The 144,179-nt window shown below is 33.8% G+C and overlaps 7 protein-coding genes across 12 annotated transcripts; 2 read left to right on the plus strand and 5 right to left on the minus strand.

Moving 5' to 3' along the window:
• Positions 1–10,811: 10,811 nt before the first annotated feature.
• Positions 10,812–25,607, minus strand: LOC133186910 (serine/threonine-protein kinase greatwall-like). Its single transcript, XM_061322293.1, has 14 exons — positions 25,483–25,607; positions 24,110–24,165; positions 23,679–23,779; positions 21,979–22,070; positions 21,407–21,546; positions 20,176–20,264; positions 19,224–19,330; positions 16,739–18,118; positions 16,374–16,487; positions 15,587–15,887; positions 15,217–15,330; positions 13,396–13,500; positions 12,067–12,177; positions 10,812–11,279 (listed from the first exon to the last, which is right to left on the minus strand). The coding sequence occupies exons 1-14, from the start codon at positions 25,525–25,527 to the stop codon at positions 11,233–11,235; spliced, it is 2,802 nt and encodes a 933-aa protein (XP_061178277.1). The 5' UTR covers positions 25,528–25,607; the 3' UTR covers positions 10,812–11,232.
• A 5,249-nt stretch (positions 25,608–30,856) lies between these two features.
• On the plus strand, positions 30,857–66,426 carry LOC133186911 (catenin delta-2-like). 6 transcript variants are annotated; one of them, XM_061322300.1, is made up of 26 exons: positions 30,857–30,919; positions 33,809–33,980; positions 37,338–37,397; positions 42,702–42,850; positions 46,224–46,253; positions 47,432–47,633; positions 47,723–47,976; positions 49,208–50,013; positions 50,570–50,698; positions 51,027–51,155; positions 51,542–51,721; positions 54,618–54,753; positions 56,387–56,513; positions 56,709–56,825; positions 57,284–57,426; positions 59,032–59,291; positions 60,436–60,517; positions 60,704–60,863; positions 61,572–61,722; positions 62,274–62,406; positions 62,504–62,597; positions 62,731–62,828; positions 63,645–63,829; positions 63,956–63,984; positions 64,687–64,794; positions 64,947–66,426. In XM_061322300.1, exons 2-26 carry the CDS (start codon positions 33,864–33,866, stop codon positions 65,100–65,102), a joined length of 4,035 nt encoding a protein of 1,344 aa, XP_061178284.1. In that variant the 5' UTR covers positions 30,857–30,919; positions 33,809–33,863; the 3' UTR covers positions 65,103–66,426. The 6 variants fall into 6 exon arrangements, with proteins under 6 accessions (XP_061178284.1, XP_061178281.1, XP_061178280.1 ...); XM_061322297.1 differs by lacking the exon at positions 42,702–42,850 and having other exon boundaries at positions 30,860–30,919; XM_061322296.1 differs by lacking the exon at positions 42,702–42,850 and having other exon boundaries at positions 30,860–30,919; positions 46,227–46,253.
• Positions 66,427–85,780: 19,354 nt separating this feature from the next.
• Positions 85,781–90,304, plus strand: LOC133186915 (uncharacterized). The gene is made up of 2 exons (XM_061322303.1): positions 85,781–85,893; positions 86,301–90,304. Exon 2 carries the CDS (start codon positions 86,357–86,359, stop codon positions 89,942–89,944), a length of 3,588 nt encoding a protein of 1,195 aa, XP_061178287.1. The 5' UTR covers positions 85,781–85,893; positions 86,301–86,356; the 3' UTR covers positions 89,945–90,304.
• A 5,689-nt stretch (positions 90,305–95,993) lies between these two features.
• On the minus strand, positions 95,994–106,228 carry LOC133187338 (uncharacterized). Its single transcript, XM_061322695.1, has 6 exons — positions 106,114–106,228; positions 102,731–102,900; positions 102,121–102,262; positions 100,340–100,519; positions 96,887–97,054; positions 95,994–96,629 (listed from the first exon to the last, which is right to left on the minus strand). Exons 1-6 carry the CDS (start codon positions 106,118–106,120, stop codon positions 96,112–96,114), a joined length of 1,185 nt encoding a protein of 394 aa, XP_061178679.1. The 5' UTR covers positions 106,121–106,228; the 3' UTR covers positions 95,994–96,111.
• Positions 106,229–110,790: 4,562 nt separating this feature from the next.
• Positions 110,791–122,200, minus strand: LOC133187339 (uncharacterized). The gene is made up of 5 exons (XM_061322696.1): positions 122,144–122,200; positions 119,928–120,115; positions 117,095–117,227; positions 112,794–113,144; positions 110,791–111,742 (listed from the first exon to the last, which is right to left on the minus strand). The coding sequence occupies exons 2-5, from the start codon at positions 120,075–120,077 to the stop codon at positions 110,802–110,804; spliced, it is 1,575 nt and encodes a 524-aa protein (XP_061178680.1). The 5' UTR covers positions 120,078–120,115; positions 122,144–122,200; the 3' UTR covers positions 110,791–110,801.
• A 1,522-nt stretch (positions 122,201–123,722) lies between these two features.
• LOC133187340 (uncharacterized) lies at positions 123,723–127,613 on the minus strand. Its single transcript, XM_061322697.1, has 4 exons — positions 127,458–127,613; positions 126,409–126,541; positions 125,700–126,050; positions 123,723–124,798 (listed from the first exon to the last, which is right to left on the minus strand). Exons 1-4 carry the CDS (start codon positions 127,611–127,613, stop codon positions 123,876–123,878), a joined length of 1,563 nt encoding a protein of 520 aa, XP_061178681.1. The 3' UTR covers positions 123,723–123,875.
• Positions 127,614–137,118: 9,505 nt separating this feature from the next.
• On the minus strand, positions 137,119–140,898 carry LOC133187341 (uncharacterized). Its single transcript, XM_061322698.1, has 4 exons — positions 140,709–140,898; positions 139,521–139,653; positions 138,941–139,291; positions 137,119–138,088 (listed from the first exon to the last, which is right to left on the minus strand). Exons 1-4 carry the CDS (start codon positions 140,886–140,888, stop codon positions 137,214–137,216), a joined length of 1,539 nt encoding a protein of 512 aa, XP_061178682.1. The 5' UTR covers positions 140,889–140,898; the 3' UTR covers positions 137,119–137,213.
• Positions 140,899–144,179: the final 3,281 nt, after the last annotated feature.

Raw genomic sequence — 144,179 nt, forward strand, 5'->3', positions numbered from 1 at the left:
TTAGTTGTAGTTTGGTCTGAGGTTGTACATTCTTTTTCTAAGGCTCTCTTTAAAGTTCTATACAATTTATCATTGAGTCAAATGCTGACTGACGTTTTTCATACTAATTGTTAGGCCATTATTTACACACTGAATTGTCGACGGATTTTTCCGTTATTTCCCGATCATGACAAGGAGCACACGGTGGGTGTGACCGGTCGGCAGGGGATGCTCACTCCTCCATGGCACCTGATCCCACCTCTGATGTTTGGAGGTCCGTGTTTGCTCTGCTCCTATTTTGTATTGTTTGATGGACTTTTGAGCTTGAATACTGTTCGTTATCCCTATATATTTCATCCTAATAATTTGTATGAAAAACATCACTCTACATTCGACTATAGATTGTATTTGCTGAAAAGGCCTTTGTATCGCCCATTGAATTTGCGAAATGTTGACTTAGAAAAGATTGTTGGTATCCCTGTATCATCAGCTTATTTGTCAATAGCTTGTCTCCTTTTAGGAATTGTTCGAATGAAGAGCTCTAGCGTATCGAATTAACAAGGACACATGCAGGTGATAAGGGTATATTGCTGTATAAATAAGGGAAGTTGACAATAGAAAAGTTGGAATTATGACGTTTATCTAAAGTTTTGTTGTAAGGTAATTATTATCGTCTTTTCTAGTAAAATACCCAAATATGAAACAGGTGTATCTGACTCTGTGATGTCTTTTATGTCGAGTCAAAGGGATATATCAAATCAATGTAGGAATGAAAATCAATGTTAATTGATAAAACGTGGGCGATTTATCTAAATGTTAAATTGAAGGCTACAGCAAGAGCCTTCTTTTCAGGTCAGTGTTTGCTCTGCTCCAGTTTGTATTGTTTCAATGGATTTTTAATCTTGATTACTTTTGTTATCTACATATTTCTTGTAAAAGTTTTTGAATAAATTCTGCTTCATATGAATACAAATACTGATTTGCTAATAATGGTCGCAATTAGTAACCATAGAATTCCAACAGATTCTAGGAAGACTTGTCCTCCTAGAACTTCATAGATAGTGTCAATCAGAAACTCAAGCATCTTTATAATATCAACTTCAACTTGGGTGTACAATCAGGATGTTATTAAACCAAAAATTTGAAAAATGACATTTGAGCTTGAATACTGTTCGTTATCTCCACATATTTCAATGAAATGAAGTTCGATTAAATAAGAAGGTGTTTTTGGTTGTTACAACCTTCCCATCTAAATGTGTAATTATTACGTTTCATGAAATTCGTCTGAAAGAAAAGGAAACAACACCCTACAGGAAAGGGACTGATCGAGCAATCATATTCGACAAAGGTTTAATAGAAAAAGTGCTTGATATTGTAGAAAATGGATTTCCCATGAGAATCATAAATCGGGGGTAGAATATAAAGGTCTATACCACGTTTATTTATAGAGCAACAACTCATATATTATATGTTTCACGTCAGAAATTAGAAATACTTGGAAAGAAATCTCCAAAAACTTTAACCTGGGTTGCCGATATCTACGGTATTATATAAGCTCCCCAAACTTCTTTGAGTTGGGCTAAAGAAAAATTCATTTAAAAAAACCAAACAAATAAAAAAAAATGAACAAATAAAAACAAAAAGAATTAAAAGCTATTCTCTGTAACCGTTTAAATTTTTTTAGCACGCATAGTCACCAATTTTGATGAAACTTTGCCAATTATTATTAATGACACCGGAAAAATATCTCAAATAAAATTTGGTTGCTATTGTTTGGTTGCCATGGTAACAGCCGGAAATCCAGATCAGTACTTTGTTAAAATACAAATTAATAATTCGTCGAATTTGCAAGAAAGCTCCATTTTATATAGCTTATCATAATGATAAAATTTTGGATTGATTTATGTTAAAATCGCGCATTAAAAGATTGAGGGGCAATATGAAAACCATCTATCTTTCTGTATTCAATAACCCAGAAGTGAAAAAAGAATTAGATAGATTACATGATCAGTACGTACTGGTCCCTGCTGACAAAGCAGGTAACGACATTGTCTTTGTTTGTAAGGCTCATATATTAAATGTATTTTAGAGGAACTTGGATTTAATTCTACAAGTGGTAATCCAACTTATACTCATGGTTCCCTTTCTAAGGAAGAAATTCTTCAAAATCATATGTCAGTTTTGAATACTTTTAATATTCCAAAATAAATTTGAATTACCATATTTATATTGGATTCCGAAACTTCATAAAAATCCTTACAAACAAAGATTCATAGCGGGTTCCAGTAAATGTTCAACCAAGCCTCTTTCTTTACTCCTCACTAAGATATTAACAGTAGTGAAGGAGAAACTTCAAGAGTACTGTGCAGCAATATATTCGAGAAGTGGTGTAAATCAGATGTGGATGCTTAAGAATTCCAAGGAACTTTTGGAAAATTTGAAATCACAAGATTTTACCAAAATCAACAGCTTTAAAACTTACGACTTTTCAACTTTATACACAACCATTCCCCACGATAAATTAAAGTCCAGGCTTTTTGATATCATTGACAGCTGCTTTTGCAATAAAAATGGAACTCGTAAATATACTTACCTTGTCATTGGTTATTTGCAAAATTATTTTGTTGAAAAACATTCTGATTGTACACATAAGTATTCTGAAGTTGACATTAAAAAGATGCTTGAGTTTCTGATTGATAATATCTATGTGGTTTTTGGAGACCAGGTCTTCCAACAATCTATTGGAATTCCCATGGGTACCAATTGCGCCCCGTTATTAGCAGACCTTTTTTTGTATTCATGTGAAGCAGAATTTGTCCAAAACCTTGTACGTGAAAAGAGGAAAACACTTCCTGTGGCCTTCAACTCGACATTTAGATATATCGACGACGTATTGTCAATAAACAATGGCTATTTCCATTCTTATGTCGATACGATATATCCTGGTGAGCTTGAGATAAAAGATACCACAGAGTCTGACACATCTTTTTATATTTGGATATTGTACTTGAAAAAGACGTTAATGGTAATCTAACAACCAAGCTTTATGATAAACGTGATGACTTTAACTTTTAAATCGTCAACTTCCCTTACTTATGCAGCAATATACCTTCATCACCTGTATATGGGGTATATATCTCTCAGTTGATTCGATACGCAAGAGCATGCTCTACGTATATACAATTTCTAAAACGAGGTAAATTATTGACAAACAAGTTAATGAAACAAGAATATCAGCAGTCTCGTTTAAAGTCATCAATTCGTAAGTTCTATGGTCGATACAATGACCTTGTCAGCAAATACAATTTATCATTGAGTCAAATGCTGACTGACGTTTTTCATACTAATTGTTAGGCCATTATTTACACACTGAATTGTCGACGGATTTTTCCGTTATTTCCCGATCATGACAAGGAGCACGCGGCGGGTGTGACCGGTCGGCAGGGGATGCTCACTCCTCCATGGCACCTGATCCCACCTGTTTGGTCTGTTTGGAGGTACGTGTTTGCTCTGCTCCTATTTTTGTATTGTTTAATGGACTTTTGAGCTTGAATACTGTTCGTTATCTCCATATATTTCATTCCAGCTGCGCAAGAACGGCATATATAACTTTAAGAAATAAGGTATTGGAAATTTTATTATTCTTAAAATAACTTTCATGTTAGCCATGGTAGAACAGTGTAGCCACACAAAATGTTTTCCTTAATTTGGTTATGCCGCTATTTTATCAAGGAAAAACATGGAAACTCAATACTGGGAAGTATACACCGTTGAAGACTTTGGAACACGCTGAGCCTTCAATTCAACATTTAGGTATATCGACCACGTTTCATCAATTAAGAATAATTTTATTTTCATGCCTACGTTGATTCGATATATCCAAGTGAACTCGAATAAAAAGATACCACAGAATCTGACACATCTGCTTCATATTTGGATATTTTACAAGAAAAAGACGTTAATGGTAACCTAACATCCAAACTTCATGATTACGTGTTGACTCCAACTTTTCTATTGTCATATTCCCTTATTTATGTAGCAATATACCATTTTAAACCTCCATATGGAGTTTATGTTTCCCAGTTGATTCCATAAGCAAGAGCATACTCTGCATACGAATAATTTCTAAATGAGGTGAGCAATTGTCAAAAAAATTGATGAAACATGAATATCAACAGTCTCGTTTTAAGTCAGCATTTCGAAATTCAATGAATTCGATACAATGACCTTATAAGCAAATACAATCTATCATTTAGTCGAATGTTTACTGACATTTTTTCCACAGATTGTTAGGCCATTATTTTCTTACCGAGTTGTATATAGATTTTTTTCCATTTGCCCGATTATGACAAGGGGCACACGGCGGGTGTGACCTCTCGATAGAGAATGCTTACTCCTCCATGGCATCTGATCCACCTCTTTTGCTTTTAGAGGTCCATGTTTGCTCTGCTCCCAATTTTGTTGTTTCAATGGACTTCTGAGCTTGATTCATGTCGTTATCTTCATATTTCATAGCATAAGAAAAATTAGGATAAATTGCTACCTTGGAAATCATGGTATAACCATGGAAACAACGTGCCAGTAGTTTAAAGTCATTAAAGAAATGATTTTCTTTTTGGTACTTTAAGAATTTAGTTACCTTTTAATCAAGTAGCATATTATTTGACTCCCCTTAAATTGTACTTATCTGATAGAATTATAGTTCAATAGTTGAATGTCATATGTTGATAACGTTTGATGAAGGAAATTGCAATGTCACCAAATGCTGTGGTTATTAAGAAGGGTAAAAAATTACTTGGTTTTTTTTTTTCGATTTTGTCATTTTTTTTTTTTAGCAATTTAAGTCATATGTGGTAGATTATTGTGTTCTGTTACATTTTGTGGCGGTCAAAGTCAGGTTAGTGGTGGTAAATATCAATCATAAAAGTCTTGGGAATCTGCTTACAAGGATACATCCAAGAAAACAAAATATCTTTATAATTTCTATTAAAAATATAACTTTGAAGACCACACCATTACATTTAAAATCTGATCACCAGTTATAGAGAAATGTGCTCTCTAGGATCAGATTAAAACATACAGAGAGAAAATTTGAAATCCTAGACTTGCTCAAGTCTCTATGTTTTATTTTTTATTTATTTATTTATTTATTTTTTTTTTTTTTTTTTTTTTTTGTTCATTTTTAGGTCACCTGAGTAAACTCAGGTGACCTATTGCTATTTTTTGTCCGTCGTCGTACGTCGTACGTCGTTCGTCGGTCGTAAACTTTTGAACATTTTTAGCTTCTTCTCTGGAACCACTGAACCAATTACATCCAAATTTGGTATACAGCATCTATGGGTGAAGGGGAACAAAAATTGTGAATTTTATTGTCCCTGCCCCCCCCCCCCGGGGCCTGAGGGGTGGGGCTAAAACCACCAAAAATAATGCAATCTTTAAAAATCTTCTTCTTTACTCCTGGACACCAAGCAGTCAAACTGTTGGCATCATTGTAATAAGCATTGAGCCCTCTACCAAAATTGTGAAATTCATGGCCCCAGGGTCAGGGGTTCTGGCCCCAGGGTGGGGCTATATAGATCATATAGTGAAAGTGCATTATTTCTTTGAAAATCTTCTTCTCTGCTCCTGGGTATTAAATAAAGTTACTAAGTACATAGATATGATGAGCAATAGTGCCTCTTCCAAAATTGTGAAATTCATGGCCCCAGGGTCAGGGGTTCTGGTGTTAGGGCGGGGCTCTATTGATTATATAGTGAAAATGCATTAATTCTTTGAAAATCTTCTTCTCTGCTTCTGGATATTTAATAAAGTAACTAAGTACATAGATATGATGAGCAAGAGTGCCTTTTCAAAAATTGTGAATTGCATGGCCCCAGGGTCAGGGGTTCTGGTATTAGGGCGGGGCTCTATTGATTATATAGTGAAAATGCATTAATTCTTTGAAAATCTTCTCCTCTGCTTCTGGATATTTAATAAAGTAACTAAGTACATAGTTATGATGAACAAGAGTGCCTTTTCAAAAATTGTGAATTTCATGGCCCCAGGGGTCAGGGGTTCTGGTATTAGGGCGGGGCTCTATTGATTATATAGTGAAAATGCATTAATTCTTTGAAAATCTTCTTCTCTGCTTCTGGATATTTAATAAAGTAACTAAGTACATAGTTATGATGAGCAAGAGTGCCTCTTCCAAAATTGTGAATTTCATGGCCCCAGGGTCAGGGGTTCTGGTGTTAGGGCGGGGATCTATCGACTATATAGTGAAAATGCATTAATTCTTTGAAAATCTTCTCCTCTGCTCCTGGGCATTAAGGTGATAAACTAAGTACATAGTTATGATGAGGAGGTGGGCCTCTTCCAGAATTGTGAAAGCCATGGCCCCTGGGTCAGGGGTTCTGGTGTTAGGGCGGGGCTCTATTGATTATATAGTGAAAATGCTTTAATTCTTTGAAAATCTTCTTCTCTGCTCCTGGGTATTATTTAAACAAATTAAGTGCATGGTTATGATGCATAAGGATGCCTTTTCAAAAATTGTGAATTTCATGGCCCCAGGGTCAGGGGTTCTGGTGTTAGGGCGGGGCTCTATTGATTATATAGTGAAAATGCAATGATTCTTTGAAAATCTTCTTCTCTGCTACTGGAGATTATTTAAACAAACTAAGTGCATGATTATGATAGATAAGGATGCCTCTTCCAAAATTTTTAAATATATGGCCTCAGTTTTTGGGGTTCTTGAGGGGGGGGGGGGGGGCTCTATTGATTATATAGTGAAAAAGCATTAATTCTATTAATTAATCATTAATTAATCCTGTCGGCTCCTTAGTGTTGAGCTGATAAATAAATTGCTTAGCTATGATGAAAATGGGAGCTTCGAACAGAATTTTTAAATCTTGTGGTCCTAGGGTCAGGGGTTCTGGCATAACGAGGGGACGGGGGGGGGGGCTTTTGATAATATAGTGGAAAAGTGTTAATTCTTTGAAGTCCATAGTAATGATGATGAGGGTAACTCTTCCAAATTTGTAAATTTCTTGACTCTTGGTCTTGGGTTCTGGTGTTAGGGCAAGGCTTTGTTGAATCTGTAGTGAAAATGCATTGTACCTGTGAAATTCTTCTCTGCTTCTGGGCATATCGGAAGCAAACTGAGTAAAAGTTTAAATGATATGAGTAAGCGTATTTCTACCAGATTTTTAAACATCTGGACCATTCGTCTAAGCATTCTGGTCCTGGGCAGGGCTCTATTAATTTGTATTCTATTGAGAGAAGTTATTCCCCTTTTCCATTCACCTTTGATAATTAATCACTGTAAATAATGTATTTGAAAGGTTAATAGAATAAAATAATTATGCAAGAATGTTTATCGTATAATTAAAAAAGTACTTTCTTAGTTTTAATAATCAGGTAGACCTGTAAGTAATAGATAAATAAAAATGAGACAAAAATAACTTATCTTATTAAAAGTTCTTTAAAGATCATAAGAGAGGTCAATACTAGAGGTCTTAATATGGGTTAAAAATAGTACAGAAGAACTAATAGTTTGTTAATAGTCTGCATGGTGATAGTGTTAAGTGGGGGACAGATTAGAACTCAATTTCTGAGTTGATAGTGAATACTAGACTAATTATTTTGTTGATCCTGATCTTCCTACTTCTCTTGTTTTTGTTCCTCTGCTCTGCCTCTGGGTATTAAGTAATCAAAGTAAGCATGCTAACTGTATAGTTATGATTAGCAGTGGTGCCTCTTTCAAAATTGTGAATTATATGGCCTCTGGTTTAAAATACAAACCAAATTCAATTGTTGGAAAGTTGTTACACGTTACTCAGGTGACCTATAAGGCCCGTGGGCCTCTTGTTTTTTAATCTAAGCACTTGTGTTCCTGAGGAAATTCCTGGAAAACTAAAGCATCACAATAACTGAATATATGGTTTCAAATTACAAGGCAGTGTATATGTATAGTTTGTTTTATATATATATATATATATATACATATATATATATATATATATATATATATATATATATATATATATATATATATATATATATATATATATATATATATATATATATATATATATATGCAGTTAGAAAGCTCAAGGAAAAGTAACATCATGCATTTTTAGGCCACCTGAGTCACTCAGGTGACCTATTGCTATCTGTTTTCGTCCGTCGTCGTCCGTCGTGTGTTAACATTTGAACATTTTCAGCTTCTTCTCTGAAACCGCTCAACCAATTTCAACCAGTTTTGGCATATGGCATCAATGGGTGAAGGGGAAACAAAATTTGTGAATTTCATGGTCCCTGCCCCCTGGGGCCTGAGGGGTGGGGCCAAAACCACTTAAATTAGTGCAATCTTTAAAAATCTTCTTCTTTACTCCTGGACATCAAGCAGTCAAACTGTTGGCATGATTGTAATAAGCAATGAGCCCTCTACCAAAATTGTGAAATTCATGGCCCCAGGGTCAGGGGTTCTGGTGCTAGGGTGGGGCTCTAATGATTATATAGTAAAAATGCATTAATTTTTGAAAATCTTCTCCTCTGCTCCTGGGTATTAAGCTGATAAACTATGTACATAGTAATGATGAGGAAGGGTGCCTCTTCCAAATTTGTGAATTTCACAGCCCCAGGGTCAGGGGTTCTGGTGTTAAGGCGGGGCTCTATTGATTATATAGTGAAAATGCATTAATTCTTTAAAAATCTTCTCCTCTGCTCCTGGGTGTTAAACCAATGAACTATGCACATAGTTATGATTAGGAATAGTGCCTCTTCCAAAATTGTGAATTTCACGGCCCCTGGGTCAGGGGTTCTGGTGTTAGGGTGGGGCTTTAATGATTATATATAGTGAAAATGCATTAAATCTTGAAGATCTTCTCCTCTGCTCCTGGGTATAATGCCAATGATCTAATTACATAGTTATGATGAGCAATGGTGCTTCTTCAAGAATTAAGAATTTTAAGGCCCCTGGGTCAGGAATTCTGGTGTTAGGGCAGAGCTCTATTGATTATATAGTGAAAATGCATAAATTCTTTGAAAATCTTCTCCTCTGATCCTGGGAATTATGCTGATGATCTAAGTACATAGTTATAATGAGGAATGGTGCCTCTTCCAAAATGATGAATTTTATAGCCCCTTGGTCAGGGGTACCATGGGGGGGGGGGGGGAAGCTCAATGATCATATACTGGAAATGAATTAATGCTTTGAAATCTGCTGTTTTAATCAACCATTTATGATGAGCAAAGGTGCCTTTTTGAAAATTGTGAAATATGTGGCCCCAGGGTCAGTGGTTCCTGTGGGGTGGGGCACTACTGGTTATTTAGTGGAAATGCATTTTTCTTTGTTCCTCTGATCTGCCTCTGGGTATTAAGTAATCAAAGTAAGCATGCTAAATATATTGTTATGATTAGCAGTGGTGCCTCTTTCAGAATTGTGAATTTCATGGCCTCTGGTTTAAAACATGAAACCAAATTCAATTGTTGGAAAGTTGTTGCATAATACTCAGGTGACCTATAAGACCCGTGGGCCTCTTGTTGTATTGTTGTCCTCTGCTCTCATCCATAGTTAAATGATATCAAACATCTATGTTTGAAATTATCAAAAAGTATGAAAAAGAGCAGTAAAACATAGAGACTTGAGCAAGTCTATTGAAATCCCTCTGCAGTATAAAAATCATAGCAGCAATTGTCAATCAATGAGAAATGTCAACTTTCTTCCTTGAAATATATTATAATGACCTTTCTCTATCATTTGGTTGCATTAAAACCTACAATTGCTTTAACATTTGAGTGAACGACTTTATAAAAATGAATAAAATTATTACTTTTTAATACTTTGTTTTCATAGTAACGTATGTAAACTCGATTTCCAAACATGTTCATCATGCAATAAAGACATCAAGCTTTCAACTTTTGGAAACAGTCATTGTAACTTGTCATCATTACAACAAACATAAACCATGGGACTCTGAACAGTGACATGTTCAAAAATGCCTTTTTTCAAATTTGAGTGTATGTTGCCATGGAAACCATGACACATAGCAACCATTTTTTGTTTTATTTGATTTTTTTGTATTGATCAATAACTTTTATAAGAGAGTTTGAAGGAATATAATTCTGAGACTAAGCTTTCCACAGCTCCTCAATCCCCAATGAATATCCTGCTTCTAAATGTTATGTTTATGGAAAATTATATCCTGGCAAAAAAAGAACTTGAGTCATTACTGAAGGATATGTTGATCAAATTAAACATGTATCTATGAAATTGTAATGTTTACAACTTTTCTCTGAAAAATGTTTCTAATTGTTACACCTTTGATGTTAAAATAAGTTAAACAGAACAAGCTTATAAAAGAAGTCATACAAAAAAAGACACTGTAAATCATTTTTATTTGCAAGACAATCTGCTAGCTAAAAAATTTCATTCTCACAAATATGTGTTTATTTAAGGTTATATATACATATAACTTGTTTATAAAATATATACCACATAAATATCTTCTGGTATAAATATTGTGACCTGTAGTATCAAAGTGCTTATATGTAGATTATGACTTGAAATGACTAGAGTTTTCTGATTATGTAACTATCTAAATATTACAGGATAGTGATGCAGATGTCACAGATAGTAAAAAAAGAGAATTTGCTCTCCTTTATTTTTCCCCATCAGAAGATTGTAAATTGGGTTGTTTTAGCACCATTTCTGATTTATTTCTGAAATAATATATTTTGATAGTTTTATGGGTTTTTTTTCTTTTTTTAGGTAAATGAGATTCTGCTTTAAATATCAAAACATTAAAACTATTCACAAAATACAAAATACATGCATTATAAAAATTACGCAATATTTTCCTAAGAAAAAACCATTACAAATGTATTTTTAAACAGAACCTGTGTTGATTTTGCACTTGAAAAGCAGATTTCTAATAGATGTTTCATTTTTTACAGATAAATTTTATCAGCTTATCACACAAAACAAAAACTAATACCCAGTAATTCAGATCTTTTACATACATGTTCACATGAAACAGACATAACAGACAAACTAACAATGTGTTGTGTTCTAATAATATCAGCTTATACATTTGTACAATGTAGTATACTGATTAATAATATCACATATATCTACTGTTGTCTATTTCCAACATCCAGCACCATCCTCTAAGCATGTACATTACTGAATATTTTATATAAAAGTCTTTGTGAATTTTTCGTAGATCTACACCAGACACCATCCTGTATTTGTGTACATTACTGTTTATTTTTTCATAGATCTATACCAGAAACCATCAGCTGTTGTTGCGAGTTCCGTGCTGAAAAAAAAGGAGAATGAAAAATCTTCTTTTTTTTTCAAAGAAATCTCTGTTAATTTAATTTAAACAATATTTTATTATGCATAATCATAATAGGATTGGACAGCAGGCACTGCCTACATAAGTCCTCTCCATGAAATCTCTGTTATCTTTAGTATATGAAAGGAAATATTTCAACTTTTTGCATTTATTTTCAAACTACTCATAAAAATAAATGAAAAAATATTAATTAGAATTTTTTAGAAGTGTCCACTTTAAATATAATATGACTAAATTCCTACAATCCCAGTAACTTTGTTATATCATTTTATCATATGAATATTTGAGAATCAGTAACTTATATTGTACAAGTACATTGTCTGTAGAATTGTAATACCAGCATTACATTAAGACTAGAATCTCTGTTGCTCTGTAACATTAGTGTAATACAGTCAAACCTCGTTATCTCGAACTCAATGGGACCGACAAAAAACTTTGAGATATCCAAGGATTCAAGATATCCAGGGTAAAATCACTTTGACATATCCATGGTATTCGAGATATCCATGTTCTAGATACCGAAGTTCAACTGTATGATGAACAATTATATCACAATAACCTCCGTAACTTTTTTAATTCTGTACAACATATAATGACATTGTCACAATCTTGGTACAGTGCTAATCCAGTGTAATGTTAATACATTTCTTCAGTCACTGTACGGTGTTCCAATAACTTTACTGTATTTTTTTTTTCAGGCCACAGACCAGTTGTGAATTCTTTTTCTTAGATTACTAAGCTTACTGACCTTCAAAGTAAGTTGTGTCCTCGTCTCCCTCAGGCTGGGGGACAAAGGGGGGTTCTACCTCCAGGAGGTTCTCCCAATCCACAGAGTCAAAGAAGGCCAGCTTCCTCACCTCTATAATGGACGCAAAAATTACTGATCAATCCATAATGACACATTCAGCAAATCTAATGTACACTTTACCCATGGTACATATATAAGTATTCCAGTGCATCTTAAACAATAAAGTGTATTTCTTTGGTTGTTAGTGTGGGGAATAATATTGCAGCTTTTGCAGAAAAAATGCATAACCCTCAGCAGGTTATGATATGTAACATAACTCTCATAAGCAGGTGATGTTATGTAACATATCTTGTGAGTGGGTTATGTAAACTTTTCTGCAAAAGCTGCAACATTACCCCCCACACTTACAACAAAAGAAATACTTTTTATTGTTTATGTCTATATAAATAATCATATAAAGCAGGATTAAGTATGGTAAATATTGTATTATTATTATGTACGTCATCGTATGTTTCATAGATGTAAAAGTCACTGCTAAAGAAATCTATTGAGGTACTGTAAACCAACTATTATTCGCGTCATCTTTTATTCGCGAATCGTCAGTTTGAAATCAATCCCCGACAATTAATTTTCGTGACTGAGTTAACATTCTCTACAAATACAAAGCAAAATAATTGGTTCGCGGCGATAAATATTCGAGAGTTAAAGTAGGTCGTGAAACTCGCAAAAATTTCTCGCACACGAATAAAAGTTGGTTTACAGTAATCATTCACATTGGGGTAATTTTGCAGCAGTTAAAAAGTTTACACTTATGTTAGTTTGTTCTACAGTATAGTATCTTTTTTAAAACATGAGGTATTTTTCATCAATCTGCTGATCTTATACCCCTTTGGGTTTAGTGTTACCAACAGGTACTTACCCAGGATTTTGGGGGGGGGGGGGGGGGGGGGGGGTCTTAAAATCAAGGACCTGAACCTTTCAATTTGAGAAAAAAGCAACATTTGGTTGAAATTGGAAAATATCATATTTAACATTTTTCTAAATAAATTCAAGTAGGAGGTTGGTTGTTTTTTTTTTTCATTTGCAAGGTATTAATTGACATATTTTACATTCAGTTAATCAGTTTTTGGAGCATGCCTTTTAGATTTTTTTTAACACCATTTCTGATATACATGTTACTGAGTTCAGTCATTTTTTTAAACCATATTTGTTTGTTTTGATTATCTATTGGATTTTTTTTATGAAATTGGGAAAATCACATACTTTTTACCAATGGGAATTGGGCAGAATACAGGTCCCCAGTGATCTCTAAAAAAAACCCCCTGTTACCTCTATCTTTGGGTCTTTCTTTAGGTTCCATTGTCAGCAGTGCATCAATGGCTGACTTGGCATTCTCAGATAATGGTTCTTCATCCTCCCCAGGCCAAGGAATATCTAAAATTTATTACATCTCTTTTAGAGGTCAATATAAAGGAATATCTACATCTCTGTTAGAGGTCAATACAAAAGAATATCTACAATATATACATCTCTGTTAGACGTCACTACAAAGGAATATCTACAATACGTTGTATATACATCCCTGTTAGAGGTCAATACAAAGGAATGTCTAAAATATATACATCTCTGTTAGAAGTCAATACAAAGGAATATCTACAATATACATCTCTGTTAGAGGTCAATCTAAAGGAATATCTACAGTATATACATCCCTGTTAGAGGTCAATACAAAGGAATATCTACAATATATTCATCTCTGTTAGAGGTCAATACAAAGGAATATCTACAATACATTGTATATACATCCCTGTTAGAGGTCAATACAAAGGAATGTCTACAATATTTACATCCCTGTTAGAGGTCAATATAAAGGAATATCTACAATATATACATCTCTGTTAAAGGTCAATATAAAGGAATATCTGCAATATATACATCTCTGTTAGAGGTCAATACAAAGGAATATCTACAGTATATACATCTCTGTTAGAGGTCAATACAAAGGAATATCTACAATATATATATCTCTGTTAGAGGTCAATACAAAGGAATATCTACAAAATAAATATCTCTGTTAGAGGTCAATACAAAGGAATATCTACAATATATACATCTCTTTTAGAGGTCAATACAAAGGAATATCTACAATATATATATATATCTCTGTTATAGGTCAATCTAAAGGAATATCTACAATATATACATCACTGTTAGAGGTCAATCTAAAGGAATATCTACAGTATATACTGGTACATCTCTGTTAGAGGTCAATCCAAAGGAATATCTACAACATATACATCTCTTTTAGAGGTCAATACAAAGGAATATCTACAATATATCTCTGTTATAGGTCAATCTAAAGGAATATCTACAATATATACATCACTGTTAGAGATCAATACAAAGGAATATCTACAGTATATACTGGTACATCTCTGTTAGAGGTCAATCCAAAGGAATATCTACAGTATATACATCCCTGTTAGAGGTCAATCTAACGGAATAGTACAGTATATACATCCCTGTTAGAGGTCAATACAAAGGAATATCTATAATATATACATCCCTGTTATAGGTCAATCTAAAGGAATATCTACAATATATACATCACTGTTAGAGGTCAATACAAAGGAATATCTACAGTATATACATCTCTGTTAGAGGTCAATACAAAGGAATATCTACAGTATATACATCCCTGTTAGAGGTCAATACAAAGGAATATCTACAGTATATACATCCCTGTTAGAGGTCAATATAAAGGAATATCTACAATATATTCATCTCTGTTAGAGGTCAATACAAAGGAATATCTACAATATATACATCTCTGTTAGAGGTCAATACAATAGGCATGTACCGTGGATCACTAAATTTTCGTGACACCTTATTATTGCAAGATAGTCATTTATCCTTAACTATTGAGACAATATTTTCATGAATTGCTGTTGTTGCTGTATATAATCTTTAGGAATACTAATATACGTGAGAATGAAATTTTCGCGACCACACTGTCTCGCGTAATTATGCAAAAATAAATTTCTTGTGAATAAAAAGTGATTTACAGTATTAAGTGACATCATAATTATAAACTCCAAAGAAAGAAATTAACTTAATGATATGACATGCTTTGATCTTGTTAAGACAGACCTCTATTGAGGATGTTCTGGAACACCAGCTCTGGGGTCTGATCATTGAATGGAGGGACACCGGTCAGGAATTCAAACAGACAGACACCCAATGCCCACCAATCTACTGCCTCGTCTTTCAAAGAGAGAATGGAATTGGTTAATCAACATCAAATATGACATTCTGCTGTTCAAAGAATAGTAATAAAGAACACAATTCTACTCTCCTACTTTTTTAACTATGCTAGATTATTTGGTCTTTTGTTTTCTTATTTCTTTCATTGCTTCTTATAATATATGACATTCTAAAAAAATTATTCTTCAAGGCATCCAGAAAAACACAGAATGTTTGTTCTTCCAAGAATACATAGAGTCAACATGCTATACTTTACCATGCTTTTTACGGAGTAGTATTTCTGGGGCCAAATAATCTGGTGTCCCTAGAATGCGGTCTTCTTCATCTACTGGAGCTGGGCCTCGTCTAACACTTCGCGGCGTTTTAAAAGGTGTCTTTCTGGTGGCTGGAGTCCTTGGACCTGCAGGAGTCCCCATGATCTGGTGAGCAGGGGAGTTTGAGATAAAGGGTGTTTGTACCATCTGCCTAGCAGGGGTCTTAGGTATGAATGGTGTCCCTGGGTGGCGACTTATTTTCATGGCTGACATTGGAGTACATGGGGTCTGGAACTCTCCTCTCTGTGAAGGAAAATTTCTCACTTTATCTTAAAGATATTCTAACAGTTGATGAGAATAATAATAAATTATTCTTGAATGAGTGTTTCTGTTCTGATTGTGCATTCCTACTGATCTTTGCGATCAAAAAATCATTGGAAAAAAAAACATTTTTTTTTTTTAAAAAAATGAAAATTATGCACTGATATTACTGAGTACATATCAAATGAGGACAACTTGAATTTACTGAGAAAATGATTACTAACGGTTTTAACAAACATTTGGTTGAAAATAGCTGAAGCTTAATTATTTAATTTTAAAAAATGGAACATTTTCCGTAATTGGCCACTCATGTGGAATTATGTTTAAAAATTCACATAAATGACTTAAATGACATAAATGTATCAATACATCATATGTTTGAAATTCACTGTGTCATTTTTCACTAGCTTTTAAGTGAATAAACGAGAAGTCTATGAGTTACAACTCTAAACTTGACAGCTGACAAACCTTGCGTTGCCTTGGTTCTGGTGTGGCTGGTACAGGGGCCAGGGACGAGGGTAGACTGTCCACTGACGTCTGGGACAGAAATCGGAAGTGGACCTCCTTAGTTGTCACTCTCTCCTGTAACAAGTTCATACCACAAAGTTATCAATGGAATAAAGATTACTAATGAAAAAACATGAAACAGAAAAAATGAATGATAAGCCTCTCATTGCCTCTGAATTCAGGGTGAAAAGAAATTATTTTGCTTGTAATTTTTGAAAAACCAAATACAAATATAGGAAGCAGAGCATTTCTTTTATACACATACATCCTAACTGAGAAGAATTTCTTAGTTTTATAATAATGAATATTGATTTGACCTCCCTGACTTTTCCTTTGACCTCATTGGCCTCTGGAGAGCTGTCGCTGAGGTCACTGGAGTTGAACTGATGAATCCCAGACATGACTAGCGATGATTCCTCTGCTGTCTTAACCTGTTTAAGGGAGGAAACCAGTTTTTCAGAGGAAATGAATCCATTTTCAAGGGAGGTAACATATGTCTCCTCTCCACTTGTGAATTTTAAAACTTTTACAGTACTTCTGTTTGTGTGATCATTCTGTGTATTACCAGGGGTATGTAATTCAGGAGATAAGATTTTCTGATTATTTTCATCTCTGTGATTACAGTTGTGACTTAGACTCCCTGATTTTTTCCTACTGAAGTCACCAGCTCCCTCCATCTGCTGCCGTTTGAGTCGATGTTCATCCCCAAACAGATTTAGAACCTTGATGTCTTGTGTCAGTCCAGAATTATGGGGATAAATCTGTTTAAGTGCAGGACTCGTGTCCATCAGACAAAATTTCCTTTTCCGATCTGGATTTTTCTTCATGGAGTTTATCTCAATATCTGTCTCCTCGTCTGAGTGGTAGCTATAGGATCCACTCCCCGACATTTCAGCCCCCCTCCTCTCTACATTTAGTTCTCTTTTCTTTTTGGTAGAGTTCCTTGGTTGCATTTTAACATGCAGATCCTGTCCCTCTGTTGGATACTTAGTTGAGGAGTTACCCCTTGATCTTGTATCAGATTCTACACTGTCTTCCTCATCACTGTCCTCCGAGTACGATCCGTACCGCATGGAGCGTAGATTCCGTGCTGCGTACGAGTTCCAGACAGACTCGTCCGTCCGATGCATCTGAGGCGTATCATCCAGAATACTCTCCTGTCGTGATGGAACCTTCAAATGACTGTTACAACAGTTGCCATGACAACCAGCCTGTCCTTCTCCACAATGGTTTGTTAAGGAATCACCATGGCAACTGTGATGTCCTGACTGACAAGGGTCAAACACAGAGTCACCACTCTTTGCAGACACAGAGAGTTCCACACTTGAATTAAACACACTCTCTTCACAAGACATTATGGAGGAACCTTTATTTTCCTCAATAGCCGACAGTTTCAGCATGGGCAGGGAATGGCTTTGACTGTGGTAACTAGACAGTCGAGTAGACTCGATGTGGAGGTGGCTGGACTCACTCAGGTTAGAGTGACTCCAGTTGAGGGAGTCCTGGAGGGTGGGGGTCAGGCTTTTGATGGGTGGGGTAACCCTAGCCATGGTGCTTTGGCTGACCACTCTGTCCCGTAGTGACATTGGTTTGGCCGAAGACTGACATAATGGTGAATTGAGGGATTTAATGGAACCAAACGACTTTGGTGACCCACTCTCCTCCAACAAGGAGCTCAGTTTGTGTTTCTTTATGGAACGAAGATTCTGAAGTCAGAAAAAGAATATGTCTAATTCAAGTCACTACATAGTGCATCAATTCACTATAAGATAGTGTAGTTTGAAACTATTTCAGTGAGATCTACATCTACATCTACATAGTACAGCGTTCCATCAAACCTGATGATTATACGCTGGCCCTGCGCAAACGGACCTCTAAATTTTAATTTAAAAAGTATAAGTAAACTAAGTGCCATAGAAAGTATAAATAAACTAAGTGTTATGGAAAACAATTTACATTGTGCATGAGATGAAAAGAATCGTCAAATAATTTATTTGTCTGTGCAGAATCCAGCTTAAGATTGTTTTAAACATAAATAAACAAATCAAAATCAGAGATAATTCATAAGTATACAAGGACAAGTTTACTATTGATACAGTAATAACTGTATTTACAGTGTCCATTTAATAGAGGTCGGATTTCCAACTTTGACCTTTCCATTGAGATTTGACACTTACTAGTGATGGGAATTGGTAAGAATTTCATAATCGATGATCGGGTTACTGTAACCAACTAATCAACGATTATAATCGGACAGTTACAGTGTCTATCAATTTAGTTAATTAAATGGTAAGAATGGGTAAATGACTACTTTCTGCATATGTATTTGTTGTTTATTTTGCAGAAAAAGAATAAATGGATATCATCTGAATGTTTTATTGAGTGTGTATCTGTTGTAGAACCAAGTAAAAAATTAAAGTCATGCAAAAACTGTTAACTTTGCCTATCAACATGATCAAGAACTCCTTCATCAAATACACAGTTAGATAATCACCGATTTGATACCTATAAAAATGTTTCGTTTGCCTAAAAATCTACTTTCTTATTTCCCCTTAAATAAACAATCTTTTACATTTCTGTACCCTGAAAACACATCAAAAAACAGCCATGGGAAATGGTTTCTATAGGAATAAATTTAATGCCGACCCTATAGGCTTCTGACTTTTGTTCTCCCAAACAATTTCCTTCATCAATCCATAGACAATGATCAGATAGACCATAATCTGACCAAAAAAGAAATGTTTTAAAGTACAAGTAAATCTAAAGTCCATATGTTTGTACAACTACAACAGTTATATGTTTATTACTTACAAATCCTAGGTTACTTTTGAGTGACAATATCTGACCAGGTGTCCTCAAATTACCAGCCATTTTACTGTAGGGGAGGGGGGTTGTGTGTGTTTCTGGTGGGCCATTTCCTGTAAATAAAACATCCATATATATCTATACATATTTTATTGTAGGGGAGGGGGTGGTGTGTGTTACTGGTGAGCCATTTCCTATAAATAGAACATCCATATATATCTTATACACATTTTACTGTAGGGGAGGGGGGTTGTGTGTGTTTCTGGTAAGCCATTTCCTATAAATAGAACATCTATATTTATATACATGATCTTAGCTATAACTACCCAGTATATCTATATACATGTACTATTTAGTTTCTTCAAGTTCAGCAATGATCTCAAAATTCTGTGCCAATAAATTGCTACAAAATGGTTATTTGAAAATATAACTACAAATTCCAAAACTAACTTTTCACTGGTTAATAAATGCTGAGAGCATATTTCAGTTGAGGGATCCCAAAAAGTGTTTTTGCAATTCATCGTTTCAAAAAAATATAAAAAGATACAAAATCTCTAGCAAAGATATGTTAATGTAACATCAGAAAAGCCACAGAAAGACTGAATGAATGGTTGGGAATGTATACATGTATCCACTGAGCTGTTCAAAATGTAAATTCTATCAATGTTGGGCATTTGAATCGTATTGTATATATATAATATATTCTTTTGTCTTGGGAGATAATGAGAAATACCACTAGAATTTCTAGGGATACTTAGACAAGTTTCCAAAGTGTTAAAATAAACTAGAACCAGCCAACTGAATTTTAAAGTTAAATACACATTGTGATTTTTTAAAATAAAAACTATTTATCTTTGAAATCAATAAAAATTTGAAATGATCAGTGACGCTTCTGCTATAGAACACTAGTGTGAATAAGGAAATAAAATAACAGATGACCCCCTCTCTCCATACTTACCGTCATCCAAGTTAATCTTAGAGAGTCCAAAATCTGTCAGCTTCAGGTGCCCCTTACTGGTGATCAACATGTTGTCAGGCTTCAGATCCCTGTTAATTATACCAAAATACTAACTAAATAAAGACTAGCACAAATATACATAACCATATTGTTAAATATTAATACGCTTTGAAAGAATAATTTAATTTCTAATAGCAGCATTCTCTGAATTTTTATTGTGGGGATAACTCTGCAGATAACTTCAAAACAAATAATTCACACAGCTGAGATAAATGCAGCACCTGTGAATAACTCTCACACCTGTAAAGAACTCAAGTACCTACACCTTTGCATAACTCTTACACCTGTGGACAACTCAAATACCAGCTGGAAATGCAGACACCAGTCTTTATCTGCAGTCAATTCAAACACCTGTGTATAACTCACACCTCTGTAGATAACTCACATGCTTGTAAATTATACACCTTTGGATAACTCACTTACAGATAACTCAAACACTTATAGATCATTTACACACTTGTAAATCAGTTAGGCCTAGATAAATAAATTGTGTGTTTCCGGTTCCCCGTCTGACCCTAAAATATATGAGCCGACCCTAAAAAATTTATTCGCAGATATCTTTCCAGGAGTAAACTATTCCAGTTTCACTATTAAAAATCCTAATCTCCATCACTTTCGTGATTCAGAAAATGCATATTATATACACATTAATCAAAAATGTTTTGACAGCGATTTCCCTTGCCAATAAAATATTTAAATAAAATAAAATGTTTTCCCTACCTATCTACCCTATTTTTTCTCAGGTTGGAATAGGAAACACACTATTTATTTATCTTGGCCTTATATACATGTGTATGATTCCATGAGAATGTAGATATTGTAGTTATATACCTGTGTATGATTCCATGAGAATGTAGATATTGTAGTATAATTCACACAACTGAAGATAAATGCAGCACCTGTGAATAACTCTCACACCTGTAAAGAACTCAAATACCTACACCTTTGCATACCTCTCACACCTGTGGACAACTCAAATACCAGCTGGAAATGCAGACATGAGTCTTTAATTTATTTAACACATTTGCAGTAAATTCAAACACCTGTATATAATTCACACATCTGTAGATAACTCACATGCTTGTAAATTGATATACACCTTTGGATAACTAACTTACAGATAACTCAAACACTTTTAGGTCATTTACACACTTGCAAATCATTTACATACCTGTGTATGATTCCATGGGAATGTAGATATTGCAGAGCCAGGGTAACCTCTGCCGCATAAATCCGAGACATTTCTTCATCAAAATAACCATAGACTGCCAACAGACTCTTAACATCGCCACCAATTAAATACTCCATTATCTGTTAGTACATCATTAAATTAATAAAAAATAGATCAAATTTTTAACAAAGAAACTTTTATCCTGATACATATGTAACATCATTCACATTTTGAAACAGTTCAGTTTAGGAAATGTGAAACATATTTTCAAGAATCTATAAAACAAATAAAGACCTGATATGAATACATATAGAACATTTATTAGTTTCCTTATTATACAACTTACACTCCTACCCTCTAGTTCCTTCAGTATTAATATCAGTCCCTAGTATGTACATGTGTTACTCACTTTTAACACATTAAACATTCCAAAGTACATATGTGAATATCTTATACTTCATAAATAAATATCATGTTTGTGAGAAATTCCTAGACATGATAAGATGAAATAAGATAAAGAAAACTGTGACATGCATACTGTCACACATACATGTACATGTATTAATATTTACCAGGAAAATGTTGTTCTGAGACTGCAGGGAATAGTAAAGATGTACAATAAATGGACTGTTGGATAAGGCCAAGGCATCTCTCTCTGTTAACACTGAAATATAACACAATATAACAATGAATGGACTGTTGGATAAAGCTAAGGCATCTCTCTGCTAACACTGAAATACAAAACAATATAACAATGAATGGACTATTGGATAAAGCTAAGGCATCTCTCTCTGTTAACACTGAAATACAACACAATATAACAATAAATGGACTGTTGGATAAGGCCAAGGCATCTCTCTCTGTTAACACTGAAATACAACACAATATAACAATGAATGGACTGTTGGATAAAGCCAAGGCATCTCTCTCTGTTAACACTGAAATACAACACAATATAACAATGAATGGACTATTGGATAAAGCTAAGGCATCTCTCTGCTAACACTGAAATACAAAACAATATAACAATGAATGGACTATTGGATAAAGCTAAGGCATCTCTCTCTCTGTTAACACTGAAATATAACACAATATACTGTAAAAGTGAAATATATTGCGGTGTATTTAATTTCACTATGTTCGCAATAAAAGAATTTGCCGCAAAAATTAAGCCATTGTGAATATCGTTGACAAATCAATGTAGCATTCAACTATTCATACACTTTTAAATCCTGTCTTTATATTTTGTGATGGTAAAATAGAATATTCATTGAAATTATTAATAACAAGGCGGCAAAAGTTAGTTAGTGGGTATGTTTATATTAAATAATTTCCCGTGATTTATTTTAAATAATAATAAAATTGCAAATAAATAGTAAAGAGAAATTCAGTGACCGTGAAATTAAAACCATCGTGAAATGTATCAACATAGGAAATCGTGAAATATTAGATATGTGAAATTAAAGACGTTTACAGAATACAATTTGCACAAGTTAAAATAATGTATGCAAACTTATTTTAATTTACATCTATGGAGAATTCATTGAATATAGTGGCAACCTTGATCTCTGAAGATTTCAAAATCGGGTTTAAAAATATTTGCTATCATTGCTTGCACGTTTACGGCAATTCAATTTGAAAATCAGTTTCAATAAATATCAATTTAAAATCAGAAAGTCTAACTTGAATATTTATAAATGTATCATTGACAATGATAACTTTTATAATGACCTGATAAAAAATCAACATGCCTAAATTGTTAATTTTTTAATCTTGGTCCAGATTTGAATGTTAAAGACAATGTTGGGCTTTGTCATATACCCAATGGCTGTGAAAGTTGTGACTTGTGAAGCTTGTTTTAGTTTTTGATGTATCATCATGATCATAATTGCAAAGACACTGAACTCGAGGATATAAGATATGTAGCCAGGAACATTAGACTAGTGGGATTTATTTGTGTAATAAATATTGATGACCAGTGCCTGTACTCCATCGTCACAAACCATGGCCAAAATGTATGATCCTCTCCTATCCCATACTGATAGGAAAGAGCCTGACCATGGCTTGAGACGATGCTTGTACCTGTAGATAAATACTACCAAACAGAAAGATATTCCAAGTACATGATGCAACATGACTTATTAGTTTTACTGGGATCATTACAATGACAAAGCCTTCATTGAAGTGAGGTACTTATTATAAACTAATACATCAGTTACACAGCTATCCTTAAGTATGTTTTATTTTTCTCCGCAGTCTATAAATTCTTTACCTTGGCTCACCAGATTCTTGTTAACCATGTCGGACTTCTTCATCACTTTGATGGCATATTTCTTGTCGTCTTGATTTTTCTTGTGTCCAAGAAACACTTTCCTTGTAAAAGAAAAAAAATGTCTCTTTATTTAAAACAAAGGGAAACTTTAATGTTATCTATTTATCCATGTTATCTGTTAGCAAGTAAATTCTGTCCATTAAAAACAATAAATAATGTATGTTACATACATTGTTATCTCTTCCTGCTTATCACGCATAGTATTACAGACATATTCATGTACATGCAGATGTAGTTTACTTAATATTCAAAATTGATGAATGCATATTATAAACATGATAAACTTAGAAACAACATTGTGAAGTTGAGGTGAAATGAAATTATAAGGGAATACACCGAGTGAAATACTTTTTGAATCCCTTAATTCTTACCCAAAGGCACCTCTGCTGATAGGCTTCAGAAAAACGAAATCTTCAATTGATGTAGGCTAAAAATAAAAATACATTGTTTTAAACATATTTTTCACTTTCGCGAAACTCTTATTACCATGATTACAAAATTGTGGACTTTCAAAGACAGAAATGTAGATTCACTGTTTATTTAAGATTAGAAAAAGAACCTTTATTCACAAAAGGTCAGAATTTCAGATAAGAAATCCCTAAAAACTAGGTTTGAATTAGCTGCAGAACTGTAGCTCTCTGCTTGAGAAAATTCGGACAGATAAAGCAGAGAGCTACAGATCCAAGCGTTGTAAAAACCTTCGCTCGGTTCGGCTATTATTTCTTGTATTTTATGCTTTCCCCCGCTTTAAGAATGGTATCAGATAATTTGCAATATATTTTACTCCTATTCTTAATACTTTATTTACCTTTCAACGGTCCCAAACAGCCCTTTATGGTTTTGGAATGTCGATTTAAAAAATTCCCATTCCGTCGACGTCCACTGTCCATGTTGGTATCATCCTATTAAAGTATCACGCCCGAGCTTTATTTATCTAATTTTTTTAAATACATACATTGTCTTCTTTATAGTCAATATATATGATATCTGAAATTTTTATCTACATTTTCTCGGCAAGTGTATGTTCCTTGAAAGTCTTTTTTTTTTCTCACGACCCCCAACATAGACGTCGACTGATTGGGAATTTTTTAAATCCACATTCCAAAACCATAAAGGACTGTTTGGGACCATTGAAAGGTAAATAAAGTATTAAGAATAGGAGTAAAATATATTGCAAATTATCTGATACCATTCCTAAAGCGGGGGAAAGCACAAAATACAAGAAATAATAGCCGAACCGAGCAACAAAAAAGCGGCGGCGTAAATCGAAGATTTTTACAATGCTTGGATCTGTAGCTCTCTGCTTTATCTGTCCGAATTTTCTCAAGCAGAGAGCTACAGTTCTGCAGCTAGGTTTGAATTTAAATATCCACATCTTAAATTTAAAGAACAAGTTTTATCAACTTTTAGTGAGGTTAATTTTTCTATACTTAAATACCTCTGCAAATTCCAGGAGGGGAAGGGGGGTCCGGTCACCGTCCGAACACCCCCCCCCCTCTCTAGATCCGAGCATGAATCAACTATCATGACTATAATAAAACATCCAAGACTAGAGCATAGGCCTTCCCTAGCTTAATTGTTGAAGAAATATATATTTTCTATGCTATAAACATATGTAAATATAATTTTCTTTAACAATATTATTATTAAGCTGGGGAATGCCAATGGCCTAAAGCTGTGTCTTTAATACCCAAAACACTTCCATCGTGATTCGACTACTGTAAAAAGTCATTTCCCAACTAACCTTATCTGGAAAACTTCCACGTTCTTTTCTCTCTGTGTCATCCATGTTCACATCTATTTAGTAATTGTCTACATGATGTTTTATTTATGATTCTTCAAAGGTTGCTTCCGAGTTTTCGTATTTGGTGGCATAATTCATACAAAATTTACCTCCGTTAACAGGAGAGTCAGAACCAACGGTTTCAAGTTAAAATGACTCCTGTATGGTTAGAACCGGCGTATAAGCAACCCCAAACCTAATTTGATTACGGTATTAGAATTTTTCAAAAATATCGTATTTCTATGTTCCAAAAGTACATTTATTCAGCTAATACTTTTGCCGATGCAACTTCGAGATCACAAAATTTTCCAAATTGATGAATGCAAATTCATAGTAACTAATAATTTAATTAATTCCGCTTATACGTAGGGGCTCGATTTCAGAACGGTGTATATATTTTGTGCATTGTGTCGAGAAAAAAATCGCAGAAATTCGCAGATTTAAAAAAAATCGTATTTTTGTACATAAAAAGAGAATTTTTCTCAGATTTTTGTACATGTTAGATTTTAATTTATTTAAAAAATAAATACAAAAAACAAATAAAACCAAAAAACAAATAAAACCAAAAAACAAACAAACAAAAACATTCTAGGGCCGTACGAATCTAGAAAGATTCTTAATGCAATATGAATAAAATTCATGTGAAAGCATTGATATTTTTGAAATATAAAATTTGAAAGCAATCAGAGATTTTTACGGATTTTCAATTTGAATTTATATAGTTCTGTTTTTTTTAAAAATTGACTATCAATTTACGTTAATTACATGTTACATGTATAAGGACAGAGTTATCATTAATGTTAATGGAATTTAGAGATTAGTCTTATTCAGCATTATCAATTTAAGTTCCCTTACACGAGAGGTAAGAGAAGAAACTTCTATTAGTAAAAAAGAATATGCTCACATCCCTCTAAACTGCCTTTGCACTTTTCATAAGGGAAACGCTATTTGAATATAATTCACACGAAATTAAGACATAATTGTATACTTAATTATGATTTATATGGAAGGAATATAATAGATTCACCTAATAATTATTGTTCATGCAGACATATTGAAGATGTATATCATTTCTTTTTTGAATGTAAGAAATATGAACAGCCAAGAAATGGCCTATTAAGAAACATTCTACAATATAACCATTTGACAATAGTCAATGCTCATCTTTTATTATTCGCAAATGATTCCTTGTCTGCTGACGTAAAAAATAAAATATCTCACTTTGTTCAAAAGTTTATTCGAGATTCGGGTAGATTTTTATCTTCATTTTTGTTCTATGTTTATCATAGATTTACAACTTTGAACCTTTATAATGGGAGAAGTTTATTTACTTATTTAATATGATGATGATGTTTATTATTATTATTTTGGCAAGCATGGTTGTAATTTGTGTTATTATTTGTGCGCCTGTACAGCCAATATATCGACCACAGGGTTTTGCTACATTGTACTTTTTTTTTGCGTTCCGTGTTTAAGCCCTCCACCCCTCCCTTTTCATCAAATATAAACATAAGATATAAAATCGGACCCATTCATTTATAGTACCTGGCTTAATCATAATATATGATAATACATGATAAATAATCACCGAATGACACCAAATATTAAACGCATTACAATGTATTCAGAAATTCATATTCTTATTAGCACTTATTTGTGATAATCAGGATGCTAAGAATTTTGAGATTTCACGTGTGTGAATCATTGACCGGTACTAAAAAGAAAGAAAGTGAACGATTGATGAATTGAGAAATCCCTTTATAATGACTGTGTATGCTTGTCCTTTTGTTATTCAAAAGATAACATAAAAAAATTATAATATCACTAACACCCCCCCCCCTCCCCAGTTTTTGGCTACATCAAAATCTGATGTTGCAAAGGGTGTCTCAGTATATGTTGATACGTAAAATATAATGTAGCCTGATTTGTAAAAGTCAATATCTTTTCTTTTATAACTTTCATCGTAACTGGCCATGTTAGACATCAGAATCACGGATATCAGGACATCAGAATCACGGATGTTACGACATCAGAATCACGGATATCAGGACATCAGAATCACAGATATCAGGACATTAGAATCACGGATATCAGGACATCAGAATCACAGATATCAGGACATCAGAATCACAGATATCAGGACATTAGAATCACAGATATCAGGACATTAGAATCATGGATATCAGGACATTAGAATAACAGATATCAGGACATCAGAATCTCAGATATCAGGGCATTAGAATCATTGATATCAGGGCATTAGAATCACGGATATCAGGACAACAGAATCACGGATATCAGGACATCAGAATCACAGATATCAGGACATTAGTATCACAGATATCAGGACATCAGAATCACAGATGTTACGGCATCAGAATCACGGATATCAAGATATATGCACGAGCATTATTCATTAAGAGATACCGGTAGGTCTACGACTCGAGTACATGTATCTGCAAGTCTTTATTTAGTATCGTCTACAAAATATGGAGTACAAGATCAAAACAAGTTCTGGATGGCGCAGAATTCAAACATGCCCAAATATTATCTTTTCAACAATATGGACAAAAAAACAATATTGTATTGAATGATATCGAATATGATCTTTTTGTATTTGGATTTAAAGAATACACCTAGTGCAATGTCGATATCGATAATATCGCGTTGATATAGTAACGATATCGATCATACTCCATGCATTGTAAATGAAATTAATGGAAATCGTGTAAAAAGCAGAAGCTTTGTCGATACTGTCAATGTCTTGACAATTTCATAACGATATCGTATAGATCGAGGCAATAACGACCAACTGCTGAACAATAATGACTCAAAATCGATACGATATCTTCGACGTCGACAGCAAGGTAAGAAGACAAACAGATTGTATTCAAACAAAAACACAAATATAGGGAAAAGAAGTAGAAGTAGCAGGATTCCCTATCGAAACAATATCATCGATATATAGACGATATCGATATTAAAGAAAACTTCTTTTTAGGTACACTGTAACACATACATGATAAAAGAAACATAACAATGGCAATAAATAAACATCATCTGCTGAACGATCATGATTCGATATCGAGACGATATTGTCGATATTAGCAGTAAGGAAAAATTGTAATGGGAAAGTACTCTTGCCTTCGGTTGGGATTGAACCCGTGACAACTGGCATGCCAGTCCAGTGCTCTACTGACAGAACTAAAGGTTAACCCACAAGTCCAATGTAGTAGGAGTTCGTACATTACAAACTATATCACACACATAAATAAAAAAGTAGCAAAATATATATTTTAAAAATATGAATTTATTGTCGGTATCGTAACTATATCATGTCATCAACATATATTTTGCAAAATTATATATTTTCGGACAAGAGGCCCATGGAGCACAATGCGCACCTGAGTAACCTTGGCCTTGAAGCTATACAAAAATATTTCCCCATTTTATTCACATGGAAAATTCTGACCCCATTTTTCACTATTTCTTAATCATCTCCCCTATAAAGAGAGCGTGGCTCTTCAAATGAACGAACTTTAATCCTCTTCACCCAAGGATGCTTTATTGAAAGTTTGGTAGAATTTGGAGCAGTAGTTCAGGAGAGGAAAATAATTGAAAAATTAAAAAAAAATACAGGCAACACACAACAGACGGACCTGGACACTTCAATCAGGTAAGCTTTCTTGAGCCCTTGACTAAGGTGAGCTACTAGTAATCAATAAAGTGTTACGTGGCCAGTTATGAAACAAGTCATACCGGTAGTGTCAAACTTATAATCGTTCAAAACAATCATTTTGAATAACTTGTATAAAGTGAGTACTTTTTCTTGGATTTTCCCCCCGAATTTAATTCCGCCTCCAAATGCATGCTGGAAATTTTGTGAAAATATAAACGATAACTTCTCAACTTATACATAGGATGAAGTAAAGAGCTCGAGGCAGCGGACAATATAGAACGACTAATATAACTCATACAGAACAGCAGTATTAGATGACTTTCTATGAACACCCAGAATGTCTTTAAATATCTGGAGTTAATGAATCAGATAATCCTAATCTTTTAATCTTAATCTTATAATGTAAAGTGGGATATTTTTTGTATGGAACGATTATTTTGAGTTTTTCCCGATTTTTTCCGATTCCAGTATGGTAATATACGTGTAATAAATATATTTTTTGAAGAAATGTCCAATAAACTCCGGGGATGAATATTGGGGGGGGGGCACAATTAAGTATGTGATATTAACGCGTAGGCTCCCTAGCATCTTCGCTATAGCCAAGGGTGACGATCCGCTCCTCTCCTCTGAGCGGATCGTCACTCTTGGCTAGCGAAGATGTGGAGAGGAGCGGATCGTCACCCTTGGCAATCGAAGATGCAGTAAGGGCAGGCCCGTAGGAAGCAATTTCAGTTTGAGGGGGGGCACAGCCATACATTTTTCAGTTGACAGTTGAGGGGGCACTACCAAAAATTTTCTGACAAGCAAAAAAAAAAAAAAAAAAAAAAAAAAAAAAAGATCATCAAACTATAGTTATCTATATATCGGCAAAATTATTGCGGGGGGGGGGGGCGTCCCCCCCCCCCCGTGACCCCCCCGGTTCCTACGGCCATGAAGGGATAGTCGGTGAATGCCAGTGCTTTATAAATAGTATACTACTAACAGGTGGTTTTAAAACACATAAGTTCAAATGACGAATGTTTGAATCCACACTCTTTTAACCTGCCATCGGGGTCTGATAAGTACGATGTTTTTGAAACCATAAGCGCAAAATTTCTTTCATATCATATATAGGCCTAGTTAGTGGTTGTATTTCCTTGAACAAAGTATTCAAGATTCGATTAAAAAAAAGGGGGGGGGGGTTAGGGGACGATCATTTGATTCCGATTGCATCTCCCTCCCCGATTTGAATTTTTTTCCCTCCCCGATTTGATTTTTTTTTTTAATTATTTATTTTTTCTTGTTTTTTGTTTTTTTTTTTGAATTTTATACAGTCCCTGTTTTTTGTTTTTGTTTGTTTGTTATGTTTTTGTTTTTTGTTTTTGTTTTTGTTTTTTTGTTTTGTTTTGTTTTGTTTTGTTTTTGTTTGTTTTTTTTTTAGTCAACAATGCTTTAGAAAGTTGTCAGTTATCCCCTTTTCATAAAACGATGGCTGTTGGTGAGATGGAAAACGTGCCAGTTAAAAACAAAAAAAGGTATTCTAATATACTATAATGACCTAAAGAGTACGTATGGTACTTTGATTTTAGTAGTACAAGGGGCAGAGAACTCCTATTCCCTCTGATCATACAACTTAACAGAGGGCGTGATCTTTTCCATCGGAATAGCCAATCACAAACACTGTACGAAAAGGATAATATTGTTCGAAAGTGTCCAGATTGCACATTTAAAAGGATTTAAGTAAGTCTTTGTTTTTGTCAGATGATAAGTAATTTGGAGATTTATTCACAACTGATCTTTGTTCTGCTAATTAAACAGAAGCTGTCAATGACATGCTGAATACCTGTACGGTGCATTGTTTGAAAATGATGCAGACATTTTTGTAATCCTAAAAAGCATAATGCATTGCTTCACGATTTGCAAAAAACATTTTAAATATTACAATCATAGGGTCTACATTAATATTTTATATACCTAGATACTCAATCAGCCTTAATCTGAGTGGATTAATATTTAGTTTACACCTTTGGGACGCCATGTTTCATCATGGCGTCTCAAGATTTGAAGTATCAATATTTTTTAAAACTGTTATTCTGTGGTTTCGTTATGAGGGTTAACTGACAATTGATTAAAAGATATGAACTTTTATTAAATTCTACTTTTCTTGTTATGTACCCCTGTACAATATTACACCCTGCTCTCACCAGGAACCAGGTAAAAGTATTGGCATTCCTGTCAGAGGCCAGCAAGAGGGAAAATATTACTCAATTCCGAGTATGAATTTAATAGGGACCCACTTAGTTACTAGCCACAGTGGAGAATCTGACATAACATTTTTATTTATTTATTTTGATGGATAGCTTTTAAAACACTTGGAATTTTGTATTTGACATATGTCTGGTTTTTCTTTCCTTCTGCAGCAAGTGTTTTGTTTACCTATAGGGTGAGTTAACCATGCATCGGACACATACCTTGCTTCGGACAACTTTAAGCAATACACTTTCATTGAACCCGAGTTTCCCCGTGTTTTTACTTGTTTCGGTCTTAAAGGTGAAGATTTAAACTTTTTAATGATGCCGATTTTTATTTTCATGTTGTGATAAAAATACCACAAGAATGGCCTTGAAATTACGTCATATTTTGCATCATCAAAGGGGAGTAACCAGAATTTTACGATTTTGCAATTTTTAGAGTTGTCGTTCTTTTAAATAGACGTCAACGGAACGGGTCGGACCTTGGTAAAATTTATCAATGATTGATAATTTTACAGAAATTTTTCAAAAATTTTACTTCAGTGTTTGTATAATATTTTTTAGAGTTGTTTTTAACTAGTATGTTTATTTCACCGTACATCGGACACAAATTAACCATGCATCGGACACTTTCCGATGCATGGGTAATCACTTCCACTTTCATATAAAACCCAAATGACAGCTGTTTTTTACGGATTTGGAAAATAGAAACTCAAAATTTTCAGTGAAAATACAAATTATCGATATATGACGACTAGAAGTGGACTCTATTTCTTTCTTTAAACTAGATGACGATAACCCACGCGACAAAGACGCATTGTAAAGCCTTTCTAAGGCAGTGTGATGCAACTAAAATCTCTTCACATTTGTGGATCGAAATAGTCATTCAAATTTAATTAGAAGGTTAATTTTTAAATAAAAGATAAAAATGTTTCGATATTACTAATTTTAAAGCACCGAGATCAAGGTATGATATTTTTCTGGTTTAAATTTCGTATGTCCGATGCATGGTGAATATTGTCCGATCCATGGTGAATTCTGACTTATTTTGAAAAAATAGATTTTTAATGATATTTTCTCAATAAATAGGGCACGATTGTGTCAAAAAATTATATTTTAACCACATACTACATGTTAAGTTCCATTTTCATAATATTCGGTCGGTAGCGATATCGCTAGAACTTGTTGAAGTACGAGGGTGTCCGATGCATGGTGAATTCACCCTAGCTGTCACATTTACAGAAGCTTTGTGTGGGGGACATCTTCAAACTTTATACTGTTAGCATGGTTAGGCCAAATAAAAAAATATGTATGGTTCCGGTTACCCGACCTTCCCTATTTTATACCCCCGACCCTAAACTTTTTTTTGGCAATTTTCATATTTTTTCCAGAATTTCCCCCGATTTCCGTAAGTTTTATTGGTTTCAGCAATGACGGCCTCCTTGCAAAACATAGTGCAAGTGTTTAATAGTGTTAAATCCAAAGCAAGCTAGCATGTAGATGTCCCCTACCAATATTGACTAGTATATTATCACACCACATCTAAATGCCATTTGCAAAGCAGTGATAGGTATTATTTAGAAATAATTAAGAAAATCATTTTGTTAAAAAAAAAAAAAAAAAAAATCCCTACCTACCTACCCTAATTTTTTTGGAAGTGTAACCGGAACCACACATATTTTTTTGTTTGGCCTTAGGGTAAATTAGGATGTATATAGGCTTTTACAGAATGCTATCACAGTTGACCTTAGCCTAGATCTTTGTCCTTGACTTAATGACACCCTCACTCACACCCACCCCACCTCCCCAAATGCATGTACTTATTTGTATTTTTGTTGAAGATGTCTTTTTCTGATCAGTATCAACTAGCATCACATGGAGTTCCTGAGTAAAATAAATAAGGATATTTTCAAATACCACCATTGGAGTTTATCTTATCATATCAAACCTTACAGTTTACATATCAACATAAGATAAATCAAAAGATTAGTATGCAAAACTATGCAAATAGAATGCAAAATTAAATGTGGAAGTCTTTGAGCATGCTTTTTACGCTGATAGGGTTAGAATTTGTACCAATATAGAAATAAGCATACTGTTATGCCTCAGTGCTACTGTTTAGAGTTGGACTTACTAGAATTCCTTTTCTCATGATAGTGATTTTTGATGTCAGAGTATGTACCTTGAGTACCGTATCTATACTATGGAAAGCCACAAGAGACCCCCAAGTCTTCTGTATATACTAGTAATTCATAATAAAGCAATCTTGGTCAGTCAGGATTACAATCCTTTTCATGTCAAGATTTCAGACATTTCCTGGCCTTGATTTTCAATCCTGGCACATCCAACTTAGTATTTTTGTTTTTATGTGTTTAAGGTTGCTGCTAACATTGGTTCCCCTGAACCTCTGAGACATATGCTGTGACTTCGCAATGCCTGTGGGTCCATACGACCAAGACAGTTTTTATCAGAACACACCAATCCACACCCCAGATAGAACTATAGGCAATGAATCGTCTTCAAGTTTACTCAAGTCTGTGAAGGCTCAGGTAAGGATCCGATATATTATAAGGGATACCCAGGGGATGGGTGAATCTGTGAAGGCTCAGGTAAGAAGAGAGTACAGGGGATACCCAAGGGAGGGGTGAATCTGTAAAGGCTCAGGTAAGAAGACAATACAGGGGATACCCAAGGGAGGGATGAATCTGTAAAGGCTCAGGTAAGAAGACAATACAGGGGATACCCAAGGGAGGGATGAATCTGTGAATTCTCAGGTAAGAAGAGAGTATAAGGGATACCTAGATGAGGGGTGAATCTGTGAAGGCTCAGGTAAAAAGAGAGTATAGGGGATACCTAGAGGACAGGTGAATCTGTGGAGGCTCAGGTAAAAAGAGAGTATAGGGGATACCTAGGGGACAGGTGAATCTGTGGAGGCTCAGGTAAAAAGAGAGTATAGGGGATACCTAGGGGATGGGTGAATCTGTGGAGGCTCAGGTAAAAAGAGAGTATAGGGGATACCTTGGGGAGGGGTGAATCTGTGGAGGCTCAGGTAAAAAGAGAGTATAGGGGATACCTAGAGGAGGGGTGAATCTGTGGAGGCTCAGGTAAAAAGAGAGTACAGGAGATACCTAGAGGACAGGTGAATCTGTGAATTCTCAGGTAAGAAGAGAGTATAGGGGATACCTAGGGGAGGGATGAATCCGTGAAGACTGAAGGTAAGGATAAACTATGGGATACCCAAAGGAGGGGGTGAATCTGTGAATTCTCAGGTAAGAAGAGAGTATAGGGGATACCTAGAGGAGGGGTGAATCTGTGGAGGCTCAGGTAAAAAGAGAGTAAAGGGGATACCCAAGGGAGCAGTGTTCGAAATTCAGAATTATTTTCTATGGGTCCAAAGGACCCACAGATAAAGGGACTACACGAGTCCTTTCAGGGCAGTGCAGGCCAAAAAATAATACCATTAAATATTTTGGGAAAATAAACTTTTACGTATCGATGATCTTGGTAAGTTTATCGCTTCATATGAAATATGTCAATTTAATAAAGGGTATCTACAATTCGCAAGTATTAACAATTTGAAACGGTAAGATATTAATCATCACACTGTCTTACTTGGTCATATATAACATTTAATGAGTTTGACATGTGTTTATTTAAGGAATGACTTTAATAGCTACCCAAGTTATACTGGTATAACCTGGGTTGGGGCAGTTTACGCTTTATAAACCGCGAAGCGGTTTATAAAAAAGCGTAAACTGTTCCAACCCAGGTTATACCAGTATAACTTGGGTAGCTATTAAAGTTATTCCTTATAATTTAATTTCCCATCATTAAGTGTAAAAAATAAAACAATTTCTCCTTCAAAAATGCCCTTAAATTGTACGTATTTTAAATGTAACGTCAAGCGGTTTGATACGTTTTTAACTTAAGTCATTGTGACGTAGGCAACCCAGGTTATACGCTATTTTCTATTTTTTTATCCAATCAAATGACGCTTTACAACCAAAATTAAATTATATTACTATATACATACTCTTCCTCAGAAATATAATTTGTGTTTTAAAATCCGCGGGTAAAAAATTACGCAGGTTTCATAGATCGCCACAATATGTTGATAAAATGTAACCGCATACATATAACGTAACTTTATTCCATACAGAAAAGAAATCAAATCTTCAGTATTTATTTAAAATACACATGAAAGAAGAAATTATACGATCTTGATAAAAATAACAAGTTTTGCCCATCATAAGTGCAATTTGGTTTAAAGACGCTCATTGGTTAATTTGTTTAATATATCCAATTAAACATGTTAAAATGCAGGAAAGATATAAAAGTTAATGTAAATACATACACCAATATACCTAAACTTTAATCGCAACTTCTTACGCCTTTCCAACAAGCGGTAAAGAAAAACAACGGTCTGAGAAGATGTGATTGACGTTAACTTATTTCCCGGCAAATCATCGGCCCAAAATTATTTCAAGGACCCATTTAGTCATACTATTCGTGAGTCCTTCCGTTTGTATGTCGGCGCAGGACCGACGGGTTGACGCTAATTTCGAACACTGCAAGGGAGGGGTGAATCTGTGAAGGCTCAGGTTAAAAGAGAGTATAGGGGATACCTAGGGGAGGGGTGAATCTGTGAAGGCTCAGGTAAGAAGAGAGTATAGGGGATACTTAAGGAAAGGGTGAATTCTCCAGTCTGCTAATATATTTTTTTTGGGAGGGGGGGGGAGGGCAGGGGAGAGGGGATTAATGTTTGATTGCATATATATGTTTGTATATTGCCTGGAAATTTATAAGTGAGGTCATTAAGGCAAGTCCCATATTATACATCTGTTTGTTATACTAACAGAATGAGAAGTTATAGATAAAAATTTGCAATGAATGAAAGCTTATTTTTGCATGTATCAAATTGCACAGTGACAAAGCAGCTGAAATTTTAAATGAAACAATATCACATGATTGTTCAAATTAAATATGTCCTAATATAACTGTTCTTTAACTTTTGTAGCCCCTCATTAACCATGTTAGTAGGTGACTTGTCATAAATTTCAGTTTTTCATGTCACATTTAACATGTTTAATAGTCCTTCCTTCTGATTAATGGTATAGCAAATCCTTCATCACCTTGGTTTGTATAATGGATACATTAAATAGCCTATATTTAATATTTATGATTATGCAATGTGCCAGAATACTCAGGTATTATTTATAGAAGTACTTCCTGTACCTCAGAGCCAGATTTATAGGACCATGTTATGTAGAGAATCTATAAAGTGAGTCATTATATTCCGTGGTTTTCTTACGTGCACTACATCATAGGTAATGCTTGATGTGGATCAGTGATCAATGGTTATTTGTATTTAAACAGTGGAATAAAATTGTTTATAACATCAAGAACATGCCTTTTGTCAAATTCTATAATGTATTTAAAAGAATGTGAACTTGAAATATTTTTTTACACACTTTTTGTTATCAGTGTGAATGCCCCCTTGACGACCCCCTGGATTATGACAAGGTATCGGCCTACACAAGATATAATTACACCTACCGAAAACATACCTGGTCAATGAATGATTTATACAAATATCTTATCAGAAAAAAATCTTTGTGTCATGACTTGATACAAGTAGGGGTAATATGAATCTGTGTTTAACAATGGAGGTTACATGTGAATGATTGGAAAATAATGGTGATAGCTTTTTTACTGATGTCAGATAGCACACTGGGCCATTGTGTTATGTAGAAACAAACTTTCCAACAGTTCAAATTTTTATACAGTGAATCACGGCATGAAAGTTCCCTAATTTAATTAGTTTGACAGGAAACAAAGAATCCAGCATGTTCAGAATGGAGTGGATAATTTACAGTTTACAGTGATGTAATCTTCTGTTTCTACAGGAAGTCCAGTTTAAAAGAATAACTCAGGAATTACAAGCTGAGCAGAAGAATCTTTTACAGGTAAGAAATAGAGGGAAGGGGTGTGTACATTATACAGGTAAGAATAGAGGGGAGGGGTGTGCCCTTAGGTGGAGACAGAAGTTTTCTAATCTTTGTGAAAGGCTAATTATAAGATCTATTATCAGTGATTATGTAAAAACAGTAGCCTATAAGACTATCATCTGTTGAAGTATGCATTCAACATGTGTTAATCCTGATTAAATCTGGAATAACAAAAAAACTGACCTTAAAACAACAAAGATGGGGTCAGTGATGCTTCAGGCTGAATTGTAAAGAAAACATTTGTGTACACTGATCAACAACAGAGATAAAAAGACAAAAAAATGCTTCTGAACTAAGATGATAGAAAATCTGGAAAGTGACTCAAAATGACAAGTTTATGAAACATTTATCTTGTGTTTAAGTTAAGAGATAAACCAATAGTGGTTTGATGTACTGCCCCTGGCATGTTCAGGACGTGGTCGTACGTAGAGTACTAATTTTGCCCAAATTTGTATTGACATGCATTGTGTCAGTAAAAGCCTTTATTTCTTATTTTTGCCGGCCTTACCTGAACTAGATATATAAACATGCATACCTGGAAATTTAAAATCTGTTCGACAGACTTGGGGTAGACCTTTTGTGCAGTTTCTTTTTAAACTGGTTGATTTATTGAACAACCCCCAAAGAAATATATGACGCATTCATTTTAAGTGGTTTGGCTTCCCTAGGGAAATTTATGAAAGTGTCATTTAAAGTTTGGGTCTTACCTATTATTGAAAGTTTTGATAGAAGTTTTCTGTATGTAAATATATATATGGCAGATTTTGCTTCCGATATAAACGTTGTTCTGAGTTTGGAGGATCTCTTTGTATGTTTGTGTTGATATTTCTTTGATTGTGTTACATGTTACAGAATAATACAAAAATATTTAAATGGCAAACTAGGTAAAGCATTAAAGAAAAATTGTAGTTCAGTTATGTTAAAAAATGACAAATGCACAGAGATGTAGATAACCAGCAGAGAATGTGTCGTAAATAACAAGATAGCTGAACATTTTTATAATGCATTATAAAAATGACTTGCTATAATATGATTTTATCATCTGGTTCATTTCTTTGTTTGAAGAAAACCATTAAAATTAGTATTCACCACAAGATTATGTAAGAAGGGAGGTGTTAAATGTTTACATTATGGCTCTGCTTGCTTGATCATGATTGTGTAAAATATTCAGAGGAACAAATTCTTTTGTCAACATGGTCACACAAACAAGTACATTATATTCTGTATATATACATGTGACAATGTCTAACAATTCAAGAATCCCCCAAAACATTGAAAAGCTGCTACATTCTTTGCTGAACTAATATTTCTCAATCCCAAAGTGCATGGCCAGATAGATAGTGAGGAATTAAAGTATATAACCAGTGGACATATAATGGACAGTTAGAACATCCATATAATGAGGTTGTCCATTTACCAGTACATCACTATCACTGAGAGACAACATTGACAGGTTGAAGCCAGACTTGTGTTACATAAATAACATAAAAACTGTGTGTAGGGAGGTTATGTGCTGAAATCACCTGGGACAATCTGGTCCCAAATCCCAATAATTCATGGAGATGTTATTTTTTTTCATTGTTGACACATATTAAATATAATTACTATTATGTCTATTCTTATTTAGAACCTTCAGAGGAACTTTTGATGATATTTATACAACAAGCGTTATGATTTTAAACATGGTGGTGCACTGTGAAGAAAATTATTGAGTGTGTAAACTGCTGTAAATTTGAATATTTTATTTTTCTTTTTAAATTCAAATATATTTCCTGCTTATCAATTGGAGATTTCCCTTGGACTTCACTTAGTCACCAGGATATATTAAAACCAAAAAATAGTAATTAAACAATTAGGTGCCTGAAAAAATGTGTAGGTTTCAGATAACTGTTGTACAGTCAGAGGCTGTGAATGTGGAGCTGGGGTAATCTAGTTGATGTACAGGTGATGTGTTGACAACTAGGAGATACAAGGTGTGCTATTAATCTGACCTTGTGGCTATTTACAGGTAGATAATCAGCTGTACAGTTACATAGGAACGAGTGTATCCCAGATGTAACTAACAAAGAGATAAATTTCTTGCATTGACTCTGTAGGCATTGATTTTAAAATTTTAATTCAAAGCTCAGCAAATGTTAGACTCTCTGTGATATTGTCAAATTTTAAACTTCCCCCAATATTTATGTTCCCCAAACGAAGTTTGGGAACATATTGTTTTTACTCTGTTTCTTATTATTATTATTATTATTATTTTTCTTTTTTTCTACTTTCTTCTCCGGTACTTTTTTGTCCGGGAGTGTTCTCATAGAACCACTCATCCGATTGACATGAAACCTTTTTAGGGTTAATAGGCATGTTGTGTAGGTGTTCGGAACGAAGGTCATTTTGCGCGCACATGCATGCACGTGCGCGCGCGTGCAATGAGTGAAATGACTGATATACTTGATGAAGCCGTAACTTTTAAATTTCTTGAGGAATTGCTTTGAAACTCAAAATATAAAGATATATTAGTAGTCTAGACAAGATAACATGGTCAAATTAGCGTGAACTCACGCGCATGCAGGTGCGCCCTTCTCTGATTGGCTGATACAAAACTATCAATAATTTCCTTATTTTTTGACAAAATACTTTGAAATTTAGAATATAAGTATATATTATAAGGTGCTACAACATGTTACATAGGAAATTTCTTGAAAACACGCGCATGTAGGTGTGCTGCAATCTGATTGGTTGAAACTTTAAATGTCTATAACTCCCTTGGTTTTCAACAAAACAGGATGAAATTTACGACATGGATAGGCACATAGAGCTCCTACATTATGATACTATCAAAATTGAATGCAAGGCCATGCATGCGCGTATGCTAATTCTGATTGGCTAATACTTAAATGTTACATCTCTCTTATTTTTCAATGAGATTCTTTAATATTTAACACAAATGTATGTATTGTGAGACACTATAAGAAAATCAATGTGAAAAATGTAGAAAACATGTGCAAGCACATGCGCTGAAATTTGATTGGCTAATACCGATATGGCTATATCGGAGTAGTTTTCCAATGAAAGACCCTTAAAAATAAAGTGCCCATCTATATTACAAAAGTATTGTCTAATTTATTGAAGCTTGTAGGGAATGGGGCATCATAAGGGATTGGGGAGCCGTTTGGGGAACATCTGTAACGGTTCCCGTTACAATTAGCACTAGTTACCTATCACATTGATTCAGTTCCAGTGTTTCACAGACACAGTTCATAATGTAAACAGGATCAGAGATCTGATATAGGTTTGACATATATGTAGGGATACATGAGAGCATGTTGACTTGGTTCCTTTATCATCTGTCTGTTTGTAGTCAAGTAGGTTGTAGAATTTGGGTCATATTGATATTGAGGATGTTTCCGATGGGTCTTTTTGACCTCTTTTCATTAGTATTTAAAAGTTGCTGACTAACTTTCCGAGGGCAGTGTAATTAGAACTGTCTTCTCATACATCTCATCTGATCTTCGAGAAATGACAGTGACTATGAATTATGGACAGTTCACAAATATAAATCAACTGAAATATTTACACAATTACATCTGATCATAATACCATAATTATATAATACAAGTAAAGCTTACTGCTATGGATTATATTTATGAAGCCACAGCAAGCACCATGAGTACACAAGAGTACTGGTACATTACTGAGCTCCTTTTAACAAGCATTCTGAGAGTATTGCATTAGCAATACCAGTCCCCTACCGCAAGTGTAATCTGGTTCCCATTAAGAATTGAAAATGCCAAAATCAATGAAGCGGGACGAAATGCAAACTTGATCTGTAACTCATCAAGATACACCCACATACCAAAAATCAGCCCAATATCTGCAAGCGTTTAGGAAAAAAGTGCGGAAAACCAAGTGGGACAGACTGACAGACAGACAGAGGGACAGACGGACAGACAGACAGACAGATGGACGGACAGACTCAGAGGAAACCTATAGTCCCCTCCGGTTTCACCGGTAGGGGACTAATAATAACATCTGGCCAAACTCGCCAAGGAGTTTTTTAAAACATCTGGAGATTGTATTATTAAATCAGAATGAGACTCATCATCTTTGTGTATATTTTCTTAATGCTGTGAGTGAGAGAAAAATTTGCCATATGTTTTCATTTTCTAAATTCATTATCTTCATATTGAAGCCTAGGGTTTATAATTTTCATCATGAGCACTTTCCAGCATGGACAGGTATGCACCCATCAGAATTTTAATTATTTCATTTCATGTTTTTGATTTTTTTTTTTTTTTTGCATTGAATGTTTCATGTTTAAGTTTAATCCATCTGCTTTTTACTTATTCTCTTTCCATTACATTACATTTTGCCAATCTGAGAAACAATTTAGTGGAATCTTTCTAATCAGAGGAAACAATTTTTTATTAGTTGCCAGTGAAACACAGAAATATTATGAACACTTGTGTTACAAGAGGGTTACATTACTAACAGTATCCTTTGTATACACATGGTGAATTTTGTCACTAGCCTCCATTGAAGGTCCTGCTTTGTTGTGTATCAAAGTCTGGATGACTTCTGGGTGAGGATGTCACAGTTTTGGGGGAGAGGGGGGTTCTACTGTAGGGTTGTTCAGCTGTCACAACCATTTTGCTGTCATCTGTATTTTATCAAAGTCGGTATGAAATGAAAGCATTTCTTCCTGATGACCTGTGATGATACAGGTATTGGGTTTAGGGGTTAAGAGAATCTGTGATTGTAATAATGGGTATTTGGGTTTAGGGGTATGGAGAATATATGTGATTGTGTGGGTATTGGGGTTTAGGAGTTAGGAGAATATATGCAATTGTGTGGGTATTGGGGTTTAGGGGTTAGGAGGTTATGTGATTGTATGTAGGTTTAGGGGTTAGGAGATTATGTGTGATTGTATGGGTATTGGGGTTTAGGGGTTAGGAGAATCTATGATTGTTAAATAATGGGTATTTGGTTTAGGGGTAAGGAGAATATATGCAATTGTGTGGGTATTGGGGTTTAGGGGTTAGGTAAATGTGATTGTATGGGTATTGGAGTTTAGGCATAAGGAGAATATTTGATTATATGGGTAGTGGGGTTTAGGGGTTAGGATAATATTTTATTATTTGGGTATTGAGGTTTAGGGGTTAGGTTTGTGGCCCTCAGTTGACATTGACATGAGGTGTGACAGATGTGGGCAGCCCATTATAGATAAATAAAGAAAAAGTTTCATCTTTGGGTGACTTATTTACTTTTCAGTACCAGGGAAGCCCAGGTAATATGACTAGTTTTAACACAACAGAAGACTCACTACCCTGGCAAAGCCCCCACTATCTGGCTGATTCTAGAATCCAAGATGACAGTTTTGTGTCACCAAAAATGAATTCCCATCTATTGGATTCTTGTATGTAAGTATATGTAGATAATATCTATAGTGACCTCTGACCTCCTCACCCGGAATCTAACAAGGATCGTTAATGTTAACATATTTTGCCTTAGGTTTACTAGAATTCTTCATTAATTCTTCATCCATCCTTTGTTTGGTGAAGATATTGAATTAAAAGAAATCTTTTTTTGTGCAGCTTACTTTTATTTAACATTATCATTTACATCATCTTCATTATCATCATCTTCATTATCATCATCATTATTATCATCATCATTATTATCATCCTCATTATTTCAGTTCTCTTCAGTGCTTGTCATCATTGTGTGTGAGTGATCAGATCATATTTTTGTATAGAGAGAGTCTTCCCTTTTAAGATTGTAGTGAGCATTGGAGACTTTATTTTATTAGAAAGCACTTGTTACAAAGATGTTTCTTGTTCATGTCTCCCAAAGACAACCAGATGTTCTTCCAGTCCTCCCTCCCAATTACACAAGGAAAATGAGGATCTGCTAATGACAAGGATTACAGAGAATAAACTCCTCTAGCTTTCTCTGTGTCTCTGATGGATTTTATACCAGAAGATTTCTAATTAGTTCAGATTTCTAATTAGTTAACATGGTTGTATGCCTCATTAAGCTCACACAAAGACAACATTCTGTGAATTAGATTGAATTTCTAGAGTTAAACAGGAGTGCATTATTCAAATGTTTCAAGATGAGGACAGAGTGTTCTGCCTGTGTGATGTCAAAACAAGCCTGTGCACTGTATCAGGGCTGCCCTACTGCAGCCTACTAGCTCCTGGTTTGATGCTGTACACTATATCAGGTCTGCCCTACTGCAGCCTTCTAGCTCCTGCCTTGATGCTGTACACTATATCAGGTCTGCAGCCTACTAGCTCCTGGCTTGATGCTGTACACTATATCAGGTCTGCCATATTGTAGCCTGCTAGCTCCTGGTTTGATGCTGTACACTATATCAGGTCTGCCCTATTGTAGCCTGCTTGCTCCTGGTTTGATGCTGTACACTTTATCAGGGCTGCCCTACTGCAGCCTGCTAGCTCCTGGTTTGATGCTGTACATTATATCAGGTCTGCCCAATTGCAGCCTGCTAGCTCCTGGTTTGATGCTGTACACTATATCAGGTCTGCCCTATTGTAGCCTGCTAGCTCCTGGTTTGATGCTGTACACTATATCAGGTCTGCCCAATTGCAGCCTGCTAGCTCTTGGTTTGATGCTGTACACTATATCAGGTCGGCCCTATTATTGCTGCTAGCTCCTGGTTTGATGCTGTACACTATATTAGGTCTGCCCTACATTGCAGTTCTGCTAGCTCCTTGTTTGATGCTGCACACTATATTAGGTTTGTTTTATTAACATGATTAGAGTATGCTATCCCCTGGATAGAGAAGTTTGTTTTATTCTTTGTGGACTTGGTGGATCAGTATATATTAGGTGTAATTGTCACAGAGATGTGAATGGACTTGTGAATGGGACAGGTATAAACTTCCCTTAGAGGTATAAATTACTATGTACTGTCTTATAGAGGGGGTCCTAACAGGTATAATGTACCCTAATACTGTCTTGTAGTGGGGTCTTAACCTTTGAAGTGTTAGACTGGAAGTTTTATGTCTGAGTCTATACAGTGTTATCTCTGGGTTTAGTATCATGTCATCCAATACATTGCTGGTAAAGGCTGTACAAATAAAAAAGAGCAGATCTGGGAGACCCAGTTTTTAAGATGCTTGTGAAAAATGAATGCCTGAATGTTTCTCCCATTATTAATTTGTTCTTCCACTTTGGAAGAATTTTCTTTTCACAAGTCCTGCTTGAATAGGGGAAAAAAACTCGAAATTTCTTCTGGCATGATAAATTCTTGTCAGGTAGAGGTTATATTTCTTTTTATCCACTTCACGTAAACATATGGGTAGTTTGGAATGTAAAAGAGCTGTGTTTCAATGTTGATAGAAGCACATTCCTTTGTTGTCACTTATTAAATAGACCCTGCAAGCATGTATAATGCAAGGAATCTATTAAACTGTTGAAGTAAGTGACCCAGGAATTAAAAAAACATGCATTCTGGCCCAAGACCAATAATTTTTTTTTTCGAGTTTAATGAGTGCTTAATAAATGCACTACATGTAGTCCAAATTTAACCAGTAAGGTTTTTATTTTCTTCTTTTTTTTTTTTTTTTTTTTACAAAGTTAATTACTCAACTGTATATCACACCTATAGAACAACTGTTAGAAATGTGTTTACTGTCACCCAATACCCCCCACCTTTCCTTGGAAATTTGTCGGGATTAGATATTTAGTCATTGAAGTTTAACTTGTGAGGTTAATATAAAGAGATAAAAATATTAACATAATAGACTGTAGGACATGTTAGGAATGTTAGGAATGCAGCTCTCAGACAAGCCTCTCTCTCTCTCCAGACCTTAGTCTGTACTGTAAGTCAGCTGATCTAGGGGGAATTCAGGCACCCACTACGAGATATACACTGTACTATTGGCCCAACAGGGAAACAGCCTTCATACTGTGTGAAGTATTAGCAACACAAGAATGCACCATTGTCTAGGCCTCTATAGACATGGATTGTTTACATGTGAAGTTCAACATTTTTTGTGACCAATCAGGTGGAAATGTCTGCTAAGGTGGAAAGTAGCATTGAAGGTGCATTTTTGTGAATGCTTGAGTGAACAATAAAGGAGCAGACATTTTCTCTCTGCTCTATTCACACCTTTACGACCTGATAACTAGACACCTTTGGTTCACGTCAGCCTGCTAGTCGAGTGTATTGGGATTACTGCAAGCAGGTATTTAATGGTCACTCAACCTAAAACATGACCATGCCCTACATTCGGAGAATAAAAAAAGTTTTTAAAATCTGCCAAACAGGGAATTAAGGTTTGGTGTGTTTCGTAGCTCTGAGAAGACATTGTACAACAATCCAGAGTGGGCCAAATATGTAACCTGGGACTCAGATATTGTGGGACTCAGGGTTATATACCATCACATCGTGTCCAGTGTGATGCAGGCTTATGGGGAATTCAGTTTTCAGTGAATTTAGAGAGAGACAGTGATACAAGGATTATAATCATGGCTGTTTTTTGTTTGTCCTGGGAATTTGTGAGACAGTGAACTGAGGATTTGTAAGTTCTGACGCCAGGTTTTCATGGCTATAAAGTTGATATGTGCATACAGTGTTTAAACATGTCACAACATTGTGTAGGAATTTTAACACTGGGAGTACAATCACACTAAGGAATTTTTATCACTCTTATTTAATATAATCAACAGGAACTATGAGTCTGTGAGGAGCTGGATTTATTTGATGTGTCTTTTATGTTTATAGTTTACGGGATGTGACACTAACATTTGTGTTTATTATTACAGGAGAGAATTAGAAGACAGAGGTACTTTTGGGTACGTATATATTATATAATTAATTAAGGGCCCATATTAAACAAGCTTGGGACATATACAAACTGATTGTGTACTTGAAAAAGCGGGCTTCATATTTTAGCGCCTTTGGCACAGACAACAATGCGCTAATTAATGAATAGGGTTAATAATTCATTAATAAATACAATACATGGCGCAGACATTTGTAGCGCTAATTCATGATTACACCAACCACTCAATACCTACTAGTGATTGCGCTAAATTTTGAATACACCAATTTATGTACATATACAGTATTCTGTGAAGTAAACAACAGGAAACTCTAAATAATTGGGGTAATATACAATCAGGATAGATCTCTCTGTTCAATGTTACGTTCAAAATAAATGTTTAGAATTGGAACATCAAAAATATTATTGTAAAATGTTGTGTAAACAGTGACAGAGTGGTATTGAGGCTGGTGACAATAGTTAGCCTGTAGGTACATGAACGACAAGTTAAATACACAATCTCCACGGCTTTATCAGTATTCATCACTGCAGTCACTTGGATTAAACCGATAACAATCTGAACTGGTTCTGGTCTCATTCCCAGGTGTGTAATTATCTCACCTGGGACCAGGACACACCTGTAATTAGCTGACTGGTCCACACTGGTCGGGGGACACACAGAAACACTACCATTATAGATCTTACTACTGAATAAGATTGATCAAAGCTTTGATGTAAACCAGGGGTTATCATTCTAAAACGATTTGGGAAAGGGAAATGCTCGGTTCATAAACAAGTGTACATTAACCTGTCCTTCGGTTGTTTATTATTTTGTTTTAAGAAATAATGTTCTAAAATTACTCTCTTCAGTGGTGAATTACGAAACAAATGATTGTATTGAGTACATTGAATATCTTGAATTGCATTGAAATTTGAAGCAGTTTACCATGTTTAATATGAATAATATCTTTATTGCTATGTCAGATATTACTGTGGCATTATTGTATTAACATTGATTAATTGATTGCATTTTATGACAAAAATATTATAGTTATCGATGTTATATGTTATCGAATTTTTCTTCTTTCATTTAAAGTTTGTTGACCTTCTAAAAAGTGCTTTACATAAAATAAAATGCTAATTAAGGTAATGATTTAATTCAGGTGATGATTTCATTAAGGTGTTTATGTTGTCCTTTTAACTTTTCAGAACTGATACGATGGATTTTGATAATTATGCACACGAGAGTTATGGGGGGCATGACCCTGGCATGTACAGCAGTGATCCTTATGGACAAAGGTATTCTCCCCACCTCCCAAATGGTGGTCAGTATTTCCATGATGACAGATCCCCTCATGGATCCAGAGTGTCCCTCCAGAGCGGGGGTAGTCACAGAAACCCCTCCAGAATGGTAAGAATTAAGAATTGGAGTTGATACCATCAGGATGCTCTTATGTATCTCTGACATTGGATTTACATTTTGTATTTTTTTTTTTTCAGGATAACAAGTCAGGGGTCCAGGGCTCGTTAGGGTCCCTCCACAGACAGGAGCTCCCCCATGATAACTATGCCTCTTACTCCTCCCTCTCCCGGCAGCAGTACAATGAGGATCCCCAGGGGTCCCCTCGAGGCCCCACTACCCCTACAAGGTTTAACGGCTATCAGGACCCGCCGTACGGTAGCGGGGGCCGCTACAGTGTGGCGTCTAATGATAGTTTACACCAAGCTGATCCATACAGTATTTATGATCCTAGGTAGTTAGTATGCTTGTATTTACACTATCCCATAATGCAATTCTCCTTCCCTGGTTTATGTAAAAACTTTAAAAGAAAATTAAATGTTGTCTCTTTATCAGTGTTTTTAAAGAAAACAAATGAGTATTTTTTGCATAGCTATCTTTTTGGAAATCAGAGAAATGTTTGTAAGCTTATTATCTTAATGTGATCATGGTGATGATTTAAATAGATTACCTTGATTTGTTGTGTAGTACAAATGACATTAGTTTTTAAAGCGATCCCAAAACAATGCATTGTGGGATACCCAGGTATGCTGTAATACCTCGGTATGTAGGCCAGTTTGTGCTACTCTAATGCATGGAGGTGTGGGCACATATTTGACTTCATCATCCAGCTTTTATGACACATGCTGGGATTCAGAGAGATTTCATTATAATGCACTGCATACTGCTGCAAGACAGACATTGTAGAAAAATCTTACAGGAGTTAAAGATATAAATCAGGAATTTTGACAAAATACAGCATTATACAGTAACAAACTGAGGATATGCATTAAAATTCGGTGTAAATTTTACAACTGAAGTAATATTGAAGATTGCATTAAAATTTACTGTAGAAATCCATAATTGAGATAATATTTTAAACAAGTTCTACAACTTCCATAGAGTACATTTCTATCAATGGTGGTATGCAGTGTATCCCATTGTTTTCTTACATCAGTGCAGTTTTGTTAAATATCTTAACTTCATAGCTTTATTTGTCTTTTACATATTTTAATTTTTTTTAGTTGTTAATATCGTAGTAAGGTATAACATTTAATTTCATTACCGGGGGTATGCCTGTATGTCCATCTGTCCACAATTTTCAAAGTATCCCTGAATTTTGAGTTGGGAAGGATAGCATCCTCATATTTTAAGAAAATTAAATGTCACGGCCAAAGCTTTACTTGGGGTTTGGGTCATTTGTCAAGTTTAAACAACACTTTGATTGTAAGCAGCCTTGTGTTATGAAATATTTTGTTTTATTTATCATTTAATTTTTTTTTCTTACTGGATATTTAAATTTGAGACAGTAAATCAGAGGAAAAGAATCCAAAATAAAGTTTAATCAAAATTCAAATTTTGATCAGGTAATTCAACAAATAAACACAACAAATAATTCAAATGCTATTTCCTATTTTCTATTTTGATATGTAATACAGATAAATTCTAACAGATGTACAAGAATTGTTTGTTTTTGCCATTGTTAGGGATGCTCCTCCACGAAGTAGAGGGAGTTATGATGAATCTCCTCCTTATAGCAGCAACCAACACATGAACCAAGACCCTAGGTACACAGGTCACCCAACTGACGATCGCTATGGAGACGCCCCTCCAAGGAGCAGAGGAAGCTATGATGAATCTCCCCCATACAGCAGTAATCAACAAATTAATCAGGATCCCAGGTACACAGGTCACCCAGCTGATGATCGCTATGGTGATCACCCTGGAAACGATCCCTATGGTGATCACCCTGGTAACGATCGCTATGGTGATCACCCTGGTAACGATCGCTATGGAGACCCTCACAATGACTCCCGTTTTAGTGACTCTTTCTATAGGGACTCTCCAGACAGAAATAACATGTATCCTAGAACTGGTCCTTCCCAGGACAATTACCATGACTACCCCCCAGAGGACAGTCGTTTCCAGGACCCCTCCTATACAGACGACAGATATCCAGAGGATTATCGAGAATCACCTGTCCCTAGGAATCAGGGTTATGGAGGGGAGGGACCACCAGATGATAGGTTTCAAAACATGTCTCTTAACGATCCCCATGGCAACTATCCTCCAGACGATAGTTACCCTGGTGACCCCCAGAATCAGAGCTTTGATCGCCGGGCTCCTGATGACCGTTACGGGGATGAACAGCAAACATTTGGTGATTATGATGATCAGCCGTACAGGAAACATGAAGGACTCCCTCAGGTTCATAGCGATCCATTTGCTGACGATCCGTTCCAACAACAACAGCAGAGAAGTCGCACACCAACCTCAGTACATGACCAGTATGGTAAGTCGGGTTTTTTTTCCTTGCAGAATATGTTGTACAAAAGTATTAAACATTTGTATGTATTTTTGGAGAGTGAACTCTTGAATTTTGTAAGGATTATTATTTTTATTTACAGAAACTTACTTGGCTATGTTTTTCTGTGTAGAATTGTAAACTAAACATTTCCGCATCTGACATAATACAACATTTAACTCTCTTATTTATTTTTGTACGTCCCCGTATTTTCTATTGCCTCTGACATGTATTGCAGTCAACACCACTTTGCTCCCCATAACTTTCTTTTCTTTTTTTGTGTTCAGTTTCTCTTTCTTGCCTTGCTCTGTGTACCAGTGTGTGTCAGACTTTGTTACAAGGTTTCTGTATGTTTATACAAGATGACTAGAGTCAGTTTGACCTGCTGTATGATGGAGTTTGTACACACTGTTTGTTCACAAACCCTCTTATTTCTGTGTTCTCTCACCCCTCCCTCATTTCTGCTTTCTCTCTGTCTCTATATTTGAGAACTTTCTTGGTTAGGATTTCGGTCAAAGGAACTGTTATGGATGTCTATTTTTAGATTCTAACCCTGACCTGAGATTCGTACCCCAGGATGACTTTGATCCCTACAGTGGTCGTCATGGTGAATATGCCCCAATGACAGCCCCTAATTTGGAATCCCGTCCTGACTTTGATCAATCTAACATGAGTGAGTATCATATACAGAATGCACTGATAAAATATAATAGCTGTTCTCATTAAGTACATGGTCTTGTTCATCTTAACGTTTGTTGTTGTGGAGATTCAGTATAAAGTCATTGTCATCTTCATGTATACTTCATATCTCAATGACGAGTAAACAGGTAAAGGGACTTGAAATATTTTTTCTGTCCTTTCTTCTTCCTTTCTACATCAAATCTCCTTTTCTCTTGTCTCTCTGTCCATTTTCTCTGTTTCTTGTATTGAATTCAACTGGAGGAAAAACTATCTTGGATAGGCTGTTGGTTAGAGGATTTTCCATGGATGTCTATTTTTAGATTCTAACCCTGACCTGAGATATATACCCCAGGATGACTTTGAACCTTATGATGGTCGTCATGGTGAATATGCACCGATGACACCTCAGAATCTGGAATCACGTCCTGACTTTGATCATTCTAACATGAGTGAGTATCCCATAATTCATTGGTATTTAGACATAGGGAACATCACTTGTCAGTGTTTTTTTGACTGTGTTGAAAGGTCTAGTGTCTAGATTTGACACCTGGTCTTATGGCTGGTCTTGGGGAATGATTTGAAGGCCATTGGATGTATCTGGGAGCTCATTTTCAGGGAAACATAATCCTTAGAGTGTGAAAAATTAGAGCTTTCATGCTTAAAGTTAGTTTTCATGCTTAATTAATGTTAGATTTCATGCTAAATGTATTGTTTACAGTAATGGAGGTTTGAAGGAGATCTTACATGAAAGAATGAATCAGATATGTTTCTATAAATAGGGCATGTTACACTTAATTGACATATGTTACAGGTATATGTTAAATTTTCTGTTTAGGTGGATATAATGATCAGCCACCAACACAGTATGATGATCGCTATAGTAACGATGGCCGCGGTACCCCACAGAGGGGGATGTATGAGGACAACATCCCGCGATTAGAGGCCGCCCTCGTAAACGCACCATCCAGGGAGCATTTCTCTGACGGCAGGCGTACACCATCAATACAAGGAGAGGGTAGGCATACATGTGATATGTACAGGCTGTACGCAAAATGTACAGTTTTTCGAGCCCATTCATCGTGTACCGGCGGGACACCAAAATTCACGGAATATGAAAATTTGTACAGTATTTTGAATTTCTCGCTAAATGCCGCCATTTTCCTCTCATTCTCGCTCGCGAGACACTGGAAAACATCACCTGTGTTGACACTTGACCTGATGATAATTGTGTAGTGTACACAAACCATCGCGTGCGAAGGTGTGAACTGCCAATTGGGATAATTATCTTGCTATAAATTCGTATCAAATGCCCCTTTAAGTAGCTTTATTTTTTAAGGGGTACTTAATTACTGTTAATGTACTTGATTGAAAAAAATTAAGCCAACTTCTAAATTTGATATACATGACTTAATATACGTGAATCTGACCCAGATCTTCGTAGGTATAAAATATACGATGTTTATTACAATGATTACGATGGAATTTCAGTAGAATTTAAGCAATATTTTATACCATTTTTTGTACCGTTTTTTGATAGGCAGTGTACAGTTTTTTCACCCAAATTCCAGTTTTTTTGTGGCTCCTGTACAGTTTTGTGGTCTTTGACTTATCACATGTATGGGTAGGAGAGATTTTGTTTCCTCCAGACATGCTAAATGTCTCACAGTTTACGTGTATTATTCTGTCTTGGTTAAAAAAAAAACAGAACTTAAAAACCTTGAACACATTGAATGAATGGAACATTGATTTATATTCTTGTTGGGTCACAGTGAATGTGGAAAGGCAAGTGGGGGAGTAAAAAATTAGATTCATCTTTTTAGTTTTGAGGAAAATCACTTCAGGTGCCTGACATTCATGTATAGAATAGATCAGAAACATGGATATGATAAAGCATTACTAAAGTAGACCAGGTACTGGCTGCTATTTTATAATGTGTGGGAATTATTGAGACATTGTTTCTATTTGCCTTTTATAAGTTGAGGTAGATGGAAGATATTTGACGGATAAGCGTACATTATCAAGTTTTTTCCCTCTCTAATGGCAAATTTTTAATACTGTAGCAGTACATTGGCATGGGTAGCGGACATAAGGCTGGGATTGATACGTGTCCTGGCTCGGGGGGACTTTATCTGGACTTGTAAATAATGACTTGAATGGTAACCAGCGGTGCTTTATATATAGCCATTGTGGGCTCTTTGTCAAGAATTTTGGCCTGATAAGGACCGGTGCAGTGATTGTAATTACACAGAAGTCTCTGTTTAGTGTTAGAATTCTATACACCCTCCACATCTATCAGGGCTAGAAGTGAACACACAGTGTGGGGATAATTAACTAATTAGCTAGATGCTTTTTTACTTGGATTTATGTCACTGAGGAATTCTATGAATTTTAATTGATGGATTTTCAGCTAACGGATATACGAGGTAGGTTTTTTAATTTGATTGACATTTATGGCAAGGTTAATGTTTTCAGAGTGACACCTTGTCAGTGAAGTGTTGGTTTTACAACTTTATTAAACCGAGAACACATTCAGGATTACAACAGAGTGAAGTAAAGAGACACAGAAATATAAAGTTAGGAGGGTGTCAGTAGTTACAGGGTGTTTAAGATCGGGGGAGATAAGGGTAGGTCTGCCTTGTACAAGGTCTCTGGTGGCTTTATATACAGAGCTTTTGTACTGGGGATTTAAACCTGATACACCTGGGTAAGGTAGTTAATTGATTTCCTGACCCAGTAATGGCTCTGTAGGGACAACTTTAAAGATTCTGCTCCACTGTCAACAAAACAAAAATTCAGATTATTATAAATGCATTCATTCATACTCTTTTGTTTCATCACTATCAAGTTCTATGTTTTCAACAATAAAAAATCTTTTTGAAGCAGAAATCTTTACAAGAATAGAACATGTAGAATGCACATTTTGTATTTGTGTTAATGTTTTGAAACTTCTGTAAAACAGTGTCTGATTTAAAGTTTTAAGTAATGAAGAAGGAAGAAATATTTTGAGGCTTATTTGGTTTATTTTGATTATTTTCAGTCATATTTCAAGTTATTGGGAAAAAATAAGAATAATTTGTTTTAAATTGGGAAATTGTAATTCAATTGAAAATTTTATGTTATATTTGAATGTTTAATTATCAAAGAAGAGACTTTAAGCCTTCTGTAAAGTGGTACTTCTGCTAGATTAGTTTACTTAGATTCTGAGGACTCGTGCCATGCTTCAGACATTTACAATTATGATTTACATTTAATTTAAAATGGAAAAGAGAAAATGGCTTCATGCAGTGCTAGTGAAGTTGTTCCAATTTTAAGGTTGAGAATTTTAACATCACATTGCATTCTTCTTCAACAGTTCAGTTACTACAGTGAGCATTCTCTGAATGTTCTTTAATTAGCCGTCTTAATGGTAATCCTTCTTTGACCCGGCCATGCCCCCAGACAAATAAACCATTATTGATTCTTACACATCTCCTTTTTACTCCTTCAGACTTTTTTATAGCTGTGTCTCACTGCAGCCTTAACCTGGGCAGACTGACAAATTATAAATAGCCATTATTGGTGTGCAAAAATCCCCATCAACACGATCAATCCATACAGTGTGAGATAGTTAATTCTCATTGATCTAGGGTCTAAAGACAGTCTCCATTTTTCTGGGAAACAAATGGATGAAAAAGATTGTTGATGTGAATTATTGATGGAATCAGGTGTCGTTTTATTTAAGAATGTCAGGTCTGAAGTATATTTGATATGAAATCTTACAATTTAGAAGACTGCATGATTGGTCAATAATGTCAGGATGGAGTTTTTTTTTTTAGAGAATTTTTAATGATTTTTTTGCAATTTAAGTGTTTGAAAAAGAGCTATGAATTTTTAGCAATTTTATCAATTTATTTCCACTAATCTTTTGACAGGAAATAGCTGGCGACCTCCTGACCTACAGGAAGTAATTGATTACCTGAGTCATCCTAACAATCAGGTCAAGGCCAATGCTGCTGCCTACTTACAGCATTTGTGTTACACAGACCAGGATATCAAGGTCAAAACCAGGTAGGGATATACTGACCAGGATAGCAAGGTCAAAACCAGGTGCGGTTATACTGACCAAGATGTCAAGGTCAAAACCAGGTGCGGTTATACTGACCAAGATGTCAAGGTCAAAACCAGGTAAGGTTATACAGACCAGGATATCAAGGTCAAAACCAAGTAAGGTTATACAGACCAGGATATTAAGGTCAAATCCAGATAAGGTTATACAGACTAGGATATCAAGGTCAAAACTAGGTAAGGTTATACAGACCAGGATGTCCAGGTCAAATCCAGGTAAGGTTATACAGACCAGGATATCAAAGTCAAAACCATCTACTGATTGACAGACATATATATACCAGGTAAGAATATGAATTTCGATCTATCTTTAGAAAATAAAAATATGACAGAAGTACGAGTATAGATTAACGCACCATATCATCACATTTGGTAAGGGTAGAATGTATCAAGACCCAAATTTGAATAAACATATGGCCAGGCATAATTGAAGCAAAACAATTTTGATAAATCATTATTTGAGGTAAAATAGACAGGACAATATTTAAGATTTACATTTCATAATGTAAAAAGTGTGCTGTACAGCATGTATAAATTTACACAAAGTGGCTTTAATAAGCATTACTTGAACGGCTTAGACTGTGTTCATTAAGGAGACCAGATGACACAGTTTGGTGTTTGTTCGATGGAATGAGAACAAAGATTTTAAAATTAGAATGAAGAATATCAAGAACTAGATCTTATTTTGTGAGAGATAAATATCTCAGTGAATTTATGTGGTGATCATTGATATCTTAAGTCAGTTGTTATGAATACCGTACACAATTCACCCAGAATAAGATTCTATATCCACTAAAGTTGATTACACGAAGAGATATTTGATGCTTGATTTCACTTCAGTCCTTGGGCAAATGTAGGTCACCTTGACTTTGTACAATAAGACATCTTAGATAAATATAGCTGAGATTTAGGGGAGAGTTATGGGAGACAGGAAGTACTGTTATGGAATATTACATTCCACAGAACATCAATGTAGTTAGACCGGTCCCAAGGTACTCTTACAAAGTGTATGATTGGTAAGTTCCCATTATTTGTCTAGCTCTGTTAGACCGGTTCCAAGGTACTCTTACAAAGTGTATGATTGGTAAGTTCCCATTATTTGTCTAGCTCCAGTTCAGAGTATATGACTGGTAAGATTTTCATTGTCTGTCTAGCTGCGTTAGATTGGTCCCAAGGTATTCTTACAAAGTCTATAATTGGTAACTTTCTCATTGCCTTTCAAGCTCCAAGATGTATGTTTTAAGTTACCATTTGAGCATGTTAATTTATGAACATGAGAAATACTTTTATTTTGTAAAAGGACACAAAATATATTAATTGCAGTATTAAAATATGTTCAGTGTTCGAGTTAAGCATCAGTGAGGTATTATAACCTGTACATCCTGGCATGTCAGACACTGCCGCATTGATCAATTTTATTGACACAGTGTTTGACCTGATGCGGTGGTGCCTGAGAAACTATTGATTAATTTTTTTTGGCCTAAAGTGCAGAATATTTTGCTTTGTATCTCTTAGTTTTAAATCATTTTGTCGTTTTGTTTGTACTATTTCAATGTGGCTATTTTGTCTTCAACAGGGGTCTTGATGGGATCCCCCCACTTGTGGAGCTGTTACACAGTGATTACCCTGAGGTCCAGAAGAATGCCTGCGGGGCCCTCAAAAATCTGTCCTACGGCCGAGGACCTGCAGGAACGGATAATAAGGTACGGGGATTATTATTTTTGTTTTATTTTAATGGAGAAGGTGGCAGTATTGGTTTATTAATGTTCAGCTTTTCACAGTTCCAATTTTAGTGAGATATGTCTGCAATTAAACTGTTTCCACTTTTGAACTTAGGGGGTACAAGTCTGAGGAAATCTGTGGGCTGTTTGTCATTGTGGATTTTGTTTTTGTTACAGAAAGCAATCGCCAATGCAGGTGGAATTACGGAGTTAATTCGTCTTATACGTAAAACTCGGGAAGAAGAAATCAAGGAATTGGTGACAGGCATTTTGTGGAATCTTTCGTCTTGTGAGGTAAATTTTGTTTTGTGATATGGATGAATATTCACACATTAATACTCTCTGTCTTTTGTTTGTATCAATGACAGAATTATTAACAAGAATATCCCTAGGATATCTTGTTTCACATTTTAGGGGTAACAAACCTTATTTAGGCTTATAATGAATCAAAGTATTCAGGAAAGTTTTCCAGGTTTAGTCAAAACTGTTTTCACTTATATTGTAGTTAAAAAATTGAGAAGTTTGTCGAGGTGTTTAAGAATTTTTTGTTTCTTTTGACATAGAAAGATCTTGGTGCCCAACCTTAATTAAGTGGAAAATTTAGAAACTGATTTTGCTTATAAAATCCCGACTGTTTATCAAGAAATATGTGTGTGTTATAGATATAATTAGCAAGTGGTGGTAGAAATAAGTATGTTCAGAGCTCATTTGTAACTCTCCATATATTAATGTGAACATTTGTCTTGTTTCAGGAGCTGAAGCCGAAGATAATCGCGGAGGGGTTACCAGACATAGTCAGTCATGTCATTGTACCATACTCCGGCTGGGAACAACGTAAGATGATGGAGTATGAACCATGGACTACAGTGTACAAAAATGCAACAGGAATCATCAGGTTAGAGGAAGAGAAATGTTGTGAATGATTTAGATTTATCTCTGAGTCAGTAATAATCGGTATCATGAGGAATTATAAGTCCTGTGGTTTGTATGTCATGTCTATAGTTACAATGTACTTGGAAATATTTCCAGGATTTATTTTTTCTTCACCTTTGTTTGAGGCACATGGCTTTAGTAATTAGGGTTTAACACAATGAAGAGGAACTGTCGCATGGGATACCTTTGCATCATTTGAAATGGAAATAACTTAATTTTCTCTTTGATCAGTAACAAGTGTTTAATGATATAAAAAAAAAATCATTTTTTGGCAAATCATCATTTACCAGTGTGCATAATCTGAAGGTAACAAATGATTAGAAACTTTGAATATATTTTATGGTAACTGAATTAAAAGAAGTCCATTACAAAAAATAATATTCTAAAGACTGGCAACTATGCCACATGCTTACGGGAAAAAGAGAGGTAACTCATGCTACAGCCAGCTTAGTTAAAAAATAAAAATACCTACTATATTAAGTAAGAGTGCAACGATACACCAACCTCACGATACGATACGTATCACGGTATTCAGTACACGATACGATACGTATCACGATACATGACAAGGTAAAGAAGTCTTTCAAGTTTGTCATTATATTTTTTTAAAACTCGACAGGATTATATCAAATGTTCATATTTTTGATAATTAAAATATCAATTTGTTAACGTTATTTGGATTGATAGGCAGATCTTTGAGTTGTAACAATATTCTGAACCAATGAAGAACATTTACATGGAAGGAACTACGGTAGCCTGGATTCGAAGTTCACATATGACTTATTTATAGAAGAAGGCCTTTCCTCATAATCTTCCTTTTAAATTGGAATGACAAAGGAAGACATTCATTCTTTTATTCCTTTTATTTACATAGAAAACCAGTCGTCATATTTCTCGTGTTATCACGTTCTAGTCCACAAGTTGGAAATGCATGTGTGGTGAGATACCGTGTATTACCATTATGATAGAATATTTTTAGATCTAAAGGGTTTTTCATTTGTCTTAACATCTATTACTTTTAATCACATTAGGAATTAGATAAAGTCCTTCACCGTGTTAAGTCTGAGGTCTGTAAGATGCTGGAGATGAGTTTAATTGTCGTTACTCGACCTCATTTTTTGCGCGGAAGCCATTTTGAAATTGTAAACGAGGAAACAAAACGGACGATTCGGATAATTCTGGACCGATTGAACCGAATCGTGATATCAGTTTAGCGTATCATGAATTGAACCGTGGGAAAATATACCGCGATATATGGTCAAATGGTTTATCGTTGCACCCTTAATATTAAGTGTAGAAATGTTTTTTCCTGACTCGCTGAGAAACTAAAATTTTATTTAGAGCTAAATTTATGTATTTTGTGTAGTTTTTTAAAATGTATTTTGTGTAATTTTTAAACGTTGGTAAAGCATGGGGATACGAAACATTGATTCCAAACAAAAGAAAATTGTCAAAAATCCTGGAAAACGGAAAATAAAATAATGAAATACTTAATGTTTGTACATAAAATGTGATGTGCCTCTCAGGCCTTTGATTTTTTTTTGTAAGTTTTGTGTTTGTTTTTCAGAAATCTGAGTTCAGCGTATAAAGACGATGAAATGAGGGGTTATGACACGAGAAATAAACTAAGAGAGAGCAGTCGATTAGTGAACAGTTTAATTTATACTCTCAAAATCTCTAGAGACAAAAGGGATCGTGAAAATAAAATTGTGGAGAACTGTATGTGTGCTTTACGGAATCTCTCATTCCGAATTCAAGAAGTGACAGAACAGGACTTTTATAAAAAACGAACAGAGACGTTAAAACGTCGCCAGCAGCCAGACAAGGGTAGGTAACTCTAGACGTTAAAACGTCGCCAGCAGCCAGACAAGGGTAGATAACTCTGTGGAGGTTGGAGAGTGGTGTCAGAGGGGTGTTGGAGGACTTACATGTACTTCTGTTATGTCAGTAATTATAATGATGTTTTCAAGTCTGCCTTGTGGTTTTTAAATTGGAAAGAGGAATCTAACATTTTAAAACCAGGACTGTTCTTTCAAATTCAAGTAATGCCATATTTTTGTATGGAAAAAAAGAAAACGATGAAGTGCTTTACATTTTGCAGGGTTCGACATTAAAATTAGTCCGTTAGTCTCAGACTAGTACATTTTCATTTGGAATAATAAAATATGTGGCTAATTGGTCCGATTGTACCATTAAAAATTTCTGGAAAACAAAATAAATTAGTTACAGATGTTCGACAACTTTTACGGGAAAATCCCGCATGTATGTTTAGCTTTCTAGATTGACACAAAAGAAAGATGTCTAAGGTTTTGGTTGTATCGATTAAAAAAGAACAAGATCAGGAATACGATCATACTTCCTGATCACGAGATTTCAACAAATCTGTGGAATAAAACACTTCATGTAAAATTAAGTATAAAACGTACATTGTAATATTTATTTTTAAATTAATTGTTTCAAAACATTCATTTTCCTTTTCTTTTGACGGACTCGTAAAATTAAAGAAGTGCTAGTTCGGTTGGACTAATGCCTAAAAATATTAGTGTCGAACCCTGTTTTGCAAGGAAGTTCCTATGAATGTGCATCATTTAAGGAAATATCTGAGGCACATATTTAAGCAAATACTTTAATCTAAGTTCTCAGCATTTTTCAAGGTGATCTTTTTGTAGAACATTTGACATTTTGAACCTGAAAACTTTGAACACATTTAAAGCTTCTTCATTATGAGGATACAAGGAGTCTTTTACAAAATAAGATATACAGTGATTAAAAAAGAAAATTATTATTAAAACAGCAGGATTAGTTTTAGAAATTTAAGCTGTGAATTTTTGGGAAATTAGAAATTTAAGCAAGGGAAAACTGCCAGATATCCCAGGTAGTTTGAGACATTAAAATATTCTTCATTATACATTTATCTATATGATTGTGCTTTTTTTTTCATTTATAAATGTGTTATTTGTTTTTTTCACAGAAACAACAGGGTGCTTTGGAGGGGGAGGAAATAAGAAGAAGGGAACAGCAGCCAAAAAAGGAAAACCCGACATGAATCAAAAGTAAGTCATCCTGTAACAATGGCTATTCCAAGACTAGATCTGTTTGTTTTGAACAATTTTACAGATATTGACTATTGTTGAAGACGTACACTTAAAATTATTTTCAAGATGCAAAGGAATGTAATTTTGACAAAAAATCATGTAAAATTTTGAATTCTACTCAGAAACTTTGATGTATTGTTACAGTGCTGAGATACATCTGCCACCGGGGGCGCAGGAATTCAAGGCTCTCTGGAAGCAGGAGACAGTCACGCTGTATCTAGATATACTGAAGGAGAGTTCTAACCCAGTAACAGTAGAGGCAGCAGTGGGGGCAGTACAAAACCTAACAGCCTGTTACTGGAAGGTAGGAAAGTGGGGGGACTAAGCTGGGGGGGGGGGCAAAACAAAACCTAACAGCCTGTTACTGGAAGGTAGGAAAGTGAGGGCGAAAATGGGGGGGGGGGGGCACTAAGCTGTGGGGGGCATACAGAACCTAACAGCCTGTTACTGGAAGGTAGGAAAGTGAGGGGGAAAAGGAGGGGGGGGGGGCACTAAGCTGTGGGGGGCATACAGAACCTAACAACTTTCTACTTGAAGGTAGGACAGTGAAGGGGAAAAATGGTGTGTGATGTGGGGGGTTACAAAACTTAACAGCCTTTTACTGGAAGATAGGACAAGGAGGGGGAGGGGTGTAACCCAAACTAGAATTAAAAAAATTGATATACTGTGACCAGAGTGTCTAAAAATATGCTGTTTCTAGTTAATATCAACTTGTAAAATGAATTTATAACTGTTTTGATTGTATATGATGATTAAATGATCCTTTTTTCCATTGCATGGTCTCATAAATCAAGTGTAGATTACAAAACAATTTGTGTGTAAGCAGTTTATGACACTATGCAATCCAAATAAAAATGATCATCGAAAGCTTAAAATGTTCTTTCCAGTTAATATCAGATTTAATGATCAATTAATACACTCTATATTTATGTATTTATGTTGTTGTGGATAATACATGTTCCTGTAATATGGTGATCTTACAAAATTCACAAAAGCTTGTTTTGTTTTTCAGTTTGCAGATGATGCCAGAGCTCTAGTGAGGATAGAGAAAGGGCTGCCCTCATTGGTTGATTTACTGGGTCAAGATCGAGATGACCTTGTGTGTCACTCAGCCCTCGCACTACGCAACTTAGCCATTGATGAGAGGAATAAAGAGCTGATAGGTAAACTGTTCAATTTAAGGAAGTGTGTATATTCAACATATAACATACAAGGAGCTGATAGGTAAACTGTTCAATTTAAGGAATTGTGTATATTCAACATATAACATACAAGGAGCTGATAGGTAAACTGTTCAATTTAAGGAATTGTGTATATTCAACATATAATGTACAAGGAGCTGATAGGTAAACTGTTCAATTTAAGGAAGTGTGTATATTCTACATATAACATACAAGGAGCTGATAGGTAAACTGTTCAATTTAAGGAAGTGTGTATATTCAACATATAACATACAAGGAGCTGATAGGTAACTGTTCAATTTAAGGAATTGTGTATATTCAACATATTAACGTTATGTAAGAGGAACAGTATACAGGAAATTTTGAGTCACCATCTGATTGAGGCATTATTAGCAAAAATGAAATGTAGCTAATAATTTGATCACAAAATTGTTTGAGAAAATAAAAAAAGATTTATCCCTGAAATCATGAAAATTAGTTACATTAATTATGATAAATTACTATTTTAGGATAAAATATTATTGTTTTTCTAGGTAAATATGCCTTGAAGCCCATAATTAACACCCTACCACTGGAGAAACAAAAGGAGAATGTCCCTGATAAGACAATATGTGCTGCTGTGGCTCTCCTTATAGAACTACTGAAGAACAGTGTAGACTTCGCACAGTAAGTGATGGATTTTAGATGTGTTTATAGAATGAAACTCATTGCATACATGATTTTTTTTTAATTTGGCTTATATTTGGTAATTTCTTTTCTTCAGAATGTTTGTGAGAGAAAAGGGCATTCCTAGATTAAAGTTTGTGAAATTTGCTCCAGGAAAGTTTCAGAAGAAAACCAAAGACCAAGTACAGAGGGTAAGTTTGGGAGACTTCTGCTAAAAAAAAAGAAATATACAACTAAAACAGACGTGTCAGTGGTAGAAGATTTCTGTTTGTGAACAGTCTCACTTGTGACTTCAGATTTTACTGTAGTTTCTTTCATTGACAGCTTCTGGATAAACTATGGGAGTTTAAGTCACTTCATGGGGAGTTGATACAGAATGGTCTGACAGAACAGGAGGTGAAGGCCCCAGCCTCAGCCAGCAGGTACATAGTCTGTACATACAGAGTTAATCTGATAATACCCCCCCCCCCCCTTCCAGTCCCCCAGTAGGTATGTAGTCTGTACATACAGAGTTAATCTGATAATACCCCCCCCCCTCCCCCTTTCCAATCCCCCAGTAGGTATGTAGTCGGTTTACAGAAAGTTAATACAGAAAAAGAGGGCAAAGGCCCGAGTGTCAGCCAACAGGTATTTAGTCTGTACATACAGAGTTAATCTGATAATACCCCATCCCCCACCCCCTCCCTTCCAATCCCCCAGTAGGTATGTTTCAGTTTACAGAGAGCTAATACCAAAAAAAGAGACAAAAGCCCAAGTGTTGGCCAGCAGTTATGTAGTCAGTTTGCAGAGTAATATGAAATGATAAAAGGCACCTCAACCCCTCCCCCAGTTATGTGTCTACATTTACCGTGGCAGGCTTTCTCCACGAAATGACACAAGTCTATGTGAAATTAAAGTATCTTTAGTGGCAGACTGTGTCCATGTAATGCCACTCACAAAAATTTTGCTATAGAAGGTGGTGTAGAATTTAACCTACACTTAGCTCCTTATGTTGATAAACCTCTTCTGGTACATACAGTACTGTGAAATACCTGCATTTTTGTATTTTGTAAGTATTCGTAATTTTAAGCATCTTTAATTGTTAGATTAACACAAGCCACTTGATATTGTTAATGACTTCTGTTCCTGACCTTTTCTCGTTTGAACTATTACTAAGTATGAGGTGACAGTTAGTCTATAGAGAGTCTGTGTACAGTATATTTTAACAAGATTTATCACCATGAATTCTTCCTCTCCAGACCACCAAACACAGGAGCCCCCAGCACCACCCCTTACAGTACGATGAGTCGTGGTATGGAGAGCCATGGTTATGATGATAACACTTTGTCACCAGGGCGACCAATGAACAAACCATATATACCTGCCAATGGGGGTTACCATGGCATGGTTCAAGGTCACAGCAACCCTGCCATGAACGTAGAAGGTATGTACTGAAAATCAAAGTTATATTTTTTTAGTAACGTTTTTTTATTTATATCTGTTCTTCAGTTCTGAAACTCTATGAAACTGATGATTCTGAATGTGATGATTGTATGTTTTTATTTTGTAGAACCTTACTCCTATGATGACAGAAGAAGGGTGAGTTTTCCAGAGTCATCAAATAATCACAACCCCAAAGGACTGTTTCCAGTAAAACAAAAAAAAAGATCCCTGGATGGCAAAAAAAAATAGTCTTCTATTCATGGGGATGCTTATGAATAAATTGATTCTATAGTGGGTTGATTAAGTTGATAATTTACATCTCTCCATGGTACTGTATGTACTGTTGGAAATCTCTTCTAGCCCTGCCTGTTTGGGATAATAAACGTAAATTATTTTCCTGATTATAACATAGTCCAGATTCTGGAAAACATTGATTACCTTAGATTTCCTAATATAAAAATTACTTCTATCCCGGGTTCCTGTATGAAAAAATAAATTCTGTGCATGGTCCCTTTTGAAAGAAAGAAAATCTAGGGTTGGTACTCCATGAAATTTTCTGGAGTCCTGGGGTAGAGTAGATTTTTTTACTGGTCCAGGAATAGTCCTAATAGGCAATCTTTAACTTGGAGTAATTAATTTAACCTCACCTATAATTGATGAGAATGGATTAAGATGTGTAAATACATTAGTTGGAAACCAAAATAAAGTTTGCTCATGTCAGTGTAATGCAAATGAAATGTCAATTTATTTTTTTTAAGAGCGGAGAAAAAAAGGATAGTACAAGTATAAAATATACATGTTTCTAATACTAATTCCTCATTCACTGTGATCTGATGTGGCAGTATTTTTGTTTTTTAGGGTGAGGAGATTCCGATGAGAGACATTGGTTATGCCCCTTTAGATGAGGACAGGAGGGAAAGGAAAACCCCTGTAGGTGGCGTCCCCCTCTTCCCGGGATTACAACCAGTAAGTCAATGTTAATGAAGTCCTCTCAGTCAACAATATATATCTCAAAAATGTAAATATTAGAAGATCAGATTAAAAACTATTTTTTATCAATCATTTGTGAGCTTAATGTAGCCTATATGGTACTCAGTGCATTGATATTTCTGTTTTAGCAACAGCAAGCTCAGCCACAATCTGTGTCACATGGAGGAGAACCTTTATATGCTCAAGTCAATAAAAACAAACGCAGAGACGACTTAGGCCCTGGTTATCAGGTGAATCTAGGTGAACCAGGAAGTCCAGCAGGGGGTGCTGACTCCTGGGTATAGTGTTTTGTGACAATAAGTGCTAAGGAAAATGTAAAACAACATATTGGACTCTTCTGCAATAGATTACTGAGGAATGGATATACTCAGAGGTTGTGATCAATGAGGAGTGGATGTACACAAGTTGTGATTGTCAAGGGTTGTGTAAGATTTTGGAATTTACCTCCTGAAGGTTGTGATTAGAGATTTCTTATTGTGAAGGAAAAACTTGAATGAATTGCAGCAGTAAAACAAAACCCTCTTAACAGAAGAATGATCTGAAGAGAAGATTTGTGACCCTCCTTAATGAATAAGCATTTATCAATGCTCACATGTCTCATGTCCACAAACTCGTTACCATGGACTCGAGTTGTGCACCAAGAAGTGAGATACTGTTGATTATGTCTTTTGATGAACGACTCTTTTGTTGTGCCTGTGAATGTATAGCAGTACTATATGTAAGCGATAAGCTGCTAGGACATTATTCCAGTAGTAGTCAGCCATTGGTGATATGTAGGCCACCCGATATTACTGTTGCTTCAGATGTATCAGACATATTATTTATTATAGAACAACATTCCCTTTTAAAATAAGCATTTCTCAAATATACATAATTCATAGACTGGCTAGTGAATTTTTTCCAAAGAGTTTTATCATATATACCCATGTTTATAATGTATTGTATTTTTAGCTGATTAATGTTATTTTTTGGGTCAGCTATTCCAGATTTTTGTACATGGTCATGAGGTTATTGTAGATACAGATATCATTTACACTTTTAACATGATTTACAATATTAGCATTTCACAAGATATTTCCATCGCACTCTATGCACTTAATTGCCTAGCTTCATTTCTTCTTCACTAAATAAAAGGTGTGAAAGGCATTCCACTTAGTGGCCTATTTGAAGCCTAGGAATACAGCAATATAAAAGTAGTTGTGCAAAGCATGAGCAAATTCAACTACATGGCCATTACATGAATCTTATCCACCCTACATATTGATCACAGACTTTGGGCATTAACATGATTAAAGTAAAGTGTTGGTGTACATGGTATAGTCCTACATAATTATATAGAGTTGTGGGACTTCTATTTTCAGCCCATTTTATCATCCAATATTTGACAAGTGATTGTTTGCCATGTACTTTAGTGCATAAAAGCACAGTTAATCATTGTACCATACTGCAGCGATTCGTTAGTCAGTGTTACCATGGAAATGTACTTTTAGAAATTTATTTTTCTAGAATAAGGTTGTTAATGCATCATATCTATAAATCAAATCGGAATCATTCTATCACCACTCATCATTTTTTTTAATATATAAAATAAATTTTTTTACAAGACCAGGTTGTGTTAATTGTTCTTTTCTCAATTTGTAGATCTTTTAGAAATAGACATACTAAATAATCGATATTTGTCTCTGGTACAATAAACAAAGAAGCTGAGGGGGTTCAGGGTTCTCCATATCTGAATTTTTAACCATGGAGGAAGCTGTGTGAAAGCAAATTTTGATCAAAAGCACAAAGAAGATATGCGAACAAGGCGAGCAAACTGCCTATAGTGCGACAAACATGGTGAAATATAACAATATTTTCTGTGACATTTCATCTAAAAGGAGATGGGCGAACATAGCGTGCAGAAAGCCTATAGCTTCTTACATATAAAAATCATGTTCAATTTGTGAATTTAGTATTTAGAGTAAAGTTCTCATTATTGAAATTTATGAAATTATGATAAACAAAACGTTTCTGAGGAAAATTTTCTCTGCAAAATTAATTCTTTTATTGAAACAGTAATGTGGTATTCGTGGGGTTCGAACCTTAGCAATAAAAATCCTGAGTATCATTTCTTTTCTTTTTTTTCTTTTTTTTTTTTTTTGACTAACACGCTTACCACTAGACTACACAAGTCCTGTTGGACAGTGGTATTTAAATCATGTTTGTGATATGACCCTTGACTTAATGGACTTCAAGTATTTCTCGAAAAGATGCAAATGTTATGTCATAAAAGTATATTTTTAAGGTATAGTGGGTCTTTGCTCCATATTTTTGGAAACCAAAAAATATATATTTTTATGCAAACTTCGAGGATTAACTTTAAAATGAAAAAATGGAGCGAAGACCCACTCATATCGAAGAAAGTGATATAGTATGAGAAAATGACTCTTTTTGCCCTCTTTAGTGTGTGTACTATATTTTATGAGCAAATAATTTCAATCTTTGTGAGATTTTTGCAAATTGGTATAATTGAAATTTAATTTTTTCACCGTCATGTTTGTCACACTATAGACTTTTCGCTCGTCATGTTCACCCATCTTACAGTAATTTGCAACAATCTCAATAAGATTGAAATTATTTGCCTGTGAAATAGCATACACACAGCAAAGATGGCAAAAAAGTATCATTTTCTCATACTATAACACAATTTTTCAATAGGCCCCATGAGTAGGTCTTCGCTTCATAGTTTTGAAAGTTTATCCTTGAAGTTTGCGTAAAAATGTACACTTTTTGGTTAACCAAAACATGGAGCAAAGACCCACTGTACATTGGCAAGTCACGGTTATCCTGAGAAAAAAGGTTTAATTTATGAGTTTTTTCACTTATAAAACTGATTGTGAGTGATCTCCCGTGTAGAGTTCAAACCGATAAAGCGTATGTTACACAGGTAAACAAAAGCACGTGTGCTTCCTTCAACGGGTAGAATCAACAGAGAACAGTTCCTGGGTCGTGTGAAGGAATCACCATTTTAGTAAATACGAACAAAAAAACAAATCTATGACATTTTTTTAAAGTCAGTTTATAAATTACATAATAGAAACAATCAGCCAGTTTTTTAAACCAAATTATGAAAAATAATTAAATGCTAAGGGGAGTAACTCAGAAATAAAGAACGGTACCGGTGTTAGCAGTCTGATTAAAACCAGCCCCCCTTCAAAGGAGAAGGGGGGCATGTTTTAATCAGACTGCGGTGTTAGTTCTTCGCTTCATAGTTCTGAAAGTTTATCCTTGAAGTTTGCGTAAAAATGTACACTTTTTGGTTAACCAAAACATGGAGCAAAGTCCCACTTTACATTTGCAAGTCACGGTTATCCTTAGAAAAAAGGTTTAATTTATGAGTTTTTTTCACTTATAAAACTGATTGTGAGTGATCTCCCGTGTAGAGTTCAAACCAATAAAGCGTATGTTACACAGGTAAACAAAAGCACGTGTGCTTCCTTCAACGGGTAGAATCAACAGAGAACAGTTCCTGGGTCGTGTGAAGGAATCACCATTTTAGTAAATACGAACAAAAAACAAAAACAAATCTATGACATTTTTTTAAAGTCAGTTTATAAATTACATAATAGAAACAATCAGCCAGTTTTTTAAACCAAATTATGAAAAATAATTAAATGCTAAGGGGAGTAACTCAGAAATAAAGAACGGTACCGGTGTTAGCAGTCTGATTAAAACCAGCCCCCCCCCCCCCTTCAAAGGAGAAGGGGGGCATGTTTTAATCAGACGAGTGAAAGGAGAAGGGGGGCTGGTTTTAATCAGACTGCGGTGTTAGTATATCTGTATTGTTTCTATATTTTCATTTTCAGCCAAAATTCTAGATATCATAGGAATTGAGGATACAATAATGTATATAATACATAATCATTGTAAAATTAATAGGTTTTGGAGAAATCTCAGGGTGAAAAATTATGTAGGTCCTTTTTATCAATATAGAAAATGCATTGAGAATTGTAAAATTCTTATTCTATCTCAAATCATCCAAACAGAAACTTAGCTGCAGAACTGTAGCTCTTTGGTTGAAAAAATTCGGAAAGACAAACCAGAGAGCTACAGATCCAAGTATTGTAAAAACCTTCGATATACGGCGATGCTCTATAGTAACCGCTAATGATAAAACGCCGCTTAATGATAGAAATATCATTAAGCGTTGCAATTGCAACGCATAATGCCAAAAATTATATTGCATTAATAGTTGACATTCTCAACCGCTAATGCCTAATCGCCGCTTAATGAAAGAATTATATCATCAAGCGGTTGAGAATGTCGACTATTAGTGCAATAATTTATGACATTAAGCGTTGCAGTGCAACGCTTAATGATATTTCTATCATTAGGCGCCGTTTTATCATTAGCGCGGTTGCTATAACGCTTCTTTGTCGCTCGTTTCGGGGTATAATTTCTTGTATTATATGCGTTTCCTTAAAGGATAGTATTATTTAATTAACCATATTTTACTTGTATTCCTGTACTTTATTTACTTTTCAACGATCACAAACAGCCCTATATGGCCTTGGAATCTTAGCTTTTAAAATTCGCATTAAGACGTCCATGTGGTGGGGTCATGCTTAAATAACGCACTGTGACAACACGAAATGTAATAACAACGCAAAATGTAATAAACCCGGATTATTGCATTTTGCGTCAATATCAACGCAGAATGAAATAACACAAAATGTAATAACAGATTTTTTAGGGTGATTACATTTTGCGTAGAGGTCAACGCAAAATGTAATAACGCAAAATGTAATAACACGATTTTTGGATTATTAAATTTTGCGTTGTTACATTTTGCGTCGAGATTAAGCAAAATGCAACAACACAAAATGTAATATCACACTTTTTGGTCAGTGAGGCTGAGAATAATTTTCAATTGAGTAGTGGATGAAGAAAATAAACGGAAAGAAAATAACTTGAAACAAAAGGAAAAATAAATATATGCTAATTCTTACATTAGATCTGATTTCATCATATATTGATTTCATAAGCCATTTAAAATCAGTTGATATTCAAATCATTGGTGTTGCAAATTAGTAACGTGCGTGCGCACGTTAGGGTGTGTGTGTGTGGGGGGGGGGGTTATTTCGTTGATCAAGTGTATCAGTTTGCTTTACTTTTGATAGGCACGTGCATGATATTTAGAAAAGAAATCTATTTTCACTGGCAGGTGTAAATATAGCGGGAATGGGGTTTCTTGACTATTAAGATTTCATACTGTTTTACAAACCATGTGCATTGCAGACCAGCAAAAATAATTTTTTCTCTCTCTCTCTTCAATAATAAAATGGATAGTTTCTAGATTTCTGCATGCGCATAAAAATACAATGATCAACATACGAAGTAACCCCTTACCCCCCGCTTCTCCTCGCCAGACACACACACATACACTCCTAATTGCTAACCAATGTACACATGCACGTCGTGCATGCATATCAAGAGCTTTTCAAATTTTTCAAATATCTCTACTAAACTTCTTGAAGGTGTAAATAAAGAGGAGTGTGACATTAACGGCCTTTTGAATTTTGTACAATCTAAAATGGGTACAGAAATAGTTGATATCCCACTTATAAGTCCCGATGAAGTGCTTTACTTACTTAATAAGCTAGACGTTAGTAAATCATCAGGTGTAGATACCATTGGTCCACGTCTATTAAAACTTACTGCACAAATAATACATAAACCTGTGACCCACATAATAAATACTAGTATTACAACTGGTATTTTTCCTAAGAGTTTTAAACTTGCCAAAGTTACACCAGTTTTTAAGAAGGGAAACAAACTGGATCCAAATAACTACAGACCCATTTCTATTTTACCGACATTATCAAAAATTATAGAAAAACATGTGGCAAAATATATCCGATCTCTATTTTCAGACTTTGATCTTCTAATAGAATCTCAATCAGGTTTCAGAGAACTGCACTCATGTCAAACAGCCCTAACAAAAATTACAGATGAATGGTTATATGAAATGGATCAAGGCAAACTTGTTGGTACTGTCTTTCTTGACTTCAGTAAGGCATTTGACCTAGTAAATCATGAAATTCTTCTTAAAAAGCTACAGTGTTATAATTTTAATAAATTAACTTTACAGTGGTTTCGATCATATTTAAGTGACAGACTTCAAAGTGTCCATCTGTCTAACAAACAATCATCTTATCAGCAAGTCACAGCGGGAGTTCCACAGGGATCTATACTAGGGCCTCTTCTGTTTTTACTTTACATTAACGATCTTCCACTTAATATTAAAAATTCAAACATAGATTTGTTTGCAGATGATGCCACTCTACATGTCCCCGGCAAAGATTCCCAATCTATTGTAAATGCATTATCAATGGACATCGCTTGTATAGAAAAATGGTGCTCTCAGAATCAAATGGTACTTAATGCTTCAAAAACTAAATGCATGTTAATAGGCACACATCAGAAGAGATCAAAATTCTCAGAGCATGATTTTTCTTTATACATATCAAATCAGAAGCTAGACAACGTAACACATGAGAAGATTCTTGGAGTATATTTAGATAACTCTCTACAGTACAATGTACATATCGACCATGTGTGTAAGTCCCTGTCACATAAAATTTCTACCCTCCGAAGAATTAAAAAGTATCTTCCCACTCAAACACGCAAGCTGTTTTATAATGCATATATCATGCCTACTATTGATTACTGCCTTACAATTTGGGGCAATACATCCCGATCAAATCTTGACAGAATTCATAAGCTTCAAAAACGTGCTGCAAGGTATATTTTAGATGCTCCCCCTGATGCACCCTCACGACCTCTTTTTGATGAACTTGATTGGCTAACTGTCTATGAACAACTTACTGTAAATAAATATGTATTACTATATAAATCCCTCTTTAATTCTTGCCCTACTTATTTAAATGACATGTTCCAATTTCAAAGTAATAACCAATACAATCTCCGATCTGAATCTAATGTTGACTTGTGTGTGCCAATTCATAAATGTAAACTTTTTGAAAATTCCTTCCAGTACTCTGGTGCCATGTTATGGAATGATTTACCTATACATATAAAAATGTCACCAACTCTTAATGCTTTCAAGAAACAAGTAAAACATTATGTAAAACAATGTCAGAATAATTTGTGATTCATATTTGTCTTTGTATATTTATGTATATATTTATTATATGTTTGTATGTGTATAACTATGTTAACTTTATAATGTTTATTGACAGAAGGCCCTGGGGAAGAATAGTGCTTGCACTAATCAGGTTACCTTCTTTAAATAAAGTATTATTATTATTATTATTATTATTATTATTATGGACCCATGGTCAATCTTTGGTAATTTAGAATGTCAGAAATGGATATATAATACAGACTAATTTATAAATAGACATGTTAATCAAAGTTAAGTTAATGTTTTGTAAGTATTCAATAAAAATGTTAGAAAGAGAGTAAACAAAAATATACAATTAGATTTAGTAAAGTCCGTAAAAGCCGTAACGTTTGTCTCATAGTCATAGGTCTGTCTCTTTATTTAGTAAAGTGACGTTCCCTATTGTTATACGTTTAAATCAATTTTGTGATGTTTTGCGTTGAACACAATACAAAAAAATAATTATATTTTGTTTTATTACATTTTGTTTTATTACATTTTGCGTTGTCCCCAAAACAAAAATTAAGTAACTCAAAATGTAACAACCAAAAAGTGTATTATTACAAATGTAATAACGCAAAATATAATAATCCAAAAATCGTGTTATTACACTTTGCGTTATTTCATTTTGCGTTGATCTCGACGCAAAATGTAATAACGCAAAATGTAATAATCCCGGTTTATTACATTTTGCGTTGTTATTACATTTTGCGTTGTAACAACGCACCCTAAAGGTAAATAAAGTATCAGGAATAGGAGTAAAATATATGGTGAATTAACAGATACCATACTTTAAGTAGGGGAACGCAGATAATACAAGAAATAATACCCGAAGCGGGCGACCAAAAAAAAAAAAGCGTCGCCGTAAATCGGTAGAATAGTTTAAGATTCACGTTTATCTTAAAGGTGCTTGGACACAGATTTGAAGTTAATATTTTCTCAAATTTTCTGTATAATTTCCTAACTTGTATGTTGATATAACATTTCATTCTAAAATATAATAAAAATCTTATTTCATCCCGAAGTTATTAAAACTCCGAATTTCTGGACGCGTTGGATTGAGGCATCCTTGCGCTTTCACATATTTTAATTTTATTCTTAATACTTAATGAAAGTGGCAATTTTGTTGTGTATTAATAAAAAAATATTAAAACTATAACGCAGAAAATTCAGAGTAGAAATGTTCGAAAGCAAAACCCACTCACAGTATTGTTAGTCCGTGCTCAGTGGTGTGTGCAGAGTTCAACAATTGAACACACCCGGCGAATCGTAAACATTAACAATAAAAGAGCTCTTGCCCTGTTAACAAAAACAGTTTACGTTTCACGGGTGTGTTCAATTTGTTAAAGTCTGTACATATCACAGAGCACGGACTGACAACACTGGTGAGTTGGTTTTGCTTTCGAACATTTCTACTTTGAATTTTCTGGATTATAGATGTAATATTTTGCATTTATACATAACAAAATCGCTTCTTTTCTTAAATATTAAGGATAAAGTTAAAATTTGTGTATGTGCAAAGATGTGTTAATCAAAAGCATCCCGGAATTCTTAGTTCCAATAATTTCCAGATAAAATAAGTTTTTAATTATATTTTCGTGTGAAATGCTATTGCAATATATAAGTCTTGATATTATACAGAAAATTTGAAAAAATATTAAGTTCAAATCTGTGTCTAAGCACCTTTAAAGTTTAGTCGTTTGTTTGTTATCGGTGCCTTTTTCTAATAAAACGTACAAATATGACACATATATGTCAGAATGAAATAAATGGAGATAACGAACAGTATTCAAGTTCAAAAGTCCATCAAACAATACAAATTTTTGAGCAGAGCAAACACGGACCTCTAAAACATCAGAGGTGGGATCAGGTGTCATGGAGGAGTGAGCATCCCCTGCCGACAGGTCACACCCGCCGTGTGCTCCTTGTCATGGTCGGGAAATACCGGAAAAATCCGTCGACAATTCAGTGTGTAAATAATGGCCTAACAATTCGAGACTGCTGATATTCTTGTTTCATCAACTTGTTTGTCAATAGCTTACCTCGTTTTAGAAAATGTTCATACATAGAGCATGCTCTACTCTATCGAATCAACTGAGAGATATAAACCCTGTATGCAGTTGATGAAGATATATTGCTGCATAAATAAGGGAAGTTGACGATTGAAATGTTTTTGAATAAATTCTGCTTCATATGAATACAAAAATAGGTCTGCTAATAAGGGGGCGCAATTGGTACCCATGGGAATTCCAACAGATTGTTGGAAGACCTGATCTCCAAAAACTACATAGATTTTGTCAATCAGAAACTCAAGCATCTTTTTCATATCAACTTCAGAGTACTTCTGTGTACAATCAGAATGTTTTGTAACAAAATAATTTTACAAATGACCAATGACAAGGTAAGTATATTTACGAGTTCCATTCTAATTAAAAAAGCAGCTGTCTATGATGTCAAAAAGCCTTGACTTCAATTTATCGCGAGGAATGATTGTTTAAAGTGTTGAAAAGTCGTACGTTTTGATGTTATTGAGTTTAGTAAAATTTTGTGATTTCAATTTTTCTAAAAGTTTTTAAGTATCCACGTCTGATTTACACCACTTCTCGAATATACTGTTGTACAGTACTCCAGTACTCCCGAAGTTTCTCATTCATTACAGAAAGGGAACTATGGGTGTAAGTTGGATCTCCACCTGCAGAATTAAATCCTAGTTCCTCTAAAATACAATTCAAATAATGAGCCTTACAAACAAAGACTATGTTGTTACCAGCTTTGTCAGCTGGAACCAGTACATACCGATTGTGAATTCTATCTAAAACCTTTTTCACTTCTGAATTATTAAAGACAGAAAGATAAATAGTTTTCATACAGCCCTCAATCGCTTAATGCGAGATTTTAACATCCATCTGATGCTCCTAATCCATTCTGACCAAGTGTCAAGGTCTTCTTTTTCGTGTTTGGCCCATATTCCAAAGAATTCATAATATTTATAAAATTGTGACACAAGTTGAAAGAACGGGGTTCCCTAAATTTTGGCCCTTTTAAAATAAGGGATTTAAGGTCCTCATTATTAACTATGTTAACATCACCAGTAATGACGTGTCCAGCAGGACTACAGTTGTAGGGTGAAGAAGAACATGAACAACATGAACGTAGGAGAGTTATGTATAAGATGTTCGATATCTAGGCATTGTAGAATTAGGGTTAGAGATAGTTATACACCTTTCATATTGCGTTTATTTGGTATATTCCTGCTCAAAAAAATAACATTTGCGTACTTTTTACTGATTTTTAATTGTTACATTTTAGCTTTGCAAAACGCAACACACATGTTAATCAACATGTGGAATATGAATACTCTATTTACTATGCAGCTGAGCATTTGACCAGGTTACTATCATAAATCCTTTCATTTTAATTTCTTTGACTGAAATTGTTTTTCATTTTAAATGTAATTGAAGCTTTAAAATAATTCAGGCTTTTGAATTTTCCCACCTGATACTTAGTTAATTTTAGTTCTCAATTCTAACTATTATTTTATTCATGTAAATCGGGTCACAGGTATGTAAATAAGCCGAACTCATTTTTCAAAACTGAGGAAAAAAGTTTTAACATGTACTTAATCAACTGCTTATATCCAAGCAACCAGCATTTGAAAACCTGATTGTGAAAATTAGACAAAGATTTGAAATAACAGATAAATCATATCTATTTTTTAATGAGCATCCTATAGCTAGTACAATAGTTATGTTGTTTTAACCGAGTAAATATTTTCATAAAACAGCAAAGGAAGCTTTTTGTTACACGTAGCTAGCAATGATTTCCAAACACGACACCTTAAAGTTATTTGAAGAGTGGTAAATGTTATTGTTAAACATGTCAATAAATTTCTGATTTATCAAGTACAATATAAAGATAACCAACAGTATCCATGCTTAAAAGTCCAGTTAAAAATACAAACTGAGAGTGAACGAAGCCAAAAGAAATTTTTAAGTAGACATACTTTATATTTCTCCCCCAACCCCCTCTCTTTCTCTCGGAGAAATAAAAAATTACATTTTTGTTTACTCAAGGACCTCAATTACGGTTTTTACGTGTAAATTTACAGAAAACTCGTAGAATTATATAATTATTAATTAAATAAAAATAATGTCCGCTTAATACATACGAGGGTTGTTCGAAAAGTTCGTGGACTGATGTGATAAAATTAATACTATGTAGTCTATGCTTACAGAATTTTTATTGAACATAAAACAACAAAAGTTAAAGAAATGTTGAAAATTTTAGCTTGATACCTTGAATATTTACCAAATTATCATAAAATAAAAAAGACATTATATGATCACCCGGCGCTGTCGCCATTTAGTTTCATGACGTCATTGTTTTTCAATGTCCGCATTTACTACCTCATACACTAATCTTGATGAGTTTTCTTGGAGTTAAGCAAAGATTTAAACCCGTCTTGTTTATATGATTTTACAATGTCATAAACAGCTGATTTCAATGCATATGATATTGTAAATAGATCTGAAAGATGCTCACTTGATTATAACAGCATATTTGTTTGTCGGGGTTCAACATCTATCACACATGATCAACTCCACTTTTCGACGTGACAAACTTTGAACACCTTACTACAAATCGACTTTAACTTTTACATCTCTCGTCTCTCTAATCTTTTTCGGCGTTTAAAAACAAGTACTCTGAATGCATTTTATTTTCCAGTAGCCCATTTAAATATTTCCTAGGTCTATGCCAGTTTTTCCAGGGGTGAAACTTTATAGAATGTAAGCAAAAGAAACCCATCCCCCTTTCTGACGTCATTACAACCCCATAATTGTTTGGACATTTCATATAAATTTTACAGTAAAATTTCATAGAACTTACAGAATGGGGTAAAAATTGCAAATTTTATGGTACAATTGTGTCATACCACTTGAGTGAATTAACGGGATTTTTGAATGACAAATGCTCATATCAAAAAAAGAGGTACAACTAGGTAGAAAAAAAAGTGATCTTCGAGGTTGCGCCGCCTGGACATACCATTGCTTTCAAAAACATCAACAATTTCTTTAAAAATAAATTAATGATCTATAGTTTATTATATAAATAAAAAAGATGATGCTAATTGAACTTTAAAAAAACCATTGATGTATCTTAAGCGGTTTTAATTTTATGGCGCTAGTCCACGAACTTTCCGAACAACCCTCCTAATTTGTCATTTTCTTGCATGTTTTAGGTTAAACTTAATGTATCAAATATGGATATACTAGAGAAAGACACTGATAGCAGACTACGGTAACTACACTTTATGATAAACGTGATGACTTCAATTTTTCTATCGTCAACTTCCCTCATTTATGTAGCTTTATATCAGTATCACCTGCATATGGGGTTTATGTCTTCTAGTTGATTCGATACTCAAATGTATGTTCATAGTGCGAACAATTTCTAAAACGAAGCAGGCTACTGACAAACAACTAGGTGATACAAGGGTGTCTACACTCTCGTTTATTTTGCATATTCTATGGTCGATGTAATGACCGTGTATGTAGGTACAACATGCTTTTGAGTCAAATCTTGACTAATGTCTTTTATTCAAATTGTTAGGCCATTATAGAGAATTGAGTACGGATTTCTGCATTTACCGGTTCATGACAAAGAGCACACGACCAGTTGACAGGGGATGCATACTCATCCATGGTACAGATCTAAGCTCTGATTTTCCAGAGGTCCCTGTTTGCTCTACTCACAACTAATATTGTTTCAATGGACTTTTGAGCATGATTACCGTTCGTTATGCTCATATTTCATTTATTAAGTATATTTCCGGAGATGGCTCGTTAATGTGGACCCTATTTAATTCAGACAATTGTATGATATCCTCAAAAAAAAGACAAGATAATGCATGTTGAAAATTTTAAACTTTTGTAAAATTCCTTACATGTTTACAAATTCATCGGCCAAACTGCTTTTGTTAACTGCAACGGTAGAGTTTTAAACCTGCATGTTGAATTCAGACAATTTAATGAGGTCTTAAAATTTTGATTACAATGTTCTATTATAAAGTTTGAAGATTGTTGAATAAGACAGAAAAAATGTCAATGAAGTGATAATGAATTTTGTATTGGAAAATGTCTCTAATTGCCATAAAAAGTTTTATAAAAGAATTCCATAATTATCATTTATAACTGCATTAATCAGAAGGTTGCAATCACATCTTTTTCAAATTCAATAAAATGGACAAAAAAGGTTAATTAAACATCTTTTATTTTAAAAGGACTTAAATCAATACACATTCTATGTAGAAGAAAATTAAAGAAAGATTTTTCTTCTTACCCTGAAATTCTTATGTCCACTCAACGATTAACAATCTTTTCTGACACTTTCATGTGTAATGATCCTACATGCATGTAGCTTTGTGGATAAAGCGCTCGGAGTATCTATCGAGTTTTCTGTGTTAGAAATTTGAATAGAATGCTGGAAACCTATTTTAAAACATATTATTTGATATATTATCTCGTAATTTGTATTGCAAGAATCATTGCCTAACCTACTAGCATTTTAAGATAAACTACATTACACGTTTTTCGTATCTTTTTAAAAAAATGCAATTAATATACGGTTTACAGTCTGTTGAAGGACGCTAAATCAGTGCATGTAGTTTGTCAGTCAAGGTAAGTATAGCGTTTGCACTGTCGGGGATTTGTAGCATGCTTTAGTATCTCGATCTAACCCTAACCCTATAGTGGCGTTACTGTAGTATGCAGTCAGTGCCTATAAACACACCAATGATGCTGGTTTATGCAAAACTCAATTCTTACGATTTAACTGATTAGTTCGAATATTTGAAATGAAGTAAATTACAACTTAAATGTTGCATTGATTATATATTACATAACGTAAAATACAGGTACGTATCGAAGTGTGAAATTAAAAACTTGTACCCGATTATCTCGAGCAATTGACCCGATTCTTGGAATTTCTACTTTCATTTTAATTTCTTCGAAATGTTTTTCATCCTATAGATGCCATTAAAGCCTTACTGCCTTTGAGTCTTTTCTTTTGTGATATTAAGTTTCATTTTCGGAAGTTCTCCTTCCAACTGTTATTATATATAATTATGTAAACTGGGTCACTGCTATGTAAATGAGCCCGGCTCTCAATGCTTTTTCAAAACTTGTAATAAATAACTAAAGTACTCATAGTAACTACTGCAATTTAAACAATATTTTAAAACCTGATTGCCAGACATTTGCAAAAATCTGAAATAAGAAATAATTCATATTTATTTTTTAATGATCATAATAAAGCCCTACAATTCGCATTTTCATACGCAATTTTACAGAAAATTGGAAGATAAAAATACACTAAAACATGGATTCCGTAATGTTTAAATATTTTTATCCTTTTAAATGTTGTAAGATGAGCAGTTTATATTTTGAATATAATATTTAATTTGGTTTTGGTGAACATTCGATTTGTGAAAATGACATTTGAATATTGCATTGATTTTTATACATTCATATTCATGACGTGTTTTTGGTAATTTTTAGGGTTTTTGTACATTGTTAACGTATAAAATGAAGCACATAGCTACATCGTTGTGTGAAGCACATGAAGCACATATGTGTGAAAAGTACAAACCCGATTAACTCTGCATTCGAGCATTCAGGAATACATGCATGCATTCGACCCGCTTTTTTGTTAATCTTCTTTCATTTTAATTTCTTTGAATTTTTTTCATCTAAAATGGCATTGAAGCCTAAACACATTTGATGCTTTTCTTTTGTGATACTCGGTTTCAGTTTCGGAAGTTCTCCTGTTGTTAAGATTTTTAAATGTTTATGTAAAACGTTAACTGTGAATGAGCCCGGGTCTCAATTCTTTTTTTTTTCAAAACAGGGAATGGGTAGCTAAAATACTCAGGTACTTAATGAACCCTAAAATTTAGACAATATCAAAAAAATTAAACCACGAAAACTTGAAAATGTTTTGAAATAATATAATACTAAATCCATAATCTAATGATCTTGATTTGTGCATCCTCTGATAATTGCAGTTTTTTAGCAGAATAAACAGCAAAGGAGTCATTTTGTTGGCTAACACACCACCTCATTTTAAGATTTGTTTATCCACCCTTCACATGTAAATGATAAGTGTGTATACATTCTGATTTGTGAAGTGCTCAAAGCCAAACTATCTGGTTAATGTAGTAAAATTAATAGTTTACCTCCTTGATCTGCTAGGTCTGCTAATGACAAGAAACAATTAAAACCCATGGAAATTCCAACAGATTGTTGGAGGACCTGACCTCCGAAAATCACATAGATATTGTCAATGAGAAACTCTAGCATCTTTTGATATCTACTTCGAGTACTTTTATCTAGAATAAGAATTCTTTGAACAAAATAAGTTTGCAGAGTTTGCAAATTTACAACTGTTCTATTTTTTTTTTTGACGAAGCGTCTATAATGTAAAAAAAAAAGCATGGTATGGTGGTATAAAGCATTGAAAAATCGTAATTGATTTTAGAAAAATTGTGTGATTTCATATTTTCTCAAAGTACCTTGTATCGACCTTTGATTAACACCACTTCGCGAATATATTGTCGCACAGTACTCCATCAGTTTCTCATTCACTGTTGTTAATATTTCGTGAGGAGTAAAGAAAGAAGCCTTGTAGAACATAATCTAGAACCCCCTATGTACCTTTGTATTTTTTGTGAAGATTAGAAATCCAGTATAGGTATGGCAATTCAAATTCAATTCGCTTGTTGTGAATATTAAAAATGTTAAAAACTGACATATGCATATGGTTTTAAAGAATTTCCTCCTTAGAAAGAGAACTATAGGTTTACATTGGAATGCCACTTGTAGAATTAAATCCAAGTTCCTCTGAAATGCAATAATGAGCCTTGCAAAGATAATCTTGTTTCATTGTTTGTCAGCTGGGACTTGTACATATAATGGTTGCATCAGCAATCTCAAGCTTGATCTCTACTTCTGAAAAAAAAAAAAAAAAAAAAAAAAAAAAATCTGTGGATATATTTCATTAATTATTCTCTACAATACACTTAAAATCAGTAGATTTGAAAAAGTAACCTAATTGCAATTCATATCAATATTCTGGGCACTTGACCTCGGCTTTCTAAAACGTGATATTATAATTTTTAGATTCCTTCTCATAAGCATTTTCGTTATCTTTTATAATTATTATTCAGTTTAGTTTATTTGCATACGAAAAGCCCACCGAAAAAACCGTAGTTATTATAGGGCGCACTTGTATTTCACTGCGTATTGCACGGAAAGCAGAGCCCAGGTTGTGTCACGATTAGAATCTGCAGAGTGAGTCACAACTATTGGATTCAATTGCACGATGAAGGTAAAGTATAATTACTGACAAATCCGAATAATATTATGGAATTTATTAAAATAACAAATCTTGCTTACAAATAATATGTTTTGTATATCAGTAATGGCTGAACTTTTGCAGCCTCAGCTGTTTTTGACTATACAGTTTATATAAAAAAAAAAAAAATAAAAAATGAAGGTAATAAACAATGATCAAACTCAAAATCCTATAAAAATATACAAAACAGAGACCACTGTGATTTCAGGAAGGCATTCCCAGTCGACTGGTCTAATACCTTTTTCTTAATTAGGTAATTGATTTAATGCACTTGCAGGTGATAATGATAATGGTATTTTGCCTCATTGAAAAATTGTTATCCTGTTGATCGTAAAGTTAAATTGGTATTTACAAATTGGTAAAATCTTCAAATCTGCATCAGATATGTCCGACTCTGAGATATATACCAAATTCAGCGTAGGAATATACATTTGTAGGATTTGTAATTACTCATATATGCCTGTTTACTCTGAAATAATACAATTCTTAGGATAAATACTTTATATTCTGAATTTCATACTTCTTTTGTCTTTATTTCATTGCGTTTATTATCTACTATCTTAGTTATAGCCCGAATGCGGCTGGAATTTTAATGTAGACAGTAGTTTTAGAATAAAAAATGAAAAAAATATCGTAGATTTATCAAAGAAAACAAAAATAAAAATAATTTACACAATTAAAGTCGCTTGCTTGTTTGCTTTACGTTACTTTAGTAATTTTTCTATCGTGTTGGATGGCCACATCTTATTTATAAGACATTTTCGGCACTTTTAGCCGTAGGCAATGAGGAATATTTTTCATGCTATCATCTGGAACAGTTTATAAAGTCTCATAGCAAGGGACTGATCTCCACGTCCCGCAATGGAATTCAAACCAGCTACGTAATGATCTTAACTTGATCCGCTACGCTAAAAAGGAAACATTCTTACCGCTGGGCCAGGCGGTTATGGGATAGTTCAATCTGAATAACATGTAGCCTATTGTAACAGGAAATAATTATCCACATGTATCTTAAGGTCCGAAAATTGAAGTAGACAACGACTATGGACACTATTTTCTTATGGAAAATAACCTTTGAAATTGACTTTTCTGTTTAAAACTATGATTCTTATTTCCAGTGCGGCCCCATATAAAGCCGTATTCATTCCTTATTTATCATATTCATCGATGTATATTAAACTCATATTTAAGCAAATTAAAACCTTAAAAAATATCGAAATTTTAGGGTTGAATATGGAGATAACGAACAGTATTCAAGCTCAAAGTCCATTCAAACATACAAATCGGGAGCGGAACAAACACGGACCTACAAAAACATCAGAGGTGGGATCAGGTGCCAGGAAGGAGTGAACATCCCCTGCCACCCGGTCACAACCGCCGTGTGCTCCTTGTCATGATCGGGAAAAACGGAAAAATGCGTAGACAATTCAGTGTGTAAGTAATGGCCTACCAGTCAGTATGAAAAACACAGTCAGCAATTAACTTAAGGAATTGTTGTATTTGCTGACAGGGTCATTGTATCGACCATAGCACTTTCGAAATGATGACAAACGAGACTGTTCATTTCCTTGTTGCATCAATTTGTTTGTCAATAGTTTGCCTCGTTTTAGAAATTGATCATACAGTGTATGTAGAGCATGCTCTAGCATATCGAATCAATTGGGAGACAATAAACCCATAAGCAGGTGATAAGGGTATATTGCTATAAAAGTAAGGGAAGTAGAACATTGAAAAAATTAAGTCATCACGTTTATTATAAAGCTTTGTTGTTAGGTTACCATTAACGTCTTTTTCTAGTAAAATATCCAAACATGAAAAAGACGTGTCAGACTCTGTGGTATCTAACATTTCAAGCTCACTGGAATATACCGACTCGACATAGGAATGGAAGTAACAATTGTTAATTGATATATCTCAATGTTGAGTTGAAGGCCACTGCAAAGTTTGTTTTCTTCACATGTAAAAGCATTTGAATAAATTTTGCTTCATATGAATACAAAAATAGGTCTGGTAGTTATGGGGGCACAATTGGTACCTATGGAAATTCTAAAAGATTGTTGAAAGAATTGGTCTCCAAAAACATATATATAAATATTGTCAATCAGAAACTCAAGCATGTTTTTCATATCAACTTCAGAGTACTTGTGTGTACAGTCATAATGGTTTTTGACAAAATAATTTTGCAAATGAGCAATGACAAGGTCAGTATATTTACGAGTTTCATTTTTATTGAAAAAGTAGCTGTTTATGATGTCAAAAAGCCCGGGCTTTAATTTTTCGTGGTATATAAAGCCAAAACCGTACATTTTTAGTTGCGACAAAGAAGTAAATATCACTAAATATTTTTTTAATTGTGTAAATATGAACCTCACGCTGTTATCTGATTGGCTGAAAAACAGACATAGGGAAAATGATGGACTGTCTAACATGGTTATCGGATAAAAAGGGTTAAGAGTAAAATGGAAAATAAGCACTTCTTTAACCCGAATTTAGTTTAGAATCTTTCAAAGAATATTGATTGATTATGTGTTGTTTTGCGTCCCATTTGATAATTTTTCACTCATATAGAAACGTCACCATACACCGGTTAAGGGCTTCAAATTTTAGAACTATACTTGGCATTTAGTAGTGATGGTTCTTTATCGTGTCAACGCCTACCTTGACACTTGACTTCAGTCTTACAGTCTCATCCAAAAGACCCATAACTTTCACTTTTAATGCCGGGCGCTTGGCGAAGGAACAGTCACTACCTATGTTTACGTCTTAGGTTTGACTCGGCGCAGGAGAATCGGAGCCGGACCTCCCCATTACGAAGCAAACGCTCTATCACTAGGTGACCGTGACCGGTTTAATAAGTAAACAAAATGCTTGTGATACCATAAATATAAAAACAAGCTACAAGCTGATTAAACAAGATTTAAACAAAACCGATAACAATTAACAAAACAATTTAACAAAGTTTAAAATAAATTGCTCTATTTAAAATGACACTTTTCAATCGGTGAAGGACTCATCCGAAAGACCCGTGACTTTCACTTCTAGTGCCGGGCGCTTGGCGAAGGAACAGTCACTACCTATGTTTACGTCTTAGGTTTGACGCGGCGCGGCGAACGAGAATCGAACCCGGACCTCCCAATCACTGAGCGAACGCCCTACCACTAGGATACCGTGACCTAAAGACTGGTATGGTAGTTGAACGTAGAGGTTACAATAAGGAAACTATCTTTTATGAAATCAAAATAAATGATACAGGAAATCTGTATTAGGTTACAGAAATTATTGGCGTCTTTTGCACTTTAAGTTGACCTACTCCGCTAAGACTCACCGACCCCTGAAAATTTAAGAAGCCAGTTAAACTTATCGCAGCATGTTTTCGTCTGCATTATTTTACAAGAATTATCATTGGTTCAGATTACAGCTCTCAAGGTGTAATATGAAAGGTGTGACACAAATATTTTAATTTTCCCCCCATAAATATAATTACAGTCTACTAAGCATATTTTGAAATTCAAGGGACCAACACATTTTTGAAAAATTAAACGAAGTTCAAAATAGGCAAAATTGGTCTATGGAGACGTTTTAAAATCCTGCTTTCGATCTAAAACACGTAGACAAAACATAACCAATATTACAGGGTTAAATTTATGGCACTTAATGGTGAAATGAAATTGTTTGTTCATTAAAGATTTATTTGGAAAAAAGTCCGAAATTTTTCAAATTCGTTACAATTTCCTAATCTTATTCTTTTCGGTTAAACTGAAGGTTGCAAGACTTGCTTGTCCCCAAATCATTTGCTTATTTGGATTTAGACTCAGTATTTTTATCCTAAGCACACATTAATTCATTTTAGTGATCTAAAAACAGTGTTTTATATTTATTTCTCGTGATTTACCTGTTTTACACAAGCATATGTTCAAAAGCGTCATCAATACGTGATCTGAGAGAACGAGTTACGCCTCAGTTTTTTCTTTCATAATTATTCTATAAAAACATGCAGTGAAAACAAATTAGGTAAAAACATATCTTCAAACACCTTATCATCTACCACAGGTACTTGTGGACAGGACTCCCCCCCCCCCCCCCCGAATATACCCCCCGGGTCAAAAAATATTTTTATGTCTTTTTTTCATAAACTATTCTTCTAGTACACATTTACAATGTATTCCACATGAAAAATCCAAAAAATAACGCAGAATTAACGTTTTACTAAAAAATCGTACCCGTGGTATTAGAAAAATTTAATTATTAGGATATTATAGTAATATTTTTAGGATATAAACACGGAAGGAGGGAGGGAGCCGGTGAGTAAAGAATAAATATAGTAAATTATTTTATTTTGCCTTAAAATTGTTTTTAAATGATTTTCTTCTAGGCAATTAACAGAAAGGTAGTTGGATTGGTAGCTGCTGCTGTCCTTGTTGTAGTAGTTGTTCTATCCATTTCACTCACTTTATCACTGAGAAAGGATAATCAGGAGCCTAAAAACCCCAGCTCTCTTTGTAAGATTTGTTGTTATCATTATTACCAGTACTTTAAGTCTATTTTTATCAAGATATATGCAATTTAATATAAGAAACTTTTAGCATATACTGTAGAATTATCATTGTTTGTAAGGGACCAATGTTCAAGGATTCTTTGGGTCACCCTATCCACAAATCTACGTCCCAGTATTATAATGTCAAAGTATTGACTCATTGAATCTTCTGTATAAACGCGTAACCCACGAAATTTCGTCCCCACATATAACTGAAATTTTGCTTGCCAACGAAAATTGACTCCCAAGGATAAAAATGTTTCAACAGTTGTGCAAATTATATGTAACAAAATTGCTTTTAAAAATATAATTTGTTTTACCAGAGCGCACGATGTTTGTGACATCCTATATTATTTGACAATTTATTTTCAGCATCATGTCCTTCTGGGTACACAGGTCAATTTTGCGACGAGCCAGTTTGTAGAACCATGTGCCACTATGGAGACTGTGTGCGCCCAGACACGTGCAGCTGCGATCCTGGTTGGACCGGTAACGCTTGCAACCAGGCGATGTGTGATATGCCGTGCACACGGCATGGAATGTGTACAGCACCTAACACGTGTACGTGTGAGAATGGATGGCAAGGAATGACATGTGAAATGCCCTTCGCACCCGGATTTAATCCCACTAAGATATATATCTACAACATCTCAATATCCTCTACAATGGAATGGGATATAATGATGAATACTAATTCCTTCAGAAGCAATGATGATACAAGACAATTCCTTTCCAATGTCAATCTAACATTTTCTATTTCTACTGTCAAAACACAAACAAATTACTCTATAGGAATGCTGACAATTTTGAATGCAATTTGCCATTCAGATTTTGGAAACCAGACCAAAGATTTTCAAAATGCAACTTGTGACCAACACTCTGCAAAGAATTTATTGCAAACTAAGGTCATGTTTTCTCAGGACTTAACGACTGGAAAAATCATGCATGTTTATTATAATTCCTCCACCGAAGACCAGGCAATTTTCATAGCTCGTTTACTTCGCTTCATAGACTGTAAAACAGCACCATCAAATGTTGAAAGTATGGAAGAGAAATCGGCTTCTGATGGGAAGCAAATTATTTTGCTGCGCAATGGATTGAAATCTGAAATTGGGCTGCAATGCTTTAATTTTACAAGATTAGTAAAAAATAAAGAGAATATGATTACCGACCGAGAGGAGAAAAAAGTATGTTTGGGAGAGACTGGAGCACCACAAAGGATCATCATGTCAGAGTTTTATATCATTGGTAAAAATAGGAGTGAAGATGATAGGGATTCCTTGAGTGAAGACGAAATGAATTTGTCGCCGTTGCCATCTTTCAAAGGACATGTCTTTGCGGTTGGTCATCTCGTTTCAATGAAAACAATGGCAAATGATGCTTTAGAAGATGAACTAGAAAGTGCGCATCTAGATTTGGCGTCTGATAACATCAAGTCCTCCTCTATCGACGAGTTAGCTTTCAGGAAGATTTCCACAGAAAAAGAATACAAACACGACATTGTTTATCAGGATATTAAAAACGTCCTTAGACATCCATCTAAAAATCTCAGACTGTCACTTGGTCTTGCTTTGGTGAGAAAAAGTGAATCTGCCATTTCCATCATAAGGAAGATGATTTTCTCTCAAAATCTTCTAGAAAAGGAGTCGAGATCACTCCTCATAGCGATTCTTGGATCATCACAAACCTTTTCGGGCCAAAAAATCCTGATGCAAATGTTGGATGCTGAGGAGAAGGTCAAGGGCGATCATTATCTTGCCTTAGGTTCTGTGGCTCAAATGTTAAAGCCCTCTGAAGATATTATTACAATTCTCAGTAAACTAATGAGAGATGCTCTGGATGATGAAGTGAAGACTCGGGCTGTCCTAGTTCTCGGCGTACTGGGGAGCAGGGGTTTGGATAATAAAGTTATCCCTATCCTTAATAAAGAATTATTCAAGAACAATGTCACTCACGATGATAAATGTATGTTAATATCAGCTTTAGGCAATACTCACTCAGAAAAAGCGCTGCAACCTCTATCAAACTTTGTAAAGAGCAAAGATACATTCTATAAAATATTGTCTATCAGAGCTTTGAAAAATATTCCAGGGTACAAAAGTTACGAGCTTGTTTTAGATGCACTTTTAAAAACGAGAAATAAGAAAGTGGCCCTTCGATGTTTAAAGACACTCACGTCTAAGGGAAAATGGATCAGTCAGAATGACTCAGATGCAATTCTACAGATAGCTTACGGTACAAAAGATTTGGAAATACTCATTGCCATTCAAAACACGTTTCTTGGGTTACTTGAAGGTTATACAGAAAAACAGAAGCAGGATTTTCAATTCAAATTGAAGGTAATTAATGAAATCATTGTGCAACTTCAAAATCTTGAAGTACATGCTTTTGAGATAAAAAGAGAGACCCAGAACTTTGGTGTTTACTTTGATATGTCGGTGGATTCTGAAAAACGTGGCTATGAATTAGATTTCAACGGCAACTCTAACTTTGACATAAAGGTGTTTGGTAAACGTGTAAATGTCCTAAGAGCGGGTACTGACAACTCGTACGTTGACTCAGGTGTCTTTATGTCTTCAGTGTATATGATTTTGAATTTGTTCGGACATGACTACGTATTGTACATGAAATCTTGGAAATTTTCACTGAATTTGTTTACCAAAGAAGGAAATCCATGCCAACCAAATAGCGGCAATATCATGCATACTTTCCCGGAATATTTTCATTTCGGAGACCTTCTATTTACATATGGTATTCCATATATAGCCTCCATCAACTTAAAGGTGGGAATTGTTGGATCCGTTTCTTTTGGATTTGGATTTGATGTTAAAGGAAATGATGGTAACATGTTACCACAACAAGTAATTGTTATTGGAAAACCAGAGGCAAAGTTAACTGCAACTGCGAGCGCCTATACCAGCGCTGTTTTAGTAAGTGCTGGGGTAAAGGGAGTAATTGATGTTCTGACAGGAAGTATTCAAACCAATGTTGCTTTAAACTTGCAACAACGAAACTTCTGTCATTTAGTACGAGCCGAAGTGGGCATGTTACAGGGCGCATTGTTTATTTTTGCCGAAGTTGGTTTTTCCATTTTTAAAAAAACATATGAAATAGAAATTTATAATTGGCCTGGAAGTAAGGTATCAAAAACTGTATCAGAATCATTCTGTTGTGCAAATGCTTTCCAGTCACCTAGCAAAGCAGCCGTTCAAAGCTATAACTTGTTGTACCCTGCTCTCTCAAATGTTACTGAATTATCATACCAGAGGAAAATTTCTGAAGCTCTCTCAGTACTCACTTCAATTAAAACATGTATGAATTCAGTGAACAAAGATGATTGCCCATTAGGGCCGGTCCAAGGTTTATTAAATAGAGGAGTTTATATTTTTGACCCTTTGCTGTCGAAACAATTCAAGGAAAACTACGTTTTGACTACACTCCATATAATACCATTGTTGCTTGCTAATAGTGGTGATTATTACGGTTTAGATAGAAAAGGCAACATGGTTCAGGTTCATGAATATGGTAAAGTTAGACAGGTCATGTTGCCTCTTATTAATCTGTTAGCTAGTTTGATTTACAGTCCAGAAATTAAACAGGTTTATGGAGGTATAATGAAAAATCAAGTTTTACTCCAACAGCATCCAAAACGATCTTTAGTAAAATCGACTTCAAACGTATTGGATCTCCGACCATACTGTTCTAAAATGATGGCAATTTGTGCAAACATAAAAATGGGGAAAATGGACCATGGTGACACGATGACATTTACAGAGAACAAAGAAATTCAATCATTCAACGACAAGGAAGCATGCTCTGCGTTCATCAAGTCAAATGGGATCAGATATCCCTATTACTGCGAAGCTTACCCGTTCTCCTTCACACTACAGGGGGGTAGTGGAGCGACTGTAATGTCCGTCAATGTAATGGAACGGGAAGTCAAAATGGAGGCGTTCAATACTTTTATCAAATCTTCGGGATTAAAAGGGGGCGATTCTTTTGTTGTTTTAGTTTAACAGTGAAAAAAATCCTGATATATAATTTTGTTTCTATCCAAATTGTAATCCGTGTGAGCAAGCGTTTGCTTGATAATGCGACTATTATTTAGAGATTTGTTACGTTCATTCATAAATGCTTGTACCTTCATGAGTAGACATCTGAATTCTGTACAATATCCATTGTTCTCTTTACAAGTCACTAACCTAAATCCTCTGTTCTTAGTGTTTTATAACAAATGCAGATGTTGTATTATGTAGAAAGTAAATTAATTTAACGTTTTTATATCGATTATCTATTGTTATAACGTATAACTGTTGTCTCTTTTTCTCTTAACATGTATTACTTGTATTCAATTCATCATAAAGCCACTGATATATAATCACTGTATTTGTAAATTTTAATATTCCTATTTTGTTGCAAGTGAGACTTGTTCAATACAGAGGAAATTATAATGTATTCTTTTAAATTTATTTACATCCCTTCAAAATCGTCACCCTTTAAGTCAACACATACTTGAAGTATTTGATCCTATCATTACTCACTTTGGTCTTCTGTTTTTGTAATGTTTTTGTACCTTAGAAAAAAAATCTTTTTTACGCTAACAACTTTAGTAATACTTCTGCTCTTTTTATTAGGAATTTTAGCGACTTCAGCATAAGATCTTAAAATTTTAAAAATCGAATACAGAACCTCGTTTGCTGTCTTTCCTTGTTTAGCAATGGTAGGTCATTTATTTGTTTAGTGAGCCATAGTTTGGTTCCAAGTTTTCTCTCAGGTTCATAAAAATGCAATGTAGATGTCTTTAATCCTATTTTATTGAAATTTTTAATAGTTTTCGAGAAAATTGCAACGTTTTCGTTTTTGATCATCATTTGTGGGAGGTCACATCGCAGATTCTTTCCTGATTCCTAAACTTTTTTAATCTCAGAAAAGCTCCCCGATGAAATGTTCAACTTTTTTGGCAATTTGATTTACAGTCACTTTCCTGTTTCTGTCATTAATTGTTTTACTGTGCAGCTAATTTATCATAATAACTGATCTATGCCTTCCTAATTGTTTTCGATATTTTCAACTGAATCCCTTTATGCTTTATCCAAACGGTTTTGTTAGATACATAAGAGTTTCCATATAATGACACGGTTTCTTGGAAAATGTTTCTGCGTATAATATTCATTAGAAAACGATATTTGATATACGACCTGATGTTCAAAATGTTCCTTCGGGACTTCCTTTGTCTTCATGTAAACAGTGTCTTGAGGGTATTTCCAGAAATGATAGTTTCCTTGGAAACTGCTTTGGAAATTATAGTTTGTGACAAAGAGTTAATTCAATAGTATGGAAGACAAGAAACATTTCAAGAAAATTAAGTCCCATTTCAATGAAGTGAAAAAATAAAAATACATATAGTACATTTGGTGTCATTTTGTAATGAATAGTCCTCGTATTCACAAATTTTGGAAATGTTTGTACAGTTTCATAAATATATTACAATATTTACAATATTTACTTTCATCCTCTTTCAGAATAATCATGTTTATCTGAATAAATAAATAAATAATCAAATAATCAATATTAATAATCAAGTACATAAATAAATAATAAATTTTAGTTACATAATAGATTATGTCTTTTTAAAAAAATTGAGTGGAATAAGAAACAAAAATCAGAGAACTGTGGTCGAGAGCTTCTAGGTCTTATTGATTGGGATTCAATGATCTTTGAACGGTATATTACGTGATGAAATTCTTCCACTGACTAGTGCAAAAGCTTAGTATAAGGTTAATATTGAAAGGTAGGTCAAACTTTAAGGTTAGGATTAAGAAAGTAGAAAGTTTTGTACATCCTGAAAAGGTTGTCACAGGAATAATGTGCATTTAATATATGGAGATAACGAACAGTATTCAAGCTCAAAAGTCAATTAAAACAATACAAATCAGGAGCAGAGCAAACATGGACCTCTAACACATCAGAGGTGGGATCAGGTGCCATGGAGGAGTGAGCATCTCCTGCCGACCGGTCCCACCCGCCTTGTGCTCCTTGTCATGATCGGAAAAAACGGAAAAAATGTAGGCAATTCAGTGTGTTAATAATGGACTAACAATTGGGATGAAAAACGTCGGTCAGTATTTGACTAAATGATAGGTTTTATTTGCTGACAGGGTCTCTGTATCGACTATAAAACTTCAAACAAGGCTGTTAATATTTTTGTTTCATCAACTTATTTGTCAATAGCATGCATCGTTTTAGAAATTATTCATACGTAGAGCATACGCTTGCGTATCGAATCAACTAAGAGATATAAACCCCATATGCAGCTGATAAGGGTATATTGCTACATAAGTTAGGGAAGTTGACGATTGAAAAGTTTAAGTCATCACGTTTATCATAAAGCTTGGTTGTTAGATTACCATTAACGTCTTTTTCTACTAAAATATCCAAATATGAAACAGATGTGTCAGACTCTATGGTATCTTTTATTTCAAGCTCACTGGGATATATTGAGTCGACATATGAATGGAAGTAACTATTCTTTATAGATAATACGTCGTCGATATATCTAAATGTCGAGATGAAGGCCAGAGCAAGTGTTTTCTTCTTCTCATGTAGAAGATTTTGAATGAATGGTCTGCTAACAACGGGGCGCAATTGGTTCCCATGGGAATTATAATAGATTGTTGGAAGACCTGTTCTCCAAAAACTACCTAGATATTTTCAATCAGAAACTCAAAGCATCTTTTTTTATCAACTTCAGAGTACTTGTGTGTACAATCAGAATGTTTTTTAACAAAATAAGTTTGCAAATGTCCACTGACAAGGTAAGTATATTTACGAGTTCCAGTTTTATTGAAAAAGCAGCTATCTACGATTGCAGAAAGCCTGGACTTTAATTTGTCATGACGAATAGTTGTATAAAGTATTGAAAAGTCGTACGTTTTGATGTTATTGATTTTGGTAAAATTTAGTGATTTCAAATTTTCTAAACGTTTCTTGGAATTTTTAAGTATCCACGTCTGATTTACACCACTTTTCAAATATACTGTTGTGCAGTACTCCTGAAGTTTTTCTTTCTCTGCTGTGAATATTTTAGTGAGGAGAAAAGAAAAAGTCTTGGTAGAACATATACTGGAATCCGCTATGTATCTTTGTTTGTAAGGAATTTAATGGAGTTTTGGAATCCAGTATAAGCATGTTAATTCAAATATATTAAATATAAAATCGCCGTCACCTCAATTGCAAAAGCTATAGACATTTTTTCTAAAATATGCAAAACTTAAAGGTTTAAGCCACGAGGGCATTTAAAATATTTGCAAAGTTTTGTCACATATATAACACTTCTTAAACATTAAAGTTCTATATTCTTTTCAGAATGTAAGACCGATGTTTAAAATCAATCAGGAGATGAAGAGGCATAAAGACCGACGAATGAGATTGGATGTCTTTGCGCTTTCGCAAAAGCGGATGACAAAAAGAGACATGTATGACACATTATATAGAAGATTTTTCAGTTCCAAGTGGTCAAAGACTAGAACAGCTTGAGCGATTGAAAAGTATCTGTCATTCATCCATACATTCGTCTGTAACGATTTCTCTTAATACTCCTACCGGTATTTAAATCTGTCCAATAAAATTTGCTCTATGAATACTATGAAATAAGACACATTACTCATGGGACCGGATTTTGATTTCAAAGAATAGTGTTGCTAAGTTGTTATCAAAAGAGAAATTTATGTCAATTATTTCCCAAATTCTATTGTTCTTATTTTATTCCTGCTTTATATAAGCTCTCTACAATACAGATCATATTAAAAATTTTAAAATAATTCCATTAAATGATTTTAAATTTCGACGATAGGAGTTACCCTGATTACTAAAAATAGAAATGTTTTGATTACACCGATATTTAGTTCAAATTTACACAGAATATAAAGATAGCAATGAAATAGAACAAATCCTTTGCAGTAATTTATCTCCTTTCGTCTATCCTTGTGGAAGGAAAAAGAAACATAACTCCTGTTTTTCCCTAAGTGAGGAACAAGTGTTTATGAATTTAATTCAAGATGAATTGTGAACTGTACAGAACTTCAGATCCCTTAAAACACCAGAGGTGGTCTCAGTTGGACTCGGGATTGAGCAACTTTTTTATTTTTCATATACATCTTTCTTAAAATTCTTTTAGGATTCAATACTTAGTAATTTAAAGTTGATATTAAAAAGATGCTGGAGTTCCATTTCGACTTAATAATTCAACAATTTTGTAGAATTCACTTACCTACTTATTTTACCCTTTTTTAGTCTACCTCTTTTCGTGAACATATACTGAAAAACTGAAAAACTCTCAGTCAGAAATAAGTATAGGTATTTTCTTGAAATGGCCTTAAATTCGACAGTTATATATATCTGCGACATTTTATCAATCCACAATACTCATATTCATTCATAGATTTATTCGATATATCCCATTGTATTCGAAATAAAAGACACACCACGAAGTCTAACATATCTGTATCATGAGTTGAGCTTAAGAATTCCATATGGAAAAGATCTTGCTTTTGTTTTACAATTAAGGTAGTATGGGATACCTCCACGTTATGACGTATTTCCGTTTGAAGTATTGTTTTGATTTGCATGAGTGCTTATTATCGGGTCAAAATTTGTAGATACACCGTTGAAAAGAACACTCTGAAGCCTATTTCAATGCAAGTTCTCACAAGTCGGCATTTTAAGTAAAAACAGACAAAAAAATCGCAAGTATATAAATTTACTTATAATTGTACAACGGACATTTAAAAAAGCAAACCCCTGTAAAAGGTAGTTTCAACATTTCAACGTTTTGAACACTTTTAAGCAAAAGGTGTATTTCAATTGTTTGAGTAACTGTACAGCACCTTGTGTGCGGTGAAGCATGGATAAGTGCGATTACTTCACATTGTGCTCAATTATCACCAATCAATTATCACGTTAACCAGAGCTGGACTTTTTTGTTATTTAATTCAAGAAGTAACTGTTTGGTCACAAATCAGCTAGCTGTTGTATATAGTCCCAAAACGTTCAGATGAATGCAATTGCTCTGAACAAGACACGTCCTGGAAAGCGATTGTCCATGCATTGTTTTCAAAACCGCTCAAAGTTGAAAACTACAAAGTGCGATTTTTTTATGGTTGGGAAAAAATGCTCATCATTTCTAAAATAGCACCCAGGTTTTTTCAACCCTTGGAAAATAAAGAAGGATAACTCTTCCGCTCGGATCTTTTAATTCAAAAAATTTTAAATGCATTTTATATTTTCCATTTATATATATATTTTCAATTTGTTTATTTCACTTTGCTAACATATCAAGCTACATTCTTATTGTAGACTTTCATGAAATGTTATCCGTCTGTTTTCAAGAAATAAAGTTTTCCCAGTTTTTTACGCTTATTTTTTGTTGAAAATTAAAAAAAATACTAAGACATATTTCTTGTCATTTTTGTTTTTATAAACACTTTATATTAGCAAACGCCTGCCTATAATATTAAGCTTATGAAAAAAGAATTATGCAAGAAAAAAAATCGTTTTTGTATTTCTCAATAAAATAATTAAAAAATTATTAAAATTACACTTTAATATACTGAAAGGTGGGGGTATTTCAAATCCTTCTAATTTGGGTACATAAATATGTAGGAGAAGTTTCGTTTGGTATCCCATACCACCTTAATTGTTGCACGAATACTGCTTTCATTTTCAAACATCTCTTTCACATTACAGTTGATATGAAAAGAAAACAAATTTTAAAACATGGTTTTTCTCGATCTTAAAATTGATTTGAGAACTTTAAAGAAATAATTCGACGTTTTATAAAAAGTATTAGGAGTAAAACTATTTGCTTTATGTAAGTGAATCCAGGGCTTCTTAATAAAGTCAATCTTTATACTCAGAAAAAACAAGGAGAACAATTTATTATTTTGAAACTATGACAGTTCAGTATTTGTCAAAACAAACAAACAAAAAAAAAAAAAAAACAAATCAAAAAGCAACCCCCAACAAAAAAAACAACAACAAACAAACAAACAAAAGAAACCGACTGAATAAGATTTCTGTGATTTATGACAGTGCTGGAACAATAAACACAGTGATATAATTGGAATACACTTCAGTAATATCCTGATGATGCAATGACATTCTGATTATCATGTTGAGACCGTGTTCATTCTGGCACGTGACCAGATTCGATGTACTTTTCCAAACGGATAGCTTCTACATGAGTGAAGTTAAAATCGTTGACAAGAATTGACCTTGTCAATTCCTTTAGTATTTCACCGTCAATCATTTCAGTCTTGAACTTTTTTACGTGTCTTCCCAGTTTTAATTTCTTCAGCATGTTTCCAACTTCCTTCACTGACATGTTGGTTTGAGTGAACTTAACCAGTGCCACTGATTCCGTCGAGGCATTCTCAGAAGGTCCTGCCTTTTCTTCAAAACTTTTGGTAATTTTTGTGTAGGACGAATTTTGTCGACGAGGTATGTCCTTAATTTTGGTGTAGTGTTCATACAATTCTTCTTCATTCTTATCATCTGCTTTTAGTTTGAGGGATCTCCCACGTGCTGGTACAGGTGGTGCTGGTAGCCTCTCCCCAGTGTCCCCATAAATACCGGTAGGAAATACATTGTCACTACGAACAACTTCCTTTATCTCCGGATCAAGAATATTGTATTTCTTTATTCCTAAACGATTAAAAATCAACAGATAATTCCTATTCAGTGGCATAAAATTCAGATCATTTGTGCTATCAATTAGTCGATGAGAAAGAATATCGTATATTAATGTGCAATTTCCATTACTGGAATACACGATAAGATTCTAATGCCACGTTTGATAGAATTTTACTTTAATCGACCACAATCTATCCGTTATTTGAAATTTGTAGTGAAATTGTCTTCAGTTTTTCATTGGAATATGAGAGAAAAAGCAGTTAGCTTACTGAGATCACAGTTGTCCTCTGGGTAGGTACAATTTTTCTCCACAAAGCTGTCCAGTTCTTTAAGGAAATTCTGGAATTCTTTGTCTGATTTATTCTTGTAGCCAGTGATTTCTGTTACAGAAATCAGAGGACTTAGAGCAACAGCTGCCGTGTCCTTACCTATCTTGTCTGAAATTTAAACAAATATACAGATAAATACAGGTGTTCCCCAAAGATGGCCTTAATAAAAGGGCCAAAAGCTACAGCTTGCGTGCTTTTTTCTATCCTGTCTGAAAATGAAACAATTAAGTCCAGGTCAAAGGTTAAAGCTGAGGCATCTGCAGTTTTAATTCTTCATACTATTAAAAAAATGTTTTATTTTCTTTTGGAGGAGAAAATATTTTTAAAAAATTCTGCATGAGAAGAAAAGTCTTGCTGGGTCTAGATTTTTAAAATTTATATATAATGTCAACGTTTAATCAACTAAAGATAATTACTTTCATCTATATGTCCAATCGATATATTCCAGCTGTAAACTTGAAATTAAAAAAAACAGAGTACGTCACATCTTTTCATACTTTTTCTGACTACAGACGTTTATGGCCAACTAACTACTATACACAAATGATGAAAAAGCGACTTTAATCTTTCCATCTTCAACTTTCCTGATTTATATTTCTTTACTCCTCACTAAGATATTAACAGTAGTGAAGGGGAAACTTCAAGAGGACTGTGCAACAATATATTCGAGAAGTGGTGTAAATCAGATGTGGATACTTAAAAATTTCAAGGAACTTTTGGAAAATTTGAAATCACAAGACTTACGACTTTTCAACTTTATGCACAACCATTCCTCACGATAAATTAAAATCCAGGCTTTTTGATATCATTGACAGCTGCTTTTTCAATAAAAATGGAACTCGTAAATATACTTACTTTGTCATTGGTCATTTGCAAAATTATTTTGTTAAAAAAGATTCCGATTATACACACAAGTACTCTGAAGTTGACATTAAAAAGATGCTTGGGTTTCTGATTGACAATATCTATGTGGTTCTTCCAACAATCTATTGGAATAACCATGGGTACCAATTGCGCCCCGTTATTAGCAGACCTTTTTTGTATTCATATGAAGCAGAATTTGTCCAAAATCTTATACGTGAAAAGAAGAAAACACTTGCTGTGGCCTTCAACTCGACATTTAGATATATCGACGACGTATTGTCAATTAACAATGGTTATTTCCATTCTAATGTCGATACGATATATCCCAGTGAGCTTGAGATAAAAGATACTACAGAGTCTGACACATCTGTTTCATATTTGGACTTTCATACTTGAAAAAAGACGTTAATGGTAATCTAACAATAAAGCTGTATGATAAACGTGATGACTTTAACTTTTCAATCGTCAACTTCCCTTACTTATGCAGCAATATACCTTCATCACCTGCATACGGGGTTTATATCTCTAAGTTGATTCGATACGCAAGAGCATACTCTGCGTGTGTGCAGTTTCTAAAGCGGGGTAAATTATTGACAAACAAGTTGATGAAACAAGAATGTCAGCAGTCTCGTTTAAACTCATCCTTTAGTAAGTTCTATGGTCGATATAATGACCTTGTCAGCAAATACAATTTATCATTGAGTCAAATGCTGACTGACGTTTCTCATACTGATTGTTAGGCCATTATTTACACACTGAATTGTCTACGGATTTTTCCGTTATTTCCCGATCATGACGGGGGCACACGGTGGGTGTGACCGGTCGGCAGGGGATGCTCGCTTCTCCTTGGCACCTGATCCCACCTCTGTTGTTTTGTAGGTCCGTGTTTGCTCTGCACCTATTTTGTAATGTTTAATGGACATTTGAGTTTGAATTTTGTTCTTTATCTCCATATATTTCATATGGTAATATTCCTCTTTTTAGTCGTATACGGTGATTTGTCCCCCAAATCGGTATACCGATCATGTTCCGAAATTCTTAACACCTAGAAAATTTAGATTTATCTTAGAAAACCTAAACCTCATTACTCACAAATTTGCAAACATAACATTTGTTCGACTTACTCAACTATATCCTGAATATAAATAGAGTTTTTAGAGAGGACACTAAATATATATTTTGACAAAGAGCAGACGGCGGGTTTGTCTGCTCTCTCCTCCATGGCATCTAATCCCAACTTTATGAACGATTTCAGCTCTGTTCTCTCTGACTTTGTGAACGATTTCAGCTCTGTTCTCTCTGACTTTGTGAACGATTTCAGCTCTGTTCTCTCTGACTTTGAGCATGATTACTGTTCGTTAATTATTTTTCATTGGAGAAATAGGATTTATATAAACTAGCTTTGGAACATTGTTGAAAGAGGGATTTTAAATTCATTTGGAAAGTGCTTTAATTATAAATTCTGATATAAATGTATGTCTTTAAATTGATTTGGTTTCCCAATCTACCGACCCAATTTCTGGGGGAAAAGTCCTGAAAAAAAAAAAAAAACTTCGAAAAAGTGGCCCGATATTGGATTGAAATTTATAATGTAACATCTATAATCATAAAGCCATTAATTGTAAAGATTTAAGAAAAACGCTTTCTTAATTTTACCAACTACATGTACCCCCTCACGCAGAATGCGATAATACTTAAGTGGTTTACACTGAACGGGAAGAAGAAGAAGAATACGTTATGAAGCAAGGAAAGTCTACTTTTAATGGGAAAACCCTCGGATTTTTATTTTACTATGTCTGTTTAATGTTTGCATAAATGTATAGTTTAATTGCTGTATTTAATGTATTTTTACGATTTTGCATAGCCGCTTTTTTACTTCTTTATAGATTTTGTTTGAGTTTATGTCCGATCATTATAATCTTATTAAGATACATTCACTTCTCAATAATGTGCTTTTCTGTCTGCTAGAGATATTGGATTTCAAATCACTCTTCTACTTCAGATACAAAGAAAGAAATTTATTTAATAGAAACGATATAAAATGGTTTGGATATACTCTTAGATAGTAAATAGATATATACTTGGTTTCTGGTTGCCCTGGATTAATCACGTTATACTTACGAGAAGATTACATGGACATATCATAAAGCAGAGACATATCATATGAATCACGGACATATATAAAGCAGGGACATGTATGAAGCATGGACATATCATATGAAGCATGGACACATCATATTAAACAGGGACATGTCATATAAATCACGGACATATCATATAAAGCATAAATCCTTAAAAAAATCTAAACTTCATAGTTGTGGGAAAAAATGAAGACAGACATAATAATCAGGAGGTAGCTGCGGAGTTGTGGAATATTTAAAAAGCTGAAAACAGACATACTAATTGGTAAGTTGTTGTAGAACGTTTATAGGGTATAGAATAGAAACATTATAATCAGTTAGTGATTGTAGAATGTTCATATACTAATCACAAGTTAAGGTATGTATGTAGATCAGAAAACAGACATACCAATTAGTAAGTAGTTGCCCTGGATGAAATGTTCTTCGTGTGTTGCTATAACAAGGAATGAGGCCGGACTCCCGTCTCGGTTTTTGCCGGCGTCAGGAATCGGCTTGTCATTAGAAAACTGAATCAGTACCGGAAGTTCTCTTGACTCTAGGACCTCATTCATTGTCATTGAAGCACTCTCTGTACAAATTGAATATCGTCAGGATAAATAATTCATTAAATTTTCATTTTATGTGAGTGAAAACAAACATTTAGAATGTGTAAAATAAGACATCATGTTTTTAAAAGAAGCAAAATCCGAATTCTTGAATAACAGTTCTGATCAGCCTAAGATATGCAGAAAGGATTTTTTTCACAAAGTTAGCCCTTTAGCTATAAACAGTTATGTAATTTTGATAAAGAGAAACTTTCCCTGGATCTTTTGAAGGATCTTTGGCAAACATGCGGTCAAGCGATGGCTTATTTATGAAAGTAGATTAAAAATAGATTTACAATTAAAGTTAATATATATATATATATATATATATATATATATATATATATATATATATATATATATATATATATATATATATATATATATATATATATATATATATATATATATATATATATATATATTAACTTTAATTGTAAATCTATTTATATATATATATATATATATATATATATATATATATATATATATATATATATATATATATATATATATATATATATATATATATATATATATATATATATGAACATTTATGACATGTTTATGATTTACATCCAATATTTTAACCAAAATGTTTTTTTCAAAGTTTTGTATGATTTATGACGTTATATTTACATTTTCAATGTCTTTGTCCAAGATAAAATTACAAATTGTAAAAATACTTTATTTCTACATAAATCTACTGGTTCATCGATAGGCGCGGTTAAAAAAAAAACCACGTGCGGGGCGGGACAAATAGAGACAGAAGCGGGGCTATTAGCACGGGAATTTGCAGAATCAGGAGCATGTAAATATAAGGAATAACTGTCATTTTTTTTTGGATTCATGACGATGATCAATCGATTGGCTTGCGTGATAATTTTATGCATAAACGCCTTCGGCGTTTATGCAAATTATCACGCAAGCCACTCGATTGATCACATCATGAATCCAAAAAATAAGACAGTTATTCCTTAATTCAAAACGTTTTGTGTGATTTATGAGCATAGTTTTGAAGGAATTTATATTACACTATTTCTGAAAAATATTTACACTACCATAACTTCATCGACTTTCAATTTTAGATTTTAAAGCACACAGCGAATTGCAGAGATCTTTGGACAAATATTCTTAAGTGTTAATATCACAAGGAAGAAATAAACAGTTGAAAGTACAAATCAAATATTGATCCCTTGCGTATGCAACATAAATCATCCATATCATCCATTTATTTTGAAAAGATTGATTTCAAATCATTCAAATACTATTATAAAATTGCTCGTGCATTAATACAGCTTTTTGTTAGTTTTGCTTACTTTTTAACAAATGCATCTGATAATCATTAAAAAGATTCTGTTTAAAGAACTTACGAGAAAGAAGAAACTACAACTTTACTAACCCTAACCCTAACCCAACTTTACTACCCATCAGAAACTTTTAACATCTATACAGTTCTGTAAAAGCAAAGCAAGAAAAAAAAATCCATGGCTGCAGAGGTACATCAATGCATAGATTTCATGTTTTGAGCACAAAAATTAAACTCTTTCTTTTAAAAATATGACCTGGCAGTTGAAAGACTTACGTTGTGTTCGAGACTTGACTAGTTGAAACCGGAAGTTGCCATTGACAGGTATGCTGAGGTACTCCAGTTTGATGTCATTGGCTTCTGTTGGTTCTCTCGCTAAAACTCGACGAACAGAGTGTGTACTGTGAAACCTCATGACCTTCATAAACACAACTATACAATATAAGATCTGGTCATACCTCAACATGACCTGATTAAAACAACTACATGTATACAATATAATATTTATCACAACTCAACATGATCTAATTAAAACAACTATATAATATAGATTTATCACAAAACAATATGACCTAATTAAAATAACTATACAATATAAGATTTATCACAACTCAACGTGACATAATTAAAACAAATATACAATGTAAGATTTATCACAACTCAACATGTATTAACACAGAAAAACATTACGAAAATATCAACTGCAGCTTTAATATGCCTGTGTTATCCCTACAAATAAAATATGTAGTCCAAATTTTTATTCTAAATAAATGTTTTTGAATTTCTTTTGATTCTTTTTGTGTCTTTAAGTACTTCCAAATGCAGACATAAGCATTTGGTCAAATCTATATTAGCGTTTAAGATCTAGAGTAAACATGTCTTTTACCTGGTCTGTAGATATTTCATCCCATTTTGTTTGACCATAGTTTCCACCACTGACGATGATTAGCATAGGTAGGTCATTTTTGCGCTGGTTGTAGAAGTCAGGGAGAGCTAATTCCTTAGAGACATCAAAATTAAAAAGCTGATACACCGACCCAAAGTCTTCCTCTGGTTCTGAAAATATCAGAAGAACAAACTTTATACCAAGAAAAAGAGAAAAAAAATGGTTAGATAGGGTCCAAAGGCCAGATTCTGGTTCCTGGCTCTGATAAACGAAAACACTATTCAGTTTTTTGGTCCCTATTCGATTAATTCCCTAATAGGAGATTATATTAGATTTAAGGGAGAAGTGATGCACTGTCCAGAAGTCGTCCAATTTTGATGAAATTGAATTTGTGTTATAAAATGTACAGTTTTGAATTCAAAAAATATTTATAGTTTGGGCTCAATGTAAACATTGGATCTTATAAAATTCTAAAGCATTGACTTAAAGACATAGTACCAATATATAAAAAATGATTGTGTCCAATGTCTCTCATTAATTTAAGAATTTGAATAAACCAAAAAATGTTTAGTAATCAGAATGCTAAATGTAAAGGTATGTGGTTCATCCGAAACAAATTGATATCGAGCAAAATAAGATGACAAAGATGTAACAAATATATGAATCACTAGATTAGATTGAATCACAATGTAAGCATAAATATTGTTACACTCAATGCAATTCGAAACATGCACTTCAGGAAATCATTATTTGTTGTCCTAAAATAAGAATTAGAAAAAGACTAAGTACATCCTTTTCCATTTAACCAAACAAAATGTACATGATGATAATTGTTTCAGTATTATTAACAAATATTTTGAGAGAAATGTATGGAGATAACGAACTGTATTCAAACTTAAAGTCCATTAAACAATATAAATTTTGGAGCAGAGCTCTGCACCTATATTCCTGGCAATTTATTTGGCATTTATTAGTTGTTTAGATTTAATTTGGAATTTTAGGCCACATTTTATCTTGTGAATGTTTCTGTCAGATAGATCATTTATAAAATAACAGAAACTAATGGCAACAATCATAGAAATCATAGAAATTGAAAATGTATATGTGTAAGATCCTTTCGAAATACAAGGGCCATTGTTCTTTAACGAATATGCTCTTTTGCTGTAAATGTGTAACTGTCTTTTTATATGATGATATAAATGAGGTTTTAAAAATGCCACACTGCTACATTTCTCATGTCTAATTGTAAACCTACCTATTGAGAGATTAACTGCATTTTAAAATCTTTTTCAATCTATTGTATATGTTTTTGTTCAAGTACGGTATGTAGTAATTAAGTTGCGCCAAGGAAAAGTCATTTACATATATTCCTGTTCATTAAATGAGTGGACCAAACTCATTTACATGTATTGCGATCTCTCAAATCCGATTATGTAACAAAGAATTGTTATAGACACACATAATGTAATGAATACTTATAAATAAGAATGTTTACTCAAGCCTGAATTGATTTGCCTATTTGAGCAAATAGGACCCTGAAATAAATGTTTTATCCTTATGTAACATATTATAACCACCTTTACATTTTATCAGGGAAAGGAAGAAAATTATTAACTTTTAAGTTGAAAAGAAGGAAATGTTATATTTTAAAAGTATGCCAGACATTTCATTGGAGGTTTATATTTGTTTGAATAAAGTCGTTCAACATTTTCCTCTTTACTTTGTATTCATTTTTAGAAGTAGTTGTAAGTAAAAGAAAATTGGCTGCATTATCAAGGTCCTATACAACATTTAGATATAAAACCGCGTTATTGTTGTGATACATTTATTAAAACACGATCTTGTTTATCTCTCAGTTCTTCCTAGGATTAGCCTTCTAATGAAAGGTATATCCCACAACACTAAGTAAGAGATAAGACAAATGAGGATAAAATCAGGTGTTAGAAAATCGTTCGTTTATTTACGATGTTGCAATGTCTCAAACATTTAAATGAGAGAAAAGCATCACCTCAAAGTGAAGCATGGCCACTGCCTCGTTACTCGAGCTCAATTTTTAATATAAGTTTCTTGAAATGAATTTTTTCAGGTTTTCACAACATTAAATAACTTCAAAACGAGACTATGACCTCGGCATCTTATCTTGCTCGTTATCTAGCATCTCTGTATCAAACATGAGACTGAAGAATCCCATGGCAAGCTTTCAACTATAATTCATTGCTATCATGCTGGCAACTCCAGTTCATCACTATCATGCTTACAGCTCTAATTCATCACTATCATGCTTACAACTCTAATTCATCACTATCATGCTTACAACTCTAATTCATCACTATCATGCTTACAGCTCTAATTCATCACTATCATGCTTACAACTCTAATTCATCACTATCATGCTTACAGCTCTAATTCCATCATCACTATCAAGCTTACAACTCTAATTCATCACTATCATGCTTACAGCTCTAATTCATCACTATCATGCTTACAACTCTAATTCATCATAATCATATAAACGGAGTTTACTGTAGTCAAAATAAATATAAAAACAATGGCCTCACCATTGGTGTAAAACATGTCAGCCAAAATACGACAATGTTCTGGTAAATCTGCGTACGTACATGTATGTTGTCACGTGCTGTTATATATGTGTGCAAGCATGTTGTATTGTGCTGGTATATCTGAGTGCTGATAACTTATATTGTGCCAGTACATCTGTTTGCTGATGGATTGTATGTGCTGGTAAATCCGTGCTCTAACTGTGTTGTGCTGCGTTCTATTGCGTCACTGTATTAGGTATATAGTAAACGTAGAGCGTACAAGCTTCTGTTGTGTTTCGATTTTCATATTTCGATGTTCTACTTCGTTGTTTTTGCAATTTGCATTTCAGCAAACTTATTCCTGTATACTAAATTCAAGGGTTTTTTTTTTTATTCAACTGGGTACACAAGTTCTCTCTCTCTCTCTATGTTTACTAATGATAAAGCTCTGTGATAATGAAATTTTAGATTTACGATATAAGATAAAAATAGCATTATTATTTTTTAAAGTCACGATGTATAAGAAATGGCAAGGTCAGAAGAAACTGCGAATTATTCCATCTACCTGATCAATACATAGGGCTTGCGGCTGATGTGACCGGTCGACCGTGAATGCCTATCCCCCTTAAACACCTGATCCGACCTCAGGAATTTCCGGGGGCCCGTGTTTTATCCCCTGTTCACAGATTTGTATTGTTTGTAGGTTTTTTGAGATTTATCACCCTTAACTTTTCCTATTTCATGAATAGGTTTCTTGATATACGTAGCAATAGAAAGTGTTCTCAGTTCTACCAAACATCTGAAAAAATGTAAGTTTATGTAACAATGTAAACAAGCTATACATACCTTCCATTACCGACCTTTCACGTCCTTACTTTGGGTGTACATATGTAACAACCATTATCACAAGCAGGAAGTTTAATTTGTATTGGATCACTGTTATGTCACACATAACCAAGATCCATAGAAATTTAAACGACAGGAGAAATAAAACCCTAGCATTGGTTGTTAAATTGGATCAACATGTACTTACACAAGGATGAAATGGTGTTAAAAAAAGATAAATGTGACTAAATGTACCGTAGAAGTTTGTTCCAAATTTAAATAATCGTCAACAAATTATAGTCTTAGTCATTAATTTTAAAAGGTCCTAAATATTGGGAACCCCAATCCTTCAACTGGCGTAGGAATTTCATAAATATTATGGATTCTGTAGAGGATTGCGCCAAGTGATGGGCCAGACATGAAAAAGAAGACCTTGACACTTTGTCAGAATGGATTAAATGTATCAGATGTATGTTAAAATCGCGCATTAAAAGATTGAGGGGCAATATGAGAACCATCTATCCTTCTGTATTCAATAATCCAGAAGTGAAAAAAGAATTAGATAGGTTACATGATCAATATGTACTGATCCCTGCTGACAAAGCAGGTAACAACATTGTTTTTGTTTGTAAGTCTCATTATATTAAATATATTTTAGAGGTAATTGGATTTAATTCTACAAGTGGTAATCCAACTTATACTTCTCTTTCTAAGGAAGAAATTCTTCAAAATCATATGTCAGTTTTGAATATTTTTAATATTCCAAACAACCAAAATAAATTTGAATTACCATATCTATATTGGATTCCGAAACTTCATAAAAATCCTTAAAAACAAAGCGGGTTCCAGTAAATGTTCAACCAAGCCTCTTTCTTTATTCCTCACTAGAATATTAACAGTAGTGAAGGAGAAACTTCAAGAGTATACTGTGCAACAATACATTCGAGAAGTGGTGTAAATCAGAAGTGGATGCTTAAAAATTCCAAGGAACTTTTGGAAAATTTGAAATCACAAAATTTTCCCAAAATCAATAGCTTAAAAACTTAAGACTTTTCAACTTTATACACAACCATTCCTCACGATAAATTAAAGTCCAGGCTTTTTGATATCATTGACACCTGCTTTTTCAATAAAAATGAAACTCGTAAATTTACTTACCTTGTCATTGGTCATTTGCAAAATTATTTTGTTAAAAAAGATTCTGATTGTTCACAAAAGTACTCTGAAGTTGACATTAAAAAGATGCTTGAGTTTCTGATTGACAATATCTATGTAGTTTTAAGAGACCAGGTCTTCCAACAATCTATTGGAATTCCCATGGATACCAACTGACAAACAAGTTGATGAAACAAGAATATCAGCAGTCTCGTTTAAAGTCATCATTTCGTAAGTTCTATGGTCGATACAATGACCTTGTCAGCAATTATAATTTATCATTGAGTGAAATGCTGACTGACGTTTTTCATACTGATTGTTAGGCCATTATTTACACACTGAATTGTCGACGGATTTTTCCGGTATTTCCCGATCATGACAAGGAGCACAAGGCGGGTGTGGGGTCGGCAGGGGATGCTCACTCCTCCATGGCACCTGATCCCACCTCTGATGTTTTGGAGGTCCGTGTTTGCTCTGCTTCTATTTTGTGTTGTTTAATGGACTTTTGAGCTTGAATACTGTTCGTTATCTCCATATATTTCATGCAGAATATATTATTAGTATTATTTTATTTTCACGCAACAAATGAACTATACAGAATTCACTATAATCTAGCTTTACTTGAAAAAAAAAGTAGACGAAAAGGTTTTAATTTTAAAGTCTGTGAAATTGCTTTTTTAAGCAAAAAATAAATCTTAAAGAATTATTATGGAATAATTTGTGAAGATAAGGAATGGTGACAATAAATGAATACTTATTTCTCCTAGGTATCTGATCCTACCTCTGGTGATCGATTCCCGGTATCTGTTTTTCTGCCTGTTCATGAATCGTATTTTACAGAATTTCCAAGGTTGATCACTGTTCGTTAATGTCTTAACTTTTATTCACTGCGTATGTATATGTATTTTAGATTCAAAAAGAAAAAAAACCCTAATTCTTTGTCTTGAATTTTCTTCAGGTTGCTGATAACGATAGTTTTTCAAGAATACACATGATGTTCCTTTTATATTCTATATCACAGTGCATAAATTCCATTTCAGCATTAAAAGTTATTGCCTTCTAGAGACCATGCTACACGGTTTTCAATAAAATTCATGAATGGGATGCTAGTATACTAAACGCATAATAAGCCATTTTGTATTCAAATAAGGTAAAGATATAATTATGTAATCATATCTTGGTCGTTAATATAGATATCTCAGTGAGAATATATTCCTATTTTCTTTCTAAAAACAGTTCTTCATTTTTTCACCCACAGATTTTAAAGAACGCTAACATGTGTTTATTCCCTTTTGAAGTAGACGGGAACCAAGATATTTGCTATCCCTGGATCTCTGTTCAGTAGAATATATACAAGCAGTAATTGTTTATTGTCGATTATTCCAGTATTTGCATAACCAGTATGTTAAACCTTTAAAATTCGCAAAAAGCCTATTGATAGATTTAGGAGTCTAAAAGAGTACCAGATAATATTGGATACCTAATAGATCAGTGAGTCTTTAAAGGTCCTTAAATACATTAGTATAGTATGTCGTGTTAAGTGAGAAGTAGACATAGGACAACTTTTGATCTGCGGTATTATTGCAATATGTATTTGACACATCCGTTGTGATGTTAAATGTAATTCATTCGCAACGTGATATCTTGTGTGTCATCGATATAATTTTGAGATGAAAGTCATACATTCAGAAAATACGGTGGGATCATTTAAATTCATTGGGGTCAAGGTTTGTGGGAAGCAAAAACTTTCATGTTTCATTGGGACGTTATTCCGTAGGTAACTCGTACATTAAACAGATCAAATAAACCCAAACGTTGACATCGTTATCGTCCACGAAGATCTGAATTCGTGGATAAGGCTGATCGACCCGTAAAATCCATGAACATTGATCCTCCACGAACAATGATGATTTCACAGTTACCTGTAGAGTGCACAATGCGCTAAAATTACAGTGACTCGGTTTTGGATTGGAGAACCTTAAAGAGTATACAGAGAGCCTAATTATAGGATAAGAAAGGAGGTATAAGGAGGAAGGATTCTTAGGCATTAGTTTGTTTGATTTTATAAAGAGCAAGACATGCATTTATTTACTGAAAACAGTATTCTGTTTTCCACAAATTATGTATAGGTGCATTTTCTTTCAATGTCATAATAAATTTGTATTTATTTGTCAAACATTTGGCTCACATATTTACAATGACGTTGAAATATTTAAATCAGCTGTTCTATTATACTATAGTAAAATAATCATTACAGCACTAAACCGTCTTGTGATTTACATTGTATCAAAGACAGATAGTCCTAACATCCTTGTTCAAAAGATTCCGATTCGTTATATTGCTATATGGTCTCTACCAGTATAACCATATTATTATAGCCTCATTATAATTATTCTATACAACGCGTAATCTGATTGGTTCTAGATTATCACGTGAAAGGGCCATAAAACTTCATATTTCCCTGTCTTTGTCATGCTTTTCATCATATTCAACCTCTGCGGAAACATGGTGCATTTTCCCGCAATAGTTATAGTTCGTTGAACGAAAACTCCCGAGAGTAAGTAAGACGTCACAATAGCCTGATTCACGTCACAAAATTGCTGATGGACTTCTGTAAATTGCTTCAGTAATACTACGTTAAAATTGAAAGTGAATTTAAGAGCGGGGCCGAATTTGAAAGTTTATGTTTATTTTTAAAGTTTTTGCCTGTTTCGGTATAATAAACAAATTATTGCATGAATGTTCGGGAAACATGAAGATTTATTAAGCCAAGAAATATAATTTCGAGAAACAAATATAGCTTACCCTTAGTATTAACCAGTCAATCATATTAGAAATAATGTTTAATACTGAATGTTAAATTACTGTATGTGTACTTAAAAAAGTGGGATTCATATTTTAGCGGCTTTGGTGCAGCCAACGATGCACTAATTCATTAATACCGCTAAGAAATCATTTATAAATACAATATACGGCACGGACATGTTTATCGCTAATTGATGATTTCGCCAACAACTCCATACCCAGTGATTGCGCTAAATTTTGAATACGCCAATTTAAGTACACATACAGTATATTGTCAAATATTGACAGCTTTACTCATAAGCGAGCAAGGAAAATATCAAATTGCAACTCTTAATTATTTCATTTCTCAACTTAAACAAATTTATTAATACCAAAGAGAAAATAAATCTGAATTTAATAAGCCAGATATCATTTTAAGGCTGACTGGAGACAATACTAATATATCTTTAAGTCCCAGTATTCCTAATCACAATTTCGACACACAAATTATCTAAATTTTAGTGCTGCCTGATGCAAAAAAGGAAAATATTGCTGACATCAGCATCTCTTCCATAATTTCCTACATTTCCTAAAAATACTACCAATTCTTTGTACAAAGGTACATGTACATACTATAAAATATAAAAATATTATTTTGTTTAGTTCGGAATCATACAAACAGCAAACAGACCAAATAAACAAATGGGACAAAAAAGACGTCTGTCCAACATATATGTAAGCGTTGGAAATGATTTGAGAAAGAGACGTGTTCACATTGGAATGTGGCCTTGTTCGATAAATTTCCTCAGTCTAATAGCTTCTGTCTTTGTAAAGTTATAATCTTCTTTAAGATCCGCCACAGTGAGATCTTGGACAATTTCACCGTCTATCATGTCCTCTGAAAATCGGTCCACAAATTTATCAAGCTTTAGTTTTACTAGGATTTCTCCAAGTTCTTTAATGCTCTTTCCAGACACGTGGTTTGACATACAAGGTGTTTGAATATTTTCCTCTGCAGGAGCGATTCCAACACTCATATCCTTATGGGCCTCTTGTTTTGAAATGAAATAATTGGGATCTGGAATGGCGTAATCATACACTCGCTGTACTCTGGGAGTTTCAATCAATTTCATTGGTTCTCGGTTGTCTATATTTTTTGGAACCCTTACTTTCTCCTTCATTTGTGGAATAGGAAGTTTTTCTTTAATTTCTTCGTACTCATTACTCTCATTGTCTGAATCTTCTGCCCTTGGTTCTGAGAATGGTCGTACCTGACACAAAACGTCATTTACGTAACCAGGTTTATTCGAAACTTCAGGCTTTGAAGACCCTGGTTTCTTCTCTTGCGTGATCTCTTCATAGTCTTCGCCATAGATTTCATCATCGGAGTCACCACCGACTGGAGTCTCCGTGAAACCTGGTACCTCCATGGTAATTGTGGATTTTTGATTAGATTCAGAGAGTGTTTCACTAACTTTAAAATTCTCAGATTCTTTCGCTTTCATTGGCTCTTTGTGATTTTGGGTGATCTGTCGATTTGGAGGACGTTGACTTTGTTTAATATTTTGTGTCTTATCAAGCTTTGGTTTTGCAGACTGGACTTTAATATCCTTACGTTGTGGAAGAGCTGGAGCTGGCCCTGTGTCTCTGTCAGGTTTTTTGGGAATAATATGAGAAATCTCTGGATCAGACGCCTCGTAGACTTTTACACCTGTTTCAAAGAAATTATCTCTTCATAATATGGTCAAAGCAAAACTTATAACTTATAATTTCTATCGCCAACTTTTCTTATTTATGTAGCTATATGCCATTATCACCAACAGATATTGTTTATATCTTCCAGTTGAATCATTAAGCTTGAGCATGGGTATGGACAATTTTTAAACAGAGGCAGACTTCTGACAAACAAGTTCATGTTACAAGGTTATAAAAATATTTCTTCAAAGTTGACATTTCGTAATTCTATGGTCGATACAATGAGTTTGTTTGCAAATACAACTTGTCGTTAGGTTGAATATTGAGTCATATTTTTATGCACCAAATTGTTGACACCATTCTTTTCATACTGATTTGTCTTCGGATTATTTCATTTACCACATCAAGACAAAGGGTCCATAACGTGTTTGATTATTTGACGTGGGGATGTTTCAAGGAGTCCTTGTTTTGTCTGCTCTCTATTTGTAATGACTTTTGAGCATGCTTACTGTTCGTTATTTTCACATTTTATATATGTTATCTAAATTCTTTATCTTTTTTCATGTTGAGAGTATAAAAAAAGCAGAAGACCCAATAATATAATTATGTATTACTTGACATACACCGATACACGTCCAAATTCAACAGGGAGACATGTACAAGAATTTATTTAAGAAATAAGGTATCATTTTTAAACTTATATCGGGATGTAAATACGGATTGGTCAAGTGATCAAATCCAAAGAAGCCCGACAGGCGCGATCAAAGTTTTAAAATGATACCTTATTACTTATATTAACATTTGTGACTGATTTTTAACAAATATTTTGGTACTTTAGTTTTAAAAGTAGAAAATGATTTATTTTTTTCAACCTTCAACGATACGAATTAAATGCATAAACCACGTCGACCACTTATGGCGTCACTATGAATTTACCTCGATCGTTTATGACTTCACAATGAATTTATGTAAGGGAAAACATTTGCAAATGTAAATATTCATTCAAGCTTCATAACTTAAAACAAATAATAACTTCTCTTTCAAATTTTCGCTGGTCAGTCTCTTACCCAGATTACATGTGTTCTCGGAGAATTTACTTTTTTTGTAAACGTAGTCACTCATGCGTTGTAGGTACAGATTATATTCTTCCTCTGTTTTGTCCTTCAGTCCGTGGACAGGTGCCATGGTGATGATTGGGCATAGTATGACAGATGCCGTCTCCGTAGCGATGACCCCATGGTTGTAGAAATTACCTTGAAGGTAAATGTCTTCTTGTCGATACTCTATCAAGAAGCTGATCAGCGTTCCGGTCGGACTCATCTGTCCTTCCTTCGGAACTTCTCCTCTTGGAGAAAACTGTACAAGAATGGGTAATGGATTTTGCTCTAAAATCTCTGCCATTGTTTGATCCTGACTTTCTGTATTTAAGAAAAACTGATGATACGTCTTTCTTAAAGGAATATATCTTCGGGACTTTTATAAACTCATAATTATGCATAGTTCAAAATTGTTGTGCATTTATCAAAATTATGATGCATTTGTGAATTTGTCTAAATAATCTCCATTTCATATCATTATTTCAGTCTTTTTTTGAGAATCTACTGCAAACAGATTTATTTCCATCTATAGCATCATTAAGCACCAAAATTAATTAAATTCGTTTTCATCCATCGCCATCTACCATACGTAACCCTTTTTACAGATTGGATTGTTCAAATGATGACCATAGCTAATTCCACAGGGGGGAAAATTGAGAAATTGTGAAAACCAGGATTCAGCCAATAAAAGAAAAAGACGAGGACAAAAACAGTGATCGATCTCAAAAAATCTACAAACAATACTTCACAAAAAAAACTTCACAAAAACCACCGAGTCAAAATGATCAAATTTATTTGGAATCTCTCTGATAAGGTGAAATTTCAGATTTGTGCAAATAAATAGTCTCTTAAGCCTCGATGGATCGAAGGATCCAATTTTTTGTTTTACTTTAAAAAAGAAATAGACAAAATCTTGGGCTTCTTGTCTTTAGGGTGTTCCAATTTTAAAGGTGATTCTCTTAAACTTGGAAATGTTACATAATATTGCTTTCCAATATAGACTTAATACATTTAACTAAGTAAAACTAGAGAGTTAGAATGGGTATAATTTAGTATATTGATACATGTACAGACCCTGAAACGTGCTACTACCCCAAAAAAGCGTGTGACTTTCGTGCGCTTTTCCTTTCGTGCAAACCGTGTAGCGTTTCGTGTAAACCGTGCAGCGTTTCGTGCAAACCGTGTAGCGTTTCGTGTAAACCGTGCAGCGTTTCGTGTAAGCTCCAAAGCGTTTCGTGCAAACCGTGTAGCGAGCGTGCGAGAAGCGTGTGAGAAACGTGCGACTTTCGTGTAAGAACCGTGTGAGAAACGTGCGACTTTCGTGCAAGAATCGTGTGAGAAACGTGTAGGATTCATTCGGAACTCATTTTATTTTAAATATGGCTATTGGTGGACCAACATGTCATTCTGTGTTGTTTGTAACTAATATTATTCGAATATATCATACCAGTGGTATTTTAAGAGAGAAAAACTACGGAAACAGCAAAATAAAATTACTCGGTAATGTATTACATATTTGTTTGATTTTCTTTCTTTTTTTACTTAAATAAAGAAGGAAAGAAAATATGTTCAAAGTAATTAATTATACGCACATCAATTTTAAGGTATTTGATTCAATACATTTTTAAAGGGAGCAATACTGAACATTGTTTTAAAAAAAATCATCAATAGTCCGGTCTTGTCCTTTTCATTCATTTATTTGAATCTCTTCACCATTTTACAGTTGTGGTATATAGATATTACAAAAACATACGGGTGATTAATGCAAAATAATAAACAGATAAGGCAGGCGTGAAATATAAAATACCAAGTTTAATGCGTTGTTATAAATGTGAAGTATGGGAATTCTAGGCCGGGGAGCACAATTAATTTTTTTTTCTTTGTAAACGAAGTATAATTTTCTTATATTACAAGATTGTGATACAAATGATGTTTAAACGCTGAGTCATTTATAGTCTTTTTATGCATAAAATTGGCTGATTAAAAATTGTCTTATAAATGAATCATAATTCACATGCATCGGCAAATACAAGGTTAAATATTTCCGGGGGAGGGGGGGGGGGTGTTCAAATGTAAACACAAACTTTGAGTTTTTGATATTAACATGTTTTTATAGATAATTTTGTTTTAATAGAAAATATTGTTTTTTTCGGGGTGCGCCTGATGCACCCCTTAAAAATGTATTGGAATCTTCTTTACACTTCCGATACTCTTCTTACGACTGTGATCAAGGTCATTTACAACAGCGATCAAGGGCTCCGCGTGCCGGGAACTGAAAACTTGTTCTGCTACATGTACATGTATTATCTTTTGTCAATCATGGCTAAGATGACACCCGACAATAACGATTGATTTTTAATTCTTGAAATTTAATAGTTGTATTAGTATTTAATGGGTAAAAATAAATACCCGTGGAATTTATTCCTTAAATTTATCCGATTCTCCGTAAACAGTGAATTAATTTGCCAGTGTATTCTTCAATAATAAAATATAAAGAAAAAAATCCGGAGTAATTATATATTAGTTGTTTTATTAATCACGCAGTTCTAGAGTATATTTTTTATTTTTTAGGACACTGGACATGTATTCATGTATATTGAATGTATTGTTAAGAGCCGCGACTATTGATTACATTTTTTTTTGTCTAGACGGGATTTGAAATCAAGGATTTTACAAGGTGGTGGGTATATTGTTTTTATTTGATAAACACAATGCCTCAAAATGGAGAACTAAAGCATTACAATACCTATTCCCCCGGCTTCTCTACAATATTAAATTTTAATGATAAGTCTCTAACGAAGCGATATATTTACCATTCTAATTAAAGTGCAGTTAATTAATTACATGTATCTGGTCCCGCTGGAGATATGGATATCCTTTTTTTCTTAGAACGGGCATTTGTTTGTATAATAATTTTTTTCCCAATAGTATACTTACTGAAACAAGTGCCAGTTATATTTAGCCATGAACAGAAGTAAGATCTCGGTAATCTAACCCCCCCCCCCCCCCCCGCACAATGTTCTTATCTGATTTAGTGTACATATTTTCTTGCAAATTATAAACAGAACCTAATTCAATCAAATGAAATTATTTATTTACTAAATCAAAAAATGAATAAATCAATCAATAATAATAATAAAAAAAAAAAAAAAATAGAAAAGGAAAGAAAATCAATTCGTTTACAGAAATCATACACAATTTAATTTTTTTTCAAATCAATAACTGGGTTTATTTGTCAGTAATAAAACGATTTGTTAATATCAAACTATATTTGTTAAAACATTGAATGCTGTAAAGATTATGAATTACAAATATAATTATTTTTTTCAGTGCGTAATTTAGAGTCTAGTGAAAAAGTTTTATACATAGACGATGATAGGCATTTCAATGGGCGCGTCACATACTCAATGAGAACTATAATATTAATCAAATACAACTTAACATTGTGTATTTTTATCTGTTAATATAGTACTGGTGTAGCGAGTTCTAATCCTAATTTAATCTGAATGATTGCAATTCTTAACTAATTTTTGATTAATCCGTAATTTACTTAATTTAGATAAAGTCCGAGAGATTCCGAATAGAAAATCCAGATCGAGGCCAAAACGTGCGAGAATCGTGTACAAAGCGTGTGAGAAACGTGTACAAAGCGTTTCGTGCAGGCTTTCGTGTAAACCGTGCAGCCTTTCGTGCAAAGCGTTTCGTGTAAACCGTGTAGCGTTTCGTGCAAACCGTGTAGCGTTTCGTGTAAACCGTGTAGCGTTTCGTGCAAACCGTGTAGCGAGCGTGTACCGTTCGTGCAGCGTGCGTGTGGGGTAGTAACACGTTTCAGGGTCTGTATGTTTGTAGACTAAATAATTACTATAGGATGTAAACCTTATAACTTTACAATTAAATAGAACTTTCTTTAACAATGTTAATCCTGTGTCAGATTAACTTTCTATCAATTCATTTATGTGTAAATTTTTTTTCTCGGTTGGACTTGTAAATATTTAACCTTCTTTTGTTGGATTTGACAAATTTAAAACCTGGCTTTGGTCTTATTTTATTTAATGAGTAGGGTATATATATATATATATATATATATATATATATATATATATATATATATATATATATATATATATATATATATATATATATATATATATATATATGTATGTATGTATGTATATGAGGGACTAACTCTCATTGATGGATTTGACAATATTGAACTTATATGGACTGTTGATAGGGATTCTTTTGTAGTTTTCCTTATATAAGGGACTTACTCTCTTTGATGGATTTGACAATATTGAACTTATATGGACCGTTGACAGGTATACTTATATACTGTTCTTTGTAAGACTTGGGATCTCTCGCCAAAATCCTCGGTTGTCTGAATTCCCTGTCAATTCTCATTATCTAAAACAAAACAGAATTAATCAACTCTAGCTTTAGTTCAGCAATGTCATAGACGGTTCATCTGCATCTCATATTGGATTAAATTTATGATTAAGGTAGTGCTGTAAATCAGTCATAAAATAAAGTCTATAATAACTTCTTTTAAGAAAAGACATATAAGAAATTGTGAAAAATATTATAATTTAGAGTACTGACTTAAAATCCAAATCATACAGCCACAACAAATTTTGCAATTGTTTATTTTTGCATATGATTGTAGTTCCTGTTCAAATTATTCAAAAAAAGAAAAAAAAAGAAGATGAATTATTTTAAAAAAAATTGACATTTAAATACTTCCTGGCTTATAATCTTTTAACACAAAGAAAAATTTAAGTTATAAACAATAAATAAAGTGCTTAAATCCTTCATGTATCACATTACAATAAAATCTATATTAATAAATTAAACCAATGAAATATGATATGACGAACAGTATTCAAGCTTATAGTCCATTTTAACAATACAAATTGTGGGCAGAGCAAACACGGACGTCCAAAACATCAGAGGCGGGATCATGTGCCATGGAGGAGTAAGCATCACCTATCGACCAGTCACACCCGCCCTGTGCTCCTTGTCATGATCGGGTCAACGGAAAAGTTTTGTAGAAATTTCAGTGTATAAATAATGGCCTAGCAATTAGTATGAAAAACGTCAGTCCGCATTTGACCTAATGATAGATTGTTTTTGCTGACAAGGTCATTATATCGAACGTAGAACTGGCAAAATAATGACTGTTGATATCAGTCTTTCATCAACTTGTTGGTTAACAGCTTGCCTCGTTTTAAAAATTGATGTACGTAGAGTATGCTCTTGTGCTTCGAATCAACTGGGAGACATTAACCCCATATGCAGGTGATAAGGGTATATTGTACATAAGTAAGGGAAGCTGACGATTAAAAAGTTAAAGGCATCACGTTTATCATAAAGTTTTGTTGTTAGGTTACCAATAAACGTCTTTTTTATAGTAAAATATCCAAAGATAAAAAAGATGTGTCAGACTCTATGGTGTCTTTTAATTTATTTCAAGTTCACCGGGATATATCGAATCGACATATGAATGAAAGTAACTAATGTTAATTGATAATACGTCGTCGATATATCTAATTGTCGAGTTGAAGGCCACAGCAAGCGTTTTCTTCTTCTCATATAGAAGTTTTTGAATAAATTCTGCTTCATCAGAAGACAGAAATAGTTCTGCTTACAACGGGGTGCATTTGGTATCCATGGGAATTCCAACAGATTGTTGGAAGATCTGATCTCCAAAAACTACATAGATATTGTCAATTAGAAACGCAGGCATCTTTTTAATATTAACTTCAGAGTACTTGTGTGTACAAGCAGAAAGTTTTTTAACAAATTAACAATTTTTTTTTTTGCAAATGCCCAATGACAAGGTCAGTATATTTACGAGTTCCTTTTTTTTTAAAGTAGCTGTCTATGATGTCAAAAAGCCTGGACTTTAATTTATTGTGTGGAATTGTTGTATAAGGTGTTGAAAAGTCGTACGTTTTGATGTTATTGATTTTGGTAAAATTTTGCGATTTCAAATTTTCTAGAAGTTCCTTGGAATTTTTAAGTATCTACATTTGATTTACACCACATCTTGAATATACTGTTGTACAGTGCTCCTGAAGGTTTTTGTTCACTGCTGTAAATATTTTAGTAAGGATTGAAGAAAGAGGTTTGGTAGAACTACGAAAGAGGCTTGGTAGAACCAAGCAATAAAGGGTTGAAGGATTTAAAAGAAAAGCCTCATGTCCATTGTGCTCACTTGAGTAATATTTTAATTTTTGTTCCCACGAAAAACGAAGCCCCTCTCTGTGGCCATTCAATTAAAGTCAATAATTCCAGGAATCTTATTTCACAATATATTTAGGCTTAATTTAACTTTAACAAAATGTAACATTGTTGTTCCTGTGGAGGTCTGTATATTTCTTTGTACAATTGTGTTCCACTGTCTTTACCTCAAACAAGCAGAGGTGGGAAGATTCGAACAAAAATGAATATACACTAGGAGTGAATTACTAACTTAACTAACTATAATAGCCTGTTGTTCAATAGAATATCTTTCAAAATTTTTCATGTGTAGAGTTTTGGGAAACATTGACCCTCTATTGTGGCCCCATCCTAGCATCAAAGCCAGATTTGAAAAAAATGAACATGAAATAGATGGGTATGCTCGTAATAAATTTGATGACTATGGAATTAATTGTCACGTCAATAATAGGACAGTCAAGTACATGTAACTTCAAGCATTTGTATAGATGATGTTGAAAAATTGTCTCACAATATAAAGTTATGGAGTTGTCATACTACTATGACATCAACTGAACACTAATCTACATCATAAACGGCCGAAAGGTAAAGTAAAGCACTGCAGTTGATATACTAACTATGACATAAATCAAAACATCGTCTACATAATAAACTGTTCGCAGGGTAAATGAAAGGCTAGAATGTATATAATATGAAATAAATTTTAATTTTTTTATTGGACTAGGAAGTTCAAGTTTAATGAATTTCTCCAGACTAAGTTCATAGATTTATTGGATCAATCAGTTTAGTCACAATATCTGTTATATGTCCTATAGCGAGTAAATGAAAGGTCATGAATATGTCAGTTGTTCACACTGGGTCTGTGCAAGCAGCCAGTATACATACCAGATCACTGGGAAGGTCATCCCACTTTGTGTTGCCGTAGTAACCTCCTGTAACAATGGCGGTCATTGGAAAGTGGTCTTTGTACTTCTTGTGAAATTCGGGTAATGGCAGCTCCTCATTTTCGTCATAAATACAGGTGGTGTAGTCCATGTTTGTACTGGAACCTGTTTGTCTTCAGTATGGCTATTCTGGAAAACAAAGACCATCAGATCAGATATATTCTTTGGAAAGATAGGTGGCACCAATATTGTGTGGACCTTTGACTGTAAATAATGGTCTATATTTGAACTTTAATATTTATGATGAAGAAAAAAATACAAACCACTTAATGCCAGACCTAGAATGCTTTTTAAGTATTGCCTCAGTGAAGATATGTATAAAATATAAGTTTTTCAAAGACTAAGTACCAAGAATTTTGAATGAAATGTCTTTACATATTGTTCCTCATAAAATAATTACATGTACATCACTGGGCAATCAAATATATATCTAATGTATATTGCTCAACTACCCATAAATTTCACCAACGAGGGTGAAAGATTTGTAAACGGGGATGGCATAGCAATCTTACGAAGAAGCGAAAACTCTGAACGCTGAATCAGACAGATTTGAAAAGGGGGGGGGGGGGGTATTTAACATTATTTGTTGGAACATCTTGTAGTGTAAACTACATAAATCTAGAGACAGTTTTAAAAAGAATAAACTGCTATTCAGGATACATAGGTCAACATTAATTTTCATCTCAATTTCGAGAGTACGAAATCTAAATCCTATCCGTCTTGACCTTAAGGATTTTACAATGGTTATACCAAAATTCCAGGAATAAGGAATATCATGGCTGACCTGCTCTGAAGTGGACATTGGTCTCCAAAAATAATAGAATCAAGTAAGAATCGGGCAATCTTTCGACATTTTCTAGACCTTTGTACTTTGATTGCTTTTTTTGCCCAGAATTGCTAGTTTTTTTCCACCTACTTAAATTATTTTATTGCTTTTACAAAGATAAGTTTGCCATTAAAGAAAAAGGGGAATTTATGCATCCAAGTTCAGTCAATTATTTACATTGGTATTACGTATAGAAAGAATAATATTATCCGCCGTAGGCTTTCGATTCGTGATGATTAGGCCAGGGATCGAGTCTAGATCGCCGCACTACGTCAAACCTAAGACGTAAACATAGGTGGTGACTGATCCTTCACCAAGCGCCTGGCATTAGAAGTGAAAAACACGGGGCTTTTGGATGAGACCTTAAAAAACCGCGATCCTGAGTCACAGTACGCAATGGCACGATATAGAACCCTCACTGCTCAAAGGCCTTGGGTGCCGAGTATAGGTCTAAATTTGAAGCGCTTCTCTGGTATGGTGACGTCTCTATATGAGAGAAAAATTCTCTATTGGGACGTTAATAAAACATACCTATTATCTGCTGTAAAACTGTTGAAGCAGGTTTTTGTGAATTGAAGTAAATTGAAGATTTATTTTAGTATCTTGATATCGCCCACTTTACTTCACTGGTAAGATGCTATAAAAAAAATTCCTAAAATTTCTTTCGATGTTTGTTCTTGATTAGGTGAAAAAGCATAACAGGGAAATTTTCTTTTCGGAGGCGGAAGGGGAAGATAAGTGGAAACTTATAATGTGACAAGTGATAAATTTTATGAAAAAAATATCTTTACAACATCTATTCAAGATAAAAAAAAAAAGGAAAATTGTTTTTTTTAAATTTCTCTCTTTCTCAAGAAATCTCCTTCCCGCTTTTTGTACTCTTTCCATAGTAATGTTGTTATGTATGGTTGTATTGTTAAGCATAAAGACATTTTATTTCATGTCAATGAATGCTTGATAGATCTAAAATACATTAACGTGATAAGCTTCCATAAAAAAATTGCATAGAAAAAGATGAGCTAAGCATTTTATATTTTGAGCCTAAGGGAGGGTTTATTTGTTAAATCGAAATTTCATTATTTTAAGGAATTCATTTAAATCTGGATGTGAATGGTGATCATTTATTTGTGGATACTAAGTAAACAGAAAATAAATATCAAAGTAATTATACATGCATACTAAGTAAAAAAAAATATAAATTAAAATAATTATACATGCATACTAAGTAAACAGGAAATAAAAATTAAATTTTCTATGCATGCATACTAAGTAAAGAAAAACTAAAACTTTGAATAATCTTAATTAATATTAGATAAATTGAAAGTACTTACGGTACGTTACTGTTTGATACATATTTCTTTTCAAGGAAGGTATTAAAAGTAAAATCTACATTCCCTTTAAGCCAGCAAGAAAATGCTTCCTTGTTGTGCTACTTAACTGCAATTGTGTAAACATATATACTCTCAAATACAACTTGAATAAAGCTTCCCTGATATGCTCTAGTATCACTGTCTTTGTTATCAGAAAAGTGCATTTTGAAGAACATATTCATTTGCTCTTTTCACTGCTTCAAAACCTCTTTTGATTACCACATACGAGTGGTCGAGAAAAGATATGCCTGCACACCCAGAGATAAAATTATGCATAGAAGTATTTTAAACGTACGTCATACAACAGGTTTTCTCCAACTTTATATAGATTTAATCTCAATAAACACGTAATGCATACGATTGAAGAGATATGTAAACTTACGTTTAGTCTTTAGACCTCGTGTTTTAAAAGATGTGCCACTCCGAGAAGATCTTAAGTGACATTGCACAAAGTCACAGATGAGTCATTATGTAAACTAATTATTGAAGGCATAATAAAATTTGTAAAAATCGTTGAAATATATTCCTTATGCAATAAAAAGTAAACCAAATCAATTATCTCCTAGAACCTCGCTGGACTTTACGCATGAAAGAACAAAGACAAATAATTTGTTTTCACACGTCCATGTAACAGTATAATTGCTAGTTGCATTTTAAAATATTATTTAGAAGTTAAAAAATTTATTATAAATATTTGTCTTTAAAATCCAGAACCAAGTCTCTAGAATTATGTTGGAACTGTGAGTCAAACATCTACCGGAATCGTTTAATTGATGTAAATGTATTGTTGAAGAATTTAAAGGAACACCCTAAAAATAATTCACTATTCTAAAGTTTCTTTTTTTAAAATTGGTAATTCGATCAACTGACAAAAATCACGACAAATTTACTTTTAAATATGGTAAGTAGATCGATTTTATCGACCAGAATTTCCTCTGCTCTTCAAAGGATGTGTAAGATATGAAGTTATACAAAAATATCAAGGTTTAATATACACGTACAACTTGCAGACAGTGATACAAGGATATTATATAAGATTTTTTTTAAAAATCGTACTTATTTTTTTTTAAGTTGTGTGTTGGGGGAGGGGGTTTACAGTTGGTTTGTCTTATAGTACATTGTATGAACATTATTATTCGGATACATTCTAATTGTGTTAAATATCCATTTATTAATTTTTCATTAATATGCACGACCATACCATTTGCATAACGAATTAGTGATTCAAATTAGTTGCGTGTGTCTTTGCACAAGTGTGTGCTTTTGTAATTATAATGAATAGTGGTTCAGTTGCAAATTTGATCGCAAAAACACCGCTAAGCTAATATTAGTGGTTCATGTAAAGTCTGCGACACAATAAAATTTCAAATGACAGAGAACCCAATATTATTGTCTTATGTCAGTGATGTCTCTTCATGTTTGGCATGTACAGTAAAAGCCAATAAAATATTTATTTGGAATGAGCCTCAACAAATTATCATTTAAATGCTGATTTGATAATAATTCAAAATACAAAAAAAAAAAAAAAAAAACACTAAATTTTTATAGACTTCTGCAAGCAAAAGTGTATAGAAGAAACATTATGCACTGTTTTTTTATAAAATGATTAAATACGCCACCATTCAGGGAAAGAAAAAAAATTAGTAACATCATTGGCATGGATGATTCCAATTTTCAGATCGTAGAGATAAATTCACATCGGGACGTGTCCAAGTTCGATAAATTTTCTAAGTCTAATTGCTTCTGTCTTTGTGAAGCTGTAATCTTCTTTTAAGTCCTTTACTGTAAGATCTTGGACAATTTCACCGTCTATCAAGTCCTCAGAAAAACGATCCACGAATTTACCAAGCTTAAGTTTGATCAGAATTTCCCCCAGTTCTTTGATGGTTTTCCCAGACACGTGGTTTGACTTCGTTTGACCTCTGTCCTCTGTTGGTACAGAGGTAGAACTAATGTTTGACTGAGCCGTATCTTCTGTCCAGTCATCAGGCTCTGGTTCAGCATACTCACATTCGGAATCCGTCTGAGGAATGTTTATCTGTTCAATGTTAGGTTCTTTTCGTTCAAAGATGCCCTGTTTAATATTTTCCCCTGGAGTCGGAATTTTGTCTGTAATTTCTTCGTACTCATCACTCTCTCCATCGGAATCTTGCGTTTTTGTAACTGCAAAGGGTCGCACTTGACAAAGAATATCATTTTCATAACCAGGCCCTTTTTCAGTCTGTACAGTTGGAGGATTTAGTTTGAAGTCCTCGTCTATCACTTCATAATCATCGCCATATATTTCATCATCAGAGTCATCGGCAGATAACTCTTTGGTAACTGGAGGGTTTGGTTTCGTTTTTGGTTTTGGTTTCGGTTTTGGGGGTATCTTAGCAACTTTTGAATTCTTTTGAACTTTACCATTGCCAGGTTCCTGGCATTTCGGAGCACTCTGTCGATCTGGAAGGCGGGGAATTTGTCCAAGGGCTGTGGGTCTACCCTGGTGGGACGGTTCCTTTATGTCATCCGATCCTCTCCTTTTTGGAAGTGCTGGAGCTGGTCCTCTGTCTATGTCAGGTTTTTTAGGGATAATGTTGGCAATTTCTGGATCAGATGTTTCTAAAACTTTTATACCTGTGTAAAAATATATTTTATTCTTTGTCAAGATGTCATCGATTAATAGTATGAAAACAAATGACATATTTAGGTCTTTAATGAGGTGTTTTAATAACTTTGTTACCTGCAAGTATACATAATAAGAATTTCCTTTATTATTGCATCTTCGCTAGCCAAGGGTTACTGATACGCTACTCTCCTCATAAGCCCTTGGCATACGGTGTTAAAAAAAAGTTGGGATTTTTTTCTCAAGTTGTGATTGGAGTTGATCGACATCGTTCGACCAATCAGCAATTGTTTTTTGTAAATGACGATATTTGCGTTCGGGATATATCTTGACTCTTTAATATCGGTAATGTAAAACGCAAGTAAACAATGATCCGTAAGATAACATGCCATTCTATGAATAGCAATATGGTGTCATCCAATATCTAAAGCTACGTGCAAAATATGTGATTAAGAATCTATACTGAAGATGTAGATTTGCATTTTTACATGTTTAACAAATTAACATTACTCGATTTCTTCTTGTTAGTTATTCTTTAAAAACAAACTTTTTTTAAATACGCTTTTTATTTCTGTCGATGACGCAATCTGTGCGTACCTGGTAAGAATCATGATCACGTGACAAAAACAATCCCGTCTTTTGTCAGCACCGTATGCCAAGGGTTTATGAGGAGATGGAGTAACGTATCAGAAACCCTTGGCTAGCGAAGATGCTATTATTGAGGAATAAAACTTTTTTACGTAAAACTTTGCATAATTATATTTTAAATCATGCTTTAACAATCATTGTATGTGCACAGAACTATCTAACATGCTTATGATTAACATGATAGAAGAAAACTACTACCACCTCATAGAAATAAAGTTAATCATCATGTTTTTAAAAATTGTGTTTGCATTAATTTGTTTTTACCTCTGTTACATGTCTCTTCAGTGAATGTACTCTTTTTGTTGACGTAGTCTGTCATGCGTTGTAAATATTGATTATATTCCTCTTCTGTCTTTTCTTTTAGTCCATAAACAGGTGCCATAGTAATGAGGGGACACAATGTCACAGAAGCGCTGTCTTTGGCGATGGCTCCATTGGAATAAAAATTTCCTTGGAGGTAAATTTCTTCGTAACGATATTCTATCAGGAAGCTGATCAGACCACCATCTGGTCCCCCTCTCCCTTCCTTCGGAACCTCTCCTCTCGTAGAAAACTGGACCAGAACAGGCAAAGGATTTTTCTCCAAAATTTCTGCCAGAGTTTGATCCTGGCTTTCTAAATAGAAAGAAAAAAATTAAAATCTGAAAAATAAAAAAAGAATTATTGAAATCCATTTTTACATCATGATAAGAACATTCCTGTGTGTTTCTCAAATTCTAGAAAGTATCTTATATATTCTTTAAAATTCTTTAAAATAACATTCTTTAAAATTTACTACCATTTCATATATTTTTATAACGAATTGATGATACTTGTCTTTTTTTTTTGAAAACTTCAACCTAACACTTGCTTTGAAGTATATAGTAAAAAAAAAAAATGTAGAGCAAATTTTTTAGTGCACTTTACACTATTCATAGGCATGAAATGTATGCGTATGGTGGCCTTGACAATGCTATCTTTGTAGTTAACTTACTCTCTTTGAGGGATTTGACAATGTTGAACCTATATGGACCGTTAACAGGTATACTTAGATACTGTTCACGATAAGCTCTAGGATCCTTCGCCAGAACTCTTTGTTGTCTAAAATCTCTGTCGATTCTCATTACCTGAAACACAGAAAAAGCTGCATTGTAGTTATTGTTCTACGTAAATTTTCTTATCTCCCTCATGTATATTTTAATGCTTTTATAGATTCTCCTCACCTAGAAACCAAACCAAAATGCTTATGTATTGGTATATTTAAAATTCACAAGTCAATTGTACCATATAGTTTTAAAATACTTCTCTTTTTATGCAAATAAGTCTTTTTTTCTCGTTGAATTCAACAAATGCCTCTGTTAATTTCATACAATTTAAATGTTCTATGAAACATATTGTTTTCTGAATATTATATATTTATATATTGATTTATTTTTCTTATTTGGGATGATGTGGGTTATATTTATAATAATTGCAAGAAATTATGAGAATTTTTTGTCAATTAAAGTTCTTTTTATGTATAAGACATAACTGACCACTCTACCTTTTCATTTTCATGCAAAACAGCTATCTTATTTCTTATCAAAGAAAATCAACAGTATTGATAAATGATAATTAAATGCATTTCTCTAAAATAAAAATATTCACAATATTGATTGATATATCCAAAGGATGAGGTATCGATTTCTATTAACGAAATAAAACACGTTTATTTAATTTGTATAGTCATATTCATTATTTTTTGTTTCAATTTGAACAGGACGCGTAATGAATGGATTTGCATTTTTCTGCTTTCTGTAGGGAAAATAACATCGTTTGACCAAACCATTTTGCTTACAAAAAATCACACTGAAAGTAAAACGCAATTAAGTTTTTAAATAAAAATAAGTAAATCCCTGCAATAAATTCATCAGGATTTATTTCACTTTATGTTACTCAGTCAGCATGTTGAATATTTGATATCTTGTATATCATTTTACTGGTGGTCAGTAAACTCAATACCAATTTGAAATGAACTTTCCGCTTTAAGAATCAAATACATACTATGTCACTTGGTAGATCATCCCATTTCGTTGGACCGTAGTGACCTCCTACGACAATGGCCAGCATCGGAAACTTGTTTTTGTACTTCCGATGAAACTCGGGAAGTGGGAGCTCTTCCTTCTCATCATAGATACAAGTCGTGATATCTGGCTGCATTTGATCGTCCTGAAATGATATTAAAGATATCTTGTCACAAATGGTCAGAAGTATCCTCATTATGTGTTAGACTATTAAAGAAGTAACTCTTTAATTGTAGAATTATATAGGTTAAGATATATGTAACTTAAAAATATTTCTAAGACAAATTATCAAAGAAAGAGAAGAAGGAGAATGAAAAGCAAGACTTTCAAATATAATAAGATTAATTCTAAAGTATTTGCAGAGATAAATAGAATTTCATCGTAGTATAAGCATTATAAAAAACACAATTCTCATTAAAAAAAAATCCATATTCTGCAGTTTCTAAGATTTGATACAGATCTCAGTACCTCCTTGAAAATAATTTTTTCTTTTATTTTTTTGAGTTATTGTATACTGCTTTTTGTCCCACTTAAACGAATGCGCAAATAGTTTTTTTCTGATCGAAAGCTTTCTGGCACCTGTCTGTACGTATTATCTTCTCAAGAATCACTTGTTCACTTATAACCAAAAAAAACACAACTAAAAGTCAACCATGTATATAGCTGTACATAAAAAAATCTTTAAAATTGATCTTAATAACAACATGCTCATAATAAGTCAAACTATTATACATTGTAGTTTTAGAATATAGTTTGTTATAGTCATGTCCCATGATCGGGTAAACGTGAAAATCGGTAGACAAATCAGTGTGAAAATAATGGCCTAACAATTTGAATAAAAACCGTCAGTCAACATTCGATAGAATGATAGATTGTATTTGCTTACAAGTTCATTCTATCGAACGTAGAATTTGCAAAATGTTGACTTCAAGCTAGGCTGCTGATATCCTTGTATCTTAAACTTATTTATCAATATCTAGTTTGCCTCATTTTAGAAATTGTTGTCGGTAGAACATGCTCTTGCCTATTGAATTAATTGCAGACATAAACTCCATATGCATGCGTTAATCGTAGATTGCTAGATGAATTTTGGAAGCTGACCATAAAAAGCTGAAGTCATCACGTTTATCATAAAGATTAGTTGTTTGTTTGCCATCAATATCTTTCTCTAGTTAAATATTCAACTATGATGCAGAATTTTACTACGGAATGTTCCTCCTACCTGATCAATACATAGGGTTCACCACCGGTCAACAGGGGATGCTTACTCCTCCTTCGCACCTAATCCCACCTCTGGAATATCCGGGGGTCCATGTTTTATGCCCTGTCCACAGATTTTATTCTTTATAGATATTTTGATATCGATAACTTTTAGTTATCTTCATCTTTTTCATGTGTCAGACTCCGTGGTGTTTTATCTCGAGTTTCAATGGGTGAAATAGTTAGCATGCAATGTTTAGTATTGTTTTTAAAATGTCCCCTGAGTCCAATTTTTCTTCGTAATAAAATATAATTTTTAAAATCATATCAAGAAAGCAGGGTCACAGTTACAGTTTTAATATGCAAAAAACTATTGTTATTAAGTTTCATATTAATTCAGAGACTAAGTTTGGACAATAACGTTTCATACAGAAAGATATATATTCATATAAAAATAATTGTTACAATTGCAAAATTGTTTTGTTAAAAAACATTCTGATTGTACACAGAAGTACTCTGAAGTTGATATCAAAAAATGCATGAGTTTTGATTTACAATATATGTGGTTTTTGGATACCAAGTCTTCCAACAATCTGTTGGAATTTCCATAGACACCAGTTGCGCCCGTTGTTAGCAGACCTATTTCTGTATTCATATGAAGTAGAATTTATTCAAAATCTTACACATGAGAAAACAAACCTCTTGCTGTGGACTTCAACTCGACACTTAGATATATCAACGACGTATCATCAATTAACAATGGCTATTTCCATTCATATGTCGACACGATGTACCCCAGTGATCTTTGAAATAAAAGATACCAAAAAGTCTGACACCTCTGTCTCATATTTGGATATTTTACTAGAAAAAGACGTTTATGGTAATCTAACAACCAAGCTATATGATAAACGTGATGAGTTCAACTTTTCAATCGTCAGCATCTCTTACTTTTGCAGCAATATATTCCTATCACCTGCATATGGGGTGTATACCTCTCAGTTGATTCGATACGCAGGAGCATGCTCTACGTATGAACAATTTCTAGAACGAGGTAGGTTATTAACAAACAAGTTGATGAAACAAGAATATCAATAGTCACGTTTAAAGTCATCATTTCGTAAGTTCGATGGTCAATACAATGACCTTCTAAGCAAATACAATCTATCATTTAGGCATATACTGAATGAGGTTTTGATACTAATTAGGCCATTATTTCCACACTGAATCGTCGACGTATTTTTCCGTTTTTCCCGACCATGGCAAGGAGCACTCGGCGGGTGTGACCGGTCAGCAGGGGATACTCACTCTTCCCTGGCACCTGATCCCACCTCTGATGTTTTTGGAGGTAAATATTTGCTCTGCTCCCGATTTGTATTGTTTAAATAGACTTTGAGCTTGAATACGGTTCATTATCTCCATATTTCATGTATAAAAAGTATTGTTTGTAGAATTCCTATGACTTCGACCAACGTTCATTATCTTCATTTTTTCATTAATTTAAATGTTGAAAAGATGCAATTCGATGATTATATAACTGGTTGCATTTACTTAAAAGTTTTTTTTATTTGTTTATTTGTTTGTTGTTGAAATCTCTCTCGAGATTTTTTTAACTCAGATGGAGACGCCACCCCTTGCCGGTGGAGGGCTGCAAATTTATACCTATACTCGATAGCTAGGGCCATTGAACAGTGCGGGATCTTTTTCGTGCCAGAACATACTACGACATGGGATCTCGGTTAAGACGGTCTGAGTAGAAGGGCCGGTCTTCATGTCCCGATGTGGGTATATTTTAATTTGTCAGAAATTACAAAAGTCTTTATTTGCTTATTTTTACATACTGTAGCATAGAATTGTGTAAGTATTTAATTGTCGACACGTATTTGTCAGCGATGGTACCAACTCTTCCTGCTTATCATCCAATGAGTCTAAAATTTCTTAAACTGAGCAAGAAGTTTTTTATGATAAGTACATTGTTAGTTGTAAGTATGTGTCAAATATGCAAATACAAAACAAAAATTTTGATTTGACAAAAAATTCCCTGATGCCATATTTTCTGTAACAAATAAGCGCCAAAAGCATGTGAATAATGTAAAAGTATAAAAATCCAAAAGGTTGTTAATGGAGGCGGAAGTAAAATTTCTACTGATATTTGCTGAAAATCGTATCCAGGCAGAGAATGCTTCATAGATCGGTGATAAGTGGTTGATAGTGTACTTTAATAATTTATAAAATCTGACATTTTTTGAATATTTATTCTCTTTAAAACATTTATTCAAAATATGTCTTTCGTTACATAAAAAACGGCAAAACAAAAGGGAAATAAACAAGACTAAAAAAAAAAATAGCGTTTTTAAAATAAAGGTTTCTGGAAAATTATCTAATCTTAGTCAAGAATAGAGTTGCAAAATGATAACTGTTTAAAACTAGCATAATATGTTTAACATACTTTCGGCATAAGTTGAAGATATGAAATAGCAGGATTCTTTTTCCGTCATGTTTGAAAGATATGTGGAACATGTAAAAGACTTCAAAAGTAATGAAATAATCATAAACTATTCATTTATTTCACACATTTTTCTGAACAAGAGTCAATATACATATTTTTTTAAAACTCGTTTAAAAATGAAGACATACTCTGAAAATATATGTAGAACACATGTTAAACATTGTTGCTCTTTTTTAAAATTGAAAAGATACATTTGAAACATAATTTGAACATACAATTTTCACTTCATTTGATTTTTTGTTGTTAAAATTATTATTATTTTTTTCAATTTTCTGTTTATTGCATTTTCTTTATTTTTTAACTTTTATTCTTAACGCATTGGATAGGTCGTATTTTCATAGGTTAGCAATTGTAAGCGGTCATAGCTAAGTATCTGTGAAATACTCTAAACATAGATTTAAACAAATTTATTTAGAGAATCTATGGAAGTTTCAGTCAGTGCCAGGGTTGTTATTTTTTTACTTTAGATTTCTATAGGGATTTTTTTCTTTTACATTTTTCGTCAAGGGAAGGGAAGTTTTACAACAAATTCATTTTTTTTTTCATTGCGATGGTAATACATTATAGTTATGCTGTCTTGTTACTTTGTGAAGTGAATCAACCTTAAGTCTTCGCTACGGCTTGAAACGTGCGATCGCTCATTGTCTCCGGTTTATTATGCTTTTCTTTCAAAAGGGGTTGACAAGTCTGTGTTTATAACCGTCATATCACAGTGGTAGAGTTCTAATATTTTAAAAGGGAAAGTTCTATCCTTGACCTACTTCGAATGAAAACCTTGAAATTAACTGTTAATTATTGCTCAAGAAACACTCGATTCTTAAAGATTTTATCCAAAATCATGAGTCACGGTACAAAATCACACGATTAAGAATAAGAAAAATAACTATATTGACTTGGATGTGAAGCATAACCGCACTGTTTGCAGGTGGTTATTTGATAAGAGTAAAGCTTATCGGCTTTTAAGAGGAACCATTTACCTATTTCCCTTTATATGTCCCATTTACCATAGTTTTCATAAAAGCGGAGCCCATATCCATTATGTTGTTATATATAGGAAGCCGGCAATTATGATCAATGTAAGTGTTCAGTAAATGTACACAAATTTCATAGCAATAGTAAAACGTCTTTCAGAATTACACATTGATCTCCTTCTAAAGACTCGAAACATACTAGGAAACCAATTTTGCAAAGGAAAGTCAATTTGCAAATAAATATTGTCACCTGAGCATAACAAGGCTGTAGGCTGTATTGCCAGTGAAGAGTTTCTCTGTAAACTTGTAGTGATTATGAAGAAAAGAAATCTTTTTGAATAAAAGGAGAAAGTTCGAAAGCCGAGGAGATAAAAAATTAACCATATTTATAGAAAGAAAGTGAATTTTAAGAATAAAAGAAGGATACTTACTAAGTGATGATATTCCAATATAGTTAAGGTTGTATGGAAGGTATTCTTATCATTCTAAAGTAAAACAGGAAGTAAATGCGCTTTTGTTTACATACTTTGGTGCAGGTGCGCGAATATTTTATTTATCTGATAAACGGGGCACGGAGTAAAGATTTAAAAATGGCGTTCATCAAGGTTAATTGTTATTGTTATATATAGAATGAAAATTATGTAGCGATTATAAAATGGGGAGAAATGGATACATAATTTAGTATGGCATGTCAAACGTTGCAATATTCGATCTTTTCCATTTGTATTGTATAACTTTCCATTTGTATTGTATAATTTTTATTTGTATTGTATAATTTTTCATTTGTATTGTATAATTTTTCATTTGTATTGTATAATTTTCAATTTGTATTGTATAATTTTTATTTGTATTCTATAATTTTCCATTTGGATTTTATAATTTTCCATTTGGATTGTATAATGTTTATTTGTATTCTATATTTTCCATTTGTGTTGTAAAAAAAATCATTTGTATTGTATAATTTTTCATTTGTATTCTATATTTTTCATTTGCATTGTATAATTTCTTATTTGTATTGTATAATTTCTTATTTGTATGCGATAATTTTTCATTTGTATTGTATCCGAGGATTGTTTATTTATTTCGTTACGAAGGATGTCATTGGTCATAAAATTTAGTCTGTATAAAGGTGCCCATCACAAACTTAGTCTGGTACCCTTCCCACAATTCCGATCGCGCACTCTCTACAAACACAAACTCGGCTCCTCTATTTTTCGGTGCATGCTAAGGGACGACCATTTGATTCTCGGGGGGTGTCGAATCCGATTATTTATTTTCATTCTCTCGCAGGAGAGAATATTTATTTCCAATATGACCAGAGACAAGGAGAAAAACAAAAAGAAGAAAATCCGCCCAAACCCGAAAACTCAGTTTTTTTGGGGTGGGGGTAGTTACCACCACTCAAGGTCAATTTATTTATTTTCTCAATCAGCATTCCTAAGGACAGATTATTTATTTGCCATCTACCAGCGCTCCCTTTTAAGAATCCAATAACCGTCTAACATGCACGCAAATACATATGCCGCCGAAATATGGCTGAAATATTGCCGACTCGGCGTTAAACAATAATCAATCAAGCAAGCAAGCAAATACATATGAGCCCAATTTGCTTTGAGCATCCGGAACATCTTCAACCCGATACAGGCTGAAACTTGACCAATGAAATCCTTCGTAACGAAACAAATAAACAGTCCGCGGATACAATACAAATGAAAAATTATCGCATACAAATAAGAAATTTTACAATACAAATAAGAAATTATACAATGCAAATGGAAAATTATACAATACAAATAAAAATTATACAATACAAATGAAAATTATACAATACAAATATAAAATTATAGAATACAAATAAAAATTATACAATACAAATGAAAAATTATACAATACAAATAGAAAATTATACAATACAAATAAAAATTATACAATGCAAATGGAAAATTATACAATGCAAATGCAAAAGATCGAATATTGCAACGTTTGACATGCCATAATTTAGAGGGGTTTAATATTTAAATAAATACAAAAACAATCTGTATCAATTACATGACGCATGAAAAGAATTAGAGCTCTAATAAAGTATATACTGTATGCTTTATCATTAAATTTAAATGAAGTTGTCCTTAAATAAAAAGCCATCTCCGGATGACCTAACTCGCCCCTTTCGTATATCTGTCGTAAAAGGTAGAACTTGAAACCTAGTAAGGACCATGTAACTAGCTTTGACCAGAGAAATAATAAACAATGAGAAAGTTTTGTCTATGCTCTATCTATTATCTTTTATAGGAAAAGAAAATATTGAGAACTTTATTTGTTATGTAAGCATAAAAAAATTCTATATTTCATTTCCTGTATTACATCGATAGGATAAATCTAAAAGGTATTTGGAAATATTTCAGATAAAATATGAAGATAACGAACAGTTATCAAGCTAAAAAGTCCATTGGAAGAAATTTTGATCGGAGCAAAAATGGACCTTTAAATACTTCACAGGTGAGGTTGGGTGCTATGGAGGAGTAAGCATCATATGAGGATTTCATTTGTCCCTATATTTAACATAAAATTAAAGCAAAGATACTACTTGGCTAAATTTATTCTGGATCTGGATCAAAATAAAAAAAATTATTTCTAATAAGTTGCGGATTTCTCCGTTTACTCGATCATGACAAAGAACACACGTGTGACCGGTCGACTAGGGATGCTTACTGCTAAAAGGTACCTGATCCTACCTCTGATGTTTTCAGAGTTTCACAATTTTTATTATTTAGTTAGACTTTTCAGCATAGTTCTTGATCTTCACTTTTCATATAATATAGAGAAAGTTTAAAGAAATCCCTCCAATTTTGGTTATTGTAGTAACGTTCTATACATTCTTTGTTTCGAGGAAAATGGAACGCAAGCAAGCCAGTCTTTGACTTTTTTAAGTGAAAGATAATTCTATTTTTGCCTAAGATCCACAAATATTATAAATATTCTCGCTATGCTTTCTAAAAAAGAAGATATCGTTAGGTGGATGAAAAACGCAATTCAAATTATGCGTGTCATCACTTAACTTATGGGATTGGTAACAAGATTGGATTTATGCTAAAAATGATTTACTTATCTAAAATAAAACGTGTGAATTTAACCCCTAAAAGTGTAATTTTGAGTTATGGGAGATAATTGTTACATTGTGCTCTATTATAAATCGTTAGAGCTCTGAATTTTTTGAATAAGGTGCTAATACCAGGACTCAGTCTTAGTAGATTATTATTTAAACACGTGATATCTAATGAAATGTGAGGATAAAGAACAATCGTGTTCAGAAATCAAATTAAAAAGTGCAAATGAAGGGCAACGCCAACAAAGACCCCTGATACAATCAGATATATGATCAAGTCCATGGAGGAGTAAGCATCACTTGTCAAAATGGTAACACCTCTGTGAGCCCTTTCTCTTGATTGGGTGAACTGACGTCTTATAACAATTTGATTTAACTTTTTGAACGACTCACCTTTTTGCATGATATCTAATTGAAGGTCTCTTAATTTCCACTTTATTTCTGTAGACATTTCTTTGGTCTCACAGACGCTTTATTTTGATCTAATGTATGAATTTTTTATTCTACGTATATCTAGAGTCCTCGCCAAACTGTATCAAATAAAGTATAAAAGCCACTTGCATTTGAGGAAATTTGAATTCACTCTTAATAAATTTTGCGGGCTGAAAGGAAGGAAAACGTTTATGTGGTAAGCACTCTCTATCCAAAGAAATGAAATTTAGGGATATTTTACGGGTATAAATAATTGTTTGGAACGTGCAATTCTTTTTAGTGTTTCTTTTTAGTTTTTTCTTGTGCCTCCCAGTTTATTTGATACGCAAGAGGATGATCTACGAATAATCTCAAAAACGAGGGGAGCTATTGACAAATAAGTTGATGATAGAGGGATAGTCTCGTTTAAAATCAACATTTAGCAAATTCTATGATCGCTACAATGACCTTGTCACCGAATACAATCTATACAATTTAAGTCGAATGTTGACTGACGTTTTTCATACAAATTGTAATCCATGATTTTCTCACTGAATTGTCCACGGACTTTTTCGTTTGCCCGATCATGACAATGAGCACATGGCGTTTGTGACCAGTCGACAGGGGATGCTTACTTCTTCATGGCACCTGATCCCACCTCTGATGTTTATAGGTCGTGGTCGCTCTGCTCCCTATTATTATTGCTTCAATGGACTTTTGAGCTTCATCGCTCTTCGTTTTTTGCGTATTTCTCCCTATTAAATAGCGACATTTATTATATTCAAGGTAATTAAAACAGGTACCAATTTCTATTTATTACTTGTAATATATGTCCCTTGTAAATATAAATGACGTCTATTTTATAGTTTTTGCAAATAGGTCTATTAATAGGGCAAAAATCATGAAAAGTGAACGATGTTTGCACCAAGCTTCTGTCTATTAAAACCTTAAACACAGACTCGATAGAAGCATTATAAAGTAGGGATGCGCGATTTTTTTCGGTATATTCTTTATTGCGTGATAAGTATCGTGATGCGGAAACTAAAATCTCTGTATTTGGTACACACTTATAAATTCCATAAATTATTCATATATTTCTTCAAACTTTTAAAATACAGTTACCAGGAGTGTAAAGCAAATGTTGAAAACAATAAAACAACAGCAACCTGGCATCCAAACATAATCTATATTATATGAATAAAAAAAATTATGTTTTTACAGCATATTTGTATGAAAAATATGAAGTTTCATTTTATAATCATAGTAAAAATTGTGATATCATCGTGATATATGGCAGGAAAATCGTGATATATCTTGATACTAAATTTTTGACGATATTCATACATATTATAATATCCTCGGAAATTTTTACATATCCATATAAATTAGTTCAGTTAAGACAAAAAAAAAAAAAAAAAAAAAAAAAAAAAAAAAAAAAGTGACTCTTTCTAAAAATAAATTCACCACTGATTGACAAAGGAGCATATCAGATAATCACAAGTGTTAGTTCCCACCTTTTTGCCTTAAAGTGAGACAAAGATAACTTTAAACTGGAATGTGACCTTTTTCAATATATTTCCTTAGCCTAATGGCCTCTACTCTCGTGAACTTAAATTCTTTCTTCAAGTCTTCTTCTGTGAGATGTTGGACAATTTCACCGTCCACCATGTCCACTGCAAATTGATCCACAAATTTTTCCAGCTTTAGTTTGACAAGGATTTCTCCGAGCTCCTTAATGGTCCTTCCAGAAGCATAGTTCGACGTCTGAGGTGTTTGAAGTTTGCATTGTATTGGAGCTAAGCCAGCAAAGGCGCCCCCTGAATACTCTGTACTGTAGGGTTGTGATACAACGTAATCATACTCTGGCTGTGGGACATTGTCAATATGTTCTCTGTTAGAGTTTTGAGTGGAGATGGATTCCTCAATATACTCTTCATAATCATTTTCTTCGCCGGAATCCTGTGCTATTGGAATTGGTTGGACTGGACAAAAATTATCATTTTCGTAACCATGTACTTTCTTTTGCTGTTCTTTTTGAGACTGCAACTTCGAACATTCACCGATCTCTTCATATAAATCTTTATCCACGTCATTGGTTGACTTCAGTTTGGTAACTACTGGTTTAGGTTTTAGTTCCGGTTTCGGAGGCTTTTCACATTTTCCTTTATTTTTATCTCCTACTTTTACACTCGGAGATGCTACTCTATTATGGGATCTAGATCTTTCTAAGTCCTGTGTGTTTGTGTTTGGAATAAGTCCAACATCAAAACGCTTGTTTTGACTTGAATTCGTGGACTGCGCTTTTGAATTCCGTTGTGACCCTCTTGTAGGGAGGTCAGGAGCTGGTCCGCTGTCTATGGTCGGTTTTTTCGGGACAATATGAGCAATGTCTGGATCGGCTGCTTCCAGAATCTTGATACCTGTATCAGAAAGTGCAGAATGGTGTTTAAATGTATTACTTACAACGCAAAACTCTTACTTGTATGTCAAAATTATTTCTCTTTACTAACGTTTGACCTAGGAAAATTTTCAGGAGTCGCCTGGATCTGTTTACTGTTATATATTATACTTCTTAATTAATCTTTGCTAAACCAAGAAATTTTTTATGCTGAATGCATGACAAAAATATTATTGTAATCAGAAGTCTCCGGGGAGAATATACCTCTACTTGTTAGTACTAATTATTGTGAAAACTCGTTTTGTCACACTTTTTTGGAAACCAGTGCACAGAACTTTAAGCATTGTCATAGTCTTTTTGTATAATTTTATTGAAATCATACTAAAAATATAAAAGGAATCGCATTCTGCAAGTATTTCATTATACCCTATAAGTAGTGTTCAAAGAGATCGAGTTTGCTTTATTCAATTTTTTTTTATATCTCTAAGTATAGCGCTATAACCAAATACTGATGTACAAAGTTATGTTTCTAGGTGAAGGCTACTTGTGTCCGAAGTCGTACTGAGCCAACTCAGCATAGTAATTTATCTTAATATAGTTTACACATGAACTAGGATTTAATGAAATTTTACCAGACGGTAGAAGGGGAGTTTGTAAGGAAAAAACATCCTTTATTTAAGATTTAAGACAAATGGACGAAAACTGTAAGAGGAATAGCATATTTTTGAAACTGCTTACAGACGAAAACTCAAACTGATAGACAGCTAGAGAAATAACAGAAACTTTTCCATCTTATTAGCTTTTCTGGTCTCTGAACAGTAGAGCTAAAATTTCTTCGTCTCTTGAGAAAAAATGATTCGATTTGCTATTTTACCCAAGTTACACGTATCCTCGGAAAATTCACTGTTCTTATTGACGTAGTCTGTCATACGTTGTAGGTATTGGTCATAGTTCTCCTCTGTCATTGTCATCAGCCCGTGGACTGGAGCCATGGTGATAAAGGGAGATAAAGTGACAGATGCACTCTCTTTAGTGATGCACCCTTGAAAAAAGTAGTTCCCTTGAAGGTAAATGACTTCGTGACGATACTCGATAAGAAGATTGATTGGTTTTTCATCTGGACCCCCTTTTCCTTCCTTTGGAACCTCTTCACTCTCGGAAAATTGAACGAGGACTGGCAAAGAGTTCCGTTTCAATATATCCGCCATACTTTGATCTTTGCTTTCTAATATTGAAAAAGAGATTTATTTAGATGGACCTTCATGTATATTTTAATATACCTATCTTTTTCTGTGCCATGACTATTTACTTTTGCTATTTGAAGATGTGATTAATAAAACTTTAATAGAAAACAATTAAAAAAAAAAAGAGTAGATTATGATGCTTTTATAAAAAAAAAATAGAATGAATCAAAATCAAAACATTAATTACTAATAAAAAGGAATGTGCCTTACGTGTCTTGATTGATTTAACAACGTTGAATTTATATCGACCATTTACAGGTATGCTTATATACTGCTCCTGGTATGATTTTGGGTTCTTGGCCAAAACCCTCTGCTGTTTAAATTCTCTATCGATTCGCATCACCTAAAATATGAAAGAGTTGACGCCTTTTATATTTACTGGAATTACTTTCACTTCTATAGAAAAGTTTTTCTTTTTGTTGTCTTTCAAGGTATTCTTAAACAGTCTTGAAAATAGTTTTTTCAACTCCTGTTTATACAACTGTAATGGTCTCCTGTACTTTTTAGAGTCTATCACGATACTCGTTAAAGCAACCAGTTTCCTTTTAAAAAGAATGAATTTGATCCATTTTTTTTCAGTATCATTCAATAATATTCACTACTTTGACAATGAGCATGCCCATACCATGAGTTTGAATAACTGAGCTTGTAATTAAGTATTCAATGATTTAGAGCATTAACTGTTTAGTGAGTAATTCTTTTTTGACGACTCAGTTACCTGGTTCAAGTACACTCTAATCATTTTAGAATCTTTAATCTTTTATTCAACTTAAACTTAAAAACCTCTGTCATCCCTATAAAAATTGGTATGATTTGTTCAGATCTCAGTTTTGCTAAAACTCAAACTCTTTTCTTAAAAGATGGTGTTCATATTGGTAAATCCAGATACTTTGGGATAAGAGAATTGGAATTAATAGCTTTTTACCAAAGAATTTATTGTATGAATACATAATCATTATGTCAATTCTACTGTTTTCTGTAGAATATCCCATATCATAATCATGCAGGTCAACTTTCTTAATAAAAAAAGGCAGTTGTAAAGACACTCTGTGTTATGGGTGACGTGCATTTTTTCTTGGGATAAGAGATCAAATATATCTTTCAATGTTAAGGTAATTAAAACTGGCAAAATTTAAATTTATGCTAAGAAAAAAATATACATTATAATCTTTATTGACTATAAATGAAGATATGTTAAAAATCGCCAAACACATATGTTAAACATATGTCAAGTTTCAATTATATATTCCATGATAGAAAGACATGATTAAAATACACACGAACGATAGGAATACTCCCATCTTTCGTTTAAGCATATATTAAGAATATGAAGTTAGTGTTCTAAGGTTCTATTGTAAACTGTGTCTTTTCACACAATGAAGATGTTCTCAGACCTACCAGGTCACTAGAAAGGTCGTCCCATTGAGTGGGTCCGTAGTGTCCTCCTACAACAATGGCCATCATCGGAAACATGCTTTTGTACTTCCCGTAAAACTCCGGAAGTGGAAGCTGTTCTTTTGTGTCAAAAATGCAAGCATGTGAGTTTATTGTTTCTTCAGATGTTTCGGACTTGTCCATGATTGACACGAATCTTCGATAGTAAAATCCTGAAAAGCTAAAAGCAATCTTATTTTACATATAGATATTATTATTGAGATTCTAGGTTGTCCTTTCCAAGCACCACATTGTTAAATACCGTTAAACACGAGTGTCACCTTTAAAAAAATGACATGACGTCTTGAAATGTATTAGCTAAGACAGTAATTCTTTTTATTCCCTTTTTTAAAAAAAATATAAAAAATTGTTCAATTATCATGTCTTAATCATATTCACACCATTAGAGATCTATTTATATAAAGCAAAATTCAACCTTTTTCTTTCATGATTTAGATTATAGCTGGATATGCTTGTAAGTTTTACTTTCGACATGCTAGCTTGTAAAAGTTTAGTTCGACTTTTTCGTAAGATTATAGCTCGATTTGTTTGTAAGATTTCAGTTTGTATGGGCTCGTAATGCTTTTATTTAACTTGCTTTCATATAAGATTTAAGTTCGACTTGATCTTAAAATTTTAGTTCGACATGCCCGTTATATTTAAGTTCGATTTGCTAGTAAGATAATAACTCGACTTACTTTTAAGAGTTAAGCTCAAAATGCTTTTAAAATATAATTCGCATTGCTTTAAGATTAAAGTTCGATATGCTCGTAAGATTTTAGTTCGCCTTGGTCGTAAGATTTTAGTTTAATATGTCGGTAATATTTAAGTTAGACCTGCTCGTAAGAATTTAGTTCGACTTGCTTGCTTGTACGATTAAGCTCGACGCGAGCGGTAATTAACCCTACAGATATATTTTATGTATTTTACGTATTTCATGTATGTAATAAAAATAATAATAATAAAACTTTTCATAGCGCCATATGTAACAAATGTATTGCTTTAAGGCGTTTTACATAAAATGGCAATAAAACATAGAACGGATAACTTTAAAATGCAAAATTTAGCCTGATATTGAGAACTGTTTTACAACAAATAAAAAACAAATGTTTTTTAAAGAAATTTAGTAAGAAAATCACAAGATAAATAAATCTAATAAGTTAATTAAAACCTAAGCTAAATAAATAGGTTTTTCGATGTCTTTTAAACATTGGACGGCTTAGGCGTGACAAATGTACACTGGAAGACTGTTCCATAAATTGGCAGCAAAATAGCTAAACTATGTTCCAGTGCACACCCTCAGAAAATTGAGCAGCTGCTTCTATCGGATCGTAAAGTAAGGTTGATTTTCGAATATCAATAAGTTGCTGTAGATACTCCGGACCAAATCCATACAATGCTAGGTATATACCGGAATTCTACTGGAAGCCAATGCAAGTCAGCCAAAACTAGAGTTTTGTTATCTTTTTTCCCTTTCTTTGTTATGAGTCGAGCTGCAGTATTTTGAATTTTCTGTAATCTATCCATAAAGCTTTGTTTATAACAAAAAGTGGACCATTGTTGTAGTCGAGTCTTTATGTTACCAAGAAGTTTACAAGTGTCTTACAAGCATCTGCACAAACAGTAGCATCTGTTGAATCGCTCGGTGGAAACGTCATATGGTCGAAATCCTTGGAAACCACAGATTTCGGTCACGCCAGAAAATGGAGAAGCTGCATTCAACCGACCCACTATCAATAGCCCTAAATTTATCTTGTCTAGGAAAATTCACCTACACTGGAAAAATTACTCCAGACCCCACCCTTTATTTAATGTATTCAAATATTAAATAGACAAAAATTATGCCCTTTGCTTCTGTTCATGCTTTAAATTTGCAAATTACGTTTTTTATGAGGAATTAAGCAACATATTTTATATAAGATTAGCTTTGGATTATTTTAGAGCAAATGACAAAAACATTTAGAATTTGTTCTGTTGATTCTGCATGAATCAGTGATACGATTCAATGACAAGAAGCTTATACATGTGTATTACTGGGGGGGGGGGGGTATTTACAACTGCTTCTATTCCTAATCCACAAATAAAAGTTTGTGCTTTCCAACAATTATGCTTGTCGCATTATCCGTGACTGAAGCTGTAGTTATTTGGTGAAATTCTAATGGACTGAATTTAGAATGTTTCTGCCTCTGGATCTTTAAACCTGAACTTAACGTCTCTACCTTTTTATTGAATATAGTATCAGCAAAAAAATTACCCTAGTTTATGAGATGGCTCTTGAATAAAAACATGGTTGGGTTTAAATGTCTGTCTACAATACTTAATACCATAGAAAATTGCCACTGTGAAATATGACCTTCAATTGGCTAGATTTTTGTATATTAAACAGCTGGAACTAATGGAATCATCTCCATAAAATAAATACCTTCTGGTTTCATAGTTAATTGGCTACATCTAGGAAAAAAACAACAAAAAAAGTCTTCAGTCTTACCTTTATAATTCCTATACTGCCTGTATAATCAGAGTTGTGATACTTATGTGTACTTGAAGTGACCTACACTAGACCTTGAAAATAGTAAAAATCAGTAAACCTTTGAAGAAATACAGATATTCCCACAGCCTGGGATATTCCCACAGCCTGGGATATTCTATTGTCATGATGGGCTCAGATGCAGCCCTCCCTGCATAATACACTCTTCTAACAAAGACCCTATCCAATTTTTCCCCACAGAAATTCAATCTTTCAACCTGAGAATCAGACACTAACTATCTTAAAATTAAATTCTCTTTGGCATATGAGATCTGAATTAATATTTCCAAAGTTATAATAGTAATATTGCAAGCGAGTGTTTCAGTCTTCTTTTCTGAAGAAAATTGTTCCATGAACTTCCTAAGGCAATAAAACAATGGTCTATCGTTTTGATGAATTGATGAAAAGCAAGAAAATAACAAAAGGTCGTCGATCTCAAAGATCTATAAACAATATAAAAATGTGAGAAGGGCATAAACACGTACCCCAGGAGATTCCAGAGGTGGGATCAGAAGAATAGGAGGAGTAAGGATCTCCTGTGGACCTGTCACACCCGCCGTGAGTCCTATTTACTGATCAAGTAGGCAGGACATTCTGTAGTCAAATAAAGTATGAAATCAAAGGCCTACAAATTGGTATGCAACAATTCAGCCAAAATACGACCCAATGATAGATTATATATGCTAATATGATCATTATAACGACCATAGAGTTTACAAAATGCTGACTTTAAACGAGGTTGTTGAAATACCTTAACTTCAATTTATTAATGAGTAGCATACCTTAGATTAAAAAGAGGCCCAAGGGCCTTAACGGTCACCTGAGTACAATACAACAATTTAGAGGATCCATACACTGATAAATGAAGCTTTGTTGCCCAAAAGCAAGAAAAATAGTATGATAAGCAT

This window comes from Saccostrea echinata, unplaced genomic scaffold, assembly GCF_033153115.1.
Source record: "Saccostrea echinata isolate AGI-Se365-2 ecotype Australia unplaced genomic scaffold, CSIRO_AGI_Sech_v1 ptg000014l, whole genome shotgun sequence".
Lineage (NCBI taxonomy): Eukaryota > Metazoa > Mollusca > Bivalvia > Ostreida > Ostreidae > Saccostrea > Saccostrea echinata.

Excerpts from the sequence above, each read along its gene's own strand:
- LOC133187341 (XM_061322698.1), bottom strand. The coding sequence starts at position 140,888 with ATGGACAAGTCCGAAACATCTGAAGAAACAATAAACTCACATGCTTGC. Across the intron at positions 139,654-140,708 it reads ACGACCTTTCTAGTGACCTG|GTGATGCGAATCGATAGAGA; the intron begins GTAGGTCTGAGA and ends TTCATATTTTAG. Across the intron at positions 138,089-138,940 it reads CGAGGATACGTGTAACTTGG|GTATCAAGATTCTGGAAGCA; the intron begins GTAAAATAGCAA and ends TTTCTGATACAG.
- LOC133186910 (XM_061322293.1), bottom strand. The coding sequence starts at position 25,527 with ATGGATGACACAGAGAGAAAAGAACGTGGAAGTTTTCCAGATAAG. Across the intron at positions 19,331-20,175 it reads TAAGATTAACTTGGATGACG|GAAATGGCCCACCAGAAACA; the intron begins GTAAGTATGGAG and ends TTTTATTTACAG. Across the intron at positions 15,888-16,373 it reads CAGAACCAAGGCAACGCAAG|AGAGGAGAGTTCCAGACCCC; the intron begins GTTTGTCAGCTG and ends TTTCCTTCACAG.
- LOC133187338 (XM_061322695.1), bottom strand. Across the intron at positions 100,520-102,120 it reads AGTCAAGTCTCGAACACAAC|AGAGTGCTTCAATGACAATG; the intron begins GTAAGTCTTTCA and ends CAATTTGTACAG. Across the intron at positions 97,055-100,339 it reads GGGCAACTACTTACTAATTG|ACAAGATAGGTAAGGACACG; the intron begins GTATGTCTGTTT and ends TTTAAATTTCAG.
- LOC133186915 (XM_061322303.1), top strand. The coding sequence starts at position 86,357 with ATGTGCCACTATGGAGACTGTGTGCGCCCAGACACGTGCAGCTGCGAT.
- LOC133186911 (XM_061322300.1), top strand. The coding sequence starts at position 33,864 with ATGCCTGTGGGTCCATACGACCAAGACAGTTTTTATCAGAACACACCA. Across the intron at positions 51,156-51,541 it reads CTTTGATCATTCTAACATGA|GTGGATATAATGATCAGCCA; the intron begins GTGAGTATCCCA and ends TTTTCTGTTTAG. Across the intron at positions 54,754-56,386 it reads GATATCAAGGTCAAAACCAG|GGGTCTTGATGGGATCCCCC; the intron begins GTAGGGATATAC and ends TGTCTTCAACAG.
- LOC133187340 (XM_061322697.1), bottom strand. The coding sequence starts at position 127,613 with ATGCAGCCAGATATCACGACTTGTATCTATGATGAGAAGGAAGAGCTC. Across the intron at positions 126,051-126,408 it reads TGTCAAATCCCTCAAAGAGA|AAAGCCAGGATCAAACTCTG; the intron begins GTAAGTTAACTA and ends CTTTCTATTTAG. Across the intron at positions 124,799-125,699 it reads TGAAGAGACATGTAACAGAG|GTATAAAAGTTTTAGAAACA; the intron begins GTAAAAACAAAT and ends ATTTTTACACAG.
- LOC133187339 (XM_061322696.1), bottom strand. The coding sequence starts at position 120,077 with ATGGACTACACCACCTGTATTTATGACGAAAATGAGGAGCTGCCATTA. Across the intron at positions 117,228-119,927 it reads ATGACCTTCCCAGTGATCTG|ATAATGAGAATTGACAGGGA; the intron begins GTATGTATACTG and ends GTTTTGTTTTAG. Across the intron at positions 111,743-112,793 it reads CGAGAACACATGTAATCTGG|GTGTAAAAGTCTACGAGGCG; the intron begins GTAAGAGACTGA and ends TCTTTGAAACAG.